This window comes from Aquarana catesbeiana, linkage group LG11 (assembly GCF_042186555.1).
Source record: "Aquarana catesbeiana isolate 2022-GZ linkage group LG11, ASM4218655v1, whole genome shotgun sequence".
Taxonomy (NCBI): Eukaryota; Metazoa; Chordata; class Amphibia; order Anura; family Ranidae; genus Aquarana; species Aquarana catesbeiana.
In genome coordinates this window covers 218897309-219005845 of record NC_133334.1, presented here as the reverse complement: position 1 = coordinate 219005845, position 108537 = coordinate 218897309, and the positions used below count along the sequence as shown (strand labels likewise).

Genomic DNA, 108537 nt, shown 5'->3' with positions numbered 1-108537 from the left:
CATATCCACACCTGGTCTTTTTTGGGAACTAAGCGCATGTTCAAAATGAATGGCACCCCCATGCACCAAATTCATAGCGCTGAACCAAGCATTGCAGTAATGCATAAGGCAGCCCAAAAGTACAAACCAAGGGCCTAGATTAGATACGCATCACATCATCTTCATTCCTGTATGCCCTCTATTACTGCCCCATTCCCACAATCCTTTGTTTTATCACCAGTGTGAGGAGGATTTTCCAAATAAAAATCTCCTAGATTGTAAGCTCCAACGAGCAGGCCCCTTGGATTCCTCCTGTATTGAATTGTATTGTAATTGTACTGTCTGCCCTAACATTGTAAAGTGCTGTGCAAACTGTTGGCGCTATATAAATCCTGTATTGTAAGAAAATATTTAATGCCAACATTAAGCCTGGGAAAAAAGTAAAAATAAAAAACCACCAATACTTTATTGAAGGCATTTATTAAAGGTTTACTGGTAAAGTGGTCCATGTTTTGGTCACACAAATGCATTACACATTAATGTTGGACTTGATCATATTTGTTAAAAGGAAAACTACATTTGCTGCCAGTTCCAACCCATCATTTTAAATGCTAGTTTTCAACCAGTGATGTGGCTCATCTGGAATGAATACTAACTGGGAAAAGTTTACAACCGAATGCCTAATCTGCATAATTGCTGTAGTTTAGAAACTTAAAAGTATTCATTCCAGAGGACCTACCTGACTGGCTTTAAAATGGCCTTTTCAGATGAACTGAAATGGCAGCCTGTGAATCTCATGCACTACAGGTTTCCTTTAACACCTTCCCATACTAGTTTGATGCCACTCTAAGCCACCGCCACAAAATTTTAAAAAAGCAAAATCCTTCAAAATCACCCATCTAAGATGTTGGTCCGTGCATGGTTCGTAAGCAGAAAAATAAGGGAAAGACCATGGCAATTGCACAAACAGCTTGGCTGATATAACCCCTAATATTTGGATAACGAACACAACAGAAGGCTTCATTTTTCTTGCATGATTTATTGGTGTCCAACTCATTTGTGGCTAGGGCAATGAGAATTAGAAATGGAAACAGGTGTAAACTTTACTGCTCATTTATGTTTTTTTTTATCCAGTCTGCATTATACACTAACATTTTTGACATGGTGAGAATCCCCTACATATTAAAACATTTGGAACACTTACTCTTCCAGTCATTTACATACAATCAAATTAAATAGCCAAACAAAATAAGCAAATAAAAAAACATCCCCATGTTTAGGTTTACTTTCTGCTTTTCAGACACCCCCCCCCCCCGATTTGGTTCTCTGAATTTTAGTTCCTCCTCAAAAATGTACCTATGGCTCCTACATAGTGGAGGCAACCATAATGTGGACTAATCCAATGTCAGTATATCACAGTAATGTCTCCAAGTCCTAGTCCAATAACAGACTGCATTTACTAATGTACTGGTTATGCCCATAGAACAGCCACCTCCAATATGTGTCAATTAAACACAAAAACACTGGAGAGAAATTACATCACACAAGTTTTATTTCTTAAAAATGTTTTCTTCTCTTGGCATAAAAATTAAACAGGTTACAGGCTTATGATGAGACTGAAGTAAAAATCACTGCGTAATACTCCTAGCTAGGCAGGAGAATGCAGGGCAGGACGGAGCCCCCATTCACACAGGTGTCTGTCCCATAACGCTCTTGAAGAAAATGGACAGTCCACCTCAGCCAGAGGAGGACAAGACTGGACAGAGTTGTGAACCTGTGCAGGTTCTAAGATCAACAAACACAAAAAGTTGAAAGGAGATCAAGTCTCTGACCTTTAACATGCTCTGCAGTTTCTCCTCCACAAAATTGTTTTTTTTTCTTTTTTTGGATGTAGAAAAGAAATATACAAACCAAGCCCCCCCCACCCCACCCCGAGCTGCCTTCCCCTGTGTGACGACTTCATTCACCGGTATCCACGGTAACCATAGTAATCCCAGTATGGTGCTCTGTCATAGTTCTGCCACTGTGGAAATGAAAAAGAAAGTTGGTTATTTGAGGACAAGACAGCAGTAAACTTAGCAAAACAATGGTGTTTTACTACGCAACACAAATTCATAAAGCCAAAAGCCAAGGCTACATGCATTTTAGATTTTACATGCAAAAAAGTCAAGACCGCTCTGTCCCCTCCTATCTCCGCCCTATATGTTTTGTCATTGTGATGTTATCTGGGAGTCCACAAGCAAGCTGCCAGCTTCTGTTACTTTTCCTCATTATAACTGAGTCTACAATTTGAAGGGAGGCGGCGGCGTGACACTTTTGTGCCGTTACTCTGGCTCCTAACACAGGTACAATTTAGGTTAATAAAATTTGTTTTATGGGTTACACTGAGGCCTTATTTTTTGAATGGCTTTGGTTTGAAGTGGGATTTTGTGTCACCTGCATATCCAGATGTACACCTGTAGCAGCAACCTCAGACTCCAGATTGTTTTGAGACTTCATTGACCCTTGTAATAAGGGCCTAGTTTTAAGGGGAGCCTACACCCATTAGGGACTGCTGGTTGCAGTCCTGTGTGCCTCTGGATTAATATTTCTACTTCAAACTCTAAACTCAACACTGGTCAGAGATCGTGTGCAAGGGTCACAAGCAAACACTAATAATTTGACTTGCTGATTAGCTGTGCAGATTGATTGCATTTTTTTTTTTTTAAATCGATCACAGATAAGTGTATATGGATCACAAGTGAGTATGAATTTATATGTCCTTTATTTAAGTTTATGCATATTGATCACACTGCTTTACATCAACACTTTCTATCGATTGATCTTAGAAGTGTGATTTTGAATTCCATTAAAAGCCTTTACTGTAGTCCAACTGTACTAATTCTGCATTGCCCTTTTAATTATAATTCTAAAAGGAATTTGTACTTTGTGTGTCATTTTCAGAGTGGTCAATTAAGGTGGCAGATGGTCCTGAAAGGTTTCCTACTGAACATTATCCTGTCAAGCTACAAAAGCTAGAGGAAAGCTCACAAACATCTTGGAGCCATCCAAGAAAACCTTAAAGTGGTTGTAAACCCTTACATATACCCAGGGATGTGACTGGCCTCAGGTGATACACAGATGAAACAAATCCTCGTACATAAGTTGTACCCGTTTATTGGCAGCAGTCTTTCCCCAACATTAAAAAGGGGAACAATTTATACATGATCTCTCTCAGCTCTGAAAAGCAGGGAGGTGGAGGGCCAAAGATATAGTATTGAGAAGAGATCCGATTGGAGGGGAGAGACACCCTCTTTTACACAGCACACAGGAATAGAGCTGAGGCTGTCAGTCATAGGCTGTACCATCCTGTGCCATAATTTCTCTTGGTGTCAGGAAAAAACTCTTCAGAAGTGACTCATACTGATAGCAGAGGAACAAAGCAGTGGAAAGAAATGTAATTAATGCTCTTAAGACAAGTACACACTATAGAGGGATATACTTTGTTCATATTTCATGCCTGAGGTTTAAAGCCCCTTTAAAGCTAAGCCTGGGAGGCAGTTTTCCCAACCACTAGAAACAAATTACAAGATAGGTACTAGATATAAAACTACACGGACTATAACTAAAAAAATAAATAAAATTACTGCTGCTTATTTAAAACCTACCACCATAGAGTAAGTTTATGACATGCAATTGTGAACATTTTTCATTGGGATTTTGACAGTCACAGAAAAACTGTTCCAAAAACCTAATACTTACCCCTCTATTTTGCTGCCTGAAGTTTGCTTGTCCATAGTATCTTTGTGGCTCAGCATAACGATCATAGAAATCCTGGTAACCCTATATTGTAAAATCAGAATATTTAGCAAGAGATGCATGGTGTTGAAGCACCCCCACCCCCCCCCCCCCCGTCAACAAACCCTTCCATACACATTTTTAAAAAGGTCACTTTAAGAAAATTATAAATACATCAGTTTGCAGGGGAAAAAAAAAAAAAAAAAGTGCATTTGTTTTTAGGAGTCTGTAAAGCATTGCACCCGTGGTTAGCAGATCACAGCTGCAGTGTCAGGCTCCTGCAGACTGTCAGTGTAGCTGTCTGCCCGTATCTCAGGGGCTTCTCATTTAGTAACAGGCTACATCCTGAATACTCATGTAACATATTACTAAGGATGAGCTTATCCTTTAAATCCATTCTATGTGCAACTGACCCAACATGTAAAGTTAATTATAAATCTAGTTACTCACCCCTCTTTGGGTTCCTCCCCAGTACTGACGTGGCTGCTGATGATAGGGCTGTGGCCTTGAGTGCTGCATGTACATACGGTTACTGAAGTTCCTCTGTTGTTGGAAGTTACCTAAGAGGGAAAAGAGCATTAAGACATACAAAGACTGCTTGCTGTCAGATTGACATTTGGGAATATGGCTTGTTACAATGCAGCCCAACAGAAGGCTTAGTATAAGTGATACATGTGGCATTTTGGCTACTAATTTCTTGGGACAAAATGCCAAGATATATTCTGTGTTCATTAAATGAGCAACAGACATACCATATCTGCTTTGCTCCCCCTAATTATCAGGGGTAGGTCTGAAAGTTACTGACCAATATCAGCATAAGGGAAAGGAATAAATCTGGTTTTGCTTACGGTTACCGCCGCGTCCCCTATCTGAACGTGTGCGCTTTGGCATACGGTTTCGTCTCTTTTCATTGGTGGGCAGCTGCTTTCGTGCCTCCTTTTTCTCTTTCTGTACCAGAGCATCTGCCTCTTCCTGGCCCAGCTCAGCATACTGAACATCATCTAGAAAATCACCCTTTGCAGGGAGAACGAAGTTGGCTGAATAAGACAAGATATGCCAATTAGAGTGGAACTTGGTAGTGGACTAAAATATTGTTTAGACAAGCAAGATTAAAAACCTCTCATTTCCAGGAGTACATATTCAGGGACAATCTCCCCTTCCTTTTCTTTGCGCGTTTCCAACCTTTTCTTCCAATCTTCATCACTGAGGACAAGTACCACAGCTTTACGTTGAAATCCTTTGAAACAATGCATTTTCCTGCGCTGTGCAGAGCTGTACACAGTGCACTGTGAAGAGGGCAGAAAAAATAAAAATCTTAACAATCGAGTCAAGTAGACCATTTGTATCAGCAAACACTTCACTCATCTCACCTGATCAATAATGTAATTTCTCTTCCTGCGGGCAGCCAGTGGCACCAGCCTGATCAAACACTGAGTTGCTACCTGGACAAGATGGTCCTTGGCTTTCTCATCTTCCTCAGGGGCATCTGGTCCTGCTGTCTGCATAGAGAAAAAGACAGGCAAAAAAGTTGACAAAAAGATCCAGTCACATGAGAACCTTGAACTACAAAGACAATACAGTGACCTAATACAAAAAGCATATTACTAGAGGCCAGCATAGGCAAAAGCACAATTATTCTGCTGTTTATTTGGCCTTGTACACTGCCATAAAGCACCAAGCCCACATACATTAAGCACAAGTTCAATAGTATGTTTATGCTGCAGTGTCAAAAACACGACTGGTCAGCATATACCCTAGTAACCTGTTGGGATTATAAGAGAAAGGAGCAAGTGCCTAACTGTAAATATTCTCCATGCTTACTGGAGATCTAATTGGTAAAAAGAGCACAAGTTCAGAAAGACAGTGGCAGGTTCAGAGCAGCAATCTGTATAGGCACATATTCTAGCAATATGCACCCTGGTTTCACCAGTAGCAATAATATTCAATCATTTGAATGTCAAAAAATAGTCATGGTTAATTTAATGTGAAGAGTGATTTGTTAAAAAAAAAACAAACAAAAAAAGCAAAACAAACCCTAGTTGTGAAAGACACAGGGGATATTAAACCACATCAGCTGCTCGCATTTCTGCTGAATGAAAAAATAATGCTAGAATTAAATCAGATTTTCTTCATTCATGGTGCTCACCTTCAGTTGTGGCAGCAGAGCATCTGTACAAAGATGCTGGAATTGTTTGTCTGGGTTCTCCTTAATGTGTTTTTGAGCCCATGTGCTTTTTCCAGTTCCTGGGAGGCCAACCATAAGCAACACCTGATATAAATAAAGTACATATTAGGATTATAGCAATCGGATTAGTTTGTAGCAGTTTATTGCATTCTTACTTATTGGTGCTTCCCTCTGAAATGAAACTAGACATCTACAAGACCAGGACTTTGCAAGCCTACATCAAGGTCTTGCCAAAACTCTAGGTTGCAAATAACCTCCTGTTCATTACGCTAAGGAGAGGTTAGATAATTCATGGACACCATCATACAACGTATATTCCTTCAAATGAACCCATCCAAAGCAACCTCAGCTGATTATTGTTATCTACAAATAGAAGCCTAGTCTTACAAACATCCTGCTTACCTCACATTCCTCATTGGTTTTCGGTGGCGATGGTGCCCTTGTAAGATCCTCATCTGCAAACTCTTTCAGGAATGTAAAGTTTTCAGGTGGAACATGCCAGGGCTCCTCCCTCTGTCCAAAGTTGACCTGGAAAGCACAGCCTTTGCACAAAATATGGGGCAGCAATGCCTGCTCTCCCAGTGTACTTTGCTCTATAACAAATGCCTGCCCAAATTCAGAGCCATTTTTAGAGAAAGATATTTCCACTGAGTCACCATCAAGGTTCTGTAGAAAGAAAACCAAGTGTGAGAATGAAAAAATAAAATAAACACTTCAAATATGCTAAAAGCATACAAGACAAACACTTGACATGTTCTTCGGTCTTCCTTTTTAGCTACTTCTGATACAACTACTGCACAAACAAGCTAGAGTTGCACTGTTCCAGAACCAAGGTTCATTCTTTATCTTAGAATCTGGTAGTGGGTTAAATGTGCCACAGGCAGCGTACGCAGACACAAAATGGTTAGGAAAAAGGCCATCTATAGATAAAATGGCTTTGCACACATTCCTAGATTTTGGGAAAAATGAGTCTGAAATTAGCCATGCACGATAAAGAGAAATCCTTTCGTTTGAATATAGTATATCCCGAGGCAAAAACGTTTTAGTTTTCGATAAAGTGGGGAAATGTTTAATCCTCAGGTTTTTCTTGAGACTCCCCAAACCCACAGGCAGGTGTTTAAACCCTTCCCTACTCCATCCTAAAACAAGAAAATGTTTGAGCTATACGCACACTTAACGTTTTTGCTGTCAAAGTCTTGAGTCATGGCTCTAAATGAGTTAAAACAAGAGCTCTGCAAAAAACAGTCCTGAGCCGTAGAGCTTTGCTGATCACTTTTACATGACTCCCAATATGCTCTGGCAGCAAGAGTTAAATCACATATTATGTAGTTTCCTATCTGGCCAACAGAATAAGCTGTAATCTCCTGTTCAGATTCAGCTACTTCAGCCGTCACCTGTGCTGAAAGGTGTCCATTGCTGAAGAATGCAGGCTACACAATAACCCACCTTTTAAATAGCGCCTCCTCATTGCTCTGAAACTCAATGTATACTTTTTACCCATTTCATTGCAGTCACGTGACTGCAATGCTCAATCTTTTCTCTGCAGCTGGTTGGTGTGAACCGTCTCCTGGCCAACACCACCTTTAGAGCTATGGATGCCAGAAGGATGAGGTCGCTGCTCTTTGTGATTAAGAGGTGGATAAGAGGGCCAACAGTTTAAGTTTAGCAGCATCGTCAGCCTTCAAACATGACACAGACTAACAAAAAGCTTTGCCGTCATGTGACCGTACAGAAATACAAGTATTTAGTACCAAACGCATAGGAGTAACAGGGAATTGGGGAGGCAAACATTTAACAAGCGAGTTATTGTGTAGGCTTTTCCTTTTAACAGAACTCGAATTAATTTACAGCAGTGAGTCACCTCTCATGTTGTAAAACTAAAAGCTTTTTAGTTGCAAAGCAAGCTGCACTGCCAAGTTGTCTTTAGCTCACCCATAGTGCTTTGGCAATCACTCATCTTGTACTTTTTGTAGGACAGATTGAGATAGCCAATAGCATACAATTGAACAGCACAAAGCAAAATATAAAGAAGCCAGAACTTACAGCAAGGCAGCCAACCACATCATTTTCACCAAAGGATTCCCCGTAAGATTCAAAATGTGCACTGGTGACCTTCAAACCTCGGCTGTCATAAGCAAAGGATAAGTCATCTTCACCTGATAAACAAAACAGTGACAGAAGAGTTCAACAAAAAATATTGCAGGTACGCAAGAAATTGGCAATTTAAATAAAAAACGCATATGGAAGAGGTTATTACCCAGCTGAGGAGCGGACTGGTATACAGACCAACCTACACGGAGAAGAGGAACCTCTGTACAGCCTTCTTTCACAGGCAGATTTTCTGTTATCTATACATTAGGTGGAATAAAGAAAAAAAACAAATGAGTGCAATGACAAGACATGTAGTGAGTGCTGCCAAAAGCATAGACAGAATGAAAACACCAACATACTAAAAAAAAATAAAAAAAATAAATAAAATAAAATCACCGGCTGCCACAGGAGCTAATATGGCAAGTACTGCTCTGCATTATATCCCCAGAAACTACAAGCGGCAATTATATATAGAGGGGGGTGCCATAAATCATTTCAATTTATAACTGACTTGAGCTCAGCTTTATTACAGCCTATCATAGCCAAAATAAACCAAGTATACTTTTGCAAATGCTTTACTCCATACTACTGTCCAATAACAGACTTTATGCTACACAAGTTTATAGTAAAAGAAATAGCATACCTATGACTATGTTGCCCCTTACCACTCATGTCTAATGTAAGAATTTAAAAGTGCTGTTCAAAGCACCACTTCAACAGTTACACCAAAATACACCTTCATATTCCCATCTGCTATAGGATGAAAAATAAAAACATAGTACTTAGAAATTTGCCTGAAAAACGCACCTTGACTTCATAGTAAACTTTGCCCTCAGTTATTCCATGAGTCGCCCGAGAGCCTGACCACAAAGATGGGAACTTCTCAGAAAAGAGAGGTCTTCCTCCAAAGCGGTCCTTATCCATCTTAAACTGCAGATCACAGCTGGCTGTAAGAATACATGGGCATAAGAGAATTAAACTTACATGAACAATCAACAAAGAAGAATGGAGTGCATGAACAAGTATCTAGGCAAAACTCACATTTAAACATGAATGCTTTTTAACCTAGAAACACGCCCCCATGGATTTCATCTAAACCCTCTCCTCAAAAGATTGCACATATGGCAACTGATCAGTCCTTAGATGAGGTGTCTGCATTAGTTTCATCTTTCAAGCTCCTCCCCATCTGTCAACTGGCAATCCTAAAAAACTTTTCCTGTCCCTGGGTAGCTACGCTCACTCCTCCCCTGTATCTATGAAGAGTGTCATGGTTGCCACGCAGGCTAAACTACACATATACCAGCCTTTGTACATCTCCATTACATGAGAGCAGGAAGATTAGTAGTTCAGTTTGTCAGAAGAGAGTTTCTGCATTTCTGGCAGAACAGGTATTTTTTATGTACTTACTAAAAATGTTCTTAGCTTGAAAAATGGAAGGCAAGGGAAAAAAAAAACAAACAAAAAAAGCACAAAAAAAAAGCCCCACACACATGAGGACAGGTAATCTGCACTATACTGTGTATATTGAATGAAAAATGTAATGATATGCATAACCTGCAATATATTAAATGTTTGTTCCCGCATTTATTCATGAAAGTAGGGGGGGGGGGGCAGAGCTTCCATTGGTAAATGCCCATCTTATATGAAAATATAAAATAAAATCAATTAGCGTTTTTAATTGAGACAAGTACACACTTAGAGAGATATGCTTTGCTCAGATGTCAAGTAAGGTTTACAACCACTTTAAAAATAAAGGAAAAGTATATTAAGTCGAGAGAGGGACAATATAGATACAATCACTTACATGTATCAAGACACAGCACACTGTCTTCAACTTCATCACATGCCTCTACAGTAGGTGCAGGAGACTTGGAACTAGCAAAGTAAATGAATTAGAAGTTAACCCCTTTCACTAATCCAGGCACATTTTATCAGAATACATAAAATAGAAGAACTTCAGCTATAAGTTTGATGACCTATGAATGACATGTAACAAAAGTGTTTAGCAATACATTCCCAAAATCTATGAAACTGAGTAGGCAGTATTCATATTTTATATGGACATAACAGGTAATATTGCATCTGTACCATTTTAAAATGTACGTTTCCCCATTTATATAGTTTTCACAGACATAGCAAAAATAAATAAAATTCAATTGGAGACATCAAGTGCCAAACCAAAGAACAAAATTCAATCAGACATGGAAATAATAGGACACCCCTGGCACAATGTGTTTGATAGCCTTGCTTATAATTTGTAGCTATATACAGTTATGTAAATGGGTGCAGCAACAATTGCTTATCATTTACTATATATACACACTCCTATTTAGCAATTCCACACAAAAGATTATGCATTAAAATTGCTGCTCCTGATTCCAGGCTCTCCTTAAATCCTCTTATTGGAGGTGGCATGGGCAATTAAAGCTGAGCAGTCAAACCACATCAGAATCACACTGTAGGGGTTTGAAAGGAAGGCTTAACCTGCTCTAAGGAAATATTCATACATACACTATCAAGTGGTCCCCAAAGATAAACTGTCCCAATAAATCTTAAGGAAAATCCTTACCGGCTATAATAACCCTCCTCCTTGTATTCATGAAATGTGCGTCCACGTTGTTCTTCCTCCCGTACTCTTTTAACTCCCTTGCGTCCAGCTCCTGAATTTTTTGAATCAGATTTCTTGTCCTTCTTATCGCCTTCGCCAGCTGCAAAATCCAGAAGAGTAAAGTATTCATAACAAGAACATGCTTTGCAAAAGGGGAAAGAAAAAAAAAAAAAAAAAAAGCACCCTCTACTTTAGGGTAGGTGCTATAGTGTGGTTTGGTAGTATAGGATTTAGTCGCAGGTAAATTTGGCCAGGCCTACGGTCTTTTTCTAGGCCTGGTTGTTTTGATTTAGGTGTGGGAGTGTCAGAATAGAAGGGGGTGTGGCCACCTACACTTAGGCTCAAAGATACCTCCTCTACCCGACGGTGAATTGTTCTGGAAAGGAGAGGATGGGCTGAGATCTGAGTGGCAGGAAGCTCATGTGAGAGTCCTGACCAATCATTAATTTGTTTGGTCGAGAGGAGGTCTCTCATATAAGGTGGGGTCACATGCGCAAGAGGAGGGAGGACCCGGTAGAGGGAGAGAAGGGCCTGGGGCCCGGGAGAGAAAGTTTCAAGAGGCAGAGGGCCTGGGGCCCTGAAGTAGGAGATCCGTGATTAATGCTCTTGAGGAGACTCCGGGGTGGACGCCTGGAGTGCAGCAGAGCCAGCATGTAGCGCTGGGGATGGTTCCGGGCGAGCGTGGAGGAATTAGGAGAGAAACGGAGGAAGTAGACCGGAGTATAGACTCTGACCAGGAAAACAGACTGTCGATGGAGGAAAACAGGTCAGTGTGATTCAGAGAAACAAGTGCAGGAACCATAAGAACAGTAACTTCCAGGGACTGAGGAGCGTTAGCATGCGGGTCATGGAAATAGGCGGTGAAGGCCTGTGACTTGGCAGTAATACTCCAAAGGAATTATGTCAGTCAAGCAGAGGGAATTATTCAAAGTAATGACTTTCTGTTCATCTTGGGAGTTCTGTATAAGGGGAAGTCCATTAACAAAAGCTACAGCTATGGATGACACCCTCGTGAAGTGGGATCCTGCGGAGCATCTCATATCTACCTATGGATAACCCCAGTCTGTCCCCATGAATAAAGAGTAATAAAACTTGAACATTGACTGTTTTGCGTTGTTTGCTTGGTGATGGGAGATCGGGAGCGGAGCGATTGGCAAATGTATATGAACAAACCAGCAGCCCCTACGGGGGTACCGCTACACAAGCGTAAATGAATGTCCCAGTGATGGGACAGCACAAAAAAAAAAAAACACACAAGTGTATCAGATGAGAAAGTTGCATATATACACCAAAAATGTCCATCAATGTTTTCATGAAGATTTACACTTTCCAAGTAAAATTCAACCAAAAAAAAGGTGCGGCTCTTGGGTGAAAGTGATGTGAATCATGGATAAAACATTGATCAATAGTCCACAAATCAGCTGTATAATAAGATTATATTCTGCTGAACTGTTGTAAGAGAACCACACAGGCAATGAAATGAATCAAGGATTATAACCATCAAATAACTTCCACAATACTTTGATTTTACAAATGGGGCCCTTTTTTATCTGCTGCCTGAACTGAAAACTTTTTCTGCATATATAGGAAATGTCACCTTAACATGTATATGTAAAATATCGATTTTATTTTAATTTTATCTGCATAGATCGTTGAACAAAGTAGAAGGGGGAAAAAAATAAACGAACCCAAGTGCATGTACATTTAAACAAGTCTGCAATAGCGGCTTCCACGTTTTAATCCTAATGTGGGGTACACATGAGCAGCAAACTGACAGATCGTCATACTAACACAGGCAATGTTAGTGGGGCGATCTCCCCTGCTGTGCTATTGTGCTCGAACTGGGGGACCCACGCGGCCCCCCCCCCCCCCCCCCCAACACACTAATCAGCTGCTGATCGAATGCTGGTTTTCCAGCATGCCTGTTTGACAGAGGCCAGTTGTAAAAGAAAGTTCTCTTTTGCCCTCAATGTTTTAAAAAAAAAAAAAAAAAAAAAAAAATTGAGGCTGCAACAGTTGATCTTCTGAACAATATCATGCTAACATGCAGTATTCCAGCCCGGAATAGTCAGTAACTATAGCAGTACTTTTGTGAATCAGTACTGCTAGGACTTTGAAGAAGGGTACATACCCCGAAAGCTTGTCCTGAACAATTGTATGTTAGTGCAAATAAAAACACAGACTGTGCTCATTTGTCTCTATAACAGCATCAAAAGATCCCTCTAGTGGTTTGCATTCCCTTTTAAACTGCAAGGCTCCTTTACGATACAGTTCTGCACATTCAGGAGGCGCCATCTATTGACAGCTTTAGGTCTGGCGGTTTGCAGCGTAGCATCTGGCAGACAAAAAGTAACCTCTCAACCTTTACCTCCCATGGCCTAATCTACAGACAGATTAACTGACATCCAATAGGGTGGCAGATATACATTTTCAAAGGTAAGCCTGTCCATTTACAATAAACTTGGATATTCTGAATCTTTAATAAGCTTAAATCACAGGCTGTCATTGCTGTGCTCGCCATCTGCAAAGTACTAGTTTCTCAACTCCTGTCCATCAAAAGGCTTCCAAACATTCAAAATCACTGACCTGGTACAAGTATTGCACCTTCACTGGCTACATGCTTGTTTTGGGTCCGTGCATATTAAATTTGGAGACAGTCAGGCAACTATGTTAAGTGCAAGTCCAGCAAGAGGGGAAAAAAAAAAAAAGTTCCCCTTAGTTTTGGATACTGTGTAGATGGGAGATATGGAAAAGGTTTGGACAGCAGCAGAAATATGACTGAAGATTCAATCTTTTCCTACTCTATCCAAAACTAAAAAAGCTTTTGGCCCAACATACATTTTAAGAAACATTGGGGTTGATTTACTAAGGCTTGCCAAACAGTTCGAATCGTCAGGATGAATGTACCAAGTTGTTCGATCGACCAGCCCGCTAGATTCTCTTGTGATCAAAAGCAGCTGCTAACTATAATCACTGTCATCTCCCAGTGGGGATTGCTTCCTCCGCCAGGAGAGATTCTCACATCAACACACAGTCTGTTTATGGGAGGATTTAAGCAAATTTCTTTCCTGCAACCCCTGGTAGGAAAGAAATTTGCTCCGTGTATGGCCAGACTAAGGCCTCATTTACACTGCTGCTGGTAAACAGTTGGGCATTTTTTTTCAACTGCTCCTGAACTCTCCTCTAATCAGTACATGTACACAGGGTCGTTTATAGTCGTTTCTAGGCAGTGGAGTTTAGAGGCCCTTTTTGGAAAGCAAAAAAATAAGTTCAGATGCTGCATTTAGAGGCATTTCAAGCGCCAAACGCTTCTAAACGCAGTAACTCGCGTTTAGCCGCATTTCGCTCACAGGCATTTTTGGTTTTGTGCCATTTTGGAAAAAATTTTTTTTTTTTCAAACGCTTCTAAAACACAAACATGGCAAAACGCTGCTAAACGCGGCATAACTGACTTTTTAAACGTGGGTTGCTGTCTGTCAAGTTAAATCGTTCAGGAGAGGTTGTAAACGTCCCGTGTACATTAAGCCCAACACTGCAGAGTGCAAAATCTGGTGCAGCTCTGGATAGAAATCAATCAGCTTCCAGGTTCTATTATCAACTTTCACACCGAGCAATGGGCAGCGTTAGCGGTAAAGTGCCGCTAGTATTTCAGCGGTGCTATTCAGCCACTTTTAACCCCCCCCCCCCGCTAACGGCCAGAGTAAGGGTTAAATTTAAATTCACCCGTGTATCGCAACTGCCAAAGCGCTTTGGCAGCGGTGCCCATTTATTCCAATGGGCAGGGGCGGTGGAGGAGCAGTGTATACACCGCTCCTCAACCGCCCCATAGGCTGCTTGCAGGACTTTTTTTAATGTCCTGCCAGCGCAGCGCCCCAGTGTGAAAGCACTTGGGCTTTCACATTGGGGTGGCAGGGGAGGCGTTTTTTTAGGTGCTGTCTTTAATCCTTTTAGTGTAAATCACATTAACCACTTGCGGATCGCCCACCGTACATATACTGTGGCAGGGCGGCCGCTCTGTGCTAGACTACGTACATAGTACGCAATCTGACACTTCCCGGTCTGGGGTGCGTGCGTGCAGGCGACCCACGCCGATCTGCGGACTTTGTGTCGGCAGATTAGACCGTACACAGGCAGAATGGCAATCGGCCTATTTAACTACTTCAATACCAGGCACTTACAACCCTTCCTGCCCAAGCCAATTTTCAGCTCTGTTTAAATGACAATTGCGCGGTCATGCTACACTGTACCCAAACAGAATTTTTATCATTTTGTAAATAAGCAAGTTTTCTCCTTCACTGATGGGCACTAAGGTGGCACCAATGAGGAGCCACTGATGGGCACTGATAGGTGGCACTGATAGGAATCACTGATGGCACTGGGAGGCATTGGGGACGAGCACTGATTGGCAGCTGCCTGGGCACCGATTGGCCTTTTCCTGGTGGTCTAGGGTGGCATACCTAGTGGTCCATTGTGGTGGCAAGCCCTGGTGGTCCTGGCGGCACCCTGGGTGGGCAGCGCTGATAAACAACCAGCATAGACTCCCCCCCATCAAGACAGCATCCGATCGGCTCTCCTCTACTCGTGTCTGTCAGAGGCGAGTGAGAAAAAGCCGATCGTGATCAGCCGTGATTGGACACGGCTGATCATGTAGTAAAGAGCCTCCGTCAGAGGCTCTTTACCTAGATTGGTGTGTCAGAATGACACCATCTATTGCCGCGATGCGCACCCGTGAGTGGTCGCTCTGGAGGGCCGTCATATGACGTCCACCCAGAACAAGAGCCGCGGGTGGGAAGTGGTTAAACAAGGCAGACTGTCGTTCTGTCAGAAGGGAAGGCATTGATCAGAACATGGATCAATGCCTTCCCCTAGTCAAAGCACCTCCTCCACAGTGAGAAAGCACAGGCTAGGCACAGTTAACCCCTTGATCACCCCTGATGTCAACTCCTTCCCAGCCAGTGCCAGTACACTGACAGTGCACTTTGTTTTAGCACTGATCTCCATTAGTGTCACTGGTCCCCAAAGTGTCAGTTAGATGTCCGATTTGTCTGCCGCAATATCGAAGTCCCGCTATAAGTCACTGATCTTCGTCATTATTAGTAAAATAAAAATATCCCGTCATTCGCAGACGAGACGCTATAACTTTTGCGCATACCAATATACGCTTTTTTATCAAAAACATGTTGCAGAATACATATTGGCCTACATTTGATTTTTTACTTTATTGGATATGTTTTATAGCACAAAGTAAAAAAATTGTTTTTTATGGTCAGGCTTTTGTTTATAGCGCAAAAAATAAAAACCGCAGGGGTGACCAAACGCCACCAAAAGAAAACTATTTTTGGGGGGACAAAATAGCCTGGTCATGAAGGGGGAGAATTCTTAGGGAGGTTAAGGACTGGTTCACACCATGCCCGCACATGAAATCGCATAGAAACACTGTGCGTTCCTTTTTGATTTACATGTGCCTCTGCATTGCACAATCGCACTGCACCAGAAGTAGCGCATGCTCTACTTTTTAAAACACACTGCAACCCGATCACATAGAACAAAAGTAGCATTGTGTTTGCGACCTGCATTTGGGGTGTTAACTTTGTTCTGACATCGGCTGCAGAAAGCAAATGGAGTGCGCTTTGCATACGGTGTGAATTGCACAGGAACGCACAGCGTGTTCCAGGGGGTACCATGTGCATGCACAGTGTGAACTGGTCCTAAGTGAATTTTAGCTCATACAAAAGCTATGCCCACTAATCAAATTCCCAGAACACCGAGGACCTATCCATATGAAGGGCCAGGTGTGCGGAGTACAGAAGTCTAACATTGTACTTCAGCTCATCAGTAGAAAATACGGCCTTGTTGAGATATTAAATATCAGGTCAAAGTACTATCCAAGGATTTTCACACCTCAATATAACTAAAGGCTGCATTATTTATTTATTTTTTTAGATTTGGAGTAGTGAGGGGTTAGAACCCCAGTCGCGGCTGTGTCCACGTTAGGACTTTCTCTCGCTAACAGTCCTTATCACAAAGAATGAAAGTGAAAGCAAATCTTGTACCACTTGTGTCTGACAACTGGAAAAGGGGATTTCCATCATATTGGAAAGATATTTGCGCACAGCTGACTTTACAGGAAGGGAAGTTTACTGTCCTTTGACTGTGGCCAATGGGAGAAGAAAATGATCCGGCATCAGTGCCCCATTATAGGATTTAATAACGCCCCTTTGTTGATATGGTGCCAGCTGGTGGAATAGTGTCCCAGGGGGGCTAGACAAAGGCAAACAAAGGGCCACTTCGGCCCCTGGGACCCAGTTTGGAAACCCACTTTTAAAAGAGATTGAAGAAAATTGTATAATGTATGGCCAGCTTTACCCATGGAGCAAACAATGACCCGAGAAAACCTCGCAACACTGACAGATCAGACTACAGATACCACCTCATCCCTGTGTAGACTACACAGGTGAAGCCCACCCCAAACAGATGTCAGGGGGAGGGGAATCACTGGAGATCAATGATCACAGCAATGCAATTGAGCTCCTCTGATCAGGTGGGGGAGGGGATGGGACACAGGTTTCCATGACTACAGCCTATGTGAGCCATCACAATGATGATTGGAGGGGCTGTGTCTGCACCCCCTACTCATAGATCTATGATAAGAAATTTCTTTAAGATTCTGCGACCATGAAGATGCCGCCCCCCCCCCTTCACACAACCAGACCCCGATTTGTATCGTACACGAATGATGGCCGATCAGACAAAGACAAATCAGAGAGATCCCGGAGAATCGGAGGCAGTGCTGATTGGATCATCGCCAACTCCCCCTATAAACAACGGCGATGGTCTTTCCCCATCCATCTGCGCCATGTATAAGAGGCCTTGTAAGGCCCGGATGGCCGGTTCTATGTCGGCTCCCCGGGGATGCCCCCATCCATCCTATAGGCGGACTGTTTGTATGGAGACAAAATGGCGGCCTCCATTGTGTACAGACCACAATGCTCTCCCCCCACCCGCGCCCCTCCCCCAACCTCCGGTATACTCACCGCCAGCCGCCGCCTTCTCTCCGCCCTTGTTCTCGGCCGATGCGGCTCCATTCACCGACTCGCCGGCCTCCGCCGCCTCCTCCATCTCTTCCTCCTCGTCTTCCTCGGTGGGGGCACAGCCCGATTCCCCGGGGGGCTCCTGATCGGCGGCCTCCTCGTCTTCTTCCTCCTCTACAGCCTCTGCGGCCTGGTCGTCCTCGTCCTCCCCCTCGCCCAGCTCCAAGGCCCGCTCCTCCTCCTCTTCCTCCGTTAATCCCGGGTTGATGGTGGTGGTCGCCGCCTTCTCCTCGTCACCCCCGCCGAGCAGCTCGGAGTCGAGCGCCTCCTGCAGCCTGTCGCTGAGCTCGGCTTTCAGGCCTCGGCAGTCTAGTCCCCGGCGCTGTAGCTCAGCTCGCAGCTCGGTCACTTTCATCTTCCGCGGGTCTAGGCCGCTCATGTTGCCGCTGATTACAGATAAAGACACAGGGCGGATGTTCGTCTGAGCGCACCGGAAGTGGACGAGGGGAAACGCCCCGGAAGTTCAGCTGGCAATGGGAGTAGTAGGGGCGGAAGCTGGCCTCAAACCGCTGGAAATGGCGCTAGGCCTCTTATGGCTCAGCTCCCCTGTAGCGCCCCCTTCGCTCAGAGCCAAACCGGGTAAGGGCCCCACTGTGTGTTGGTAACGTTCCGCGATGGGGGCAATAATTCATACCCACAGCAACAATAGACACCCGCCGAGCGCAAGACACGCCCCCTGACGTCATTTTTCCTGATTGGTCGGGGAGAAGACCGCCTGTTCAAATATCAAACTCGGATTGGACAGGAGGCAACTGGGTGCTCATTGGTAGCTCTAGGTCAGATGACGGGCTCCCGCCTTTTTTCTCATTGCTTGTCGGAGAATAGGCGATGATGCCGTGCTGTGTGATTGGCTGCTGGCCTTGTGTGGTATCTTCCAACTAAACCGGTGTGCGCGGTTCTCCCTTATCCAGCGGTTGTAATGTTATTCAGTCTACAATGTACTGGAGGTTGTGTGTTAAAGAAAAAAAAAAAACACTTTGTTTTTCGTATTGCCCCTTCCCTATATATTTTAGCAGGCTTGGCTCTTATGTATAAAAAGGGGCCGCTGTGAAGTCGTCTATGACTGACAGAGGAAAGGACGGCATTAGGCCGGAAGTGTGTAGTCCTATTTGTGGAGAGATCGCCATATGTAATCTGGAGCATTTCACATCTTTGGCCGGTGTGAATAAAGTTATTGAAAGTTTGGGTCACGTGACGTGCTGGTGGAGACAGCATGGATCACTGACACCGAGATGGCTGAGCAGGTTTGTGGCTGGAAGAGGACTGAGGGTTCCTGTGTGGTGAGCACCTCCCCTATAATCATCACTGGCCTCTCTGTGTGTCTGTATACAGCAGGCGAGCTCTGTGTGCCGCATACAGATACATTGCTACATTCCCATTCTATATGAACCTGCCAGGGTTGTCATTGTGAGAATCCAGGCTCCCTGGCAGTCATGTCACCAGTGCCAAGGCACTCCTATCACATAGCTCACAACTGTCCCCGATTTGGAACAAAGTCCCTCTTTCCTAGTTATATATAAAATGCACTTTTTATTTTTCAAAAAGTGTTTCCCAGTGCTAAACCTTTCATCCAATTTCTAAATTGCTGCATTTGTACATTTTAAAAGTCAATATAAAGGAATAGTGGTAAAAAAAAGTCCTTGTGGATTTAATTAACTTTTTTTGGGTTAAAGAGGAGGTCCACCTTAAAAAAAAAAAAAAATTAAAAGCCAGCAGCTACAAATACTGCAGCTGCTGACTTTTAATAAATGGACACTTACCTGTCCAGGGTGCCCGCGATGTCGGCAGCAGATGACGAGCAATTGCTCAGTTCTCGGCTGCCCCCGCCGCCATCCTCGGTCAGGGAATCAGGAAGTGAAGCGTTGCGGTTTCACTGCCCGGTTCCCTACTGCGCTTGCGCGAGTCGCGCTGCGCATCTTCACTGGTCCCCGTTGTGTTGTGGGAACTGTGTGTTTCCCAGAACACAACAGGAGGGAGGGGGCGGGCATCTGTGGCTAGCTATTCCCGGAAGTGGGTGCAAATACCTGTATTATACAGGTATCTGCACCCCCTTCCCCTCTGAAAGGTGCCAATTGTGGCACCGGAGGGGGGGAGGAAGTTCCACTTTAGGGTGGAGCTCCGCTTTAACTCTCTTTTAAGGGGGTGTGGCAGGGGGTGTGTCTTATGCCTACATACATTTGTTAGTAGGTTTCTCTCATTCCCATCTTAAAATGTTGGGAGGTATGCTATCAAAGATGACACCTTCCTCGTAGAAGCCAATCAGACTTTCAGTTTCTGGAGACCTTAAAGTTGAACTTTACACAGAAATTTAAAGAGGAGCTCCAGGCTGCTTGCAGCGAAAATTAAAAGCTAGTAACTACAAATCCTGTAGCTCCTCTGACTTTTAATATTGGGGAACTTACCTGTCCTCACCCAAGCTGATTATTCAATTGGCTATCAGGTGCTGGCTCCACCATCTTCACTATGGGAAACCGGTTTCCTACTGCGCATGTGCAAAGCGTGCTGTGGTTTGTAAATGGGCCACAGTCTTCTGGGGGGTCCCACAGGTGTGAAGTGTCCCAGAAGGCTGTAGGCATAACTCCCAACTTTTTGAGATGGGAACACCTATTAAATGTATATAGGCATAGGCCACACCCCCTACCTAATAGAAGATGATCTACAACTCCATACATGCTCTTAAATCTTTTCAAATTTATTGATACTCCATAAAAGTCAGTTAGGTACAGCAGATATTAACACCCCCTTAACCACTTCTGGACTGCCCACCTTGGATATACGTCACTAATTTTGATGTTAAATACCGTTTTTATGGCAGCAGATAGCTGCGTTAACCCCGGTATTTTTATTCACGGTGGGCAGTCTGCTTTAAGATAAGTCGTTTCCGCAGCAGATGGGGTGCCCCCCTCCTGCCGCATCCCAGTGGTCTCTGCCGCTTACCGGAGCCATTGGAAGTGGCGGAGACGATCCGGTCCGGTGGTCTCATGGGCAGGAAGTTGGGTGAGGGCATGATGGCCCCCATTCGACTCTATGCCCTTGGAGGAACATCCAACATCACTTCCGCCCCAACGGCCTTAAAGTGACACTAAAGGTTTTTTTTTTTAAATAACAAACATATACTTACCTCCACTGTGCAGTTCATTTTGCACAGAGTGGCCCTGAATCTCGTCTTCTGGGGTCCCTCGGTGGCTCTTGCGGCTCCTCCCCACATCAGATAACCGCCTAGGAGAAGAGCTCTCCTGGGGGGTTACCTTGCGGGCGTGCTCCCAAGTCCAGCATTCAGCGTCCATAGAGTCCAAATGCAGGACTCAGCCCCCGCCCCCTGGCGCTTGCGTCATTGGATTTGATTGACTGCATCGGGTGCCAATGGCTGTGCTGCTTTCAATCTATCCAATCAACAGCCGAGAACCCCGGGCAGAGAGACAGCACGTCCCGAGGTGTCAGGTAAGTAAAATAGGGGGCCGGTCACTGACAGGTGTTTTTTCACCTTAATACATAGGATGCATTAAGGTGAAAAAACACAAATCTTTACAATCCCTTTAAAGGGACCTTTTTTGTTTTTAAGTGTAAATGTGAGATCTGAGGTCTTTTTGACCCCAGATCTCACATTAAAGAGGTCCTGTCATGCTTTTTTTTTCCATTACAAGGGATGTTTACATTCCTTGTAATAGGAATAAAAGTGATCCAATTTTTTTTTTTTAAAGGGACGGTGTAAAAATAAAAAGTAAAATAAATAAGGAAAAAACATTTTTTCTCTTTAAAGCGTCCCGTTCCTCCAAGCTTGCGCACAGAAGCGAACGCATACGTAAGTCGCGCCCACATGTAAACGGTGTTCAAACCACACATGTGAGGTATCACCGTGATCACTCGATCGAGAGCAATAATTCTAGCCCAAGACCTCTAATGCAAAACTGATAACCTGTAAACATTTTAAGACATCGCCTATGGAGATTTTTAAGTGCCAAAGTTTGTCGCCATTCCACGAGCAGTCGCAATTTTGCATGAGATGTTGGGTATCAATTTGCTCGGCGTAAAATTATCTTTCACACTATATTAAAAAAACTGGGCTAACTACTGTTTTCTTATTTTTTATTTTAAAAAATTGTGTTTGTAAGATCGCTGCACAAATACAGTGTGACATAACGTACTGCAACGATCTCCATTTTATTCTCTAGGGTGTCTGGGAAAAAAAAGAACTAATGTTTGGGGTTCTAAGCAATTTTCTAGGGAAAAAAAATGATTTTAACTTCTAAACAAGAAGTGTGAAAACTAGCCTCGGCCCTTAAGTGGTTAAAGGAGAATTATACAAAAAAATTATTGGTTAAAACCCACAAGTTTTTTTTTTTTTTTTTTTTTACTACCACTATTCCTTTATACTGGGTCTTGAAATTTACAATTTGGATGAAAGGTTTAGCAACTGGGTAAGTGTTTTTTGAAACCGTTAAATTGATGGATTTAGTTCCACATTATGATTTACTGCTGTTCAGGGGCTCTGGGCTTCAGCAAAATGGCAGCCTCCAGCAAGAAGAAACAGGAACAATGCTGGAGGCAATTTATAGCACATACTAATTTTGGTAGCATAATTATTAATTTGAAGTAAACCCTCCTGTCGTTTTTCAGCCAAGGAAGCTGCCATTTTGGCCTCTGTTGTAATCTTCAACTGCCATGATGCTGCACATGTGATCAGTTATGATACCAACCATTGGATGGTTTTACAGTTTTGTTGAGAGCACATGCAATGTGACAGTTACATTCCTGCACCTGCCTGGAATTTACCTGGTTTTTGAAACTGTTAAATCGATGTGTTTACTTCCGCTTTAATGTGGAATGTATGTTCCTTGCTAAAGAACATTCTTTTTTATCAAGTTGTCATGGCAAAAGTTCTGCTTTAGGCCTGATGCACACTTATGCATTTTTAGTGCTTTTTGCATTTTGCAGATTTGCACTACAGTCCATTTAACATGGTTTCCTATGGAACACATTCTGTAGTGCAAATCTGCAAAATGCAAAAAGCACTAAAAATGCATAGGTGTGAATCGAGCCTAAAATTGGATCTTCGCCCTGGGAACAAAAAACTACCTATAAACACTGTAGACACATACCTGTGAAGTGTCACAGTGTTTAATGTTTTGGATAGCACAGAGATTGAATAGAACATCTTCCCTTTTTTTTTTTTTTTTTTGCTGTCCGTGCCGCTGTTAGGGAGATTCACCCTCTGTTCTGTTTACCAATATCACTCCTGCATTTTTTGTCACCTGAACAGAACAAAGGGGAAATCTTCCAATGGGGACACTAGTTCTGGTGAGGGATTTCCTCTCACTTCCTGATTTATCTTTGTTACAGGAAGTGAAGGGAAATCTCTGCAATGGGACATGAATGGGGGAAAAAAAGGTTATAACCTTCCTTTATGCAAGGTATACACAATAAGTTTTTTTTTGTTCAACCCAGCGGGCCGAATGGGAAAAAAAACGTACAGATCACCGTTCTAACACAAGCAATATAATTGGGGGAAATTGGGACTTTAAACTAAGCCATGGCCTGGTAAGGTCATGTTCCTCCATCCCTGTCAATATAAGGAGGAAAAAGCAAGAGGGTGGGACTTTAAATGAAGCACGTGGTAGCAATTGAATACAGTGGTGGGTATAGAATTATGTAATATTCCATAAACACATTTACATACGTTAATAACCATACACATAGAAATGCACACTTGCGTATTGTTGATTTCTAAAACGGTGGTAACTGATAATAACATGATTAAAAGAAGTAATCACACGATAAGGTTTAAGGATTTTAACAAATTTCATGATTGGATATACATATATTGTACGATAGCCCCTGCATGGTCTATGATCTTTCTAATCCCTGTCACAATATATAAAGGTATATGTGTATTGGCACAGTAGTCTGATAAACATGTAATCATATGGTACACAACATTTGGTAGCTTGTCGCATTTCGTGGCTTTAAGCCACTCTTCAGCAGCAAGCACGTGTTGTATCTGAAATGGAAAATATATTGTCTAGGTAAGCTAACTTGCATCAATAAAGGGGAAGATAGATCAAAAACACCCCCACCCCCTAAAGATCACTTACAAGTATATGTGCACTTGATGGCGTGATGTCAGGGACCATGGGCCACCTGAGGGCATCAGTATCGGGAGCTGAAGAGGCATGTTCAGTGGCGGCTACCATCATAGGCTACAACCTGGACGGATCTGGGCACACAGAGCACTCCTGGTGTGAACGTGAGAGGTATTGGTAATCCGTAAATAAACCAAGTAACCTAGTGTGAGAACTATGTGAGTAAATAAGTGATTGTTAGTGAAAACTAAATGATCGAGGTAATATGTGCAGAAATAAAAACTAGCAGTCAGGATACAGGTTCACAGATAACAGGATGCACAGAAGCTGAAGACAAAGCAGCACTGGATCTAGGCACTGGTTGAGTTCAAATAGTCTATTTGGCCCCAGCGTCAGTCACAGATGCGCGCACGCGTCAGTGCGCCAATGTCCGATTCCAACAAGCAAAGGGAACCAGTGTTAGTTTGTGCCTGGGAGTTCTTATAGAGGGATTAACTTGTCTGCTGGCATGTGTATCCTGACATTGTCCCCCTTCAATGGGCAGCCTGGGCTAGTTTCTCTGGGTGGCTTTGACAGAAAGCTTGGACAAGTCTCTCGGCATGAATATTGCCCTCAGGTTCCCAAGAATTCTCTTCAGGTCCGTACCCCTTCCATTTGACCAAGTACTGAACCTGATTCCATTTCTTTCTACAGTCCATGATTGCCTCTACTTCATATTCTTCTTCACCATTTACCATTACTGGCTTAATATTTGTCATGTCTTTTTAAACTTTTTGATAAATAAAATTATTGTTTACAATTTTGATGTAATGTCCTGAGATTCCTGCCCTACAAAGTCACACTAAGAGGAAAATTCCCCATTGTGTTACTGGCTCAGGGGGACCACTATTCCGTTCAGGGAATGGATCCGGAACCGCAGGCTTCAGAAGAGTTATATGGAAAACTGTTTGAATTTTAAAGGAATCTGGTAGTGCCAACTCATAGGCCACAGCATTGATCCTCTTCTTCACAGCGAATGGTTCCACATATTTAGGACCCACTTTCTTAGACGGGCAAGCTAACTTCAGATTAGTTGTGGCTAGGGATGGGCTATCTGTTCGAGTCGAACATTGGCTGTTCGCCGAACAGCGAACAATTTGGGGTGTTCGCGGCAAATTTGAAAAGCTGCAGAACACAATTTAAAATTCTATGGGGGAAATCTAAAGTGCTAATTTTAAAGGTTAATATGCAAGTTATTGTCATAAAAAGTGTTTGGGGACCTGGGTCCTGCCCTAGGGGACATGTATCAATGCAAAAAAAAGTTTTAAAAACGGCCGTTTTTTCGGGAGCAGTGATTTTAATAATGCTTAAAGTGAAACAATAAAATTGAAATATTCTTTTAAATTTCGTACCTGGGGGGTGTCTATAGTATGCCTGTAAAGTAGCGCATGTTTCCCGTGTTTATAACAGTCTGAGAGCAAAATGACTTTTCTAAAGAAAAAAAAAGTCATTTAAAAGTGCTAGCACTAGTGCCAGCTATCAATGAATTGTCGGTCCCGATAATACACATAAAAGTAATTGAAAAATAAAAAAAAATGCATGGGGGCCCCCAAAAATTCCAGGCCCTTCAGGTCTGGTATGGATATTAAGGGGAACTCTACGCCAAAATCTAAAAAAAAAAAAAAAAAAAAAAAAGCGTGGGGTTCCCCCCCAAAAATCCATACCAGACCTGAAGGGTCTTTAAGGGATTTTAAGGGGAACTTCGCGCCAAATTTTTTTTTTTAAATGGCGCGGTGTTCCCCCAAAAATCCACATCAGACCCTTATCCGAGCACGCAACCTGGCAAGCCACAGGAAAAGAGGGGGGGAACGAGAGAGCGCCCCCCCCTCCTGAACCGTACCAGGCCACATGCCCTCAACATGGGGAGGATGTCCCCATGTTGATAGGGACAAGGGCCTCATCCCCACAACCCTTGCCCGGTGGTTGTGGGGGTCTGCGGGCGGGGGGGCTTATTGGAATCTGGAAGCCCCCTTTAACAAAGGAGACACCCAGATCTCGCCCCCCTATGTGAATTGGTAAGGGGTACATTGTACCCCTACCATTTCGCAAAAAATAGTGTCAAAATGTTAAAAAACCACAGGTGACGGCTTGGGACAAGTCCTTTATTAAAAATAAAAAAGAGATTCCAGCGATGTAATCCAATAAATCCATGCTCCTACTCCAGCGATATAATTTAATTGTCGATCTGCAGCGATGGATGATCTCCAGCGAGGAAGACGCACAGAATCCTGCCTCCACTGGAGGCACCCAGCCAATGACGTGGCGCTAGCTTGACAGCTCTTATGTAGCTGAGGACATCCTCCCCATGTTGAGGGCATGTGGTACAGTTCAGGGGGGGGGGCACTCTCTCGTCCCCCCCTCTTTTGCTGCGGCCTGCCAGGTTGCGTGCTCGGATAAGGGTCTGGTGTGGATTTTTGGGGGAACCCCACGCCATTTTTTTTTTTTTATTTTGGCATGGAGTTCCCCTTAAAATCCAGATTTTTTGGGGGGAACCCCGTGTCTTTTTTTTTTTTATTTATTTCGGCGCGGAGTTCCCCTTAAAATCCAGATTTTGGGGGGGACCCCCGCGTCATTTTTTTTTTTTTTTTTTTTTAATTCTGTCGTGGAGTTCCCCTTAATATCCATACCAGACCTGAAGGGCCTGGTAATAGAATTTTGGGGGACCCCCACACATTTTTTTTTTCAATGACTTTTATGTGTATTGTCGGGACCGACAATTCATTAATAGCCGGCGCTAGCACTTTTAAATGACTTTTTTTTCCTTTAGAAATGTCATTTTGCTCTCGGACTGTTATAAACACGGGAAACATGCACTACTTTACAGGCATACTATAGACACCCCCCAGGTACGAAACTTAAAGGAATATTTCACTTTTATTGTTTCACTTTAAGCATGATTAAAATCACTGCTCCCGAAAAAACGGCTGTTTTTTAAAAACTTTTTTTTTTGCATTGACACATGTCCCCTGGGGCAGGACTCAGGTCCCCAAACACTTTTTATGACAATAACTTGCATATTAACCTTTAAAATTAGCATTTTTGATTTTTAATGTTTGTGTCCCATAGACTTTAACGGTGTTCGCGTGTTCGAACAAATTTTTTGCATGTTCTGGATGCAAACCGAACAGGGGGGTGTTTGGCGCATCCCTAGTTGTGGCTAACCATACCTGATCACCAGGTTCCAGAATCAGATCTCCCCATTTCTTTTTGTCAAAAGACCTTTAGTCTTCTAGGGCTTTAGCCATAGTCTTTTTTTTTAACAGCTGATTGTTAGAGCTGAAGAAGTTCACTGTGTCTTAAACCGCTGGGATTGGACATTTAGGGGCTGTGGTGGTCAGGAATGAAAGGTGAAACCCGTAGTTGGCAAAAAACGGGGATTGCTTGATGGCAGAGTGTTCTGAATTATTGTATGCAAACTATACTAATGGTAGTAGTGCCACCCAATCATCCTGTGAAAAGGAAGAAAAACAGCGTAAATATTGTTCCAGCATCTGGTTGGTCCTCTCGGTTTGACCATTGATCTGTGGGTGGTACGCTGAGGAAAAAGACAGCTCAATTTTCAGGGTTTCGCACAAGGCTCTTCAAAATCTAGACGTGAATTGAACACCGCGATCTGACACAATATTAACGGGATGTCCATGTAATCTCACAATTTCTTTAATAAAGATCTGTGCCGTCTCTGAAGCTGATGGTGTACCCCTCATGGGTATAAAGTGTGCCATTTTTGACAAATGGTCCACGACCACAAAGATGGTAATGTGACCTTCGGAAGGAGGGAGTTCAACGATAAAGTCCATCGAAATCATCTTCCAAGGTCTATCCGGAATTGGCAGAGGTTTCACCAGACCCCAAGACTTAGTCCTGCTAGTCTTATTTCTGACACACGTAGGGCAGGTTTCTATGTACTTCTTACAATCCTCTTTTAGGCAGGACCACCAAAAGTTACGCTGTAAAAGTTCAGACGTCTTGTGGGTTCCAAAATTTCCTGCAAGGGCATGTTTGTGGCAGAGACCAAAAGCGGCGACTCTCAAGTTTTTGGGTACAAAAATGTTGCCACCGTGCCATAACAGTCCATCCCTTACTTGTAACATCATCCCTGGAGAAGGTGAGATACCAATAGAGGCTTGTTTAATTTGTGACAAAAAATCTTCCTGTAACAGGAGATAATTCCCAGGAGATAGAATGGTATCTGGAGGAGCAGGTTCTTCTGACACAACAAACATGCGAGACAGAGCATCCGGCTTTGTGTTTTTTGACCCTGGCCTGTAGGTTATGTAGAACACAAATGACATTGGGACAGATCCGCCCCCACTGCCGTCTCTGAGATATCTACTTCTAAGACAAACAGTAGAGCAAGGTCTCAGTGCCGGAGTATAGGTGCAGATGTAAAAGGTCCTTTCAGAGTTTCAAATGCAGACTGAGCTTCAGAAGACCATTGGAATCGCTTGCATTGTTCTGTCAATTGAGCAATGAGGGAAATCTTTGTGGAGAATCTTCCTATAGAAATTTGTGAATCCTATAAACTGTTGTACCCCTTTTTTGTCTGTGGGAGTTGGCCAGTCCTGGATGGCAGAGACCTTCTGGGGATCCATCTTGATGCCGTCTGTGGATAAGATAAGACCCAGGAACTGGATACTTTGGCACTCAAACTCGCATTTTTCGGGTTTTGCGTATAGGCCTTGTTTGAGTTGGGCCAAAACATTTCTAACATGTCCCCGATGAGCCTCCAAGGAAGTAGAGAATATCAAAATGTCATCTAGATACATGATGACGAATAAGTCTAAATAGTCCCAGAAAATATCATTAATAAAGTGCTGAAATGTTGCTGGGGCATTACTAAGCACTCAAAATGCCCAAATCGAAGGCCGCTTACACTCGTCACCTTCACGAATACGCACCAAATTGTATGCCCCTCATAAGTCTAATTTCGTGAAGATGACGGTAGAACGGAGTCTCTGAAACAGCTCTGGCACCAAGGGCAGGAGGTAACGGTTTTTAATCGTGATTTTATTGAGGTCACGGTAGCACACACAGGGGCAAAGGCAGTGATCCTTTTTCTCAATAAAAAAAATCCCAGTTCTAGCTGGGGATGTGGAGGGACAGATAAAACCCTTCCTCAGGCTGTCATCAATGTATTCTTTCAAAGTGACATGGCAAGTTCAGGTTCCATCAAAGGGAAGATTCGCCCGAATGGTATTTCAGCCCCTGGGAGGAGCTTGATCGGACAATTGTTTGGCTTGTGAGGAGGGAGAGTCTCTGCTCCTTTCTTACTAAACACGTCCAAAAAGTCACGGTAAGGTGCAGGAATAGAAGAACGTGCTTCAGCATCAGAGTCCATGCATAGCAGAGGAGACAGGTGAGTAGATGGCTTAGGGAAGCAGTGCTGCTGGCAGCAAGAAGATAGAAACTCGATTCTTCCCAAATCCCAATTAATGCAGGGATTGTGCACCTGGAGCCATGGCATACCCAAAATGACAGGGAACAAAGGTGAGGCTATGGAGTCCAGACGTAACAGTTCTTTGTGAACACCGGATATGGTGGCAGGTAATGGAACAGTCTCTTGGGTGGCAGGACCAGATTTGATGCGTGATCTGTCTGCCAGGTGAACCAAAAGTCCATGGGATCTTGGCTGTAGCAGAGCCTTATGTTGTAGAGCAAATGCCAAGTCAACGAAACAGCTGCAGGCCCCGGAATCAATAATAACGGGTGCTTGGATAACCCCCTCCGGAAGTTGCAATGAGATCTGAATAGCCAGGTGAGAAGACTTGTGAGGCAGCGATGACTGGTTGACAGAAGAAAGGGTCAGGCATCTGCGAATCTTGGCCGGACAGGACCTTACATAATGGCCACCCTTCCCTAGGAGCCGATGTGCCTGAGGATGAAGGTGCAGAACTTAGCGGACTGGGAACTTGTGGCAACATCCCTGAAGGCTGGAGCCGCCCGGCCGACCTTTCAGCCTTGCGTTCTCTCAGATGTCTGTCAATCTGATTCGCCAGGTTTATCAATGCTTCCAAGGAACCAGGTACTCCCACATGGGCTAACTCGTGTTTTAGAGGTTCAGAAAAGCCTAGCCGGAATTGGTAACAGAGGGCGGCATCATTCCAATTGGTATCTGCGCTCCAGCGTCTAAAGTCTGTCACATAGTCCTCAGCAGCTCTGCGGCCTTGCTGGAGCGCATGTAGGGCCGCCTCGGCTGTTGCAGTTTGCAGGGGATCCACATAAAGTTGAGCCATGACCTCAAAGAACTTAAGACTTAACAAACATGGGTTTCTCTGCTAACGCAAACGGTGGGCCCAAGACGGGGGCTCACCTTGCAAAAGGGAAATTACATACTCCACTATAATAGCCTCGAATGAAAAGGTCTGGGGCTGTAATGAAAAGTATAGTTCACAAGCGTTATGAAAAGTCCTGAACTTGCAGTCGCCTGAGAACTTTTCTGGAGTTGGCACCCGGGGTTCAAATGGCAGCATCACTACAGTAGGTGCAGGAGAAGTTTCCACAAATGCAGGTGAGGCAGAAGCTGACGTGGGAGAAGAGTCCTTAGATTTGTTCCTCTAGCAGACTGTAACCCTCTGCAGACTCTTTTTTTCCGTTTGTGTGAGTGCTGCAAGGTGATGACACAGCTGATCCACGGGGGAGGTTCCTCGTCCAGGCTCGGACATGGCTGCTTTGTACTATCACATATCTGGTAGTAGAGCCTGATTGGACAAGGAAGGCCTCTCTTACACCTCTGCCTCGGGGCCTCTGATAGTGTGGACAGAAGGCGCAGGAGTGAAGAGTCGCACGAGTGCCAAGAAGTCTTGCAGGCAGCAGGGCAGATGTACTTGCTGGGCTGGAGAAGTCGTCAGAAGGCTTCAGCAGGAAGACCGGCAGGTAGGCAGCTGGTGCAGGTGACAGCAGACAAAATAGCAGGGTCAGGCAGGTTGTGTCATACATGGGCTTGGAGAATCGGATACAGGACACAGGCAGGAACATAGTCAGGAGGCAGGTCAGGTCTGGAACCGGATCAGTGGAACAGGAGCCAAAGGAGCAGACAGAAGATTGGTCACAGGATAAGCCAAGGTCGGTGCATGTGGAGTTCAAGGGATGGTCAAAGCAAGCTGGGTAGATAACAGGAGTCAGGATACAGGTTCACAGATAACAGGATGCACAGAAACTGAAGACAAAGCAGCACTGAATCTAGGCACTGGCTGAGTTCAAATAGTCTCTTTGGCACCAGCGTCAATCACGGGTGCGCGCAAAGCATCGGCGCACACGGGAATGAGTGACGGCTTGTGTTCGCGCACCAGTTCGTGTGTGCGCACTTTTATTCGCCAATGCCCGATTCCTACAAGCAAAGGGAACCAGTGTTAGTTTGCTCCTGGGAGTTCTTATAGAGGGATGAACTTGTCTGCTGGCATGTGTATCCTGACAGGGGGATACAGACCTTATCAAAGGGAGACATGGAATCAGGTGTACAAGAAAGCCCTGAGTGATCCATCCCAGCCAGAGCGTTCACCCATATGTGTGCGCCGCCACAGACCAACCGACAACAACACGCACACAAGCAGAATGAGGGGAAGGTGCCGACACCTGGGCAACAACTCGCGCAGCAATCGGCGACATCACAACCTCACTCTATTACTTGTGGAGATGGGAAACTCCACCAGCGAAGCAGCGTCACAAGGATGCCATACTTCCGGCGCGTAGGACATTACGTCAATGTGCAGTGATGGCGCGTCCGTCCCCCCAAGCATAATGGAGGGAAGGACGCCCATAGTGCGCATGGCAACTCCTGAACAGGATAAGATCCGGGCGACACCACAAACCAAAACATACGCCACCTTGTGCACAGTTAAAGCATTATATGATAATATATGTATATCCAATCATGACATTTGGTGGAATCCTTAAACCTTATCATGCGATTCATTATTTTAATCATGTTATTATCAGTTACCACTGTTTTAGAAATCGACAAAACGCAAGTGTGAATTTCTATGTGTATTGTTATTAACGTATGTAAATATGTGTTTATGGAATATTAAAAAATTCTATACCCACCACTTTATTCAATTGCTACCACGTGCTTTATTTAAAGTCCCACCCTCTTGCTTTTTCCTCCTAACACAAGCAATGTTATTGCGGTGATCTCCCCCGCTGTACTGTTGTGTTCTGACAGGGGAACTGCCCCCACCCCGCCAGAACACACTGATCAGTGCTGGTTGTACACACGGGTTGACATTTGGCCAGGTTCTTCTGAACCAACCATTTCCGGACAATTTTCGACCCGTGTGTACCCAGCTTTACGCTATTGAAAATGGAAAAAAGTTGTTCAGATAATAGATGACATCCACCTTGGATCATGTTGATCCATTGTTTATGGGATGTGCACAACATTCCTAAAAGATCGCTCTTGCAAACTTAAGTTCTCGGGAGGTTAGAAAATGTTGCCTTATTTTCTGCAACCCATGTGAAGTGTGTTGGTTGCCCATCCCCTCCCTTATATTACACTAAATGGTTCCCGAGTGATTAGGCTGGTCCTGTTTAGGGGACAAACCAGGAAACATTTTGAGACTTGTCTGTTTTCCAGCGTCTATGGGCAGCTTTAGTTAATGGGTATTAAACCCAAAAACAAAAATGTAGTATATTGAAACTTACCAATCCATAAGGCTAAGTCCAGGACATTCACAAAACACTGCTCTTTAGCACCCCCACACACTGACACCATGTGCATTGTGATTTTAAAAAAAAGGAAGGAAATTCTTTCTCTGCATTTTAGCACGTAAGGCAGACCATTGAAATCAATAGGCTGCCCTACTAACAGAACGCAGGTCACACAAGTGCGAACCTAGCCTGAATGTGGGGGCTGCATTAGTTTTTTTTTTTAGTTTTTTTTTCACCTCCCTGATTCAGCCAGTAACACACTTCCAATTCTGTCTAGGGTTCAGCCAGGGGGTGCTAAACCCACACAGTTAAGCCATTTTATTGCCCACCTGAACACAGACATGCAGCCACTTAAGGCTGTACACATGTCACAGAAAAAATTAAACCGCTTGTCAAATACAACCCATGCAGGTCTATGGGGCCACACAACTGTGTGCAATGCATGTGATTTGTGGTGCGGCATTTACAGGGGTAAATTGGGCAGGTGAGGTGACATATCCCCTCCTCACCACCTGTCAAACGCCTCTGAAAAGCAAATCTACCTCAGATCACTTTTAAGAGGGGTGGAAAAGGCTGACACACATGTGAACAAGTCCTTAGGATGTCTCCATTTTGGATGCAGGAGCAACTGAGACACCTTTGCACAGCAGAACTGTCGATCTGGGGAGAGGGTATTATTGGAGGTATTAGCAGATTTAGATGGACTTGGCTAACAAATTAAAGCTGAACTCCAGGTGAAAATGACCTATTCAAGCATCACTGTCACGTACCTGGTAGGTTTTGAGCCCGAAGTGCAGAGAGAGACCTCCCCTACGGCTCCCACTCACGGCCCTCTGGAATGGGGACAGAGGGCACAGGAGTGAGGAGTGGTATGGGTGCCTGGCAGGATCAACAGTCCGCCCAGAAGTCCAGGAGTAGTTAGGACCCAGGAAACTAGAACTGAAGAGAAGGCTGGAGACTGGAACGCTGACTGGAGCCAGGAACAACAGCAGGTAAGCAGGCAGAAGACTGGAGTGCTGGACTGGAACCAGGAATGCAGCAGGCAAATAGGCTGGAGACTGGGATGCTGGACTGGAACCAGGAACAACAGCAGGTAGCAGGCTGGAAACTGGAATGCTGGGCTGGAACCAGGAACAACAGCAGGTAGCAGGCTGGAAGCTGGAACGCTGGACTGGAACAACAACAGGTAGCAGGCTGGAAACTGGAATGCTGGGCTGGAACCAGGAACAACAGCAGGTAGCAGGCTGGAAACTGGAATGCTGGGCTGGAACCAGGAACAACAGCAAGTAGCAGGTTGGAAACTGGAATCCTGGGCTGGAACCAGGAACAACAGCAGGTAGCAAGCTGGAAACTGGAATGCTGGACTGGAACCAGGAACAACAGCAGGCAGGTATCGGGGATCAGGCAGAAGGATCGTCAGACAGGCCAGTGATCGATATCAGGCGGACAGCAAAGGTACCAGGGATCAAACAGGAGAATGGTCTAAGCAAGCCGGGGATCAGATGAAGGCACATAGCTGGGATGGTCACAAACAGATAGCCGGGTCAAGTAACAGGTAATCTCAGATCAGTTCAGGTTTTGGCACACAGAACGCTGTAGAGCAGACAGCGGGGACTGAGTGTGACAGGCAGGTTTAAATAGCCCGCCTGGCGCCAACAGGGATGCACGTGTGCGTTTACATCAGTTGCTCATCAGTTTTTACGTCAGATATTTTACACGGACTGTTTGTTTTACATCCGTTTACGAAAGAAAAGGGGGATGTAGGCAAATGTAAACAGTTGATTATCTGTTTACATCCATTTTTCCATCGAGATGCATTGATGTCTGTTTTTCACCCGTCAACGGATGGATGAAAAATGGACAAATGGTCCGTATTTGTGAAAGGGACCATACATTTTATATCCGACAGAACTTTCATGAGTTTTTTTTTTTGTTTTTATTTATTACCATATAATGGAAAAAAGGCACCAAAATTAAAAATAGATATATATTTGCCTTATTTCTGTTTTAAAACTTAGCACATAAATATGCCAGGACAGAACAAAACTTTAGAAATGACTCCTTTTCGGAAAGTAGACCCCCTTCCAAGGTGATCTGATTTTTTTTTTTTTTTTGGAAGTTAAGAAGCCTGCTGGTATTGAGGGGGTTAAAACATATATCTTTGGTAATGAATAAGAAAGAAATTTGAGAGAAAACAGATCAGAATCTGTCCCTCAAGGGTGATTGGGATTTTTAAGGATGCATACTTCTGTCATGAGGCAAGCACAACCACAAAAGATAATTAAAAAAATATCATTTATTACAAAATATACAGTTTAAAACAGTATTCGTCATAAAACCAATGACCAAGATTAATACTCATAGATACATATACCTTGGTAATGTTGCACTAGTTCAATACAGGGCACAATAACCCCCTTCCCCCTTCAATACAGGGCACAATAACCCCCTTCAATACAGGGCACAATAACCCCCTTCCCCCTTCAATACAGGGCACAATAACCCCCTTCCTGCCCAGGCCAGCTTTTAGTGCTGTTGCACTTTGAATGACAATTGTGTGGTCATGCAGTGCTGTACCCAAATTACATCTTTATCATTTTTTTTGAGAATCCCAAAATTTTAAACAAAAAAAAAAAAGTTTTTCTTAATTTGTTATAAAATTTTGTAAAGAAGTATTTTTTCTCCTTCATTGATGTGCGCTGATGAGGCTGCACTGATGTGCACTGATGAGGCGGTACTGATGGACACTGATATGTTGCACTGATATGGATATGTCCCCTGTAACTGGAAAGCCAGTTATCAGCTTTCTTTTCCTGAGACATTGAGAGTGCTGAGGAAAGGAAGCCGATAACCGGCATTTGTTACATGGGATTGAATCACATGGTAAAAAGGCTACGTCATTGGCTCTTTACACTGATCGGTGATGCTCCGTGTCTGAGGGTCACAGATCACCACGCTTCATGCCCCCGGGGGCACGCACGAGTGGCCCGTTCTGAAGGACGTTGTTAAAGTGTCAGGAAGGTTTTTTTTTTTATTCCCGTGGCTATGTAGCACAGATTGACACTGTTGCAGTCATATGGTCTAATTGAGGGAGGGAAATCCCACATTTTGGGTTGTTCTCAGAAAAGTAATAGAGGGGAAATCTTCCAATGGGGACACTAGTCCTGGTGATGTAGGGGGTCCCAAGGGGTTACGTTTATTTGTAGGGATTTACCCCCACTTTGTTTGGCTATGGGACTGGAAGTAAAGGTAAATCTCCCCAATTGGACACAGATGGCACAAAAAAAAAAAAAAAATCTGACGGGTTATAAGCTTCCCTTATTGTATCCAAAATGAAAAAAAAAAGTTTTGCCTATAGTTCTTCTTTAATAATGGCTAATTGTTTAAGCCGTTATTTTTATCTGAAATACCAACTGTATTAAAATAAGTTAACTGATATTATGAATGGTTGGGTAGAAGTGGGAAGGGAGGGGGAGTTAATGTTACTCATGCAACTGGAGCCACCCACAATTGACGAAAAGAGTCACATGAGGCAGCCTCAAGAGAGTGAATAAGGAAATCAATGGCTTGCCAAAAGACAAATGGCAAAGCATGTGCATTAAGAGTTACAATGCAGTGGGCAGAGGTTCAGCTGCGATGGTGTTGCCACTGACAATGGGGCAGTGTATGCAAACAGCAGGATCTACCAGGTATTTATAAAAAAAAAATAAAAAAAAAACACAGATGAATGATAGAGGCATATGCACAAAAGTAAAGAACCTCTTTTTAATGCCATATAAACTTAGAATTTTGGGGAGTTTAGTGACACTTTGAATGTACAGGTCATACACAGATTGATTATCCAATGTTATGGGTGGAACATGTAACATGTTACCGAAGGTGAACTTTTCCCTTAACACTTTCATGGCCAGAGCCGCTTTTTTCACACACTATTAAAAAATCATTTTGGGCCTGAAGATTACATAAAAGCCCGAAACATATATTTTCTGAAAGCAGACACCCTAAAGAATAAAATAGTTGTAGATCCAATTTTTTATTTTACATGATATTACCACAAAGGTGGTAAACAAAACATCATTAAAAGTTAATTTTAGAGGGCACAAAAACCCAATAAATTACCCAATTTTTTGGTAAAAATATACAAGCCGAGGTTGCACCAAGTAAATAGATACCCAACATGTTAAACCTTAAGCTGTTCCCGACCACACCACGCACATTTACTGCGGCAGGGCTGCTGCTCTGTGCAGAATCACGTACAGGTACTTGATTCTGCACTTCCAGAACTGGGCACACATCACCGCTGTGACCCGCCGATCGTTTGGTGGACAGGCAGAACAATGATCTGGGACAAGGGAAGGCAGTGATCTTGTGTTTCTGCTGAGCAGATTACAAGCACCCCCCACACAGTTGGCAAGCACTCCCTAGGAACACATTTAACCCTTTGATCGCCCCTGATGTTAACCCCTTCCCTGCCAGTGTCATTAGTACAGTGACAGTGCATTTTTTTTTAGCACTGATCACTGTATTAGTGTCACTGGTCCCCAAAAAGTGTCAGGTGTCCAACTTGTCTGCCACAATATCGCAGTACAGCTATAAGTCACTGATCGCCGCCATTACAACTAAAAATAAATAAAAATTGCAAAAATATATCCCATAGTTTGTAGACGCTATAACTTTCGCGCAAACCAATCAATATACGCTTATTGGGATTTTTTTTAACAAAAATATGTAGCCGAATACATATTGGGCTAAATTGATAAAGATTTTTTTTTTTTTTTATTGGATATGTTTTATAGTAGAAAGCAAAAAAAATTTTTTTTTTTTTTTCAAAATTGTCTGTCTTTTTTTGTTTATAGCGCAAAAAATAAAAACTGCAGAAGTGATCAAATACCACCAAAAGAAAGCTCTATTTGTGGGGAAAAAAATGACATAAATTTTATTTGAGAACAGTGTTGTATGATCGTGCAATTGTCAGTTAAAGTGAACACAGTGTTATATCGCAAAAAATGGCCTGGTTATGAAGGGGGGTATACCTTCCGGAGCTGAAGTGGTTAAACATGTCAGTATCCTATATTTTCTATAGGCGACACAGGAGGTCTAGAATTAGTGTTCTTATTCCAGCATCCGCGGCTATATGTAACGTGTATCGTAATAGACGTTTTTAGAAGTAGGCGCTCCGCCGCATATGATTACATTTGTACGTGCGTATAGGTGGGAGGGGTCCTAAATTTTTTTTGGGGGGGGGGTTTATGTGCTTGGGTGTAACTTTAATTTTTTGTGCTGTCACAGTTATACTGGGGCAGGGTGGCTAGGCTGTGCAAATCCTCGTAAGTGTACATCAAGCTCGTACACGGCGATTTGCACGGCGATTTGAGGGCGCTCCCATTGGCCAGCGGGGGGGCGATGAGTGGGTCCGGTGGACTCGATGTCCGCTGGCCACCCTTAGTGACTGAACAGGCAAATTTCTGTTCTGATAGGTGAGATCACACAGATCCTGTCTTTCTGCTTTCTGCTATGCAGGAAGACGGATCTGTGTGTTGTCCCAGTGAGCCCTTGCCCCATACAGTTAGAACACACAGTGAGGGAACATAGTTAATCCTTTGATCGCCCCTGAAGTTAACCCCTTCCCTGCCAGTGCCATTAGTACAACAACAGTGCATATTTTTAGCACTAATTACTGTGGTAATGTCACTGGTTCCCAAAATAGTGTCAAAGATGTCCGCAATGTCGCAGTCCCACTAAAAAATCGTCATTACTAGTAAAAAAAGAAATAAATAAAAATGCCACAAATCTATCACCTATTTTGTAGACGCTGTAACTTTTGCTCAAACCAATCAATATACATCAATATAGCAGAAAGTAAAACAAAATTGTGTTTTTTTTTTCTTTTTTTTGTTTTGTTTATAGCGTAAAAAATAAACATCGCAGAGGTGATCAAATACCACCAAAAGAAAGCTCTATTTGTGGGAAAAAAAGGACATCAATTTTGTTTGGTTACAGTGTCGCACAAACTTGCAATTGTCAAAGTGACGCAGTGCTGTATCGCAAAAAATGCCCAGGTCATTAGGAGGGTAAATCCTTCCGGGGCTAAAGTGGTTAAAGTGCATAGAAGTGCCTAAAAAATCTTATATTAACAATTCCTATATATACATAAAATAGTAAAATTCATCATAATAATAAATAATAACAATTCCAATTTATAAAGTTTGTGCTATCATGCAAAAACAATATATTGCAAAATCCATAAAGTGCATGCATGTGCCTAAAAATCATATCTTAAAAACTCATATGCATGTAAAAAAACAAATTCATCATGATAATAAATAACAATTACAATTCAGTGCTGTCATGCAAAACCAATAGGTTGAACAAGTTAATTTTAGGGGGCACAAAAACGCAATAAATTACCCAATTTTTTGGTAAAATATAAAAGCAGAGGTTGCACCAAGTAAATGGATATCCAACATATCAAACCTTAAACATGTCAGTACCCTATATTTTCCATAGGTGATGCTTTAAAAGCCTCTATAAGTCATCAGTTTAGCATTACGAAGCAAGTCTGGTGCTAGAATTATTGTTCTCATTCCATCAGCCGAAAAAGGTGTTTTCGGCATTTTGCCGATAATGGCGCCAAAAACACACGCAATTTTTCCACGATTTTACTGCGCTTGTGGTGTATTTTTCATAGGTCATGTGACTCGTGTGCGTTGTTGATGCCTTCTTGTTGTGTTTTCAATGCATTTCAACAGGGAGGTGCGTTTTAACTGACTAAAAATGCATTAAGCAAGATTTTTGCAAACCACAACAGAAGCGCAACGGACTAGTGTGAAGACATGCATAGTATTTTAAGAGATGCATTTTTCTAGTGCTTTTCTTGTGCTAAAGGTGCAGATAATGTCTGAAATAAATTCATATTAATTTAACGTCATGATATTAATTAAAACGTTTCAGCCAAGTGCATCCAGCATTTTCAGTTTTGGCACCAAAATTTCCATTTGGTGCACCTCTAAAAAGATGTTTATATTAGATAATGGTGCTCCACATGGGCAATTCCTAGTTTGCTTATGTTCCAGATGACCACCCAACTGTGCCCCACCCATAAGCATAAAGATCAGCCTCTTAACAGATGCTAAGACTCTATTACAGGGTCCAACCTTGCCTCAGTGAGCACACTCCTCACTTTGGGTATTGAACATGGCTCCCATCAGAAAGACTCATATCTCTGTTGCCCCAGTGACGACGTCTATTATGTCAAAACGTACATTGGGAAGAGGTTGTAGAGGTGACGTCAGCACACCCGTTGGGAGCGCTGGACAATTTTACACACTGAGTGCCTGTTTATTTACTGCGCTTTGTTAGTATATGTCCTTTTAAAAAAAAGTGTTGTTTTTGGACTTTGCGCAATGAGTATTCCTCTTCCTCTTTTCATACGTATTCTGCTCCATATGATTATGTGGTTCTAATATGTTTGCAGAGGGTGTCCAAAGATCCATACTAAGGAGCCAAACTGCGATATAAGTCTTTCTGATAAGAGCCGTGTTCTATGGCCAAACTGAGAGATAGAACATCCGAGAACCACTGAGGCAAGGCTAGACCCTGTAATAAGCACTTAGCATCTGGTAAGAGGCTGATCTTTATGCTTATGAGTGGAGCACAGTTGGGTGATCATCTTGAGCAGAAGCAAAATAGGAATTGCACATGTGGAGCACCATTACCTAATATCACCATCCTATTTTTTTTTACATTTTCTTATGGATTTTGTATTTGTTCAACCTATTGGTTTTGCATGACAGCACGGATTTTATGAATTGGAATTGTTCTTTATTATCCCAATGAATTTGTTTTCTACATGCATACGGTGCCTTGAAAAAGTATTCATACTTCTTGACATTTTCCACATTTTGTCATGTTAACACCTAAAACGTAAATGTATTTTATTGGGATTTTATTTGATAGACCAACACAAAGTGGCACATAATTGTGAAGTTATGTGCCACATTGTGAATGATAAATGGTTTTCAATTTTTTTGACAAATAAATATCTGAAAAGTGTGGCGTGCATTTGTATTCAGCCCCCTTTACCCTGATACCCCTTACTAAAATCTAGTGGAACCAATTGCCTTCAGAAGTCACCTAATTAGTAAATAGAGTCCACGTGTGTGTAATTTAATCACAGTATAAATACAGCTGTTCTGTGAAGCCCTCAGAGGTTAGAGAACCTTAAGGAACACACCAGACAGGTCAGGGATAAAGTGGTGGAAAATTTTAAAACACGGTTAAGTTATAAAAAAAAATATCCCAAGCTTTGAACATCTCAAGGAGCACTGTTCAATCCATCATACGAAAATGGAAAGAGTATGGCACAACTGCAAACCTACAAAGACATGGCCGTCCATCTAAACTGACAGGCCGGGCAAGGAGAGCATTAATCAGAGAAGCAGCCAAGAGGCCCATGGTAACTCTGGAGGAGCTGCAGAGATCCACAGCTCAGGTGGGAGAATCTGTCCACAGGACAACTATTAGTAGTGCACTCCACAAATCTGGCCTTTATGGGAGAGTGCCAAGAAGAAAGCCATAAGAAGTCCCATTTGCAGTTTGCGAGAAGCCATGTGGGGGACACAGCAAACATGTGGAAGAAGGTGCTCCGTTCAGATGAGACCAAGATTGAACTTTTTGGCCTAAAAGCAAAACGCTATGTGTAGCCGAAAAACTAACTGCACATCACCCTGAACACACCATCCCCACCATGAAACGTGGTGGTGGCAGCATCAGGGCTTTTTTTCAGCTGGAACTTGGTGGAACTCAGTTTCACTACCTCTGGCTCAGACTCTCTGCTCACCACCATCACTTGTAAACACAGAAGTCTGGCTTCTGTGTTTACAAGTGACAGCTTGGCTCCCACAGATCCAATCTCCTGAGCAGCTCCTACTGAGTGCAAGATGGGGGAAAAGGGGGATGCAGGTTTTCAGGGTGCAGTGCGGATGCCAACACCCCCACTGGATGATCTCCCTGCAAGTGAGAAAGACGGTCGAACTACAGTGTGAGGGAAGGTTCTGGAGCTGGCTGGGTGCTTCAGCTTAACACAGCAGCAAAAGATGGACATGTGGAAGATGGTGGAGCTTTTAAGGAGGGAGGATTGTATGCAGAGGTCAGAGCTGAAGAGGGGCGAAAGTGAAATGTGGACGGGGGATGCAGAGGTAAGCAGCTGTGGAAGAAGGCTGAGCCATGCACTCTGTGTAGCTCACCCCTAAACTTTGCATGTAGGTAGTGTACCACAGAACTCTGCATGTAGCGTAACCCTGAACTCTGCACTCTGTGTGTAACCCCCCTCTGAACTCTGCCCTCTGTTCGTATTGCACTCCTGGTATTTATTGCTCTTTAAGACCCACCAATTGTGAAAGCTTGACCACATCCACTATTTGATGAAGGGTGTGTTTGGGGGATATGGGGATTTTGGGGTCATGATTGAGTTCTTGCACCTATTTCCAGAGAAAGAAAGGCCTGGGCAGCATCCTGTTGTGGGGATGCTTTTCTTCAGCAGGGACAGGGAAGCTGGTCAGAGTTGATGGAAAGATGGATGGAGCCAAATACAGGGCAATCTTAGAAGAAAACCTGTTAGTCTGCAAAAGACTTGAGACTAGGGTGGAGGTTCACCTTCCAGCAGGACAACAACCCTAAACATACAGCCAGAGCTACAATGGAATGGTTTAGATCAAAGCATATTCATGTGTTAGAATGGCCCAGTCAAAGTCCAGACCTAAATCCAATTGAGAATCTGTGGCAAGACTTGAAAATTGCTGTTCACAGTCGTTCTCCATCCAATCTGACAGAGCTTGAGCTATTTTACGAAGAAGAATGGGCAAAAAATGTCACACTCTGTAGATGTGCAAAGCTGGTAGAGACATCCCCAAAAAAACTTGCAGCTGTAATTGCAGTGAAAGGTGATTCTACAAAGTATTGACCCGGGGGCTGAATACAAATGCACAACACACTTTTCACATATTTATTTGTGAAAATTTTGAAAAACATTTATCATTTTCCTTCCACTTCACAATTATGTGCCACTTTGTGTTGGTCTATCACATAAAATTCCAGTAAAATGCATTCACGTTTCTGGTTGTAACATGAGAAAATGTGAAAAATGTCAAGGGGTAGAAATACCTTATCAAGGCACTGTATATATGAGTTGTTAATATATTATTTTTAGGCACTTGCATGCACTTTATAGATTTTGCATTTTTCCAATATATTGTTTTTGCACGATAGCACAGACTTTATGTGGGTGTAAGTATGTACTGTATTAGAGCTGCACGATTCTGGCTAAAATGAGAATCCCAGATTTATTTATTTATTTTTTATCACATTTCTCGTGGTGTAACATCACCATTCACATTATACAAAAAATTTGTGCTAGCTTTACCAGTTCGTTTTTTAACCACTTGCCGCCCGCCCTATTACCAAATGATGGTGGCAAAGTGGTTTGATATTCCTGACCGGACGTCATATGACGTGAGCGCATCGCGGCGATCGTTGTTGCGTGGTGTCAGTCTGACACCCTGCAACACCGATCTAGGTAAAGAGTCTCCGACGGAGACTCTTTACCACGTGATCAGCCGTGTCCAATGACGACTGATCACGATGTAAATAGAAAGAGCTGGTGATCGGCTTTTCCTCACTCGCGTCTGACAGACGCGAGTAGAGGAGGGCCAATCGGCTGCTCTCCTGACAGGGGGGGTCTGTGCTGATTGTTTATCAGCACAGCCCCCCCTCGGATCCTACCCAGGACCACCAGGGAAGCCATCCACACTGGACCACCAGGTATGCCCCTAGACCCCCAGGGAAATGCCACTCTGTGCCCAGGCAGCTGCCAATCAGTAAAACCTTAAAAATTTTTTTTATATATACCTCCATTGTGCATAATTGTGCTGAAAAAATGATAATTTAAAATAAAACTAAGAAATATCCAAACACTCCTGTGGAAAAGTAAATGGTATCACTTCTATGCAATGTGCATATGTATAAACCTGTGGACAATCAATATAAAGTGCATATAGTGCCAAAGTATATATATACAATCGTGCATAAAAAAATATATTAAAGAGGTGACTGAAAAGCATGCACTGCTTCATATAACGTGCAACATGCAAACGTCAAAGAAACGCAAACTGCGTTTAAATGGCTGTGATTCAAAGTTCTTATATAAATGTTCCAAAGTTGAAACTAAAAAGTGCTTCTGTGTCCATAAATATCCATAGACGTGCAAGTCATCCAATGTGCTGAATTCCAGTGCTTTAAACAATGATAGTATGCCACAGTGCCCCCCCACAGTGGTTGCGCTCACCTTAGAGCGTGTGACACAGCGTTTAACTTGTGTCAAAACACGCTATGTAGCCCCCCCCTGGGCTATATGCGGTAAGCTAGATCGATCTCCACTCTGGGTCAGTTAGGCTCCATAGACATCAATCATGAAAACAAGGAGAGACTATATAGTGTAATTCCACTTAAAAACGTTTATTCCAACAAGACAACTTTCCCACAAGGGGGTACTCACATTTCGTGGGTGCTGTTGTGCACCAAACAAAAAAAACTCCGAAGGGTATACTGTGTGGTCTGCCGCGGGGTATGTGCTTTTCCCGGCTCAGCTGTTCGCTATTCCGCTGTACGCTGCTCGCTCCGTCCTGGCCCCTCCCCTACGCGTGTTCGACACAGGGAGTCACGTGTCTTCATCAGGGGGATGGTGCACAACAGCACCCACGAAATGTGAGTACCCCCTTGTGGGAAAGTTGTCTTGTTGGAATAAACGTTTTTAAGTGGAATTACACTATATAGTCTCTCCTTGTTTTCATGATTGATGTCTATGGAGCCTAACTGACCCAGAGTGGAGCTCGATCTAGCTTACCGCATATAGCCCAGGGGGGGGCTACATAGCGTGTTTTGACACAAGTTAAACGCTGTGTCACACGCTCTAAGGTGAGCGCAACCACTGTGGGGGGGCACTGTGGCATACTATCATTGTTTAAAGCACTGGAATTCAGCACATTGGATGACTTGCACGTCTATGGATATTTATGGACACAGAAGCACTTTTTAGTTTCAACTTTGGAACATTTATATAAGAACTTTGAATCACAGCCATTTAAACGCAGTTTGCGTTTCTTTGACGTTTGCATGTTGCACGTTATATGAAGCAGTGCATGCTTTTCTATGTTTTCAGTCACCTCTTTAATATATTTTTTTATGCACGATTGTATATATATACTTTGGCACTATATGCACTTTATATTGATTGTCCACAGGTTTATACATATGCACATTGCATAGAAGTGATACCATTTACTTTTCCACAGGAGTGTTTGGATATTTCTTAGTTTTATTTTAAATTATCATTTTTTCAGCACAATTATGCACAATGGAGGTATATATAAAAATTTTTTTTAAGGTTTTAGGATATTTCTCTGTATGACATATAATCAAGCGCAACGCAAATTTTCTTATGTTATGGTTTTATGCACGGTTATGAGTACGTGAACTGCGTCTGCTGCTGGATATTCATCTTTGATATACCTGTGGTATATAACAATTTGTTGCTGTTGGTTTATTAAGCATAGGAACATTGTGGCTCGCAAGATTTTTTCTTTGTCAGCTGCCAATCAGTGCCCACTTCAATGCCTACCACTGCCAGTGCCACCAGGGATGCCCATCAGTGCCGCGTATCAGTGCCACGTATCAGTGCCCAGCAGTGCCGCCTATCAGCGCCACCCTATCAGTGCCCAGCAGTGCCGCCTATCAGCGCCACCCTATCAGTGCCCAGCAGTGCCGCCTTTCATTGCCCATCAGTGTCGCCTATCAGTGCCCACCAGTGCCACCCATCAGTGCCGCCTATCAATGCCCATCAGTGCTGCATATGAGTGCCACCCATCAGTGCCGCATATCAGTGCCCGCTCATTGGTGCCACTTCATCGGTGCCGCCGTATCAGTGCCCATCAGTGAAAGAGAAAACTTAATTATTTACAATTTTTTTTAAAAGAAACAAAAGCAAAACTTTTATTTTTTTCAAAATTTTCGGTCTTTTATTATTTGTTTAGCAAAAAATAAAAACCACAGAGGTGATCAAATACCACCAAAAGAAAGGTCTATTTGTGGGAACAAAATGATAAAAATTTAGTTTGGGGACAATGTTGTATGATTGCGCAATTGTCATTCAAAGTGCGACAGCACTGAAAGCTGAAAATTGGTCTGGGCAGGAAGGTGTCTAAGTGCCCTGTATTGAAGTGGTTAAACACTTCAGTCCCAGAAGATTTGGCTGCTGAATGATCGGCCATTTTTTGAGATTCGGCACTGTGTTGCTTTAACTAACAATTGCACGGTCGTGCGACGCTGATGTCCTTTTTTCCCCACAAATAGAGCTTTCTTTTGGTGGTATTTGATCGCCTCTGCGGTTTTTATTTTTTGCACTAACAACAAAAAAAGAGCAATAATTTTGAAAAAAACACAATATTTTGTACTTTTTGCTATAATAAATATCCCCATTTTTTTTTTAAAGCTAATTTTTGTTCTCAGTTTAGGCCAATATGTATTCGTCTACCTATTTTTGGTAATAAAAAAATCGCAATAAGCATATATTGATTGGTTTGCGTGAAAGTTATAGCGTCTACAAAATAAGGGGTCGAGTTATAGCATTTTATTATTATTATTATTTTTTTTTTTTTTTTTTACTAGTAATGGCGGCAATCTGTGATTTTTATCAGGACTGCGACATTCTGGCGGATACATCGGACACTTTTGACACATTTTTGGGTCCATTGGCATTTAAACAGCGATCAGTGCTATAAAAATGCATTGATTACTGTAAAAATGTCACTGGCAGGGAAGGGGTTTAAAACCAGGGGGCGATCAAGGGGTTAACTGTGTTCCCTGTTTGTGTTTCTAACTGTAGGGGGAAGGGACTGACCTAGTGGAAGTGACGGATCGTGGTTCCCAGCTAATAGGAACTCATCATCTGTCACGCTTTACAGAACAGAACAGGGATTTGTGTGTTTACACACACGTCCCTGTTCTGCCTCTCGTGTCCGCAATTGCTCGTGGCCGGCGTTCATCGCGCGTGCCTGCTAGCCCGATCCCGCGAGCCGACGTATAGCTATGACGGTTCGCAGGATCGTGACGACCTGCCGCAGTAAAATAACCGCTTGCCGACCAGCCGCCGTTAAAGTTTTTCTTTTTTTGAAAGACTGCTGCGCAAATACAGTGTGACATAAAATATTAGGATCTCTGCTAAAACATATATATATATATATTATATATAACGTTTAGGGGCTCTAAGTCATTTTCTAGCAAAAAATACAGATTTTTAACTTGCAAGTGTCAGAAAAAGGTTTAGTCTTTAAGTGGTTAAACTGACCTCATTTACAGACAGAAGTTCATCCCGTTGATCTAAAAACTATATGTTACAATGTTTCTGTTTATCTCCACCTTTGCGATGTTGGCAGGCTGTGAAATGTCCTTATCCCTCCACTGGAGGCTCCAACATTTCTCCTGCAAATAGTCTTATCTTTCCACTGAGAGCTCTGATATCTCCACAAACTCCGTCACAGATTGATGACGGCACAACGACATCACCCGTCTCCTCCTCTTGTCCCTACTTAAACAGCCGACGCCATTTGCTTGACGTTCGTGCTAAGAACCTGATGCCAGGTAAAGATCTCCAACAGAAGACTGCTGTTATCTCTCTCTATTAGGCCGGTCAGAGCCCCGACTATCATCTCACTTTTTGGCCAGATAGAGCCCTGTCTTCCACCTCACTTTTGGCCCGGACAGAGCCCCTCCAACTTCCACTTGTTGGGCCGGACAGAGCCCCTTCCTCTCTAGTAGTCAGAGACTCTCCTCTGCCCTACCCACAGACTGCTTACTTTGCCCGCAGAAAACCTTACCTGTTCCTTTCCACATAGGAGACCAGTACATCTCTCAAGAAGCCACTGGGTGACCCCATCTCTAGGAATCCACTCACTGCAAGTATCTTTACGTTTCCTATAAACTTTATTCCTGTGTAGTGCTACTAAGCTTAAGTTGCCTCTGAAGCTCCCCGTCGTGGCTGTGTATTACCACTCTAAATAAAACCAATTGTATTTCCAAACTTATCTGTCTTCCTACCTGATAGCTGTTAAGGTTAAAGTTAACGGTTAAGAATATAGGATTTATAGACTTCCGAAGCTGTGATCCACACAATCCAACATAGTTTACTGCCTGAATCATTACAGATAGCATGAACCCCTACCAATAGGAATAAAATGGATCCATCGGAGGTAGTTACACACCTGGGGGCGTTCAATCAGAGATTTGATGCTCTTTCACAGATGGTCTCAAACCTCTCAACTGAGAATCAGAATCTCAAATCATATGTCACTGATAACTTCCCTATTTGGGTTACACAATCCAACACCCCAGAACCAAAAATAAGCCCATCAGACATCTTCTCGGGGGATAGGAGAAACTACAGAGAATACATTAACGCTTGTAAACTGTTGTTTGACATGAGTTCACTGCCTGAAGCATTACAGGCTGCCTGTGTCTTTTTTTATTTTATTTATTTTTTACAGCTGTCGCTTGAGCAAAGAACTCTCTGCACTGAATGGGGAAATGTTTTTTTAAGATCGGGAGGGGGGTAGAATGGCGATCTTGATTCTTTAACGATTAATCGTGCAGCTCTAGTGTATGTGTATATAGTATATATTTATTTAGTGTGTGTTGTTAATATATGACGTTTAGGCACTTGTATGCCCTTTAACCACTAGGCGTCTGTGCTATAGCCGAAAGACGGCTACAGCGCGGACTCCAATTGCCAGGAGGGCGTCCCTGGACGTCCTCCTGTTTACTTCCGCGTTGCGCGCTCCCGCGGGCGCGCATAAGGGAAGTTTTGTGCTGGCCGTGTCCCTTGGACACAGCCAGTCACAGATCGCTGAAAACGGGCAATCATAGCGGCCGTTTTTAGCGCGATCGGCGGTGCCAATGAGAGACGATCTCATATGTAAACATATGAGATCATCTCTCATCGCCGGCTCTCCTCCTCACACAGAGACAGCAAAAAAATAAAAAACGAAAAAAAAGTGTCCCTGCCATCTGTCCCTGCCATCTGTCCCCACTGCCATCTGTCCCCAGTGCCACGTATAAGTGCCATCTGTCATCAGTGCCACCTGTCAGTGTCACGTGCCATGTCACCAGTGTCACGTGTCATCAGTGCCATCTGTCATCAGTGCCACGTATTAGTGCCATCTGTCATCAGTGCTACGTATTAGTGCCATCTGTCATCAGTGCCACGTATTAGTGCCATCTGTCATCAGTGCCACGTATTAGTACCATCTTTCATCAGTGTCACGTGTCTTCAGTGCCACGTATTAGTGCCATCTGTCATCAGCGCCACGTGTCATCAGTGCCACATATTAGTGCCATCTGTCATCAGTGTCACGTGTCATCAGTGCCACGTATTAGTGCCATCTGTCATCAGTGCCACGTATTAGTGCCATCTGTCATCAGTGCCACGTATTAATGCCATCTGTCATTAGTGCCATCTGTCATCAGTGCCACATCAGTGTCAGTGCCACGTATCAGTGCCATCTGTCAGTGCCACGTATCAGTGCCATTTGTCATCAGTGCCACGTCAGTGTCACATGTCATTGTCCTGGTTCTCCAGGGCCTTCAAAACTGTAATAGGTAGTCAACAAATTAGATGTGTAATTTATGCTCCTAGAACACCTGATGGCGCTCCCTGCATGTTGGGCCTCTCTATGTGGCCAGGCTGTGAAAAAGTCCCACACATGTGGTATCCCCATACTCAGAAGGAGTAGCAGAATGTGTTTTGGGGCGTTATTTGTGGTATACACATGCCATGTGAGAGAAATAACCTGTTACAATAAAAATTTTGTGGGGGAAAAAAAAAAAAAAAATTTATTTTGCAAAGAATTGTGGGAAAAAATGACAACATCAAAAAGCTCACCATGCCTCTTACTAAATACCTTGGAATGTCTACTTTCAAAAAAGGGGTCATTTGGGGGGTATTTGTACTTTCCTGACTTGTTCGGGTCGCAAGAAATGAGATCAGTCAGTACATCAGGTGTGATTAATTTTTTATGATTTACACCATAACTTGTAGACTCTCTAACTTTCACACGGACCAAATAATATCCATTAATTTGGGTTTTTTTTTACCAAAGATATGTAGCATTATAAATTGTGGCCAAAATTTATGAAGAAAAATTACTAATTTGCAAAATTTTATCACAGAAACAAAGAAAAATGCGTTTTTTTTTTTTCAAAATTTTCGGTCTTTTTTCATTTATAGCGCAAAAAATAAAAAACGCAGAGGTGATCAAATACAACCAAAAGAAAGCTCTATTTGTATGAAAAAAAGGACAAAAAATTCATTTGGGTACAGTATTACATGACTGAGTAATTGTCATTCAAAGTGTGAGAGCGCTGAAAGCTGAAAATTGGTCTGGTCACGAGGGGGGTTTAAGTGCCCAGTTGTCAAGTGGTTAAGTGACCGCACAACACCTTTCTCCTTTTCTATGTCCTTGTATTGATGAGTGCAACTGTCAAAATTATTGAACACTGTCACATTTTTTTAGGTCATTTATGCTAAACGCAGAATATCATTTTGGATTTTTGCAACTCAAATTTTTTACAATGAAAAAATTAAAAAAATTAACAATTAAAAAAAAAAAAAAATGTTTACTTAAATTTTGGGTTTTTTTTTTTTTTTTACATCACATAGGGGACAAAAAGTCCCCTATGTGATGTTTTTTTTTTGGTGACAGGTTCTCTTTATTAATGAGACATCCAGGGTCTAAAAGCGTTATGGCCAGGGAAATTGTCAATGGGAAGTGATGTCGTGTGTGTGTGTGTAATGTATAGATGTGCAGGACGAGGGAAGTGAGGGGTTAAAATACAGGTCAGACCAGAGATGAAATGGGGCTGACATATACTGTAGAGGGGTGAATGACATTAGAGGGATGGGTTTTGAATGACATTAGAGGGGTGGGTTTTATTACCCTTTGTCACAGTTACTTCATTGCACTGCTGCTGAGGAGGCAAGGAGGTTTTTTTTTCTCCTGTACATAGATCGGCTTTCCTATCACCAGCCAGTAAGTGAGACATGGCTGTAGCAACCTTTGTTTACATTGTGATGCTGCAATTGGTCACAGCGATCATGGGGTACACAGTCACTCTCAATGGCTCTGTACCTTAGGACTATGCATGCAAAAGAAAAAAAATACACCCTAACAAGTTTTTAAAGGTCCTCCGCCTCCACATACCAATGTACACATCAGGTACATATAAATTTGACAATTGCGCTAACTATGTTAGATGTGGCTACGCACACTGAAGTGAGAACAATAATTCTAGAGCCATCATTTATTGTTTGCTCTAAATTGATGAGATGTAAAGGCTTTTAAAGTGTTGCCTATGGACAGTTTTTAGTACCATAGTTTTCGCTGTTTCATGGATACACACAATTTTTAAGCTTGATATATCTAATATCTATTTACTCAATGCAACCTTATTTTATAACCTGTTTTAGATTTGATGAACAGTAGCGCAATTATCTTGTGAGATACAAAAAAATTGCCAAGTCCTCATTTTATTATATAGAGTCTCTGCTTTCAGGCCTAAAATGTGCAATAATGTGTGCAAAAAAGGGGGAAAATATTTTCAGCAGTGAAAGGGTTAAAGGTTTCAACAAAGCTTGCCGAAAGCTCTGCAAATGCATTTCAAAAGCTTGCTGTACACACTGCTCTTACACAAGCCTGAGTGAACAGCAAAAAGGGATCTGACCCGAAGTAGCGAACAGGTAAGGTATGCCACATCCCATAATATAGAAAAACGAACAATGGGTTCCCCTGAGGTGGGATTTTAAAGGCATTACCGAGAAAGGTTCATAGTATATAAAAAAAATATTTTATTACAAAGTACAAAAACATAATACAGAGATACACCAAGTGACATAGTCAAATCAAACATAAAAAATGCATAACAACAAATGCATCGAGGACAGCATGTGGGGGACAAAGAATAGTCACAATAGACGAACAGTTAAGCATGAGATGAAGTAGGTCTCACTAAACCGACGCGTTTCGGAAAGTCCTTCGTCAAGGTTTGACAAGTGAGATTTATCATCTGTTTAATATTACAAAAGCAAAAAACATAAAGTGGTTAGCATCGCATATACATGTGATATGATATGTCCCCCATACCTCATATGTGAGAATGAACTCACTTACCCAATGCAAGTGTTACAAAGAGATTCAAAGCAAGTAATCAGCTCTACTGTGGTATCCCAGGCCGTGTGCAATTCTAGAAGATCCAATTATAGGTAGATGGAATGCTAAGAGAGATTCATGTGGAGGGCACCATTTCCCTAAATGCTGAGACACGTCACGCCCAAATTAGGGCGCAACGTCTGTGCGTGGGCTGGGGTCCACAGGAATCTTCGGACCTAAGACCAAGCAAACAGTATCATGAGGAATGGCAAATAGGTGGGGGTGAACACCCCCATTCAGCTGGTACAGAGAACCTATATATATATGTAAAAGCTAATGGCCAAAGAGAAACATACCTGGGGACTGGAGCCAACAAGAACACCTACAAGATGTAACGTAGGGAAAGGGGAGGAGGGTTCAAAGGACACCTTGCTGACCATCAGACTGACATCAAAGAAAAAATCTGGTATTAGGAGAAAGAGGGGGGATAAGAGTCATACAAATAATATATATATGGGTTGTGGTATATATAAACCACACCACATGTGAGCAAGTAATCGAAAGGGTAAAAAAACCCCCAATACCCCCAGTCCAACAAGTGACTTACTTTAGCAGCTAGGAGCCCAGCGTGAGTGCAACATCCTCCTCCGATCACAAGATCCGAGTGGATGAGCTCGACTATTTATCTCCACTGGAAGTGCTGCCAGCTGATTGCAACAGCAATCAGCTGTGCGCATCGTGTCCACCCTGAGCTGCCTCCTCCCATTAGGCTCCAGCTGACAAGGGATCCGCCTCTGGGCAGATCTCCCGTCATCCTGGTCCAATGGTGGGCCCCCTGGGAGTGGACCGCGCCACGCCCCCCCAAAAGAACGGAAGACGCCGGCCCCAACCCCACACCGCGCACGCGCACCAGTAACACTGGAGCGCATAGTCGCGGCTGACGTCACGGCGCCGCGTCCCGGAGGCGCGCGCCGCCGTTCACTCCCACCAGCACGGGAAGCCAGAGCCGGAATCAGCTGACGCTGATCCCGATCTGGAAAGGAGGAACACGGACCGTTCCCCTAGTGTGTCCCAAAAGGGACAGCCTTACCGTGCTGGGTCCACGCACACTGACAGCAAGGGGCGGTGCCTGAGAAAAACATGCCGACAAAAGTAAAAAAGGTGCAGGCTTGCACTCTCATACAATCCATAGTCATGTGAACACATTGGATATCATCCAGTGCTCCTAAGGCGTGAGATACCACAGCAGAGCCGTAACATGGGGAGAAATATAAATGAAAAGAGCATAAAGCCATGGAGCAAATAAATAAAAGGGGGAACAAGGCTCAATGCTCCCTCGCACCTGGGGCACGATAAGCAGAACAGGGGATAACCCCAATGTCCTGCCAAACCAGAAACATGGACATGCAAATAGGCCCCTGTCACCCAAAGCCCCAAGGTGGATTCCTAATTTGGACATAACGTACGGGCAAATAAAGCCCAAAAGTTGTAAGGGCATAGATTGGGGCAGGTCAAGGGCCTAGAGTCAGATAACCTGCATACCATGTGGCAAGACCTGGGGCATGCATACAACCAGGTACTCAGGTAGGGATCTATCTTTCCATGCTCCCAGAGTCAAAACCCTCCAAAAAGGGCTTGAAACAAGTGGAGTCATTGAGTCCAGGGGGTCTGGTCGCCCGTAAATTTATAGATCCACCTCAGTTCAAGTTGGAGGAGATCCTTGTTCCAATCTCCTCCCCTCCAACCTGGGTGGACCCGATCCAAGATCAAAAATTTGATTCTTGGGAATTCTCCCTGGTGGACCAGGGCCGTATGTCTCCCCAATGGTAAGTCGGGGTCACATGTCTGCATGCTTCTGATGTGGCGGTATGCCCTATGCCAGAATTCCAGCTTGGTTTTTCCGACATAGAAACATCCACAATCACACCAGGGCATGTAGACCACCCCCTTCGTCTTACAGTTCGCGAAGTGTTTGGGCCTGAAGACACTACCATTGGGTAACGTGGGATTTTTCGTGGTAAACATAAATCTGCAGTATCCACAGGCTCCACACATAAAGGTGCCCCTGTACTTACAATGCTGGGCAAACTTTGCATCCCTAAATTCACTTCTCACCAATCTGGAGGATAGAGAGGTGGCCCTCCTAAAAGTAAAGAGGGGACTTTCAGGGAGAAGTCTCTGTAGGTTAGGGTCCATAGTGAGAATGTGCCAATATTTGGACACAATTCTCTTGATTTCAATGTGTTGGTTACAATATTTAGTGATGATGCGTAGAGAATTGTCCTGACTTTTGTTTTTTTGTGAATAAATCAAGGTCTGCCTAGTATGTGTGGTGGCCCGTTTGTAGGCTTTTTTGAGGGAGGTACGTGAGTAACCTCTCTCAAGGAGTCTCGCACGCAGGTCATTGGCCTCTATCTTAAAAGTCGCTTCGTCGGTGCAGTTTCTACGCACCCTCAAATATTGGCTGTAGGGTATTGACTTAATGAGACTGGGTGGGTGAAAGCTAGAGGCATGCAGGATGGTATTCCCGGCCGTGGCCTTCCGAAAAAGGCCACTTCTGAGTCCACCATCCCCATCCCTATAGACCATGACATCCAAGAATGCGATCTCACTACGGCTTGATGCCATGGTGAAATTCAAATTGAAGCAATTTTTATTCATGTACACGAGGCATGATTGCAACAGCTCTATAGGGCCATCCCAAATGGTGAAAATGTCGTCGATGTATCTGAACCACAACAGGAAGTGGTTCGTATACATCGACGAGTTTTCATCACTGAGAAAGGTGGTTTCCCATTCCCCCAGGTACAGGTTGGCGTAGGATGGGGCACAACACGTCCCCATTGCCACCCCCTGTACCTGGAGGAAATGAGAACCATCAAAGGAAAAAACATTGTGATATAAAATATATTCCAACAGTTGTAGTATGAAGTCATTATAGGTCCAGTCTCCGTCCTGTCTCTGGAAGATGGCCTTCTTAACAGCTCTAAGTCCACCCGCGTGGGGAATAGAGCTGTACAGAGCCTCTACGTCAATCGTCACTAAATATGCATTGTCTGGTATAGTAAGATTATCTATGATTTTCAGAAAATGTATGGTGTCTTTTACATATGAGCGTAAACTCGTGACGTGAGGTTTGAGATATTCGTCAATCAGACGACTCGCGTGTTCACTAATGGACCCTCTACCTGAGACAATTGGTCTCCCTGTAGGGTTCTGGCTGTCTTTATGAATTTTTGGTAATGAGTAGAAAGTTGGTACAATAGGGAATTTCACCCTAATATACTCCCAAACCGTCTTGTTAATGACTTTGTTGTTGTATGCCGTGTCCACTAGGGAATAATATTCCTGGTGGAACCTGTTGATAAGATCCCTGGAGATTTTTTTGTACCAGTTCTTATTCATAAGTATTTTATGGCACATTGAGATGTATTGAGCATTGTCCATCAGGACAATGTTCCCCCCCTTATCCGAGGGCTTGATGACTATAGATTTATTGTCAACAAGTTCCTTAAGTGCCTGTCGGTCAGCTAGGTTAGTGTTGGTCCGTCCAGGAGTGTGAATACGCAACCTCTCAATATCTTTGTGTACCAGTTTAAGAAACGTAGAGATGTTTGGGTTGGAGCTGGGGGGTGGAAACTGGACTGATTTCTTTTTAAGTTTAGACCCCTGAGCCGACTTCTGAGCCGGCTCATCCCTGTTGGACAGGGGAAGGGAAAGTACAGAGGGTAAATCAATACGATCAATAAGATCAGTCGTGTCGCTCTCCTCCAAGAGCGACACCAGCTGATCAATGGCCCGGTTTTCTTGGGGTGTGAGGTCTATGGATCCCTGGGGCTTGTAATACATGTTTTTTAACATTAGTTTGCGTGCGAACAATTCGAGGTCCTTGACGACCTCGAATCTGTCCATGTTCTCATTGGGGCAGAACCCCAGTCCCTTCTGGAGTATACATTTTTCCCCTTCTGTAAGAACGTGGGAGGAAAGGTTGACAATGCTGAAAGACCTAAGGGGCCGGTCAGCACTGTCCAACGAACCCACCTCCCCTGCCCCATCTAGGTTTTGTTTGTAGGTTTGCTCAAAAGTGTCTCCACTAAAGGGACAACATCCTGTCTGTCAGCTCCCTGATGAGTGGTTTTGGATCTAGTGACCGGGGGTGAGTTAATATTGTTCACCAGAGGTATAGGAGGGACAGTGGTGGGACAACCGCTGATCCCTCCTATTGATCTACCTGCCATCAAGGATGTGTTTTGTGAACCATCCATCGTATTCACGTTATGGGTCCTTGGTCCCTGAGATCTGTTTTCACTTTGATTGGAGCGTGTTCCCTTTTTAGTTTTGGAGGAAACCTGTGAGGAAACAGAGGAAACGCTTGAAGAGGAATTAGAGATGGCAGAGTAGTGATCCCTCCGGTTCCTAAATCTATTAGGGTTTTGGGAATGTGGTTGATTCCACCGATAGGCCCTATTTTCCTCAAAGGCACCACGGTCCCTACTAAATTTGTTTTCTTTTTTGATAAGGATGTCTTTGTTAAAGTCCTCAAGATGTTTTTTAAGTTTAATCTCCCTGTCTATGTAAGTCTTGTGAGTCTGAAGTGGTTGAAGTTTTAAACATATGGCCTGAATATCGCCATCCAGCGCATCAGACCGTTTATGATATTCAGTGATAAGAAGTTCCATCATGTCTTTGGAACAGGTGCGTAGGATTTTTTCCCAGGCATTTTTGAACTCAGTGTCCAGGCCCTCTAAATTGGGGAAGATCTGGACCCTGAGTCCCAATGGGTTCATATTATCATTAATATAGTCCCGAAAGGATCTAATGTGCCAGTACAAGGATGATTTTTTCTCAAGGAGTTTAGTAAGTTTCAAAAAAAGTCCTTTGATTTCTGATTCAATGTGTTCATTCTTACCATACTCATCCAGATAGCCAGACATAAGATTGTCCCAATTGCTCCCCATGTAATTGGCCATGATCTACAAAATTCTAATGAAAGAATACACAAAAAAGATATGAAAATAAACCAGGGGGAGGGGAGGAGATTGGAACAAGGATCTCCTCCAACTTGAACTGAGGTGGATCTATAATTTACGGGCGACCAGACCCCCTGGACTCAATGACTCCACTTGTTTCAAGCCCTTTTTGGAGGGTTTTGACTCTGGGAGCATGGAAAGATAGATCCCTACCTGAGTACCTGGTTGTATGCATGCCCCAGGTCTTGCCACATGGTATGCAGGTTATCTGACTCTAGGCCCTTGACCTGCCCCAATCTATGCCCTTACAACTTTTGGGCTTTATTTGCCCGTACGTTATGTCCAAATTAGGAATCCACCTTGGGGCTTTGGGTGACAGGGGCCTATTTGCATGTCCATGTTTCTGGTTTGGCAGGACATTGGGGTTATCCCCTGTTCTGCTTATCGTGCCCCAGGTGCGAGGGAGCATTGAGCCTTGTTCCCCCTTTTATTTATTTGCTCCATGGCTTTATGCTCTTTTCATTTATATTTCTCCCCATGTTACGGCTCTGCTGTGGTATCTCACGCCTTAGGAGCACTGGATGATATCCAATGTGTTCACATGACTATGGATTGTATGAGAGTGCAAGCCTGCACCTTTTTTACTTTTGTCGGCATGTTTTTCTCAGGCACCGCCCCTTGCTGTCAGTGTGCGTGGACCCAGCACGGTAAGGCTGTCCCTTTTGGGACACACTAGGGGAACGGTCCGTGTTCCTCCTTTCCAGATCGGGATCAGCGTCAGCTGATTCCGGCTCTGGCTTCCCGTGCTGGTGGGAGTGAACGGCGGCGCGCGCCTCCGGGACGCGGCGCCGTGACGTCAGCCGCGACTATGCGCTCCAGTGTTACTGGTGCGCGTGCGCGGTGTGGGGTTGGGGCCGGCGTCTTCCGTTCTTTTGGGGGGGCGTGGCGCGGTCCACTCCCAGGGGGCCCACCATTGGACCAGGATGACGGGAGATCTGCCCAGAGGCGGATCCCTTGTCAGCTGGAGCCTAATGGGAGGAGGCAGCTCAGGGTGGACACGATGCGCACAGCTGATTGCTGTTGCAATCAGCTGGCAGCACTTCCAGTGGAGATAAATAGTCGAGCTCATCCACTCGGATCTTGTGATCGGAGGAGGATGTTGCACTCACGCTGGGCTCCTAGCTGCTAAAGTAAGTCACTTGTTGGACTGGGGGTATTGGGGGTTTTTTTACCCTTTCGATTACTTGCTCACATGTGGTGTGGTTTATATATACCACAACCCATATATATATTATTTGTATGACTCTTATCCCCCCTCTTTCTCCTAATACCAGATTTTTTCTTTGATGTCAGTCTGATGGTCAGCAAGGTGTCCTTTGAACCCTCCTCCCCTTTCCCTACGTTACATCTTGTAGGTGTTCTTGTTGGCTCCAGTCCCCAGGTATGTTTCTCTTTGGCCATTAGCTTTTACATATATATATAGGTTCTCTGTACCAGCTGAATGGGGGTGTTCACCCCCACCTATTTGCCATTCCTCATGATACTGTTTGCTTGGTCTTAGGTCCGAAGATTCCTGTGGACCCCAGCCCACGCACAGACGTTGCGCCCTAATTTGGGCGTGACGTGTCTCAGCATTTAGGGAAATGGTGCCCTCCACATGAATCTCTCTTAGCATTCCATCTACCTATAATTGGATCTTCTAGAATTGCACACGGCCTGGGATACCACAGTAGAGCTGATTACTTGCTTTGAATCTCTTTGTAACACTTGCATTGGGTAAGTGAGTTCATTCTCACATATGAGGTATGGGGGACATATCATATCACATGTATATGCGATGCTAACCACTTTATGTTTTTTGCTTTTGTAATATTAAACAGATGATAAATCTCACTTGTCAAACCTTGACGAAGGACTTTCCGAAACGCGTCGGTTTAGTGAGACCTACTTCATCTCATGCTTAACTGTTCGTCTATTGTGACTATTCTTTGTCCCCCACATGCTGTCCTCGATGCATTTGTTGTTATGCATTTTTTATGTTTGATTTGACTATGTCACTTGGTGTATCTCTGTATTATGTTTTTGTACTTTGTAATAAAATATTTTTTTTATATACTATGAACCTTTCTCGGTAATGCCTTTAAAATCTCACCTCACCCATTGTTCGTCAAGCCTGAGTGAACAAGGCTTTTTAGAGATCTAGTTACAGTGGAACCTTGGATTACGAGCATAATCCGTTCCAGGAGAATGCTTGTAATCCAAAGCACTCACATATCAAAGCGAGTTTCCCCATAGAAGTCAATGGAAACAAAGATAATTTGTTCCGCATTGACTTCTATTGCATGCAATACTGCATGTGGCCAGAGGTGGGGGGGCGCCGGAGAGCCTCGGAAATGCTCAGGGACAGCTCGGCTTTACTCGGAAATCCTTGGAGAGGCTTAGAAACACTTGGTAACTAAGTATTTCCGAACGGCTTCGAACCGTTCCGAGTGTCATCGGCGCCCCCGCACCTCTGGCCAAATGCGGTACTGCACACCCCATTGGCTTGAAGCCTGCTCGTTTTGTGAGACAACACTCGCAAACCGAGTCAGACTTTTTTTTTTTTAAAGTTGCTCATCTTTCAAAACGCTTGTTAACCACATTACTCGTAAACCAAGGTTCCACTGTATATTGGCCATGGATGCCCCAATGTGCAGAAATGGAGGAGCTTTGCCACATTGACAGGCATATCTGGAATCACAAGGGTCATTAGCAGTGTTTTGCTCAAACAATTTATCTTGTTTATTGCAGTTAACTTAGTATTAAATATATACTGAAGATTAACCCCTTTTTTTTTTTCCCCCACTCCTTTGTGTAGGATGGAGACGTTGAGCAGCGGCTTCAGTTGGCAGTCTCTTTTAAGACTCAGGGCAATGCTAGCTATTCTGAGCATCGTTGGCGAGAAGCTATGAGTCTGTACCATCGTGCTCTTTTGCAGCTCCGCAGCATAGACCCTAATTTGATTAGCCCCCTGGCTGGACTGGGCCCTGCTTCTGTCAGCCTCACACCACAGCAGCTGGAAACTCTACAATCCCTTCAGGCAGACTGTTATAATAATTTAGCAGGTACAATATTAAATGTATGTCTACAGCTGTGTGAAATCTATAGTTTCTCTCATCCCTAAAGCACCTCTTTTGTGTTTTTAGCATGTCTCCTTCAGAATCCGCACCCACGGTATGAGCGTGTATATGAGTGCAGTGTGCATGTTCTTAAACTGCAGCCTCATAATGTTAAGGCATTGTACCGTGCTGGAGTGTCCTGCTATCACCTTTGTGACTATTCTACAGCTCACAGCTATCTGACACAAGCTGCCTGTAAGCAGCCTAAAGGTGAGTAGTACATACCAGTATATTATTATTATTATACGGGTTTTATATAGCGCCAACAGTTTGTGCAGCGCTTTACAACATGAGGGCAGACATTACAGTTATATTACAATTTGGTACAAGAGGAATCAGAGGGCCCTGCTCATTAGAGCTTACAATCTAAAAATGAAGGGTCAATTGATACAAAAAGTAATAGCTGTGGGGGATGAGCTGATGGAGGAAGTAAAACGGTGTTAGTTTAGGATCGCCTAAAGATGGATAAATTAGGGGACAGTCGGACAGATTGGGGTAGGGAGTTCCAAAGGATGGGAGAAGCTCTGGAGAAATCCTGGAGGCGAGCATGGGAGGAGGTGACAAGGGAACTAGAGAGCAGGAGGTTTTGGGATGACCGAAGAGAGCGGCTTGGTTGGTATTTTGGGACTAGGTTGGTGATATAGCTGGGGGCAGAATTATGGATGGCTTTGTAAATTATTGTTAGTACTTTGAATTTTATTAGTTGGGTGAGTGGAAGCCAGTGGAGGGATTGGCAGAGAAGGGTGGAGGACACTGAATGGTTGGTAAGGTGGATGAGTCTTGCAGCGGCATTCATTATGGACTGAAGGGGGGATAGTCTATGTAAAGGTAATCCAATGAGGAGGGAGTTGCAGTAGTCGAGGTGAGTTAGAAGTTTGGTGGTGTCATTAGTTAAAAAGGGGCGTATTCTGGAAATGTTGCGGAGGCTAAGGCGGCATGATTTGGACAGGGATTCTATGTGGGCCTGAAAGGACAGTTCAGAGTCTAAGGTTACCCCTAGCACCTTGGCATGTGGGGACGGACTGATAGATGTGCCATTGATCTTGACAGAGAAGTCAGGGGAAGGGGCACGTGGGGGAGGAAATATTAAAAGCTCAGTTTTAGATTCAGATTCAGTTTGAGGAAGTGGTTTGACATCCAGGCTGATATGTCTGTTAGTAGATCAGTGATGCGTGAGGAGATTGATGGGGTGAGCTGAGGGGCAGAGAGAAATATTTGGGTGTCAGCATATAAATGGTAGTGAGAGCCATGGGAGGCTATCAGCTGACCCAGGGAGGACGTGTAGATCGAGAATAGTAGAGGTCCAAGGACAGAACCTTGGGGGACCCCAACAGTAAGAGGAGTTGGAGGAGAGGAAGTGGAGTTGTAAGTGACACTGAAGGTGCGATGAGATAGGTAAGATTCGAACCAATGGAGAGTGCAGCCATGGAGACCAACAAATTGAGTTTTTTGAGGAGGAGGGGGTGGTCAACTGCACCAAAGGCAGCAGAAAGGTCCAAGAGTAAGAGTATGGAAAAATGACCGTTGGTTTTGGCTGTTAGTAAGTCGTTTGTGAGTTTTAGGAGGGCAGTTTCTGTGGAGTGCTGCGGGCAAAATCCAGACTGAAGGGGATCAAGAATTTTATTCTCAATGAGGTGGTCGCTCAGTTCGTTGTAGACTAAACGTTCAAGGAGTTTGGAGGCAAAAGGGAGTAAAGAGATGGGTCTTAGGTTGTTAAGATTGGTGGGGTCTGAGGCCTTTTTTGGTACGGGAGTGACTAGCGCATGTTTTAGAGGGTTGGGGAAGATGCCAGTAGAGTGAGAGGTTAAAGATATGAGTTAAAGTGGAGGTCCACCCTGAAAAAAAAAATTGCACAAAAAAATACCTAAAAAAATGAAGGAAAAAAATAAAAATTTTTTACTTACGTGAAATGGCTGTTGCTAGGCAGTCTTCCTAATCTGCCTCTTCCTACACCGCAGTGATCTTCAGTCTTCTGCTCCCCGCGTTGTCTTCTGGGGAATGGGGCACGGTGTGTTATGGAAACTGTCGCGTCGCATGCACAAAGCGCTGCACGCGCGTGCGCAGTAGGAAACTGGCAGTGAAGCCGCAAGGCTCCACTGCCTGTTTCCCTTACTTAGGATGGCGGTGCCGGGACCCGAGAGCCGAGGGACGGGTCGGCCTCTGGCGGCCGACATCGCGGGCACCCAGGACAGGTGAGTCTACTTATTTAATGTCAGCAGCTACAGTGTTTGTAGCTGCTGACTTTAAAAAAAAATTTAGCTGTCGGAATCCCGCTTTAAGGAGTGTAGGATTAAGTCAGATGGTGACTGTAGTATTTGAGAAGGAACAGGGTCCAGGGGGGCAGGAGGTTAGGTGGGCATTAGAAAAAAGTTTAGTGACTTCCTCTATAGTAGCTGGGTTAAAAGAGGGAAGTATTGATTGTGCAGGAGGACAAGGAGTGTAAAGTGGTGGAAATATCTGTAGAGCGGAGATCTTGAGACAAATTGACTCAATCTTATTTTTGAAGTGATTAGCAATCTCCTGGGCAGTGAGTTTTCCGTATAGTCTTACTGTATCATTCCTGAGTGCTAGTTAAAGTGAAACTCCAGCCAAAACGTTTTTGTTTTTTTCAGGTAAAGTTAGAGTGCAGAACCTTTGTCAGGTGTTTACTGCTATCTGAATCTCAATTATAAAGATTTCCCTTACTTTGTCATTGTAATAATGGTTTCACCAGACAGTAAGGGGTTTATTTACTATAGCTAGGGAGGGCAAAATTAGTCACAATTCTGCATAGAAACCACTCAGCTTCCAGGTTTTATTACCAAAGCTTAGAACAAGCCAAGATCAGAAGCTAATTGGTTTCCATGCAGAAATGTCACTAATTTTGCCCTCTCTAGCTTTAGTAAATAAACCTAAGTGAGGGAAAATCTTCAACAACAGAAATTAAAACACAGATTCTTGTTTTATTTCAGATTTCTTTGCAGATTTTAATTTACATCCATGATCTTCTTGCAGAAGGATAAAAGCTGATACTGTGTGGTCTTATGACTATTTAGCAGGAGCAAAAAATTACTGAAATAAAATGGCTGCTACATCTGCAGTTCCCCAATCATCCTATTGCACAACTGTATGTTATTTTTACCTATGCTAATTTTTAGAGCTCTGTATTTAAATGCAACCAGTGCATACAAATTTCACAGCTGAAGTAAGTAGAGATGGGTCTGTTTATCAATTTTCTCATTGTTTTCACACAAAGGACAACTTTCACCCAAAATTTTATGAATGGTTACATTGGTCCAGCTTGGACCAATGTAACTATACTAATATGATATCTGTGGGATCACTCTAGAACAGTGGTTCTCAACTCCTGTCCCCAGGACCCACTAACAGGCCAGGTTTGCAAGATAACTGAAATACATAACAGGTGATATGATTTGCTGCTCAGTAATTGCAGTATTCTAGTCTGCATCTCCCTAAAATCTGGCCTGTTAGTGGGTCCTGAGGACAGGAGTTGAGAGCCACTGCTCTAGAAGCTGAAAATCACTGTAGTAGACACCCCTACAGTGATCTCCACTTGCTTCTGGGTCCTGTGCCTAGTGGCTGTTCAGCTGCATTCTGAAGACAGAAGGTCGGCCCCTTGGCACCATTAACCACTTAACCTCCAGGAGATTTACCCGCCTTCCTCACCAGGCCATTTTTTGCGATATGTCACTGCGTTACTTTAACTGCCAATTGCACAGTCATGTGTTGTTGTACCCAAATTAAATGTATGTACTTTTTTTCCCACAAATAGAGCTTTGTATTTTTTTATTTATTTTTTATTTTTTGTGTTCTAAACAAAAAAGAACTATTTTGAAAAAAAAAACTATCATTTTTTACTTTCTGTTATGAAACATATTCAATAAAAAAAAATGCAAAAAATTACATTTCTATCAATTTAGGCCAATATGTATTCTGCTACATATTTTTGATTAAAAAAATTCCCAATAAGTGTATATTGATTGGTTTGCGCAAAAGTTATAGTGTCTACAGACTATGGGATATTTTTGTTACTATTAATGGCGGTGATCAGGGACTTCTAGCGGGACTGTGATATTGTGGTTGACGGTCAGACACTAAGTGACACGTTTTGGAGACCAGTGACACTAATACAGTGATCAGTGCTAAAAATATGTACTGTCACGGTACTAATGAGACTGGCTGGGAAGAGGTTAACATGAGGGACGATCAAAGGGTTAACTGTGTGCCTAGCCAGTGTTTTTTTACAGTGTGAGAGGTGCTTTTACTAGGGGAAGGCATGGATCCATGTTTCTGCTTTGCAGGAACACAGGATCCATGCCTTCTGTACTGACAGGGAACCTGCCTAGTTTACATAGGCAGACCCCCATTCTGCCTCTGTGCTGGATGATTGGCAGGTCCTGACCGGACATCCAGCCAGCCAACACAAGATCCAGAAGTAAGTGAAGATCACAGGAGTAGCAGTGTCTACTACAGTGATTTCCAGGTTCTATAGGGATCCCACAGGTATGGTAAATGCATAGTTACATTGGTCCACACTGGACCAATGTAACTGTATGAAAATCCAAACTCTTCTTTAGAAAAAAAAAAAAAGGAATTTTTCATATGCTTCTAGCCCCTGCAGCTTTGGTCTCACATGATCACATGTCCATTCATCAGACTCAACCTCTTCACTTCCACTCCTTCTATTTCAAGTCGCTAGTGTCGGACATTTTAAAAAGAATGTTTTATTATTGGCTATGACCCACTTGGAGAATTTCGCTCATTTTCTCTTACGGTAACCACATAGGTAGCGAAAGAAAAGCTAACCAATGGCTACAGAAACAGCAGTTAAAATACCAAAAAAATATTCCAACCCTTCTTCACCCTGTTCAAGATTTAAGTAGCAGTAAACCCATAAGATCTTGTGAAATTTAAATTTTAATAATGATATGTCATTTTTAATCGTATTAACTTTGCATTTTTTTTTTTTTTAAATAACGGAAAATTCTGCAATAAAGGACCTTGTTCTGGCACTTTCTTTTATGGGATGAAAACACCCTGTACTTGTCCCCCAATATCCCTTCTGCATCATCACCCTGTCACATACTGTATGCTTCTAGTGGCTGTGGCAACACTCCTTGCACATGCATGTAATGTAGTTGCGCCGTTAAGAAAATATATATATATATATATATATATATATATATATATATATATATATATATATATATATATATATATATATATATATATATATATATATAAAATGAATTTGCTTTTCGTATGATTTGGATAATTACTCCTGAATTTACTAAATTTATTGTGTAAATGATATATTCTTAAACTGTTTTTTTTTTTTGTTTGTTTTTTTTATATATCCAGATGCAAACATCAGACAATATATACAACTGACAGATGCTGCCCTCAGTGCTTCCAGAGAAAAAGAAAAGCAAAAATACCAAGGAATGTTTGACAAGTAATCTTCACCACAGAGCTAATGGATTGTTTCGCCTAAAACAAAATGCATATATTTCATGGCAGCAATTTCTATGTACAAAATGGACATTCTCCTCCTGCAGCTTCCTTGTTTGCGCAGTTTTGTAGTATATTCAAATGATGTGCAGTTCAGGGTTCTACTCTTTGATCCTAATTTGCCCCAAAGTAACTTGGTGACAGGGGGTCAGTTATTCTATGACATGTTACATGAGAACTTATTGTAGAGTAATAGCAGTTGTTTCGCTAACTTGGTAAAACCTTAGCATTCAGAACAGGAAGAACATTACATCCCCAGTAAGCAAGACCATTTTATTGTGGAACATATTTTTTATGACATGTAATATGAGGGGAGGGTAACCGTACGGGAGATATGTGCTAAGTAGAATATAGCAAATTGGTGCTTTACTACAGCAAAATGAATGGATTCTAGCCTTTGGATCAAACCCCTTACACACAGGGAAAAGTTCCATATGCACTACAATTAATTTATCTGAAATATTTCAGAGGCCTGTATGTCTGAGTTTCATGAATTTTCAAAATCTCAGCTAGCAGCTATGAAACCACTTTTTTTTTTTCTCTGTATCTTAAAAAAAAATGGTTAAGCCATGTTTGCTAATTGAATTGTTCTCTGTTGTCTGTGTCATGTATATGAAAAGATCGAATAGAAAAGGACTCCTGAAAAACAAAAGTTTTTGTAATAGATTTTTCTTCTGCAGAGGGCTTTATGATTATTTTGCTGACATGAAAGAAAATGTTTTTTGTGGTCTCACTAAAGTCAGTTTTCCTCAACACATATATTTGGGAATACGTTCTCTTTTCCCTATGCAGCTATCTACATTCTTTTGATCCTTTTTTTTTCCCCCTTTCTTGTCATTACACAAGGAAAAAAGATCCTATGTTGCATATACAAGATTTTATTATGGGAAATTTTTGTAATGACTCTTTCAAGTAAAGAATATCAAAATAATTCCACACATTGGAGTCTTTTTCATTCAAATCTTTCACTATTAGATGAAGCTCCTATACTGTAGATCTCTCTGCTGATTCCCGCTGAGCAGTCAGATGACAGGTCCGTGTCCGTTCCGCTATGCATAGTGGACGTGGACACAGCCTGCTCTCCTCTATAACGAGGTTGGATGGAAACAGACTGCATGTCCGTTTCCATCCGATTGTCATCTGATCCGCCAGACAGATGGTAAACCTATCCCCATCTGTCTGTTTTTGGCACATCATATCGGACACATGTCTGCTGCCCCCCATAGAGAACAATGGGTGGTCTGTTTTTCCAGACGGACCCGATCGGTCCGCTTGTGTATAAGGGGCCACTGTGATATATTTAGGGGACTGCACTAGAAAGGGGCACTGTAATGTTAACAGTTCAGTCCCCTTTATATTACAGAGCCCCTAGCAATCACAGCCTCCTCCATCACAGTGCCCCGCAGTCTGTCCCCCCCCTTTCCTCTCTAATATCAGTTTTCTATTCTAATATCTGCCTCCCCTGCACAAGACTCCTACCTTTGGCAGGGTCGAGGCTGTGATTAGTCCATGTGTCCTCTCCCGACTCCCCACCCACCCGGCAATGTCATCCTATCAGCAGGGCAGGGGGCAGGAGGAGCTCTCCATTCCAATCTGCAGCTCCTCCTGCCCTACTAATTGCATCACATTGTGTTCAGGGTGGACAGAGGAGTCGGGAGGGGACACACAAGCATGGTTGCACAACAGGAGGTGAACCGCGGTCTGTGATACCATTGGGCAGACCGAGGTCTCCGCTCATCTCCTGTGTGGCTCTGTCAGCAACAGGCCATGGACTGCCAATGGTCCGCGGCCCAGGGGTTGTGGAACCCCTGGTATAAAAAAGAATAATGTGGTTCTAAAGACAGAAGGTTTTTTTTAATTTAACGCATTCTCTGCATGAAAGTGATTGTAAAAGTTAGTTTTTTTTTTTTTTTTAAATGAACAAACATGTCATATTTACCTGCTCTGTGCCAGATTTTGCATAGAGCAGCCCCAATCCTCTTCTAGGGTGCCCCAGTGGCGCTCCTGGCTTCTCCTCTTCATTGGGTGCCCCCCCATGGAGAGCCGCTTTCCCTGGTGGCACCCATGCGGGCGCGCTTATGAGTCCTGCTGCTGCATCCATTGACAAAGACAGCAGGACTCAGCCCCACCCCCTGCTCCCGTGTCACTGGATTTGATTAACAGCAGCGGGAGCCAATGGGTTCAAGTAAAAAAAGGGGGGGGCAGCTGCAGCACAGAAGGTTTTTTACCTTAATGCATAGAATGCATTAGGGTAAAAAACCTTGAGGCTTTACAACCTCTTTTAAGGTAAAAAAAAAAAAAATGATCTGCGTCTGCAACTAGGATTTATGTAGCTATCCATCTTTTTAACTTTCCATGGCATAGATGGTAGAAACACATTGATGACATATTGGTTATTTGGAATACCAGTGATGATTAATTCACAGATTTCTGACTTTCATTTTTGATGTAAAATTCAATTCTTATTAATTACCAAGTGAGGTTCTTGCTTACAGGCACAAATAAGAGTATTATCTACAGTGTTTGTGTAATGATTAGCTCCCTAATGGGTGTTTAAAAGTATAACTCCAAATCCATTCTCGGTCCTAAAAAAAAACCCTTAATTGAAAGGGAACACATGGGGGAATTCAATAAATCCCTACTGACACTTTTCTGGCACTATGGCCCCTTAAAATGGCCTGTGCCAAATTCAGAAGTCCCTGCCGCCTGTTTTGGTACCTTTATTAGTTCTTAGATAATTTAACTGGAGGTAATTAAGAAATGAATAAGAGTGTACTCTCACACTACCACTTAGACCCCTTTCACACTGAGGCAGTTTTCAGGCGTTTTAGCTCTAGAAATAGCCTCTAAAAAGCACCTGAAAACTGCCTCCCATTCTTTGCAATGAGTGCTTTCACACACAGGCGGTGCGCTGGAGGGACGTTAGGAAAAGCCCTGCAAGAAGCATCTTTGTGGCGGCTTGGGAGCGCTATAACGCCCCTGCTCATTGAAATGAATGAGCAGCGCTTCCAAAGCGCCGCAAAACGGGACTCTTTTCCTTTTTTTTTAAAGCGTCGGTCGTTAAAGGAGTCTTAAGCTGGATACAGACTACAGGCTCTCCTCACTTAATGGCCAGGTTCTGTTCCAACGACCAGGTCGTTCAACGAATTGGTCGCTAGAGCCACAAGTAACCAATATTTTCAGCATTCTAAACTACTGTACTGTATTGTGAAAAAAAAGGCTAAACACAAAACTCCAGCTCAATAACGTTGTTTTAATTTGCATAAGTACAGAACACAAAGAAAAGTACTGTACAATACAATGATGTACAGTTCGGGTTGAGAGAGCTGGTTGTAAGTCCGAGCAGGTGGTTAAACAGGTAAGTCATTAAACAAGGAGTATCTGTATGCAACTTTTGTTGTTCGATTTCCTAAACCATGTAGTGCAAGTGCCTGCCTGATTGCATACAAACTGAAAGTGATTAGATGTGACCTCATATTATATGGTTTTGAAAAAGCTAAAGAAAATTGTATAGTGTGTATCCCGCGTAACACTGTGTTAAAAAAAAATATATATATATATATAATATTATCCTTCTCTATCCTTTGTCCACTAGGGACCCTCTAAATGTTTCTCCCAGTATTCCGCTTTCTTTGTATGTGCCTTAAACTAACCTATCCCCCATACAAAGTGGAATAATGGGAGAAACACTTAGAGGGTCCCTAGTGAACCGAGGATACAGGATGATCTACATTTGTGGATGATAATTTATGCTGAGATACAAGTAAATTGAAGGTGAGAGTTCTGTGAGCACAGTGATGGCAGTAATTTGCACAAAAGGCACAGATGTTATTTGCACAAAGGTGACGGGAAGAAGAAAAAAGACACAAGATTTTTTTATTTTTTTTATTTTAACTGCAATTTTATTATTACTACTCTTTTAGTTTACACACATTATTTCAATACAGCAAATTATATGTATGAGTTTATAATGAAGGAATATTAGCACTTTATTTCACAATTGTAGTTATAATTCCATATATTCACTATAGTGTATTAGACATTTAAATTACCAAAAGTATTGGGACGCCTGCCTTTACACACATGAACTTTAATGGCATCCTACGAGCCAGGCCTTCTCGTCCACATCATTGCCTGACCTCACAAATGCGCTTCTGGAAGAATGGTCAAACATTCCCGTAGATACACTCCTAAACCTTGTGGACAGCCTTTCCAGAAGAGTTGAAGCTGTTATAGCTGCAAAGGGTGGGCCAACTCAATATTGAACCCTACAAACTAAGACTGAGATGCCATTAAAGTTCATCTGCGTGTAAAGGCAGGTGTCCCAATACTTTTGGTAATATAGTGTATATGCACATGAGTATATTTTCACAATGCCAATTTGTTTGTACATTTCTGATATTTAAGTTCATATAATAGAAGTGCAGCATTGTCTTTCTTTATGTTTAAGGAGGTAATTAAGAGCTACTCTAAGTTGGTGTACAGGGACAGGCAAAGTACCTGTGCATAGGAGTAAAAACAAACCAAAAGTGCAATCACATATTTTATAAAATTAAAGGAAGGTAAAGATCATTGCACTCACATTTAAATAAATGAATAGGCAGAGCCTCTATCACAACAGACAGCAGCGGGAGCAGATCTGGCGGGCAGGATGAATGAAAGTCCCGGAGCGGTCTTAAGACATTTAATGGGGGCAGAAAGTAATCACAGGTTCCCCTGTGTGTACTAGTCCTTATCCCCGTGTGATGTTATCCTGATCTCTGGGATGGGGGACCCCGCTATTAGGACAAAAAAAACGGGAGCAGGGGGACTAGAGGACAAGGCTAGAGACAAACAGTAACAAGCCACACTCCGCTAACAGTACACAATGTAGCAGACCAGCATATATTCCACCACTACCCCCTCCCTGTCACTGGTTGTTAGGAATGCTGTCAGCTTCACAGCCGTCAGCCTCCTGCCAATCAGTGACTCTGCAACAGGAAGAGACTGATGGGGAAGCTGAGGCACTCGTTTCATCAGGTCCACTTTCACACTGTAATTGACGGCAGGTAGTGGGTGAATTCTATAGCCAATAGCAGGCTGTCTATTGGCTAAGGATCCACCCACTGCCTGCTGTCAATCACAAAGGGAATAGACCTGATGGGGAACTAGTGTCTCTGAATCCCCATCAGGGGCTTTCCCAACCACCCCCCATTCTTCCCCAAGGAAATAAAACTGTGTGACAGCTGCAATGAGGGCAGGGTGTCTGTATGAACACTCCGGCCTAAGTGCACCTCCACTCGTGATGCTTGCCTCAGGTCAGAGGAATAACTAGAACCTTCAGGGCCCCCAATGCAAGAAACCATGAAAGGCCCTTCTGACCCCTGACCGGGGACCCTTTCCAATGATTCAAGGGCCCTTTACTCTCATCGTGGGACCCTTTTATTGTGGTCCCACAGCTGGCCACTTTCCTGCCCTCTTGAGGTCCCCTCACGGTGGCAGGACACCAGAGCCCAGTCGCAAGTGCTATTTTTGTGACCCTGGTAGTTCCACCACTGCTGTCAAGAGGTTTTTTTATTTTTATTGGGTTTTTTTAAATTATTTTTTTATCATTTTATTGTATTTTTATTTTTTTTTTACAATTTTTTTTTTTTTTTTTTAAAGTTATTTTTTACATATTATTTAGGACTCCCGTTGGGGGACTTTGGTGAAATATCAGGGTCTAAACAGACCACCGATGTCTCACCTTTCTCTGCAGCCTTAGTTGCACAGAATGAATGAACAGGAAAAGCTCTGTACAGAGCTTCCCGTTCATTCATAAACTTAGGCATAGTAAACACAATTTACTACAGTGCATCTGGAAAGTATTCACAACACTTCACTTTTTCCACATTTTGTTCTGTTACAGCCTTATTCCAAAATAGATTAAATTCATTATTTTCCTCAAAATTCGCCAAACAATACCCCATAATGACTACGTGAAAGGAGTTTTTTTTGAAATCTTTGAAGTTTATTAAGAATAAAAAATGAAAAAATCACATGTACATACAGTAAGTATTCACAGACTTTGCCATGACACTCAAAATTGAGCTGGTGTATCCTGTTTCCACTGATCATCCTTGAGATGTTTCTACAACTTGATTGGAGTCCATCTGTGGTAAATTCAGTGGATTGGACATGATTTGCAAAGGCACACACCTGTCTATATAAGGTCCCACAGTTAACCATGCATGTCAGAGCACAAACCAAGCCATGAAGTCCAAGGAATTGTCTGTAGACCTCCGAGACAGGATTGAATCGAAGCGCAGATCTGGGGAAGGGTACAGAAACATTTCTGCAGCAGGTCCCAATGAGCACAGTGGCCTCCATTATCCATAAATGGAAGAAGTTTGGAACCAGGAATGTACTGGCCGTCGGGACAACCAGGAGTTTCCCGGTGGGCTGATGGCTCAGTGGGCCGTTTTTTATGCAGAGTTTGGCGGCAGCGGGAACATGGCAGCAAACAGCGGGATTCAAGGAAGGTGGCCAGCGAGGAGGGCAGTTAGATGTGAGAGCCCAGGAGGGAGAAGAGCTCCACCCACTCCATGACCACCGAAGAGGTGAACAGGAGTGGGCACACCCAGAACCTCGATTCCTCCACCTCCAAGAACCGTGCGGCCCGGACCAGAGAACAGGCTGGGGGCCCGGAGGAAGAGAACATGCAGGAGGTGGAGGCTGCCAAAGAGCCGCTGAAAGGAGCAGAGCAGCGAGAGCACCCCCGGATCAAGAGGGAGACACGGTGCTGCCGTTGCTGGCCATCAGGTACCCGGCATCCTGCACATACATGCCCGCACACTGAGACAGGGGGAGCAGAGGAGGGATTGCAGATAGGGACAGTGCTATGTGGTCTGTCTCAGACCCCCCCTCTGTCTCAGCTTACCCCCTCTGTCTCTCAGCCCCCCCTCTCTGTCTCCCAGCCCCCCTCTGTTTCCCAGCCCCCCCTCTACTTCTCAGCCGCCCTTCTGTCTCTCAGCCGCCCTTCTGTCTCTCAGCCCCCCTCTATCTCACAGACCCCCCCTCTGTCTCTCAGCCCCCCTCTGTCTCTCAGCTCCCCCTCTATCTCACAGACCCCCCCTCTGTCTCTCAGCTCCCCCCTGTCTCTCCGCCCCCCGTCTCTCGGCCCCCCCTCTCTGTCTTTCTGCCCCCTTGTCAGAGAACTCACACAGCAAGCACCCGTCTCCGTACAGCAGCTGCCAACCCTTGTTCAGCTAATGCCAATGTGCATGCACGGAACCATAGCCAGAGACAAATGAGATCCAGAGTGGGCATGCACAATGGCACTTCCAACGTGCGCACACATGTACACTGCACATGTGTGCTGTACCCTGGCACACAGCACCCTATATAAACAGAGAGTCTGCCTAGCATCAGTGCTGGATCATCTTCAGCTTGTCCCTGTGTTCCTGTTGTTACTCTGCCTGATTGACCTTGTTCCTGAAAACCCAGCTATCTCCTGACCATTCTCTTGGATCTTCCCTGCCTGCTGAACCTGCCTCTACCTGCAATACTGACCTTGGCTTGGACTTATGATTACGGCTCTGCCTTCTGATTCTGTACCCCGCTGCCCGTCTGTTGCCAACCTCTGCCTGTTCCTGACTACGGTTTTGCCTTCTGATTCGGTACCCTGCTGCCAGACTCTTGCCTGTTCCTGATTCTGCAGTTGATCCTGATCTGGCTCCCGCTAAACAAGTCTGGTGATCAGTTTCCACATCTCCTCAGCAGAGGTTCCTGTATCTCCAAGTTCCAGCCTCTTGCCTGCAGGCACCTGCACCCTTTCGTTGCCCTCGCACTCCCTGTACCCACCACCAGGGATGCTTGGACCGGAAACGTGCAAGAGGCCACCCTCATCATTTTGGGCTCCTCTGTAAGGTACGTGACAGTACGATCCAGCCACATGGAGCCCGAAAGGGGGGCCTCACCCATGGAAGCACTGTGCCAACAGATCGCAGCCCTTACCCAGGCAGTCCAGGGCCTACAAGATGGCTATCGTCAACTTGAACAAAGAGTAGAGTCGCTATCTCCAGGCACCTCAGCACATCTGACAGCCATGGCCTGGGCGGCTTTTATAGACCCTATACACTGCTTTTTACTTTGTGATCACTTTTTATATGTATCATGGTTTTTTATCAATAAAAATACCCTGAGTTACGCTATGTGGAAGCATTCCTTTTTCTTTCCACATATCCTGGGGAACTGAGAAACCACTCTGTTTTTTGGAGTCGATTTTGGCTCTGCTTTGGTGGATAAAGAGGGGACATCCCGGCCTTGTAAAGGCTCTACTCTTGCCTCCAACACTTCACCACTTTGCCCTGGGTGGCATCAAGCTCCATTGATTCTATGCTCATGGCAGTAGAATCCAACCTCTCTGGTAAGCGTATTCCATCTATTCGCTAAAGTTGATGACATACAAGTTGACGGTTGGGAAGCAGACAGGATTGATACACGGATTATTTACTTTCACCACGGACTATTGTCCTTTTGGATTACAATCACTTTTTGGGACATTACGTTTACATGCACTTAGAACTTTTTATTCACCATTAGTATATGTGTGTTTTTAGCGCTACAATTTATTCTACATTTGTTTTCTTTCTTGTCACATGGTTTGTAGCAGCTGGTTTTGTTTTTTCTGGGTAGCGCATTAATCATCCCCTTTTCACTGTTATTATACTTCCTGCTACAACCAAGCACCTTCTCTTTGGAAAGCACTAAAGTGGGGTTCATCGTCTCACTGCTCCAGGGTGAACCCCAAAAATGGGCTCACCACTTGATGGAACAAGCCAGCCCTCTTTTGAATTCTATGGACTCTTTCCTGAATGAAATAGCTAAGTTGTATGATGACCCCCAGTGTACCACAACGGCGGAAGCCAGCCTTCACGCCCTCCAGCAGGGTCGCAGGCCGGTGGAGGACTATGTAACTGACTTTAAGCGGTGGAGTTCTGATACACAATGGAATGATGCCGCTCTCCGCCACCAGTTCCGTCTAGGACTCTCTGAGGCACTTAAGGATGAGCTGGCTCGAGTTGGGGTCCCCAGTTCTTTGGAGAATTTGATCCAATTATCCATCCAGATTGATCGCCAAAGATCTGAGAGAACCAGCCAATTTCGTCCCATGTGGATGCTGCCCAAAGTACCTAGCAGTCCATCTGTTCCTGCTTCCCCACTACCTACCGCCACTACTGAAGCCCCAGAGCCAATGCAGATAGGCCTGCTTCGCTCGCCATTGTCACCAGAGGAGAAGCAGCGTCGTCGTCAGAATAACCCCCTGTCTGTATTGTGGGGTAGCCGGCCACTACGCAAGCATGTGCCCCAACAAGACCCGTAAGTCTGTCTCCCCTCCTCACGATTCTTGTGTATTGACTTTAACCAGATCTGCTCACATTACTGTTCCTGTCTCGCTACAGCTTCCAGAAGGGGCACGCCGGGTCCAGGCTATAATTGACTCAGGCGCCTGCAGCTGCTTCGTCGACCATGCCTTCGTCCAGCAGTACAACATTCCTCTGCAACCCAAACAACAGCGACTCTCCGTACAGCTAGCTGATGGGTCAGGCATCAAATCGGGACCAATTACCCACGAAACTCAACCTTTGTCCGTCGACATTTTGCCAGATCACCAAGAACTGTTATGCCTTGATGTCATCTCCTCCACATTATTCCCGGTCTTTCTGGGAATGCCCTGGCTGCAAGCCCATAACCCCCAAATTAATTGGGTTACAAGCCAGGTGATCTTTCAGTCCTCCTACTGTCTCCAGAACTGTCTCAAGTCTTCCCACCATGTAGTTCCAGTCATCGGCTGCTTGAAATCCGTATCTGAAACCCGAAAACTCATCCCATCTGTATACCATGACTTCCTGGACATGTTCAACAAACAGAAGGCAGATACCCTTCCCCCTCACCGGGTTTATGATTGCCCAATTGAACTCTTGCCTGGGGCAGAAATCCCTTTTGGAAGGATCTTCCCTCTTTCAGAGCCTGAGCTTCTGGTCCTTAAAAAAATACATCAACGAGAATCTCAGGAAAGGGTTCATCTGACACTCCTCTTCTCCAGCTGAGGCAGGAATATTTTTCGTCCAGAAAAAAGATCATTCCCTCCACCCATGTGTAGACTACAGGGAATTGAATAGAATAACAGTCAAAAATCGCTATCCTCTTCCTCTGATCCCAGAGCTTTTTTCAGAGACACCGTTCTGCAAAAAAACTTACAAAACTAGACTTACGAGGTGCCTACAACTTAATCAGAATCCGTGAGGGGGATGAATGGAAGACGTTGTTATGCCATTCGGACTTTGTAACGCACCGGGCACTTTTCAACATTTTGTTAATAACATCTTCAGGGACCTCCTAGACTTATTCATGATTGTTTATCTGGATGACATTCTGATATTTTCAATTTCTCTAGAATTACACCGTAGCCATGTGAAGCAAGTTCTCCACAGACTGAGACAGAACGGATTGTACGCTAAAGCCGAGAAATGTGAATTTGAACGTCAGACCATTCACTTTCTCGGCTTGGTAATATGAACTGGGGGTGTGGCAATGGACCCTCAGAAGGTCTCGGCTATAATGTCCTGGCCACCTCCAGCTGACAAGAAAGGGGTACAAAGTTTTATCGGATTTTCCAATTTCTACAGAAAATTTATCAAAAATTTTTCTGGTATCATAGCACCTTTTACACAACTCGTAAAGAAACAAAACCGTTTCCAATGGACTGAGGCAGCTCAAGTTGCTTTCGACAGGCTAAAAGGACTATTTACCTCCGCTCCAGTATTAAATCATCCTGATCCTGCTTTGCCGTACATCCTGGAGGCGAATGCTTCTGAGAGTGCTGTAGGGGCCATCCTGTCCCAGCATCAAGGACCTAAGTCTTTAATGTATCCTGTGGTTTTCTTCTCCAAAAAACTAGGGTTATCGGAGAGGAATTACGATGTGGGGGACCGAGAACTGTTGGTGATAAAATCAGCCTTGGAGGAGTGGCGGTACCTCTTGGAGGGAGCAGCACACCCAATATTGATCTTCACGGATCATAAAAATTTAGAATATCTCAGAACTGCCAAACGCCTCAGACCCAGACAAGCAAGATGGGCTCTTTTTTTTTTTCACGCTTTAACTTTCATATCACTTACCGGCCAGGGTCCAAAAATGTTAAACCCGATGCGCTATCCCGCATGTTCACAGAGACCAAAGTTTCATCCCCTCCAGATACTATCCTGCAAGCCAGAAATTTTCTGTTAACCCAATCCGATTTTGTATCACAAATCTATCAGGTATCCCTGAGAACTTACTTACCTCCAGGCAGGAACCTACAAGAAAGAGATGGGCTTTACTGGCAGGGAAATAAAATATTTGTACCACAGGACTTGCACACTACCATCCTACAGGTCTGCCATGACTATCCTTTTGGCGGGTCATTTCGGGGGACAGAAGACTGTGGACTTAGTTCAAAGACATTTCTGGTGGCCCAATCTAGCAAAGGATTGCAGGGATTATGTCAGTTCTTGTTTAACCTGCCTCAAGAATAAGAACAGTAAAAACAAGGCTTGGGGGTTACTAAGACCGCTGCCCATCCCTGAAAGACCATGGGATAAGATCGCAATGGATTTCATTGTTGAGCTTCCTCCTACTGAAGGAATTTCGTCCATCTTTGTGGTGGTTGATCGTCTTTCTAAGATGGCACATTTTATCCCCATGAACGGGACTCCATCAGCAGCAGAGACAGCCAGCGTGTTCATTAAAGAAATTGTTAGACTTCATGGAATTCCTGGTGACATTGTTTCTGATTGTGGGGTAGTATCTACGTTGTTTTTCCTCCCTGACCCAGGAAGATTGGGCCTCGCTACTGCCCCTGGCGGAATTTGCATTCAATAATTCCACCCACTCTAACACAGACCAGTCACCCTTCTTCTCCAATTATGGGTTTCACCCCTCTTTTTGCCAATACTAGTGCCGGACTCTCCTTTGCCAGCTGTCCAGGATAGACTAAGCTTCCTTGTTACCAACAATCAAGTGTTGAGAGAAACCATCTCCAAGGCACAGGAAAATAGTAAAAGATTCTTTGATAAAAGAAGAAGGGGGAAACTGGACCTGAAGACTGGTGACCCTGTGTGGCTTTCAACAGAAAACCTGAAACTGGCATGCCCTTCCAGGAAACTGGGACCCAGATACTTGGGACCCTTCCCAGTGAAGAGGAAGATTAATCCGGTAGCATTTGAACTCGAACTTCCCGACTCATTTAGGATCCACCCTGTGTTTCATGCTTCACTACTGAAGCCTGACGTAGCGAATCCCTTTCCAGATCGTGAAGTGGGACCCCCAGAAGCTATAATGGTGGATGGAGAAGAAGAGTTCGAGATTGAAGCCATCTTGAAATGTAGGAAACGACAGGGGCAGAACCAATACCTGATCAAGTGGAGAGGTTTTGGCCCGGAGGAAAATTCCCGGGAACCTGAGACCAATCTACATGCTCAGAGACTGATACAGGCCTTTCATCGTTCCCATCCAGAGAAGATGGCTCAAATGGGCATCCTGAGGCTGCCCCTAAGGAGGGGGCAATGTCTGAGAACTCACACAGCAAGCACCCGTCTCCGTGCAGCAGCTGCCAACCCCTGTTCCGCTAATGCCAATGTGCATGCACGGAACCGTAGCCAGAGACAAATGAGATCCAAAGTGGGCATGCACAATGGCACCTCCATGCTAACGCGCACCAGCGAGTGCCAATGCGCTAACGCGCATGCGCCAATGTGCTAATGCGCGCACGCATGTACGTTGCCATGAATCCTGGCACACAGCACCCTATATAGACAGAGAGTCTGCCTAGCATCAGTGCTGGATCGTCTTCAGCTTGTCCCTGTGTTCCTGTTGTTACTCCTGCTTGATTAACCTTGTTCCCGAAAACCCGGCTATCTCCTGACCATTCTCTTGGATCTTCCCTGCCTGCTGAACCTGCCTCTACCTGCAATGCTGACCTTGGCTTGGACTTATGATTACGGCTCTGCCTTCTGATTCTGTACCCCACTGCCTGTCTGTTGCCAACCTCTGCCTGTTCCTGACTACGGTTTTGCCTTCTGATTTAGTACCCCGCTGCCAGCCTGTTGCCGACTCCTGCCTGTTCCTGATTCTGTAGTTGATCCTAATCTGGCTCCCGCTGAACAAGTCTGGTGATCAGTTTCCACATATCCTCAGCAGAGGTTCCTGTATCTCCAAGTTCCAGCCTCCTGCCTGCAGACACCTGCACCCTTTCGTTGACCTCGCACTCCCTGTACCCACCACCAGGGGTGCTTGGACTGGAAACGTGCAAGAGGCCACCATCATCATTTCGGGCTCCGCTGTAAGGTACGTGACACCCCTCCTCTCTCTCACCCCCCTCCCTCTCATTCACACCCTGACTCTTAGGCTGCTTTCACACTGGGGCGGGCGTTGACAGTATAATGCCGCAAGTTTTAGCGGCGCTTTACTGTCGTTTTAGTGGCGCGAGCGGGGAGCTTTTAGCCCCCACTAGCGGCCGAATAAAAGGTTAAATGTCCTTGTGTAGCACCGCTGCGGAAGCACTTTGCAGGCACTTCGGCAGCGGTGCCCATTTATTTCAATAGGCAGGAGCAGTGAAGGAGCGGTGTATACACCACTCCTTCACCGTCCCAAAGATACTGCTTGCAGGACTTTTTTTTTAATGTCCTGCCAGCGCAGCACCCAAGTGTGAAAGCCCCCTAGCTTTCACACTGGAACTGCAGGGGAGGCGTTTTTCAGGCGCTTTACAGACACTATTTTTAGTCCCAAAAGCGCCTGAAGAACGCCTCAGTGTGAATGTTTTACACTCAACCCCTCTCTCAACCACCCCCTTTCCCTCAACCCCCTCTCTCACACTCCCCCCGTCTCTCACTCTCTCCCCTCCCTTTTTTAAGGGGGGGGGCAGCATTTTATTGCATTAACGTGGGCCAGTCTGGATGAAGTCAAATTTTTGTCCCTGTCCAGCCCTGTTTGGAACCACCAGGTCTCTTCTTAGAGCAATCGCGGGTGAAGGGCCTTAGTCAGGGAGGTGACCAAGAACCTGATGGTCACTCTGATAGAGCTCCAGCATTTCTCTGTGGAGAGAGAAGAACCTTCCAGAAGAACAACCATCTTTGCAGCACTACACCAATCAGGCCTGTATGGTAGAGTGGCCAGACGGAAGCCACTCCTCAGTAAAAGACAGATGACAGCCCGCTTGGAGTTTGCCAAAAGGCACCTGAAGGACTCTTAGACCATCAAAAACAAAATTCTCTGGTTTGATAAAACAAAGATTGAACTCTTTGGCCTGAATGGCAAGCGTCATGTCTGGAGGAAACCAGGCACCGCTCATCACCTTGCAAATACCATTCCTACAGGAAAGCATGGTGGTGGCAGCATAATTTTGTGGCAATGTTTTTCAGTGGCAGGAACTGGGAGACTAGTCAGGATCGAGGGAAAGATGAATGCAGCAATGTACAGATACATCCTTGATGAAAACCTGCTCCAGAGTGCTTTGAACCTCAGACTGAGGCGAAGGTTTGTCCTCCAACAGAACAACGACCCTAAGCACACAGCCAAGATAACAAAGGAGTGGCTATGGGACAACTCTGTGAATGTCCTTGAGTGGCCCAGCCCAGACTTGAACCCAATGGAACATCTCTAGAGAGATCTGAATATGGCTGTGCATCAACGCTCCCCTTCCAACCTGAAGGAGCTTGAGAGGTCCTGCAAAGAAGAATGGGAGAAACAGCCCAAAAATAGGTGTGCCAAGAATGTAGCATCATACTCAAAAAGACTTGAGGCTGTAATTGGTGCCAAAGATGCTTCAACAAAGTATTGAGCAAAGGCTGTGAATACTTACTGTATGTACATGTGATTTTTTTTTTAGTTTTTTTTAAATAAATTTGAAAAAAATTTCAAACAAACTTCTCTCACGTTGTCATTATGGAGTATTTATGTAGAATTTTGAGGAAAATAATGAATTTATTCCATTTTGGAATAAGGCTGTAACATAACAACATGTGGAAAAAATGAAGCGCTGTGAATACTTTCCAGATGCACTGTATGCCCCAGTTATGTATGGAAAAAAAAGTCAGTGATTGGTACCAATCATTGATTCCATTCAATAAAAAAGGAAGGGTCTGGTAAATTACACATTTACTGGCCCCTTCTCCACTCTCCATCCTGACAGATCCCCCCACAGCAGCCGGTGGGAGGGGGAAACCTGGAAGGGCTGCGGGGGGGGGGGGCAGCAGGACAGGGATAGGGAGGAGGAAGGAACAGCATGTGGAGGAACCATTTCCCTCCTGCAGCCGCTGAATGTCTGCTGGAGGGAGAATAGAAGTGGGCATTCAGCGGCTACATGGAGGGATTGGTTCCTCCTGCCCCCACCACCCTCCTATCCAGAGGTACAGGCAGTGCTGTTTCTTGGCCTAGGCCGACAAGGCCCAAGCCTAGGGTGGCACTATGCGGGGGAACAGCACGCCATGAGAGGTCTTTTTATTACAGGCATCGGGTGAGGCTGTGTACTTTTAATTTTTTACAGGAGTCTAGAGACACCAAGGTCGCCACCATCTGTGCGGGGCCAGTACAGGTGTAGGGGTCCTGGACCCCAACAGGACCACAGGAGGCCTCATGATACTCTCCTGGTTCCCCCCCCCCACGGTGTCCCCCTGTGTCCCCACCCCCACACGGTGTCCTCCCTCCCAGCATCTCCCTGTGTCCCCTATCCGCACTGCATCCCTCTCTGTCATCATCGCACTGCGTCCCTCTGTCTGTCCCCAGCGTCCCTCTCTGTCCTCATCGAACTGCGTCCCTCTGTCTGTCCCCAGCGTCCCTCTCTGTCCTCATCGCACTGCGTCCCTCTGTCCCCAGCGTCCCTCTCTGTCCTCATCGCACTGCGTCCCTCTGTCTGTCCCCAGCGCCCCTCTCTGTCCTCATCGCACTGCGTCCCTCTGTCTGTCCCCAGCGTCCTCCTCTGACCTCATCGCGCTGCGTCCCTCTCTGTCTGTCCCCAGCGTTCCTCTCTCTCCCCATCTCACTGCTTCCCTCTCTATCCCTGGTGTCCCTCTCTGTCCCCACTGCATCCCTAATGTACAGAGAGGAAGAGGTGGAGCTCTAAGAGGAAAAGGTGGAGCCTAAAGAGGAAGGGGTGTGGTTTACAGCTGATAGGACAGGTCTTAAACTGGAAGGGGCGTGTCCTTGACTGGAAGGGGTGGGTCCTATTTAAATTAGGGGGTGCATGAGTTTAGTCAGGCCTAGGGCAGCACATAACCTAAATACACCACTGGGTACAGGGGGGCCGCAGAGGCCCCCTGGAGCATGGGGCTGTGTCGCAACAGTGACCCCTGTACATATGCCCCTGCCTCAGGTTTATGTACCTACCTCTCTATAACAGGTACAATGAATCTGTCACCTAAAATAGACATTTGTTGTGTGGAGCATGTCAGAATTCTATGAAGCTCTTAGACACTCTCTTTCTGAATTGCCCTGATAGCATTGTATACATATATCAATCTCTATCAAATACAGTAAATTCAAAAAATATTTTAATTTCAGAAAGTTTACTAAAACACTAAATTAAAACCCTGGCAGGGCACTGAACTTTATCTTATTATAGAACACAAGTGTTAAAAAAAAAAGATCTGTACAAAATGTAACAATCAATAATATTAACAATAATTAAAAAATCTAACATCATTAGGAAGTTCTCCTCGTCAACATATAGCTATGTATTCCCGAATCGAAGATTACCACAGCAGCCTCCAGTCTTATATCCAGTATGAGTTCATATTGCCCTGTATGGGGCTATAACCCGGCATCTGAAAAATCTAGTGAGAACAAAGAGATTCTAACTGTTCCCTAAAAAAAAACAAAAAAAAAAAACGTTATTTTTCTCCCAGCATGGGGACCTGCCTGGGAAGACAATTTACAGTAGGGACACTGGGGAGGGGTTAAATGGCAAATGAAATTCTATCTTGAAAAATGTGAGATCATGAACTTAGGCAGTGGGAACAACACTGAGTTAATTGGAATGCAGTAGGGCAAAGTGAGGTGAAGAAGGACTAATTAACAATAGTCTCAGCAGCATCACTAAATTCCAAGCAGCAGCTGCAAAAACAAACATAATCTGGGGATGTTTTCAACAGTAAGGACTGCCAACAAATCCAACAGCAACGTGGGTGCCTTTACTCATTGTGATATGACAATCTGAGGAACTCAACAGAGCATTTACATCAATTTTCTAGAAGTAGTTTCCTTTAAAACGACCTGCGCTGCTCCAGACAGATCATTTTAAATTTTACATGGAACTACAAGCAGCACCGAGTAGCTCGCTCGATACTCTATGCCTCCCGGAACGAGGAGGTTTAGCTTTCCCAAACCTCCTCCGCTACTGTCATGCTACCCAGTTGAGAGCAATCGGTTCCCTGTTACCCTTCCGGCCTATAATTGATGGACCCAAATAGACAAATTATGGATGGCCCCACACAAATGCTGATGCCCTTCCACTTCCCTATTACACACTATGAATCTGCTGCGTTCCATATGGATACAATTGAATTGTAGCAACCCTCTCCAATCTGAGGCCTCCTTAGTCACAGCCTTTCTCTATAACTCTAAGTTACCCGATAGTCTAACCAACCGAATGATCTCACCCTGGTTACAGAAGAATCTTTTCCACTACGGACACCTAGTGAACCCAGTAACTAGGGTACTACTACTACCCTTCGACGAACTTAGAGTCAAACCCGACCTCCCCCGTACGGCTTTCTTCCAGTACCTTCAGATACGGCACTACGCTTTTACTATCGCCCCGACTTTACAGTTCTCCATACCTTCCCCATTTGAAAGAGTGGTCCTATCTGGCCCCTCACAGAGAGGACTGACCTCGGACATATATAAAATTCTAAATTCAGCTGACAGACTCTCATTGGGGAAAAACATAGCTACATGCGTAAATGGGAAGAAAATCTTGGGGAGGAATTGTCTCCTGAACAATGGAGTACTGTATGGTCTTGTGCAGCTAAAAGCTCTATATGTACACTTTATAAAGAAAACACTTATAAGGTGCTCTTTGGCTGGTACCTAACACCATCTTGCTTACACACCATATACCCATTGGCCTCGGATCGCTGTTGGAGATGTCTTCAAGACTGGGGCACACTATTCCATATTTATTGGAACTGCCCAGCCCTTCAGCCCTACTGGCTTTCGGTACAGGGTCTTCTCCATCAGCTGTTTGAGGTAGATGTCCCCCTCTACCCTAAGCTGTTCCTACTCGGCCATCTCCCCCCAAACTTCCCGGATTTATCCCACAATAGGGATAAAACTTTTTTGCAGAAGGGAGTTTAACAAGACTCGTGGCCACTCATTAAAATTAGAAGAAAAGAGGTTTAACCTTAAACTACGTAGCGAGTTCTTTACTGTAAGAGAGGCAAGGATGTGGAATTCCCTTCCACAGGCGGTGGTCTCAGCGGGGGGCATTGATAGTTTCAAGTAACTATTAGATAAGCACCTGAACGACCGCAACATACAGGGATATACAATATAATACTGACATATAATCACACACATAGGTTGGACTTGCGTCTTTTTTCAACCTCACCTACTATGTAACTTGCATCCATCTCTTAGAATCTGCTTTTGAGCCTGAAAAAGTGTTTATTTGCAAAAAGATCTTGACCATTCTTCAATTTTCTCATTACTTGACTCCAATATTCTATTACCTCTCTACATGACCAAATCAAATGGCTGAAATCCGCTTCATCTTAATGACATTGCAAACATTCTGATGTTGACCTTCTACCCATTTTATATAATCTAATAGGGCTAAGATATATCTGGTGCATTATATACAATTGTGTCATCTTGTGATTATCTATTGACGATACCATCAAATGTGTGGAACATATCTCCTCCCATTTCTTGTCTGTCATTTCAAGGATCAAAACCTGCCATTTATCTCTTACTCCTCTCAGATGTTGAAATGCTAGATTATTCCAGATGGGAATCTCCTGAGGAATATCCCTAAACCCTACTATTCTCTTTGCTTCTTTCCACATCTCTCATGCCATTGTAAACTACAGCCACTTAAAGAACCTGTTGCTATGGCTGAGACAGATTCTTGAACAATTACCACCAGTTCACAGATTTAACAAAATGGCGGTAAAAAAGACCAGCTCTGAAGTGGCATACAGAGAGATGCCGGTGCTCAGAGTGGGGCATGTCTGTGGTGGGTAGCTGTCACGAATGTGACAGCTTCCTTCATAGGGCTCTTTCCCCAGCCCCTTTCAACTGTCCGCCAGGGAATATAAAAAGAGGAGTCGGGGATACTGGTGATGTCACAGGGGAGGCAGACCTAAAAGAGAACTACTCCCCACAGTCACAGCACCTGTTGAATGAGAGACTAGTTCCCCATCATACCTGTCTTTGTATTGACTGATGCATGGCAGTAAGTGGATTCCATAGCTGTCGATCAAAAGCAGGATGGACCTGATGGAGAACTAGTCTTCCAGCTCCCTATCAGGCTCTGCCCATCCCACTACGAAACTTGGCCATGTGCCTGTCTGTGCAACTGCCACAGTGGTCAGGGAGGGAGCACACTTATGAAGGAAGGTCTAGCATGAACACAACTAATCTCCACTGGCCTTTAACAAAATCAGTGCAGACGCCTGATGGAATTCTAAAGGGTGTGCATGACATGCTTTATGATCTCCTGTAAATGTGTATTAAAACCAGCTTACATACAGTACATCATTGACTTATTCCAAGAAATCATGAAGGGTGTTAAAAGATTGAGTTCTGCATTAAAACTGATTTTGCCAAATATAATTACTAATCAACAACATTCACTTGTTGATTGTAGAACATGTTACACTATGCAACATAATTTGTGCACCACTCACAGATTTTATACAAAAAACTCAAAACCACATATTACACTATTTAGTACAACCCGAAAAGAGTTCCCTGGTTCCTTGAAAACAACAAAGACAGAAAACTGTTTTTCCCAGATACTCAGAGACCAAGGACAAAAAGAAAATCGCCTCAAATTGTACCACACCACGCAACATACATCTAATATAATTCAATATCATATTTAAATCCTTGCGTATTTTGGCCATTAATTGGTATATCCTATAAGGTTTTCTAGCAATTTTGATGTTAGATTTTTCCCCAATGTGTTCAACCACTTGTCGACCGGGCCATAGCTGAATGACGGCTACAGCACAGTTGGATAACTCTGGGAGGGCGTACTATGACATCCTCCCAGAATCGCGCTCCTGTGTGCCCCCCCCCCGGGGCACGCACCTGGGAATGTCCGTAACTGTTGGGTCCTCCGGACTGGCGCATCACGGAACGGGGTAAAGGGCCAATGACAGCGGCCCTTTACCATGTGATCGCCCCGTCCAATGACGGAGCGATCATTTGTAAACAGACCGGAGCATGTTGGTACAGTGTGCGAGGAGAGGAAGGTGCTGGGTGCAGTAGCGCTGTGGGCTGGATCTGATGTGCCCACATCGCTGATCTCTGCCCATCAATGGCTCATCCATGCTCCAGCCATGATCATCCATGCTCCAGCGATGACCAGCAATGATCATCCTTGCCCAGCCATGCTCATCCATGCTTCATCCATGCCCAGCCATGATCATCCATGCCCAGCCATGCTCATCTGTACCCACCCATGCTCATCCATGCCCAGCCATGTTCAGCTATGCTCATCCATGCCCATCCATGCTCAGCCATGCTCATCCATGCCCAGCAATGCCCAGCCATGCTCATCCATCCCCATCCATGCCCAGCCATGCTCATCCGTGCCCATCCATGGCTCATCCGTGCCCACCTATGGCTCATCCATGCCCATCCATGCTACATCCATGCCACATTAGTACTCATCTGTGCCACATCAGTACTCATCCATGCCACATCCATGCCACATCAGTGCTCATCCGTGCCACATTCATGCCACATCAGTACTCATCCATGCCACATCGGTGCTCATCCGTGCCACATTCATGCCACATCAGTACTCATCCATGCCACATCAGTGCTCATTCGTGCCACATCAATGCCACATCAGTTCTCATCCATGCCGCATCCATGCCACTACAGTGTCCATCAGTGCCACTACAGTGCCCATCAGTGTCTCACAAAAGTGTAATAGGTAGTCAAGTTAGATGTGTAATTTATGCTCCTAGAACAGTGTTTCTCAAGGTGCCCCAACAGGAAATGTTTTCAGGATTTCCCTCAGATGAAACGGCTGTGGTAATTACTAAGGCAGTGAGACTGATCAAATCACCATTGCAAAATAATGGGTAGCCTGAAAACATGACCTGTTGGGGCGCCTTGAAGACTGGAGTTGAGAAACACTGTCCTAGAACACCTGATGGTGCTCCCTGCATGTTGGGCCTCTGTATGTGTCCAGGCTGTGGAAAAGTTTCACACATGCGGTATCGCCCAATACTCAGGAGGAGTAGCAGAATATATTTTGGGGTGTAATTTTTGCTATATACATACTATGTGTTAGAAATATCTTATAAATGGACAATTTTGTGTAAAAAAAAATGCGTTTTAATTTTCTTTCCACGTTTTCCAAAAACATGTGAAAAAAAATGACATTTTCAAAAGAATCATTATGCCTCATAGATTATACGTTGGCATGTTTGCTTTACAAAATGGGGTCATTTTTTGGGTGCTTCCATTGTCCTGGTGCTCCAGGGCCTTCAACGGTGTAAGAGGTAGTCAAGAAATTAAATGTGTAATTTATGTCCCTAGAATGCCGGATTGTGCTCCCTGCATGTTGGGCCCCTGTATGTGGCTAGGCTGTGTAAAAGTCTCACACATGTGGTATCACCACATTTAGGAGGAGTAGTAGAATGTATTTTAGGGTGTAATTTGTGGTATGCATACGCTGTGTGTGAGAAATAACTTGTCATTATGACAATTTTGTGAAAAAAGAAAAAAAAATCTTCATTTTGCAAAGAATTGTGGGAAAAAATTACAACTTCAAAAAACTCACCATGCCTCATACTAAATACCTTGGAATGTCTACTTTCCAAAAAGGGGTCATTTGTGGGGTATTTGTACTTTCCTGGCTTGTTGGTGTCTCAAGAAATTAGATAGGCCATCAGTACATCAGGTGTGATCAATTTTCAGAGATTGGCCGCATAGCTTGTAGAATCTATCATTTTCACAAAGACCAAAAAATGTACACTTATTGTGTTATTTTTACCAAAGATATGTAGCAGTATCAATTTTGGCCAAAATTTAGGAAGAAAAATTACTAATTTGCAAACTTTTATAACCGAAAAAAATGAAAAATGAATTTTTTTACCAAATTTTTGGTCTTTTTTCATTTATAGTGCAAAAAAATTAAAAACCCAGTGGGGATCAAATACCACCAAAAGAAAGCTCTATTTGTGTGAAAAAAAGGACAAAAATTTCATATGGATACAATGTTGCATGACTAATTGTCATTCAAAGTGTGAGAGCATTGAAAGCTGAAAATTGGTCTGGTTAGGAAGGGGGTTTAAGTGACCAGTGGGCAAGTGGTTAAAAGATAACTCAAACAGAGGATGTTTGTGGAAAAAATATAGCAAATAAAAAAAAAAAATAGCATATACAATTGCTAGACCAGCCATACTGTAATTAATTGTTTTTAAAAATCACCTTTCCTTTTCTACCTGCAGCCACTTTAATTCTCTGTAAAATTCAGCCCAATATGGCGTCCTGGAGGCATTCCATACACCCCCAGAAATTGAATTTCCAGTTTGTGTGATTGGCTCACTGATTTTGCTGGAAGTCTGTTGTCAGGTCACCTGAGGCCAGCTCCACTGCTGGGGATGGAGCTCTAGGTGGTTCAGGAAAGCAGCTCCATCTGAGCACTGACATAGATCAAACAGGGAGCTAGAGCATAAGATTGCCCAGGACACGGAGTCTAAGAGCCAGCAGGTTTTGACCAGAGTCTCTGATGGTAAGGATGGACTTTGCTGCAGCTGACTCCAGGTCGCAGCCCCCAGGGTCTCCCAGCTTACGCTCACGGCTGGCTCTGGTTGATGGAGAGGAAGCAGCAATCTAGGGCAACAAGGAATAGTTAGGAGGACAAATCAAGGGTCGGGCAACAAGCAGACAGGGATGGTCAGGAGAACACGCCAAAGATCGGGGCTACAAGCAGACAGGGATAGTCAGGATAACAAGCCAAAGTCGGTACACGGAATCAAACATAGAGCACATGGCAAGAAACACACAGGAAAGCCTTAACACACTAATGCTCGGGCAAGGCTGGCTGTGTTTTTTGTTAAGAGGCTGGGGTGGAGCCATGCTGAGAGAAGATTACTTAAAGGGGTTGTAAAGATAAAAATTTTTTCACCTTAATGCATTCTATGCATTAAGGTGAAAAAACTTTTGACAGTACCGCCGCCCCCAGGCCCCCCGTTTTACTTACCTGACGCCTCGAATCTTCGCTGCTCGTCCTCATTGCAGCTCAGCCTGGTCGCTGATTGGCTGCAGTGGATGGATTGAAAGCAGCGCAGCCATTGGCTCGCGCTGCTGTCAATCACATCCAATGACGCGGCGCGCCGGGGGGCGGGGCCGAGTGATACAGCGAGCGGCTATAGCCGCCGGCTGTATCACGGGAGCGCGCCCGCAAGCACTCACCACCATGCGAGGGAGCTCGCATTAAGGTGGTAAATGCTTGCGGGGAGGAGCTGAAACAGCCGCCGAGGGACCCCAGAAGACCAGGTTCGGGGCCACTCTGTGCAGAACGAGCTGCACAGTGAAGGTAAGTATGATATGTTTGTTATTTTAAAAAAAAAAAAAAATTACCTTTACAACCCCTTTAAACATGCAGGTGTGAGAGCACAGTCCTTAAGCTGATACACAGAGCGGAGAGGTAAGCAGACAGACAGGGAATGAAACATTACTGCAGATTCATTAAATCTGTACTAAGATACATGTCAAATTTTAAGCCCTCCCTATAGTAGGAATTTTGGTGAGATACTCCCCAGGGACTCAATACTTCTAATTGGATGCCAACACTACAGAGTGTGTCAGGTGATTATAATTAACTAGACCCTCCCATTCAGAGTCTGCCAAGGAAACATGGTGAAACAAAACAAAAAATGTCCTATCAAATACTTACAGTAATTTTCCTTTCCTGATAGACTCCATGGCAGCATATGTATGGGGTAACCCCGCCTCCACTCCTCCCCTATAGGACCCCACTCCCATAAATCTTTGCTCTGAGCCAGAGGCCGCGTTCTATAACTAGCCTACTCATGACTCTGGGACAGAACTCCTGCTGCAATGGAGTCCATCAGGAAAGGTAAATTACGGTAAGTATTTGATAGGAAATTTTCCGTTTTGTTTCACCATGTTTCCTTGGCAGACTCCGTTTTCCTGACAGACTCCATGACAGCATACGTATGGGAAATAACTAGCCATACACACCCAGGTGGGCAATTGCAGAACAATAGAAAAGGGTTTACCTGACACCATCAACTGACAGGATTTGTAAACCAAAAGTTAACAGAAGATAAAGAGGCCGGCTCTACACAATAATGAGCCATAAATGTATTGATCAGGGACCACAAGGCCACCCTAGCAATTACATTGGGAACCACATGCTGCAAAGCCACCCAGGATGTAGACATCCTGGTCGAGTGAGTGGTCATTATCGCCAAAGGAGCCAAGTCCTTGGCTCTGTGAGCCTGTCGGATGGCCTAGAAAATATATGCACAAATGTCCTAGATGAGGCATGTTTCCCTTTTGTCCTTTCCAACAAAAAGAATGAACAGGAGTTCTGAAGCCTGAAGGAAGCTGTAGCTTGTAGATATAACTTTACAATATCTGAGAGATTCCTAGAACCAAAGGAGGGCACTGCTGAGAGTCAAACTCGGAATTCCCTGTTTACCAGACATGCACTTTAACCAACTAAGCCACAGCGCAACCTCTCCCACGTCTAAAGGCCACAAGTTAGTACTCTAAAGGTTGGCAGAACAATTCCTTGGTTCCCATGAAGACTGATGTACCCTTGGGAATTGAGTCAAGCATTAGTAACAGCACCACTGGAACTGGAAAGAACGTTAAGAAAAGTTCTCCATGATTGGTGAATCCATTTCTGAGGCTATTTATGCCGACGTGATAGCCAGCAGAAAGGCGAGCTTGACAGAGAGACCTTTAATGGAGACAGCCCTAGAACACTCTGCTCCCAATTCCCAAAAGGGAGTTGAGTACAAGAGGGAGACTCCATTTGGAAAACCTCAGCTTATTCCGAGGTCTGAGACTAGTTGCTCCCTTGAAGAATTTTTGAACACAAAACGATGCCTAGACCTTGGAACACCTGTGAAGCCAGATCTAAATCCGACTGGAGGAAGCCCAGAATATTTAGAACTTCTAGATCACTACATGATCCGTCAGCAGCTGACATGTATTGCACAAACTTTGACCAGATTCTCCTGTAAACTTTGTGTTCACATTCTTAGCATTCAAGAGAGAGGAGATGACTTTGGAGGAGCAGCCCAGGACCTCCAATCTCAAGAACCAGACCGCCAGATGTAACCGTGCTGGACATGGATGTAGAATTGCACCCAGTGACAGAAGGTCTGGCCTGAGGAGAAGGAGCACTGGGTTCCGGTAGCTGAACAGTGCTAGCAAGGGGAACCATGACTTAATTGGCCAATAAGGCATCACTGCCACTACCTCCACAACTTCTGTTCGGAGACTTTGTAGAAACCAAGGATGACCAGGACTGGAAGAAACGCACAGGACCCACTGCATTTTCAATGATCCGTCAGCGCATCTACTCCTGAAAAACCTCCACATGTATAGACCATTCGCTGTTGTCCAATTAGGCTCTGGAAAGAAAGTCTGTTGGAATATTCTAGACTTCGGGAACATAAGTAGTTAAAATGTAGGCTTGATTCTTCTGAGCCCAGAACATAATTGGCTCTATTTCCTGTAATAGAGAACAGGTTGTGAGTCCCCCCTTGTCTTTTAACGTAGAAGACTGCCATAGTGTTGACTAGCCTAAGAGCACTGACGCTCCCTTTGTTATATGGTGAAAAGCATGTAGGGTGAAGAAGGCTGCAGATAGTTTCAGAATGTTCAACACAATCTTGTGAAATTGACACCCCCGCCTGCCTTGAGCTACCCCCGACAGGTAGCAAGCCCCCCATCCCATATTGGTGGCATCGGACATGATTGTGAACCAGGAAATGGGGCAAGAGACTGGCAAATGAGCCAGTTTCTCCATTGCAGCTACCAGGGAACTCGCACTCATGATTGAGGTTATGTAGATTACCTGAATTCTACTTCCTGGCTCCCACTGCTGGAGAAACCCCTTCCAGAAGGGCCGCCATCTCCAGAGCATCCACTTAACCATCTGATCCATAGACATCATAGTGTCGATCATTTTAGACACTGAAAGGCATGCAGGTGGGAAGAAGACAGGGCCAGGAGTATTCTGTTCCAGAACATTGGGATCCAGAGACAAAGCAATGGTCCTCTTGATTATATCGATCTGAGCCCCGAGGCACACAAGAGACTAAGTGGGCTCCAGGTGTCTCTTTGCAAGAAGCAGCCGCCAGCCGAATTTTGAGGAGCATTGAAAAGACCTGAGCTCTGGGCTCCAGCAGCTGCTCTCTGTTTTGGGACAGTAGGAGAAGGACATCCAAGTAACTATGCAGGCATATGCTCCTTACTTTGGTAAAGACTATAACAACCAATAAGATCCTGAAAACACACAGGGTGATGTTGAAAGGCCGAATGGTAGACAAGCGAGCTGGAGATGGTCTTGACCTATGGCGAACCGAAGGACCTTGCGGAAGTCTTCTACAATGGGCACATGATAGGTCTATTGGAAACGAGCCAGTCACATGGCTGGACTCCCTATGAATCAAGGACAATGTCTCCATCCTGAACTTCACCATTTGATGAAAATTGTTTCTGGTGCGCAAGGTCTAAAACCAGCCCCCGCAAACAAAGTTTGGTAAAATCCTTGCAATTGGCAGAGATTACCCAGAGGGGATTGTTTTTGTTTTTTGTTTTTACAAAGTGGAACATTAGTCAGAAAATTAAGTCTTGCTAGATCACTTCAGGCTGGCCCCTTGTGCAGATATAGCTATCTAAAACATTAAAAATAAGTCTGTATAAAATTCAGTAATGCATGGTCTCATCCTGCTCTGCACATGCTCAGTCGCTGTTTATTTTCGACACTGTATCTAAAATCAGAGTGTCACTAGAGGCCAATCTGCTGACAGCCTTGCTGCTGAGATAAGGGGGAGAAGAAGAAGCATCAGGAATGACAGAGACTGTGCTGAGGGAACACAGATTAGGGAGGGAGAAAAGTAAAGCAGGACAAACTCTGCTGCCAGGAGACAAGAGTTAAAGCAGAGCTCCACTCAAAAGGGGAAGCTCCGTTTGTTTGCTTCCTCCTCCCTTCTGCTGCCACATTTGGCACCTTTCAGGGGGGGAGAGGGTACCTGTTTTTGAAAGGTATTTGTCCCCACTTCTGGGAGACCTTGTCGCAACAATTCCTGGAAAGGCAATAGTTTAATATCAGTTAATATCAGTTAAAACACCGGATTTAAAACTGTAGTCTATATGAAAGCGAGTCAGCTGTCAGTCGGTGGGTGGAGCTATCAGTCCGGCCTCGTCTGTATACAATCCGCTCTCCTCCCATCATCCTCCGCATCGGTCGGTCACGTGAGGTGACGTCATAGATCTTCTCTAATACCGGGCGGTGTGCTGATCTCCTCTCCCGACATCGATCGTATTACACTATGGTCAGTTTCTTTTCATCTACATGCCTGTGAGATGAGAGGTTGGGGTCCTCGCTATATCCTCCAAGCCACGCTGTATGCAGTCAAAGTACATCAGCTGGATGTCCCATACCAGGACGGAATATAGGCTGTTTTTTGCTTGCCTTGCGGTAAGCGTAATATTTGTGTGGTGGCGGATCACTGAGTGTGGTGTCTCTCTCATCTTTACCACCGAGTCTGGTTGTGTCTACTGATGGGTTTTTCTCTGGGACTGATTTTGATTAATCATTATACATAAGGATTCCCATCTACTACACATGGACATCACCTTTTGATTTATAGTTATATGTATGGACTTATGTACATTTTTCTGATTATCGTAATGTTTTACCCATACACATGAATTTTTCTACTGAAGTTTTCAAGATCATTTCACATTTCTTATCAATATTTAGTGTGGTTATTTCTTTTTTCTTTGTAGTCTATATGAAGCAGTCTGTTACTACCATCAACACAGCGGTTGTTTTTCACACTTTGGCAACATTTGCTGTCTATTGATCCTGCTAATAGATGTGTGATTTTCATTACTTGTACTAGGGTGACTGTGTAGTCCTAGAGGGACCTGTAGTTTTACAAAATATCCAAAGATGCCAAACCTGGAAGAAGATGTCAGTGTAGATGAAGGAGCTTGTGGTTGTCAATGCTGAAGTGAAGGTAAGTAAAGCAGACAATAATTGTGCTTTAGGAAAGGGACAAACAAAGTTCAACACCAGTTGACACTATTTAAAGCAGCAACATAAAATAAAGAAGACAACATTTTCCTTCTGCAGGAAAATACACCTACCCCCTGCCTGCTCACAATATTTTTTGGCATGTACCGTATTTTCCGGCGTATAAGACGACCTTTTACACTTAAAAAAAGTTGCCAAAAAGCGAGGGTAGTCTTATACGCCGGGTACAAAATGCCACCGGCTGGATGTCAGCCTGCTGGATGGTGGATGTGCGGTAATAATATATGTAGCTTCGGCTACATACAGTATAAACCGTTGAGCCAATCCCAGTGAGTGATGTATTCTATTAATGAATAAAGAGCCTGCTTGGATTGGAGTAACGACCTCTGCCAATCCGAGCACGCTACATAAAGTAGCCTGCTCGGATTGGCTTTGAGAGTCAGAGAGGCGCGGGTTGATGATGTTACAGCCTCTGCCAATTTGAGCAAGCTTTGTATTCATTAATAGAATACATTGCTTGCTGTGTATGACTTAGCGCAGTATGGATCCAGCTCCAGCAAGAAGAAGGAAATATGAAGCCTCGGATGGGGGGTCGTCTTATATGGTGAGTCTAGGCAAAAACTGGGGAAAAAAAGGAAAATTAGGGGGGGGGGGTCGTCTTATATGCCGGCAAATACGGTAAACTGAGCATGCACATGCAAAGGAGTTGTGTCATCCCGAGCCAGCCAATGAAGATGTCTGCAGATCATCACCTAGAAGGAGCCAGGGAGAAGATGCCCGCACTGATGAGGGACCCCGCACAGACTTCATCCTGTTAGGGAGGAGTAAGTATGATGACTTTAGTTCCTCTCTAAGCAGTTACAGTAACAGCTTTTAAAAAAAAGCTCAGGGTTTGGTCATGCCATAATACAAGGGCTCTGCCCATGTAGTGTGTTCATTGCACGGGCATAGAGAGGGATGTGAGCTGTCTGCCAAATTAGTGGCAGATAGTTTACATCCTGTACATTAGGTCCAATCTGGCAGGTATTTGTTGCAGTTTTTCATATTGAAAACTGTGCGATCCCTTTGTTAATTAGATGCAGAACTCACACCATTTTCAATTTCACTTTAAATTAGACACTGGCATGGGTGGCACAGAACGACCTGAAACAGGTCTATCTGCTTTATTAATGTGGTGCATGCCACTTTTGCTAGTTTCCTGTACTATTATAATAGCGTTGGAAACTTTGTCAGTTCCCCCATTGTGTGTATTGCGATTGATCATCAGAATAAAATTTACTATTCACCAAGATGAATTCCCCTTTGAAGCTATACAATTTTTACAATGAGACTAGCAGGTAGTGCAGGGATATAAATAGGGATATGGGCTCTGTCACTTCAAACAAGCCTTGTGACACCACATGGCCCAACATAATGTCCCTTTTGAAAAACTTCCCCTCACCTGTTACTCTGACAACTCTAAAATTCAGTATTTCTGTTCTCTGTGACAATGGTCACTCACCAGGACAAATATAGGAGATAACGCTTCATAGACTGCAATAAAAGCATGACATATTTCCTAACCCTTCCATGCTCTATCCAATACTAAACAAAAGTTTTGCCTTTAGGGTGGAACTACACTGCATCTGAGCACCACAAGCCAAAAACACTATTTAATTAATTTTTAATATTCAAAGCCATCTATCTATGTCTCCATGCTTTATTTTGGTGAGAAATCACTTTGAAAAAAAACACCCCCTAGCATTTTTGCCATGGCCATCTTAAGGAAGGGTGGATGGTTCATGTAGCATTTACTTCCTGGAATCCATCTGCCCTTAGCTCAGACATGGAGGCAGGAAGATTTGCTTAGCTGAGAAAACCCATCCTTCCCTTCTGAAGACTCCTGGGATGTATGACATAATTTTCCTAGGCCTGGAAACCAGGAAGCAAAGAAATGTAAAAAAAAAAAAAAAAGTTTAAAACAAGTACATATAATATACTTTCCTGACGCCAACATGGCAACATACTAGTGAAAGAGCTCCGCCTCTTGACCACTCCCTCAGGACCAGTGAATAGCATAAATTAAAGGCCTAGTTGGGCCCCACCTCATTATTCTTTTTTTCCTCATACCTCAATAGATGCTCTGGTCTCTCCTTGGGGCTGCAATCTAGCCTATATATTTTTCCCTCCACATTTCTTGTAATGAGATTCCTCTTGAGGTTGTCAGGGGAGAACATGGTTGTCATACCCAGTCGTCTATATTGACCAGGAAGCCCTCAGTTTTCCCTGGCCATTCATTTCAGGATACAGAATACATTTCTCCACAACATACACAGACTGGGGCTGCAAGCAGGGGCGCTATAAGGGGAGGCTGGGCAATTTCGGTTACTACAGATTCACTCCAAAGTGATCTCCACTTTGTTGTGTGCGAGAAGGCACTCTACTTACAACATCTATGCCTAAATCTGGAACAAGCTTGCATTTTCTTGGTGGACGAGACATTGATCCTACTGCCCTCCTGTTCTATACTTCCTCTAGGCTGTATTGGACATAAGCCTTAGCCTATCCTCATTGAGCTTGCAAGTGTCGGCTATATCAGCAATAACAAATTTAAATGGGCCAAGAATCCTTCAGTTTGCACAACTTTTAAAGGCAGTCGTGAGGATTCGGTCACCAAAGAAAAGAGATCTATTGGCGTTGCTGGATCTCAAGTCAGTTCAACCGTTTTTTCCAGCAGAGCAGTCTTTGGTTCAGGCCATTACCTACAAGGCAGTATCTATTGCAAGAACTTTAAGCAGAAGGTTGTCTGAAATTCAAGCTCTTAGATCTTCAAAGTAAAAAAAATTAAAATATTGTTTTATTTCCAGAAAGAGTAGAGTTGGGTCTTGTAGCTCACCATGCATTAAAAGTAGCAACAGCCCTCTATTTAACAGACATCTGGACATTACCTAACTTTCCAGAACATCACACAGGAAAGTCACATGAACTGGTCATTTTCAGAACATTAAAGAAGTACCTGTCCACAATTGCTCCTTTCAAGTCATCTAATAAACCTTTTGCCATTCCAGCTGGATATCATCAAGAAAAAGAGGTTACTGCCTGGACTCTAGCAGGCTTGGTTGTGCATATGGGACAAGAGGCCGCGAGGCCCCGTCAGCGGCGGCAGCGCATTCTACCAGATCGGTTGCACCCTCATAGGCAGCGCATTCGAGAGAATCTATCCATTTGTAGAGAGGTATCATGGTCGTCCCAGCATTCCTACTCAAACTTTACGGAATAGACCCGAAAGCCTTGTCATTAGGGGACTTTGTAGGAAGGACTATTTAGTCCTCTGTCCCATCCTAATTAGAAGATTGGTTTGGCAAGTAGAACCCACCCTGTCAGCTAGTTATTTATCACTAATATGCTGCCATGTTGGCGTCAGGAAAACTGAAAATTGTATCAAATACCGTAATTTTCCTTTCCTGACGCCAAACCATGGCAGCATACGGTCCCACCCTTGTACGTTTCGGTATATAGCTAATTACAAAGAATGGGGTGGGGCCTAACTAGGCCTTTAATTTATGCTATTCACTGGTGCTGAGGGAGTGGTCAAGAGGTGGACCTCTATCACTAGTATGCTGCCATGGTTTGGCGTCAGGAAAGGAAAATTACGGTAAGTATTTGATACAATTTTCCATTTTCCGATCTATTTACTAATGCTAGCAGCATAAAGATTAAAATTTGTCAATGTTGATTGAGAGAGTGAAGTTCTGCTTTCCTGACGGCTCCATGTCAGCACAGCTGGGTGAGGCCCCCGCCCACCCAGTCGTTTTAGTCAACGAAAGTAACACTGGGCCCCGCCCACCCCCTACATAATCAGGACTTAACTATAGATTTTTCACTCACCTCAGCCTCAGCGTTCCTTTTTCTTCCTCCTAGGTCAGGACTAATGGTGTCTCCCCTCCTAGCTGGTATAAAGTGCTGGCTGTCCATCCGGATTTGTCTGCTGCTGGATGCGGTCCCCGCTTCCTAATCTGCTAATAGCAACCTTGTCAGGGAGCCCCGCTGCTGATCCTCGGGGCGGCTGCATTCTGCCTTAAACAGTCAGCTTGGGAGGAGCTGGGCGGTGTGCTGTGTCTCTCTCCTTAGAGCGGCGGATTACTGTGCCTGTTAGGGGCAAGCCACGTTCGTTCTCTGCCTTTTCTGTGTTCCCTGGGCTAGAGATGCAGGCCAGCGTGGGACGCACGCTGGGCGGCCGCTCTGGGCAAGTGCAGAGCCGCCCCGCCAATCGGGGGGGGGGGGTGGAACAAGCCTTAAAGGAGCCAGTTTTAAAAAGTGCTTCTACCTAAAGAAGCATCTGCTGTTACAGCTGACACTGTGGTCTGTGTGTTCCAAGGCTGCCTGTGCCTCCTACACCCCTCCCCCCAGGTATTCCTTGCAAATTGCAAGATTCACTCCTGCATATTACCTGCTATAACGTTTCATCCAGGACATAACATGTCTTATATTTTATTCCAGCAGGATCAAAATGCCTACCCCCCTCTAAAGATCAGCGCTCGCAAAGAAGGTAGGGGAGATACCAAGGAATATAAAATTCTCCTATGTTGGCAGACTAATTCCTCACGCCTATCTGTGCTGCTGCAGCTCCTCAGGTCTCGTTCATGGTTCTTCTCGGCGATCAGAGGGTAGAAGCTCGGGAAGGAATGGGTCTTTGGGAAGGAAGCCATTCATCCTCACAGGAAGATCGACGCTCCCACGGAAGGAGAGAGGCTTCTCGTTCCCACTCTCCCTCAAGGTGTCGGCGTTCTCCGTCGCATCACCGCAGGGATGCGCATCATGAACAGCCCAAGCCAAGGAGGTTGCTGGTCTTGCCCTAAAAAGGGATGGCGGGTAAGACGGCTTGTGTGGATTGCTTCAAAGAAGCGAAAAAGAGCCAGGAACCTGATAAGAAAAGGCTGGTATCATTAATGAAACAGACCTTTGAGGAAACACTGAAGTCGTTTGCAACGCAGTCGCAGGCTTCAACTGCTCCAGTGCCTTTTACCTCTCGCTTTCTGTCACCTCAAATACAGCTTTAGACCTGTATGTATGGCAGCCCCCTCCACGCACCTGTATACAGTATATGTCAGCCCCCCTCACACACCTATATATATATCCGCACCCCCCCCACACACACACCTGTATATATGTCAGCCACCCCTCCACACACCTGTACATATGTCAGCGCTCCCCCCCCCCCACACACACACCTGTATATATGTCAGCCCCCCCACACACACCTGTATATATGTCAGCCCCCCCCACACACACCTGTATATATGTCAGCCCCCCCCCCCACACACACCTGTATATATGTCAGCCACCTCTCCACACACCTGTATATATGTCAGCCCCCCCCCCCACACACACCTGTATATATGTCAGCCACCTCTCCACACACCTGTATATATGTCAGTGCCTCCCCCACACACACCTGTACATACAGTGGGGCAAAAAAGTATTTAGTCAGCCACCAATTGTGCAAGTTCCCCCACTTAAAAAGATGAGAGAAGCCTGTAATCGTCATCATAGGTATACCTCAACTATGAGAGACAAAATGTGGAAACAAATCCAGACAATCACATTGTCTGATTTTTGAAAGAATTTATTTGCAAATTATGGTGGAAAATAAGTATTTGGTCACCTACAAACAAGCAAGATTTCTGGCTCTCACAGACCTGTATCTTCTTCTTTAAGAGGCTCCTTTGTCCTCCCTCATTTCCTGTATTAATGGCACCTGTTTGAACTTGTTATCAGTATAAAAGACACCTGTCCACAACCTCAAACAATCACACTCCAAACTCCACTATGGTGAAGACCAAAGAGCTGTCGAAGGACACCAGAAACAAAATTGTAGACCTGCACCAGGCTAAGTGGGAGAAATCTTGCTTGTTTGTAGGTGACCAAATACTTATTTTCCACCATAATTTGTAAATAAATTCTTTAATTTGAATTTGTTTCCACATTTTGTCTCTCATAGTTGAGGTATACCTATGATGACAATTACAGGCCTCTCTCATCTTTTTAAGTGGGAGAACTTGCACAATTGGTGGCTGACAAAATACTTTTTTGCCCCACTGTATGTCAGCGCCCCCCCCCCCCACACCTGTATAAATGTCAGCTCCCCCCACACACACCTGTATATATGTCAGCGCCCCCACCACACACACCTGTATATATGTCAGCCACCCCCCACACACACCTGTATATATGGCAGCCCCACATACACAAATCTGTACACACACAAGCCTCTGGCCCCTCCCTGTACAAAATCAGCCCTCCCTCCCTTTCCTTCACAGCCCCTACTTGTGACTTTCTACCTGGTCCCAGCTCGTTTCTACAAAGTTGACATGTTGCTGAGAAGCATAGTACAGGCAGATCACTGTCACACGAGGGTTGCACATGCACATAGTAGCCAGAGGTGGAAGTAAAGAGCTCAATGTCTAAAATCAGCGACACAAGAACTGCAGAAACTGTGAGATCCTTTCTGTAATGCACAGCATGGATCCCCTTCATCTGTCCTGCCTTCTTCTGGCCTGGGCGGCCCCTCGGGCCCCAGAGCCCCTTACAGTTGTAACGGCTGTACCCCCCTGATGGCGGCCCTGCCTCTGGCCGCTCAGGGTATCCCAGAGGCCCAAGCACCGTCGGTCTCAGATGCATCTTCTGCTGAAGAAGAGGAGACCCAGTATGATGGATTCGACTTCGCCTTGGTTCAACCTTTTGTGAAAGAGATTAGGCAGGCCTTGCTGTGGGAAGATGCAGCAGAAGAACTGCAGAAGAAACAAAGGAAGTATTTTGCAAACATGAAAAGGGAAGCAGTGAATTTTCCCTTCATGGAAGAGATCCAGGAAGTGATCTATGATGAGTGGAAGCAATTAGATAAGAGGATGATATCCAAGAATCGGTTCGTAAAGTTGTATCCGTTTAAAATGGAGAAGGAAAAGTTTCTGGAGGAGCCTACGGTAGTGGATTACATAGGGAGTGGGCGGGGCCTCACCCAGCTGTGCAGCCATGGAGCTTGTAAGGTAAAAAAAAATTACGGTAAGTATTTGAATTCAATTTTTTGTTTTAAATACACTTTAGTTTTAATAAGTCTACTTTTCTGGGGAAAAAAAACAATCCTCTCTGGATGATCTATATACATTGCAAGAATTGTAAGAGACTATGTTGCAGAGGCCTGCATTTTTCTCTTCTGAATGAATAGCTGTTTGTTTCATATTGTCTTTTCCAGACTGATTCCTCAATGGGAGTGCAAGTTCATCATAATCACCGCAGCAAATCTCAATGTTCAAATTAGGAAAGCTGCATCTCTTTAGTGTACAGGAACAACTGAAGATGAATGTGGCCTGTCACAACCTTGATGTAACAATGGCATACCCCCCTCTCCATTAATGTATTGTGGAAAAGAGAAGAACCTGGGAATTTGAATTTACATGGGGCATGTTATTGTTAATAAGAATATATAAAATATATGTAAATATAAGTAAATTAAATGTCACAAACCCATAGGGTTATCCATTATTATAAAGCACATAAAAAAGTAATAATGTATAATATATAATGTAGTCATAAAGGATTAACAATTATTATTATCTCTTTAGTGTAAAAGCCTTAGGGAGATTTTTCACTTATTTTCCAGAGGATGCCTATAATTTTAATTGTATGTTAGTGATGCGAAAATAGTGATTTAAAAAAAAAGTTCTATTTTTTAAACAATTACTAATTACATTTTTTTCTTTTGTATCGTTTATGATTTTAGAGCGCTGCATAAAAAAACACAACATTGGGAAAAAAAGCCTGTGAATAACTTTGTTTTGTACCAAAATCATAATTTGTGTGTCATTTTAAACAAGACAAAATTATAGAATAAAACTTATGCTCTTTATCTACAGTAACAATATTTTTTAAAATGAACACTGGTCAAAGTAGAAAAAAAGTGCATTTTTTAGTTTTGTTACTTTATGGTCTAGAGATTGCATTAAAAAAAAAATCCTTTTTTGCGAGACAATATCACCAAAAGGAAACAAAGGAAACCTTGCTTGTCCTAAAAAAAAATATGATATATGTATTACTTTGTTATCCTAAGTAACGATGAAGTTCTTGCTAAAGAAACGGTCTCAAAGCAGAAATGTAAAATATGCTCTGGTCCACAGGGGGACATTCAACATTCAATTATCAAATGGCCTGTGTGCCACTTTTATATGTGTGTGTATATATATATATATATACATATGTGTGTATGTACAGTATCTCACAAAAGTGAGTATACCCCTCATATTTCTGTAAATATTTTATTGTATCTTTTCATGTAACAACACTGAAAAAAATGACACTTTGCTACAATGTAAAGTAGGGAATGTACATCTTGTATAACAGTGTCAATTTGTTGTCCCCTCAAAATAACCCAACATACAGCCATTAATGTCTAAACCGCTGGCAACAAAAGTAAGTACACCCCTAAATGAAAATGTCCAAATTGGGCCCAAAGTGTCAATATTTTGTGTGGCCACCATTATTTTCCAGCACTGCCTTAACCCTCTTGGGCATGGAGTTCACAATAGCTTCACAGGTTGCCACTGGAGTCCTCTTCCACCCCTCCATGACGACATCAGAGAGCTGGTGGATGTTAGAGACCTTGCGCTCCTCTACCTTCCATTTGAGGATGCCCCACAGATGCTCAATAGGGTTTAGGTCTGGAGACATGCTTGGCCACTCCATCAACTTTACCCTCAGCTTCATTAGGAAGGCAGTAGTCGTCTTGGAGGTGTGTGTTGAGGTCATCATCATGTTAAACCAAATAAGTTTATCTTGGTCTCATCAAACCACAGGACATGGTTCCAGTAATCCATGTCCTTAGTCTACTTGTCTTCAGCAAACTGTTTGCGGGCTTTCTTGTGCATCATCTTTAGAAGAGGCTTCCTGCTGGGATGACAGTCATGCAGACCAATTTGATGCAGTGTGCAGCAACAGTGAGCTTATTGTAGGGCTAAGTCCGAATGGCGTCTTTTAGCTGATGGTTCATATACATAAAGTAGTGTGAAGATACAAGGATCTTGGAATTTATCTGTTAGATCAGGGGTCTCCAAACTTTCTAAACGAAGGCCCAATTTACTGTCCTTTAGACTTTAGGGGGCCGAACTATAGCCAGTGGGAGTAGAAAATGTCTCGGCACCCAGTAGAAGTAAACAATGTCCTATTGTTGGTGTCAGTGAGAGGAATAGTGGCCCATTGTTGGTGTCAGTGAGAGGAATAGTGGCTAATCGTTGGTGTCAGTGGGAGGAATAGGGGCCCATCGTTGGGGTCAGTGGGAGGAATTGTGCCCCATCGTTGGTATCAATAGAAGGAATAGTGCCCCATCGTTGGTGTCAGAGGGAGGAATAGTGCCCTTTCGATGGTGTCAATGGGAGGAACAGTGCCCCATTGTCAGTGTCAGTGACAGGAACTATACCCCATTGTTGGTGTTAGTGGATAAAATAGTGCCCCAAGGGCCATATAAAGGCAAGCAAAGGGCCACAGTTTGGAGACTGCTATGTTAGACCTATTTTTGGGCTCCATGCACACTGGCCTATAAAACGCTGCTTCTACAGGAGTTGCGTTCTGCCTGTAGAAGAAGTGCAATGTTATCCTATGTGTCCATGCACATTAGGGTATTTAGAGGCATATTTTAAGCTCAACGTTTAGATGCAGAAAAAAATCCTTCTGCTTTGCATTTTTGAGAGGACTTTTCTGGCAGAAAAAAACACTAAGCGGAGCAGGATGTCTTGGAAGGACCGAAGAGAGTGGCTTGGTTGGTGTCTTGAGACTAGGTTGGTGTTGTAGCTGGGGGCAGAGTTATGGATGGCTTTGTAAATTATTGTTAGTACTTTGAATTTTATTCGTTGGGTGAGTGGAAGCCAGTGGAGGGATTGGCAGAAAGGGGTGGAGTACACTGAATGGTTGGTAAGGTGGATGAGTCTTGCAGCGGCATTCATGATGGATTGAAGGGGGGATAGTCTATGTAAAGGTAATCCAATGAGGAGGGAGTTGAAGTAGTCAAGGTGAGAGATAACCAGGGAGTGAATTAGAAGCTTGGTGGTGTCATTAGTTAAAAAGGGGAGTATTCGGGGGCGTGGTCTGGAGCTGCATGGAATAGGACGTGCAGTGTGAGAGCTCCGCTCGAGGCCTATCCTTATACGTAATCCTGAGGGCTTTATTTATCACAAAACAACACCCCACAGCATCTGTTTGTTGTCCGGACCTTGGGAAGACATGTCGCCTCCAAAAAGATCCGGCGCCATAGCCAAACTGGACAAATACCGACATGAGGAGAGAGACCCGGTAGAAGAAGATGGCGCCGAGGCCCCCCTGACGAGGAAGATCAGTCATCCAGGGACACGGCCAAAGTTCTTGAGGCCATCGCCTTATGTCAATCCACCCTCACCTCTAGGATTGAGGAGGTGAAGGTAGACATCTCCCTAATCCAACAAGACATCCACAAACTACGGGACCGGGTGTCTGAGACGGAGCGTCGTATCGGCCAAGCGGAAGATGACCAACGAACAACTACAACATCAGTTAAACGCTGTCCTCTCCAAGCAAGACGATATGGAGAACCGTCTCCGCAGGTGCAACCTCCGCTTCGTAGGATTGCCTGAGAGATCCGAGGGCGCAGACCCCCCTACGTACCTGCTGGTTAAATCCTTTGGCAGAGATGCTTTCTCCTCTACATTTGTGGTGGAGCGCGCCCACCGCCTTGCAGCAAAGCCTCCACCTGCTGGAGCTCCTCCACGGACACTAATTGCCAAGTTCCTGAACTACCGCGATCGAGATACTATCCTGCGCCTTACAAGAGAAAGGGGTAACATTCCAGTCGGAAACATGACGGTGGCGGTGTTACCGGACTTTTCGGCAGAAGTGCAGAAAAAGAGAGCAAGGTTCACGGAGGTGAAGCGGTTACTTCGGGTGCGCCATTTACCCTATGCCATGCTTTTTCCTGCCCGCCTCCGTGTGGTGAGTGAAGGTAAGGCGCACTTCTTCGAGGATCCACAGGCCGCGATATCATGGCTGGAACAGATTGATGGGGCCGGTCCGGCTCGCCTTTAGCTCCCACACCCCATGTGCGAACCCTGCGCTCCCTTATAACTGAACCTGGCTGCCTATCATCACCACACGGTTTGTGCCTTTTCCACCGACATCGGAACTGTGAGTCAATCACCTGTTATGTTTATTACCCTGTTTGCTCCCTCTCACCAGTTCCGTCTACACTTGCTGAGCCCTCACTTGGACATCGCCATGTATACACTTAAGCAATGCGGCATGTGTTCTCCCCCCCCTCATTGCTAAGCTGTCATCAGACGCCTCGGGCGGACCACCTTTAACTATACTCACCGAGCCTGGTTGTCTCCCCTGCACAATCGTGCATTGCCCAGTTTGTTTGCCCCCTTGACCCGGACGGTCACCCCGAAACACCGGCATTTATGCCACCTATGACCTCCACAAATACGCCAATGTTTCCCTGGCCGGCCTCTGCCCCATAGCAGCTAGCGAATGGCGGAGTGTTGAACCTGCCATGCCGGTCCAGCGTTCTTGCAGTACGTTTGTTTTACTTTGTTCTGAACACTTTTTTTCATTTTTTTTTCCTTTTTTCCGGATTCCCAATTGATGCATTTAATGTACTCTACTATATTTGTACTGTTGATATTATACTTCTCCAAGACAAACTCTAGGATAGATTTTGCTGGGCTATCCACACATGCATGCTGGCCTCGCATATGCCACGTAACTCTAATGCCAGTCCAGCATCTCATACGCGGCTATTTTGCCTCTTGGATGCACAGCAGACTGGTTGATCATGGTAGAATGCACCGGGGATTAAATGTAATGTCTGTGTGTGCGCTGTCCTCTGGGTATCCGACTGTATCAACCGATCGTATTCCATATACCATGGCCTCACTTAAAATAATTACCTGGAATGTCTGGGGCCTGGGTGAAAGGGCCAAGCGTCTTGCGGTCCTCTCCCATCTCAAATCTTTACGGGCGGACATTTCCATACTTGTTGAGACCCATTTGGCAGGTCAGAAGCAAATGAGCCTCAAGAAGCCCTGGATAGGATGGCTGTATCAAGCCCCTCATACCATCAACTCTCGAGGGGTAGCAATCCTGATTGCTAAAACTTTACGCTTCCAACTCCACACATTGCAGTCGGATCCCCAGGGACGGTTTCTGTTTTTACATGCCTCTGTTGGGGGTTTGGAGGTGCTCCTCCTTGCGTTTTATGTCCCTCCGCCATTTACATTTGCTGTGTTGCAGGCTGGGGTTGCCTTTATGGCACAACACCCATCTGTTCCGGCTGTCTGGGCTGGGGACTTCAACATGGTTGTTGCTCCAGGCCTAGACCGATTGAGTTCGGTCACCCCTTCGGTTCCAACACCCAGCACTACAAGATTTGGGAAATTCCTAACGGAATTCGCCCTTATAGATTAATGGAGACACAAACACCCACAACAAATACGCTACTCTTGCTTTACCCCCTCACGCACAGCCATGTCCCGGTTAGATTACATCTTCCTCATTCCCTCCCTTCTCCCCCATCTCACCGACTTGGGCTTCGACGCCAGGGTACTATCGGACCACTCCCCATACTGGATCAAATTACGCTTGCCAAACCCACCTACGGTACACATCTGGAGACTAAATCCATTCTGGCTTAAAGTCCTAACGGACTTGGAATCCGTCCAACTCGAGCTAGACCATTATTTCCGCACCAATGAAAACTCAGCCTCATTCAGATCTGTCTGGGAGGCCTTTAAACTGCACGCCCGCATGATATTATCCACGCGTATTAACAGACATAAGGCAACATCTAAATTCCTACTTAGACAAGCGGAGGAGCGCCTGGATACCCTAGAACAGGCCTTTCAAGCCGACCCGACAGCCTCAAATGCCTCTCTCCTGTGCAGGCAGGTTAGACTCACAGATCAACTACACCTCCAGAAGGCCAAACAGGGCATCTTCTTTAGCAAACAACGCACATACGAACTTGGCGAACGGGCTGGTAAGCTCCTTGCCTTCATGGCACACTTAGACCACAAACCCCCTGTGGTGATGACTCTTCGGTCAGCGTCGGGGACCATGGTGACGGATCCAGACCAGGTGGCCGAGGAGTTCAGGGCCTTCTATTCGGACCTGTACTCTTCTACCACGCATTATACTCATGACGAGCTCTCGACATTCCTTCGGGATATCGCGTTTCCAAAACTCACCCCTTCACAGGTTGCTCAGCTTGAGGCACCCATCACCACTGATTGCATAGCGGAGGCCCTGGCGCACCTCCCTACCTCTAAGACTCCCGGTTCGGATGGTCTCCCCCTTGAATTTTATAGTCAATTCAATGAAACTCTAATCCCCAAACTATGTAAACTATACACGCATATATGACTCAAACACACTCCCGGCTTCCATGGGCGAAGCCCTTATCGTTCTCATACCCAAGCCAGGGAAAGATTTACACTTCCCCGAATCGTACAGACCTATATCCCTACTCCAACTAGACGTCAAAATTCTTGCCAAAATTTTAGCCCTCCGCCCAAACAAAGTTATCCTTAGCCTGATTCATCCCGATCAAACTGGATTCATGCCCAACAAAAATACTGCTTTTAACCTTAGACGGCTCCATATGAACCTCCAATCCCAGCACACGGAAATTGGCTCTAGAGTGGTAGTCAGCCTAGACGCCGCCAAGGCGTTTGACTCTGTGGAATGGGGTTATCTCTGGGAGTGTTTACACAGCTTCGGGTTTGGCCCAAAATTTATAAAATGGCTCCAGCTTTTGTATCAGGCCTCTACAGCCCGTATACAAGTCAACGGTAGAACCTCCCATCCATTCCAGCTCTCACGTGGTACACGCCAAGGCTGCCCCATATCACCCTTGCTATACGCTCTAGCAGTAGAACCCTTAGCCATAACTCTTAGGCATCACCTTGGCATTAGGGGCCTCCGTTGTGGCCAGCTGACAGAAGTCATCAGTCTGTACGCAGATGACATGCTTCTGTACCTTGCTGATGCCGGTCCCTCCCTTCAAACAGCCCTTCAGACCATAACAGCCTTTGGAGTGTTCTCTGGGCTCCAAATTAATTGGACCAAGTCCCATATCCTCCCACTAGATCTAGGCGCCCCGAGTGCTGATCAGGACGCACTCCTACTGGTCAGAACCATTAACATCAAATATCTGGGCGTGCTCGTCTCCAGATCCCTTCGTGACTACATCTCCCTCAATGTTGAACCCCTATTCCAGGTCCTCAAGTATAAAACGCAAACATGGTCCCGTCTCCTCCTAGGTGTCATGGGCCGTATAAATCTGGTAAAAATGATCCTCCTCCCTAAACTCTTATATATTTTCTGGCAGGCCCCACTGTACCTCCCCCCGCGTATATTCAAATCTATGGAATCCATTATTAATACATTTATCTGGGGATCCTCCCGCCATAAATTGTCCTGGCAAGTCCTAAAATGCCCGACTGAGTTGGGAGGAGCCGCACTCCCCGACCTTTTTCTTTACTATATAGCATCCCAACTATCCCACTTTTTTCATTTCAACCAGTCTGATAGAGAGACCCACTATTCCACCCCTTTCAAATATTATTTTGCGGCCCACACAATTCACTCCGAAATGATGATACGAAGCA

The 108537-nt window shown here is 44.3% G+C and overlaps 2 protein-coding genes across 3 annotated transcripts; one reads left to right on the top strand and one right to left on the bottom strand.

The window, feature by feature from the left end:
* Window positions 1–1509: 1509 nt before the first annotated feature.
* On the bottom strand, window positions 1510–18406 carry HNRNPUL2 (heterogeneous nuclear ribonucleoprotein U like 2). Its single transcript, XM_073605330.1, has 14 exons — window positions 17675–18406; window positions 10602–10740; window positions 9837–9907; window positions 8840–8979; window positions 8199–8289; window positions 7985–8097; window positions 6344–6607; window positions 5903–6025; window positions 5127–5255; window positions 4874–5042; window positions 4605–4793; window positions 4207–4316; window positions 3721–3801; window positions 1510–2002 (listed from the first exon to the last, which is right to left on the bottom strand). Exons 1-14 carry the CDS (start codon window positions 18108–18110, stop codon window positions 1943–1945), a joined length of 2115 nt encoding a protein of 704 aa, XP_073461431.1. The 5' UTR covers window positions 18111–18406; the 3' UTR covers window positions 1510–1942.
* A 413-nt stretch (window positions 18407–18819) lies between these two features.
* TTC9C (tetratricopeptide repeat domain 9C) lies at window positions 18820–66316 on the top strand. 2 transcript variants are annotated; one of them, XM_073605332.1, is made up of 4 exons: window positions 18820–18975; window positions 59574–59820; window positions 59902–60084; window positions 65236–66316. In XM_073605332.1, the coding sequence occupies exons 1-4, from the start codon at window positions 18964–18966 to the stop codon at window positions 65331–65333; spliced, it is 540 nt and encodes a 179-aa protein (XP_073461433.1). In that variant the 5' UTR covers window positions 18820–18963; the 3' UTR covers window positions 65334–66316. The 2 variants fall into 2 exon arrangements, with proteins under 2 accessions (XP_073461433.1, XP_073461432.1); XM_073605331.1 differs by having other exon boundaries at window positions 18820–19011.
* Window positions 66317–108537: the final 42221 nt, after the last annotated feature.

Bases quoted from the DNA above. Each gene is read 5' to 3' on its own strand.
- HNRNPUL2 (XM_073605330.1), bottom strand. From the start codon at position 18,110: ATGAGCGGCCTAGACCCGCGGAAGATGAAAGTGACCGAGCTGCGAGCT. The intron at 8,290-8,839 runs GTGCGTTTTTCA...CCTAATGTATAG, and splicing joins AAGTTTACTATGAAGTCAAG to ATAACAGAAAATCTGCCTGT. The intron at 6,026-6,343 runs GTAAGCAGGATG...TATTTATATCAG, and splicing joins AAACCAATGAGGAATGTGAG to GTGTTGCTTATGGTTGGCCT.
- TTC9C (XM_073605331.1), top strand. From the start codon at position 18,964: ATGGCTGAGCAGGTTTGTGGCTGGAAGAGGACTGAGGGTTCCTGTGTG. The intron at 59,821-59,901 runs GTACAATATTAA...TTGTGTTTTTAG, and splicing joins CTGTTATAATAATTTAGCAG to CATGTCTCCTTCAGAATCCG. The intron at 60,085-65,235 runs GTGAGTAGTACA...TTATATATCCAG, and splicing joins TGCCTGTAAGCAGCCTAAAG to ATGCAAACATCAGACAATAT.